Source organism: Heterodontus francisci, chromosome 15 (assembly GCF_036365525.1).
Source record: "Heterodontus francisci isolate sHetFra1 chromosome 15, sHetFra1.hap1, whole genome shotgun sequence".
NCBI classification, from domain to species: Eukaryota; Metazoa; Chordata; class Chondrichthyes; order Heterodontiformes; family Heterodontidae; genus Heterodontus; species Heterodontus francisci.
Window position 1 is genome coordinate 40,064,286 of NC_090385.1, and position 144,179 is coordinate 40,208,464.

The following is a 144,179-nucleotide window of genomic DNA, read 5'->3' on the forward strand; positions in this document are numbered from 1 at the left end:
AATTGAGAGTGTCACTTAAAGTGTGATGGGGAAGTGTGACAAGTAAGGAATGCTTGCTAGATGACCATTTTATTATATTCATCTAGATAGATAGCTTATTAGAATGTAGATTTCCTTTCTTCCCTTTCTAAAAAGAACTACTGCAAAAAGTAAGACCCACAGAGTACAGTGATACAGAGATAATAACAACTGCAGACCAAACCAAACAGAGGAGTGCTGACAAACTCCAAAGTAGGAATAAAACAAAACTCAGAACCAAAGATCACAGTAACAGATGGCACCAGATCAATTACTATCCAAGTTCATCAAGTTGAGAGGAATACAATATCCACAATGAGGTTAGTGTGTCCTCAGAATCACAACCTTCCAACCTGTATAACTTAATATTGCACCAGCCTTTACTAGGAGTGTCTATTCGCACCCCTGTATCAGACAGTGAGTTGGAAACAGGGTGGGACTTATGGCAGGACTTACAGCAAAAAATGTATTTTACAGCAAACAAAGTATATTTACTCAGCAAACGACAAAGCAAACACAATCTATTTACGGAGTCTATTTTATTTATTGTCCACTACCAGCACATAGTGGCAGCGGTGTGTACCATCTACAAGAAACATTGCAGCAACTCATCAAGGATCCTTCAACAGCACCTTCCAAACCTGAGACGTCTACTACGTAGAAGGACAAAGGTAGCAAATGCATGGGCACACCATCACCTGCAAATTCTCCTCAAAGTCACACACCATCCTGACTTGGAAATATATCGCCATTTATTCACTATCACTGGGTCAAAATCCTGGAACTCCCTCGCTAACAGCACTATGGGTGCACCTACACCACATGGCTGCAATGGTTCAAGAAGGTGGCTCACGACCACCTTCTCAAGGGCAATTAGGAATGGGCAATAAATGCTGACCTAGCCAGCGATGCTTCCATCCCAAGAACGGATAAAAAAAAGTCTGCAGCAAACAGAACCCATGACCAAAACTGCAGGAACTTCTCCCCAAAAAAGCACAGTGAGTTCCCAGCAAAATGTAGTGAGCGGAGGACAGTAGCATACAAATTATGTGCTTAAAATCATTCCACCATTATGAAACATGCCAAAGATGCGTAGATTTTTCTGTGTTGTGCTGATACTAAAATATGCTGTGCATCCAGAAACTCTAATAAATAAGCAAATCTGTCTTCCTAAATGAGCACAAACTGTTCCCCGTGCAGATTGTGATGTGTATTTCACAATAACCAGTGCTACATCACTTAAATATTCCTCATAAAATACTAATTATCATTTATTGCAGCAGAACAGTAATATAATCTATAGTATTTTATTGCTCTATCCTATTATGCAAGGAAAACATTAAGATATAATTTGAATCTTTGAGTGAGGAATTCAACATGGCATCTCACTTATTAATCCTGTGGGAACTGAACAAGCAATTTTTCAGGATCGCTGAAAACAATTTATAATTAGAATTTTTCCATTATGAGCAAAGCTATACAATAAATATAGAGATCACCTGTGTGCCTATATGTTAATTTTATTATGCTGCCAATATAACATATTTTATACCATATTCTTCCTCATGGCTGTTGCTTATCATCGTGCAGTCTCCTTCTCCTCGGGGATCCAACCATATGAGCTGTGGCTCTCTCCGTGATCTTATCTTGATAATTCATGAGTAAGTGTTTTTGAAGGCCCAATAGCAATGGAAGGAATCTGAGACCTGGTGATATTCAAGGAAGTCTAGGGCCTGGTGGAGGTCATTAAATATGTCAAGTTCCCTCCACCCGAGCTTCAAATCGATAATTACTTCTACATAATAGATGAAGATCTGAAGAAACAGAACTTATTGAAGAAAAAAGTCAAAAAATAAAAGCAAAATACTGTGGTTGCTGAAATCTGAAATAAAAACAGAAAGTGCTGGAAATGCTCAGCAGGTCAGGCAGCATCTATGGAGAGGGGAACAGAATTAACATTTCAGGTCTGTGACCTTTCATCAGAACTGGCAAAGATTAGAAATGTAATAGGCAAGTGAAAAGGGGGAGGGGGGAAGGAGAACAAAAGGGAAGATTTGTGATAGGGCAGAGGGCAGGAAAGATTAAATGACAAAGATGTCACGGAACAAAGGCAAAGGGAGTGCAAATAGTTGTATTTAAAGACAAAGCATTAGTCCAGAGAGAGTATTAATAGCAGAAGTTCTATAACACACTATCTTGTCAGTCACTAAGTGAAGAATTAGGTATGACATAAACTCTCTATGCCTGTGATCATCATGCCTCTTTGACCTAGTAGATGATGTTGTATTATGCAGTAAAGTTATGAAGATACCTGGTTTGATTGCCTGGCTGAGATGAGTTATCAGATCTTGGCTCATATGTTGTGGGGCTACAGAGGAGAAAATCAGTCAGAGTTCCACCTCCTGATCACTATCCAATGATCCTGTTGCAAAATACACTTGAGTACATTGGATGAGTGCTCAGTTCAGGTGATGCCTTTTATGATAACTCTGCTGACACTCACTGAAAAGGCTCAGACATGGTTACGTAGGCAAATTACAGAATGGATACATTGGAGCAGGTTGATAGGTAAATTGGCCATTATAAATTGCCCCTAGTATAGGTCGGTGGTAGGAGAATATAGGGACAGGTGAGGATGTGGTAGGAATATGGAATTAGTGTAGGATTAGTATAAATAGTATAAATGTTTTGGCTCCAAGATGGCTCCTGGGCTGTAAGCTCCCGAGCTGCTCAACTCTATCCATGGCCATCTGCTCCCATTCTTAGTGTTTTCTCCCCCAATCTACCCTCTTAAACTGTTTAAACTCCCCTGGCTCTTTAATCAGTTCATTTTAGCCCTAACTACAAGCTAACAGCTAGTTTAGGTTACCTGGGCCCACTGCCCTCCCCCAGCCATACCTGCTCTTTGTTTTCTCAATGAAATTGAATGAAATCTGGACGAAACTGCAGTAAGTCCATTGCAGAGAAGAAGGAGCAGCGGGACCCTAGGGAAATAAGTATCACAGAGGGGAAGCCCCGAACCCGCAAATAGCCACGAACGGCTCCTCGGCCACAACTTCAAAGCGCCTGCGGGAGATGGCTCGGAGAGCATCTGCAGCGCACTGTCGGCAATGCTGGTACCGGCGCCCGAGGATGTCGCTCACCTCCCGAAGGACACGGATGAGCTTTCCAGGCGTCGATGGTGGGAACTGAGGAAATGGCTTATTACCTGCATCCCCTTTCCCCCCCTTCCCCTTCCACCACCCCCTTCCCCTTCCCAGCTCCACTCTCTCAGCTCAGCAGCCCCCCCCCACCGCACCCCCCTCCCCCCTCACAACCCCTTCCCAGCCCCTCCTGGCACCATCTTTTCCCTGCGCCCCCTTCCCCTGCACCCCCCCCCCCAACACCTTACAGCCCCCTTCCCTCCACCCCATCCCCCTCGCACCCCCTCCTCCCACCGGCATCCTCCTACACCTGTGTAGGGGCCCTAACAACTCCACTGCCTTGTGGGCATCTCGGGAGAGACCAAGGCTAAGGGAAAATCCGGAGCGGAACCCCGCAGGTAATCATGTGTCACCTTTGGCATGTTTCCGGCAGTTCCTGCAGCCATACCGGTGCCAAACGTTGTGCTCTGCACTCCTTTGGACCCCACCAGAAAGGCTGAGAGGGGGGTTTTGACGCTTGGGCAACTCTCAACCTCCATACATTCGCCCAGGCATGCGCCATGGAGAGGTCACTCCATAGTCGCCTCACAGCGACTGAAACAACACGGAAGGCAGCAGTTACGGGTTATAAGTCCAGCTCAATTGGCGTAGAGATTGGGCGCCACGGGTTGCCTTTGTCGGTGGGAGAGGTCATCGCACCTCACTGGACAGCTACCGCCCGCCTCAAACCGGGCAGCCCCCGGTCAATAAGGTTCTGGCCCGCCACAGTCCACGTGCTTCAATGGGTGCTTGGAGCTCAGGGTCATAGCGCGAAAAGTGGACTGCAACACCGCACCAAACAACATGAAAAAAGGAAAGAAGGTACCAGCCCTTCGCTTTGCAAGCTGGAAAGTCAGAACTATGTGTCCTGGCCTGTCGGAAGACCTTACACAAATCAATGATTCTCGGAAGACCGTCATCATTAACAACAAGCTCAGTAGACTCAATGTAGACATTGCAGCACTTCAGGAGACACGCCTCCCCGCGAGTGGATCTCTAGCAGAACAAGATTACACCTTCTTCTGGCAGGGCAGGGATCCTGAAGAACCAAGACAGCATGGAGTGGGCTTCGCCATCAGAAACTCCTTGCTCAGCATGATAGAGCCTCCCTCAAATGGCTTGGAACGCATACTGTCCATCCGACTGCTCACCACCTCTGGTCCCGTACACCTACTCAGCATCTATGCTCCAACACTCTGCTCCCCACCTGAAGCTAAAGACCAGTTCTACGAGGAAATCCATAATATCATTAGTAGCATCCCCAACACCGAACACCTGTTCCTGCTGGGGGACTTTAATGCCAGGGTTGGGGCCGACCATGACTCATGGCCCTCCTGCCTTGGGCGCTATGGCATTGGAAGGATGAATGAGAATGGGCAGAGACTGCTTGAGTTGTGTACCTATCATAACCTCTGCATCACCAACTCATTCTTTCACACTAAACCCTGTCACCAGGTTTCATGGAGGCACCCAAGATCACGCCATTGGCACCAGCTAGACCTCATCGTCACAAGGCGAGCCTCCTTAAACAGTGTTCAAATCACATGCAGCTTCCACAGCGTGGACTGCGACACCGACCACTCCCTGGTGTGCAGCAAGGTTAGACTCAGACCAAAGAAGTTGCATCATTCCAAGCAGAAGGGCCACCCGTGCATCAACACAAGCAAAATTTCTCATCCACAGCTGTTACAAAGATTTCTAAACTCACTTGTAACAGCCCTTCAAAATATTCCCACAGTGGATGCTGAGACCAAGTGGGCCCACATCAGAGACGCCATCTATGAGTCAGCTTTGAACACCTACAGCAAATGTGCGAAGAGGAATGCAGACTGGTTTCAATCTCATAATGAAGAGCTGGAACCTGTCATAGTCGCTAAGCGCATTGCACTGTTGAACAACAAGAAAGCCCCCAGCGAGTTAACATCCGTAGCACTTATAGCAGCCAGAAGCGCTGCACAAAGAACAGCCAGGCGCTGCGCAAATGACTACTGGCAACACCTATGCAGTCATATTCAGCTGGCCTCAGACAGCGGAAACATCAGAGGAATGTATGATGGCATTAAGAGAGCTTTTGGGCCAACCATCAAGAAGATCGGCCCCCTCAAATCTAAATCAGGGGACATAATCACTGACCAACGCAAGCAAATGGACCGCTGGGTTGAGCACTACCTAGAACTGTACTCCAGGGAGAATGTTATCACTGAGACTGCCCTCAATGCAGCCCAGCCTCTACCAGTCATGGATGAGCTGGACGTACAGCCAACAAAATCGGAACTCAGTGATGCCATTGATACTCTAGCCAGCGGAAAGCCCCTGGGAAGGACAGCAATACCCCTGAAATAATCAAGAGTGCCAAGCCTGCTATACTCTCAGCACTACAGGAACTGCTTTGCCTGTGCTGGGACGAGGGAGCAGTACCTCAGGACATGCGCGATGCCAATATCATCACCCTCTATAAAAACAAAGGTGACCACGGTGACTGCAACAACTACCGTGGAATCTCCCTGCTCAGCATAGTGGGGAAAGTCTTTGCTCGAGTCGCTTTAAACAGGCTCCAAAAGCTGGCCGAGCGTGTCTACCCTGAGGCACAGTGTGGCTTTCGAGCAGAGAGATCGACCATTGACATGCTGTTCTCCCTTCATCAGATACAGGAGAAATGCCACAAACAACAGATGCCCCTCTACGTTGCTTTCATTGATCTCACCAAAGCCTTTGACCTCGTCAACAGACGTGGTCTCTTCAGACTACTAGAAAAGATTGGATGTCCACCAAAGCTACTAAGTATCATCACCTCATTCCATGACAATATGAAAGGCACAATTCAACATAGCGGCACCTCATCAGACCCCTTTCCTATCCTGAGTGGCGTGAAACAGGGCTGTGTTCTCGCACCCACACTTTTTGGGATTTTTTTCTCCCTGCTGCTCTCACATGCGTTCAAGTCCACAGAGGAAGGAATTTTCCTCCACACAAGATCAGGGGGCAGGTTGTTCAACCTTGCCCGTCTAAGAGCGAAGTCCAAAGTACAGAAAGTCCTCATCAGGAAACTCCTCTTTTCTGTCGATGCTGCTTTAACATCTCACACTGAAGAGTGTCTGCAGAGACTCATCGACAGGTTTGCAGCTGCCTGCAACAAATTTGACCTAACCATCAGCCTCAAGAAAACGAACATCATGGGACAGGACGTCAGAAATGCTCCATCCATCAATATTGGCGACCACACTCTGGAGGCGGTTCAAGAGTTCACCTACCTAGGCTCAACTATCACCAGTAACCTGTCCCTAGATGCAGAAATCAACAAGCGCATGGGAAAGGCTTCCACTGCTATGTCCAGACTGGCCAAGAGAGTGTGGGAAAATGGCGCACTGACACGGAACACAAAAGTCCGAGTGTATCAAGCCTGTGTCCTCAGTACCTTGCTCTATGGCAGCGAGGCCTGGACAACGTATGTCAGCCAAGAGCGACGTCTCAATTCATTCCATCTTCGCTGCCTCCGGAGAATACTTGGCATCAGGTGGCAGGACCGTATCTCCAACACAGAAGTCCTCGAGACGGCCAACACCCCCAGCTTATACACACTACTGAGTTAGCGGCGCTTGAGATAGCTTGGCCATGTGAGCCGCATGGAAGATGGCAGGATCCCCAAAGACACATTGTACAGCGAGCTCGCCACGGGTATCAGACCCACCGGCCGTCCATGTCTCCGCTTTAAAGACGTCTGCAAACGCAACATGAAGTCCTGTGACATTGATCACAAGTCGTGGGAGTCAGTTGCCAGCGTTCGCCAGAGCTGGCGGGCAGCCATAAAGGCGAGGCTAAAGTGTGGCGAGTTGGCAGGAAAAAAGACAGAGGCGTAAGGGGAGAGCCAACTGTGTAACAGCCCCGACAAACAAATTTTTATGCAGCACCTGTGGAAGAGCCTGTCACTCTAGAATTGGCCTTTATAGCCACTCCAGGCGCTGCTCCACAAACCACTGACCACCTCCAGGCGCTTACCCATTGTCTCTCGAGATAAGGAGGCCAAAGAAGGAGAAGAGAAGTATAAATGGGTGGTTGATGGTCGGCACAGACTCGGTGGGCCAAAGGGCCTGTTTCAGTGCTGTATCTCTAAATAAAATAAAAATAAATAAATAAATAAACATTAGCCCAGAGAAAGATCAGGGCCTGGTATTTCAATCTGGGATCGGGAACCTGACACCCTGTGCATTTTCGGAACCTAACCTCATGTTGTGTCAGAGTCAGTGGCATTAAGCAATTTTAAAATGTAAAGAGCCTAGTTGGCCTGCGGGCAGGTTTGGTGCCCAATTAGCGGTGCCAGGAGCTGCCTGGAGGTGGGAGATAGAAATGGAGGGCTCTTCAAAAAGGCGATTGGCAGCCATGTTTGCTAAGGAGATGGCACCAGAGGGTTCACAGAGGGCCAGCATTGGCATGAGCATGCATTCATGGGTGGCCCCAAGGTTCTCAGATGCCTCTCTTGAGGTGCTAACTCAGGCAGGTGCTGAGAGGAGACTAATATTGTTCCCGGCATCCAGCAGAAGTAATCTGTCCAGAGACACCAAAAGGACTTGGATGGAAGTGGCGACGGAGGTCATGCGGTAGAGGAGTGACCAGAAGGATGCGTGTGCGGTGTCATAAAAGATTCAATGTCCTGATAAGGTCTGGAAAGGTGAGTGGCAAGCGATACCCAGGTTACAGGTCTCTGTCTCTGTATACACCAGCATGCACATGAGCTGAGCAGACTGAGTGCCCATCGATCTCCATAACATCGTCAGATCAAGTGACCAGTTGCATCACTGAGGAGTCAGCCACCCTCATACACAGGGGGCAATTGAGAAGTGGGCATCATTGACGAGCACAACAGCTCTAGTCAATGTCATGTTATAATAGGAGAGGGAACCAAGGCCAATCATGTATTACCCTCTTGTAATCCTGCAGGAAAAGAAAGCTCACAACAATCGCGAGATGTCACATACGGGTGGTGGTGTGGAGGACCCGCACAATCTGACAGCGATGGAGGAGGCGGCGGTGGAGATTGCGAGCATGCCATCGCATCAGGCCGTGGGCAAATGCAAGATGGGAAGCCATGAACAGCAGGGTCATTTGATTGCCCTATCATCAGGTGAAGGGCATGGAGGCAACTCCTGTCCAATGTGCACTGCGGCTATACAACCGCTGTCATCTATGTGGTTGGTTGTGTCGATGCACCTGCTGAGTAGGCCAAGTTCTCATCACCATCTTCTTGTGTTTCCCAAAGGACCAGTAGCGGAGAGGAAGAAGAATGTCCAAGAACAGTCATCGTTGACCACCTCAGCGGAGAGAGATGTTCCAGAGCCTGTACCAGCATATCATTCCTCCGTACCTTCCATCAGCGCAGACACACTCACCTTGGTTGGGCCTAAATCTAGCTTAGAACATGGAGCACCGGGTGAGCAGCATATCGCAAGTGAACAGGAAGAGGAGAGTGAGGCAGAGTCAGCTGTGGGCAGTCCCTTTCAGAGGACTGACACAGCCATGTTCTACTGGGTGAAAATCCTGGGCCTCGTGTCACAAACAGGGAGATTTTTTTCTGGAACATTAGAGGCAGATGAGTTCCCGATTGTCGTAAATCCCTGAGCCATTGCAGAGCCATGGGCAGACAATGAAGGAGTCCAGACAGTTCATGTACTCTGTTATGACTCAGGGATTTGAATGCATGAGCTCTCCTTTGAGGGAGTGACCAACCTCTTGGAGAATGAGTGGCCTACCACTTGGAGAACCATATGCAGCACCACTCTGAGTGGGTGCAGAAGCGGCATGCTGACATGCACAGGAAGAGTGAGACTCTCTGTAGCAATGACCACAGAGATGCTTGGAGTGGATGCCAGCTGAGTCCCATCTGGTGACCTCATCCAGCCTGCAAAAGCACCATGAAAGGGCTGAGTTAATCAAGAAGGCTGATGTGGGGGCCACTTCTCCGGGGGCAACGGTGCCATCCCTTGCTTCCTAGGCCACTCTGACTGAGGAAACATCCATGCTACAAGGCCCTGTGACAGAGGCTGCCCCTGCAATGATACAGGTGCAACAACCTATGGAGAAGTCCCCATGGGCACCTGCACGATGAGGATGGGAGCCACGGGCATCACAACCAGCTGCAAAGACAAGGGAGAGGCTGCCTCCACCTCATCTTCAGGCACAGGGAGAGCACCCCATAGAAATGAATGTGAACACAAGGCACCACATCATCAGTTGCACTTTTTTGGTCACCTTTAATAATAATAATTGCCTTTGATCTTGAACAGACTTGTATATTCGCCATGCTTGATGTCAAAAGTAAAATGCAGGTTGTGGGAGGAGGGTTGTGGAGTGCTGAGTCTGGTGCGGTTTCTTGGTTTGTAATGTGGGAGAATGTTGGTGCTCAAGACCCCATTCTTGATATTTTTGGGTGGTAATGGGATTCCTGAGATGTGTGTGCTTGCTGGATAATCTCTGTCTCTGATGGAACTTTAGTTACGGAGTCATCCATTATAGGGGCTGAGAGGTGCTCAAGTGAAACATGGATGAATTAGCATCGCCCTTGCAGCCAAGCCACCATGCCCATTGCTGTGAGGCCTAGGACCACCTCGGCGATCTTCCTCCAATACCTGGGCACCGGACTTCTCTGCAGAACCCCCTTCTTCCTTCTCTTCCTCCTCTTTGTCCTCCTCGTCCTCCTCTGAGGAAGAGTGTCGTTCCAGGTTCTCCTCTTCATCCAGCTCCAGTCCTCTTTGCATACCATATTGTGCAGTGCACAGTAAGTGACCACAATATGAGACACCCTGGCTGACTTGTACTGGAGAGCACCACCCAATTGGTCAAGGCAACAGAAGCACATCTTCAAGATGCCAATGGTCTGTTCAATGCAGATTCATGTTAGTAGATGGCTCTGGTTGTAGCACCTCTCTCCATCCATGTCTGTATACCAGACAGGCATCCGGAGCCACCTCTTCAGAGGATAATCCTTATCCTCCAGCAGCCACCCACAGAGTCTGGATGTGGGCCTAAAGAGGTGAGGCACCTGGGACACTCACAGGAATTATGGCAGTCACCCAGGAACCAGGCAAATACTTGCAAGATGCACTTCCTGTGGTTATAGAGCAGCTGAACATTCAATGACTGGTAGTCCTTTCTGTTTAGAAATCTAACTGGCTGGTCTGTTGGTGCCTTGATGGCTACATGGATGCAATCGATGACCCCTGGCCCTGAGGGAATCCATCAATGGTGGCAAAGGCCAATGCCCTCTGTGCCTGCACTGGCCCATCTGTCTCAAAATAGATGGAGACCCCCGCACCCCCCACACCCCCCACCCACCACTCCCCCAACCCCGGCCTCGGGAATAGGGCTTCTGTGACCTGCCTCATGGCGTGATGCCACAGCTGATCCTTGGAATGACCCAGAAGCATAAAAGTTTAGGTTGAAGGTGAGCTTGATGGCTGCAGGTAAGGGACTGCCCTGGGGTCCGTGAGGTCTCAGGCCATTGTGCACCAGAACGCAAATGTCCAAGACCATCTCTCTGGATAGGTGCAGCCTCCAATGTCGCTTACGCTCCATCATTTGCAGGTAGCAGACTTTTGGGTGATACATCTAATGTCTTGGGTAGCACCTTCTTCCCATTGCAGGCCCTTATTGTGCTCCTCCAGCCTTCTCCTTATTAGAAGGATGCATCTGCTGAAGCTCCTCCTCGCTACTTTGTCCAATGTCAGAGTAGCCTGCTCCATAGTCAACTGCCTCAGCTGCTGCTCACTTATTCAGCAGGGCTTCCTCTATGAACCTCTGCTGCCCAAATGATGTCCCTCATGTCCCTCTCAGGAGTCCTACCACTCACTGCACAAAAATGCAAGTCTCTCAGTAGCAGCGATGGAAACTCTATGCCACTGGTTGAGAAGCTGAGCATTATTCTCCGCTTCTTAAGTTTATTAACCAGTATATCCATTAGTCCTCATGGCTCTTTAGTGTGTTCATGACAGCTGCATCCTGATGTGTCCCAGACCCTGCGTTTTCCCCATGCTCCCAGATTGAAAATTCCAAACTGCTCCTCTGAGGGCTGTGAATGAGCTCATCACCGAGCTCAACAACCAGTTAATTAGAGGCATGCAGATTCCTGGCTCCTCCTCTTCCGCCCTCCCTTTGAAAATTGCGCCACGGTCCAAAGGCGGCAGGATCCAGTGCTGGCCTCCAGAATGTGATTTTCAAACTATGCCCACATCTCCTGCCAACCCCAAAGGCATTTGAAAACCCAGCCTCAGGAGAGAAAGAACCAAACGAGGTGAAAATTGGAAAGAAAAATGGCAAGCAGAACCTGTCCACAGTGAAATTAAAATCATGATAACATTTGTCAGTTGCAAATAATAGTCGGCCTGCTTTGTCAAATGCATAATTCTATTTTTTTCTCATACTTTGCTTCAAATTTCATTTACTTGGTTTGTGCTGTGGCAGAGTTCCCCTTAATACTTAAAAATTACATATCCCGCCAACATTGTTAAAGTAATAAACAGACTAATTAGGGAGTGCATTGTTGGCTCTATTTTTGCCTGGACTTATGAGATGACATTGAACATGAGCCCAATTTCACCAGAACAAATAGCACTATACCTACCACCACCACACCGTCCCTACCAACAGCCCCACCCATCCCCCCACCCACCGTCCTAAGGAGGTCAGCACCATTAAAATAAAGAAGTGACCTAGTCAACTAGAAATAGTAATTATATTCTTAACATTGATGAGACAAACAATGCCCTGTATTGCATCATCAGTCATGGAAAGCTTTGGGAGAATGCGTGGTCATTGCTAATTTCACTCCAATGTCACTCAGGCTGACATTAAGGCTCATAAAAGCCGAAAAAAATTGTTGGCAATGGTATTGCACAAGGTAGATTTTTTTTTCAATCCATATTTCTTTCCTCATCTCCTGAGGGGCAGATTCACGTTGGGATATAGTTTCATATGAGCTGGCTTCCATCCAATACACTGCTGAGTTAGCCATTGTGTGCTCAGACAATGAGTGTTGACAAACTATTCTACTAGTACCAGCCACCACTGTCAACCCAAAGCTATCCTCCCTGGCATCCACATGTATATTTTCCAGCAGGAGTAAAGTAAGAATTTGCAATTTTTCCCAGAGGGTGAATTACTTTTTGGAGTGCAGTAACTGTGCAGACAAATGCAGCAGTCAATTAGCACATGGCAAGCTTTCACAAGTAGGAAATGGATGGCCAGATAATTTATTTACGGTAAGACCAGTTGAGAGACGACTGCTCGAACACACTGCTGTCATTCAAATAGTACCATGGGACTTTTTACATCCATCTGAATAGGCAGCCAAGTCTTCAGTTTAAAGTGAAAATAAGACATTAGTTTAATAGCTTCTGTGAAATTTAATGCAGGCCTTCCCAGGTACTGCACCGGAGTGTCAATCTAGATTATATGTTCAGGACTGTTGTGGAACTTAATTACACAAAATTCTGACTCAGAGGCAAGATTGCTATCAACTTGTCCAAACTGAAATTAGGTAGTGATTGGGAATGGGTAATCAAGCTGATTGTTCTATTCCTAGCCCAGGTGCCCTCAGCCCCATTTCAGTGCCCTTACTGCTCTTGCAGCTGAGACAGTTAAGTTGTGCAGACCAGGAATTGAACCAAAGACTTTCTGGGATGTGTAGCTGATGTGTCATTACTTGGGAGTTAGTACAAAGCAGCCTGGAGCCCTTGAAGAAAAAAATTGTCTTAATTTTTTAACAGATCAGCCATCTTGCTCAGCAAGCCAAGGGGGTCTTGGCAGAGAATGGGGGATTCCTGAGCAACCCCTCTCCAATTGAGAGATAGAGATGCAAGTTCTGGGAAATGAGGCAGATAGATACTAGAGTTGTGTCTGAAGTGGTACTTGTTCCTGCCTCATACTATTTAGATGCCCTTCCACTGTGCCTGCATACTCAAGCGCTAGAGAACACACTTCCAGTGTACGCATTGGGATCCGGTCTAAGGAATTTCTGCACAAAGTACACATGAGCTAATGACTGTTACAAATAGGGAGCTTAAAACTTGGGAGCTGAGCTTAATTGCTGCCTTTTTGTACAGGGACTGCCCTAAGCTGCCCTATTCTACTCCTCGCAAAGGATTTCTATTCAAAATTTTAAGCTGACTTTTCTCTCTGTATGCTATGTTTTTTCAATATTTGGTGCTCTTATTTGAGATTTCCAGGACTTGTACTTATTCTTTATGACCTTATCATCAGCCAGTTCATTATACCTGGGTGTATTATTCACTGACGTTCTCATCGAGTGGGATAATTGTATCACCTTCACTAGGAACAAAATAAAACAAGATTCATAGGGCTGGATTTTGTGCTGGAGGCGAGGCTCCCGGCACTGGGCCGGAAGGCAGGGGAAACCTCGCCTCTGCATTTTCTCAGCCCCCTGGAGTGATTGTCCAGTGTTTTTGAGTCAAAGCTTTAGGAGGCGGGATCCCCGTTCGTTTAAAGATGTGGATCCCGCCTTCATGAACTGCCACCAATAAGATGACTGGCACCAAGAGCAGTGGTGATGGCCAGTACTGCAGCGTCTTCGGACCCAGGACCAGCGGTGGAACCCAGGACAAGAGGTAGGTGAGGCAGGGTCCGCGGGGCCAGTTCATAAGACCCCGGTGAGGGGGAATTGGGGGTTCGTGCAATCCAAGGGGTGGGGGAGGTCCCAGGGAGTGAATTGGTTCCCAGTGGGGGCCCTCTGTGAGCCACAAATTGTCCACAGAGGAGGGACCCCTCAAACCCGCAAAGAGGGTGCCTCATTTTACAAGGCATCCTCCCTGTGCGCGGAGGCACCCCCACTGCTGGTAAGATCCCAGTAGTGGCAGGAAGAGGCCTCTAATTGACTGTTAATAGGCCACTTAAGGACCTCAATTGGCCTCTCGGTGGGAAGGCCATCATCAGCCTATCCTGTCCCCGGGAAGATCACTGGGTGATGGGCCCTCCACCCCGCCGACCCCCGCCACCTGTCGTGATACTCCATACCCTGCACCCCCCATCCCCCCGCCTCCGATCCCGCCTCAGCAGGGGGCCTGTAAAATCCAGCCCAAAATGTGATATTTGGTTCCCTCAGGTCACTGCATTTTTTAAATATTTGTTCATGCGATGTGAGTGTTACTGGCAAGATGTTTGTTGACATACTAATTGCCATTGAGAAGGTGGTGGTGAGCCGCCTTGCAGTCTATGTGGTGTAGGTACACCCACAGTGCTGTTAGGGAGGGTGTTCCAGGATGATGACCCAGCAACAGTGAAGGAACAAAAAAATAGTTCCAAGCCAGGATGATGTATGGCTTGGAGGGGAATTTGCAGGTGGTGGTTTTCCCAGGCATCTGCTGCCCTTGCCCTTCTAGGTGTTAGAGGTCGTGGGTTTCAAAGATGATGTCAAAGGAGGTTTGGCGAGTTACAGGAGTAGATGTTACACACTGCTGCCACTGTGTGCCGGTGGAGGGAGTGATGTTTAAGGTGGTGAATGAGGTGCTGGTCAAGCAGGCTGCTTTCTTCTGGACAGGCAACAAATGCCAGCGATGTTCACATCCCATAGAGTCATTATTATGGCACAGAAGGAGGCCATTTTGGCCCATCGAGTCCATGCCAGCTCTCTGCAGAGCCATCCATTCAGTTCCATTCCCCCTCTCTATCCCCATAGCCCTGCAAGTTTATTTCCCTTAATTGCCCATCCAATATCCTTTTGAAATTACTGATCATCTCCACCTCCATCATCCTCATAGACTGCGAGTTCTAGGTCATTACCACACGCTGTGTAAAAAAAGTTCTTCCTCACATCCTCCTTGCATTGCTTGCCCAAAGCCTTAAATCTGTGCCCCCATAGGAACAGCTTATCTTTGTCTACCTTCTCTAAACCGGTCTTGTACACCTCTATCAAATCTCCCCTCAATCTCCTTTGTTCCAAGGAGAACAACACCAGCTTCTCCAACCTAACCTTGTAGTTAAAATTCCTCATCCCTGGAACCATTCTGGTAAATCTCCTCTGCAGCCTCTCAAGGACTCTTACATCCTTCCGAAAGGGTGGGGACCGGAACTGGATGTAATACTCTAGTTGTAGCCTAACCAGAGCTTTATACAGTGTTACAACAGAGGCAGGAGGAGTGCACTGATTTTCTAGCTCCACTTCTCCACGGGTCACAACATATATTAAAATTATTCCCACTTACCGAAACAGTCAATCATAGGCTCTATTTTTATTCCAGAATAAAACACACCAACCAGGTTTCTTTAATAAACAACAAAATTATCAGATAATTATAAAACAAGTCTTAACCAGAAATGAAGTAAAGCATAAACACACAGATTGATATATTGAAGTTCCCTTTTTACCTTAGCCTCTCACACACACACACACACAAACACATACCAGTTAACCGGAAAAATAAAGGGATTTTGTTTTTAGAGCTCTGTTACATACAAAAAACACTTGGCTTGAATACTTACTCATTCTTGAAGAAATAGCAGATGAGATATGATGTGTTGCAAAATTGGCATACAGTCTAGCCTCCGAGTACACATTGATGGGTCACTGGGATGTTTTAGAACAGTTCTTTTCAGGCGGCGTTGAGAATTAATTTAGCAGGCTTTTCTTCAAAGACAGGAGACAAGATGAGTTGACACAGTGGACTTCTAAGGGTCTTTTAGAGAGGTGCTGGAAAGCTGAACTGGGTTGTGGTCTTCTCTCCTTCCTTGGGAACTCTCTCCTTGGAAGTTCTCTTCCTTTTTATACAGTTCAACCCCAACTCAAAACAATTCAAAAGTGAAACTGACAACAGGAGGTCAACCTTTTGACTCCATCATTCTTGACCTGTCCCTTCTTTGTAAACAACTTCTCCAGGTGTCCAAAGTTCTCTGTTGTTTATTGAGCTGGAAGTTAGATGGTTTCCCAGAAAGGCTTGTTGTTGATTCTGGAGGTCAGGTGGTTTCCCGGAAAGGCTTGTTTTCCTCACAAGACCTCTCAGTGACCCTTCTAAAAAACATTTCCAGGGACTGTTTTTCAAAGTCAAGTGGCCTTTACATGATCCCCCTTTGAAAACCCTGAAGTTTAACATTTCTTCAATCTTTCAAAAATGGATACTCAAAAAATACATTTAAAAAACACAGAGGCACTTTCGTAACAACAGGTTCAGCAAAACCTCCCTCATTTTGTTATTAATACCTCTATTGCCCAAGGTCCCATTTGCTTTTCTAATTACTCTCTATATATATGCTGCCACCTTCAAAGATCTATGCACATGCACCCCAGGTCCCTCTGTTCCTGTGCATTCTTTGGAACTGTACCATTAAGTCTAAATTGTCTCTCCCCATCCCTTCTGTCAAAGTGCATTAACTCACACTTCTCAGTATTAAATTCCATCTGCCATTGTCTTCCCATTCTGCTAGCCTATCTATGTCCTGTTGAAATCAATTAGTATCATCCTCACTGTTTGCCGCACCTCCAATTTTGTTATCATTGGCAAATTTTGAACTTCCGTCCAAGTTTGGTATCATTGGCAAATTTTGAACTTTTGCTCTCTATTCCAATATCCAAGCCATTTATATATATCAAAAAAAGCAGTAGTCCTAGCACTGACCCTTGGGGAACACCACTGTCTACCATCCTCCAGTCTGAAAAACAACAATTGACCACAACTCCTTGTTTTCTTTCCTTATGCCAATTTTTATCTAACCTGCCTCCTGCGGGAAACTGATTTCGATTGCAATTTCCAAATGGGTGAGCCACTAATTGGTATGGAGACAGGTTTCCATATGGCAGTGGGTCAGATCAAGTGTGGGACTCATGTAGACTCCCACGGCAGCCATCATTGAGGCTGCTGGTTGTCATGAGACAGATATCTGCCTTCCACAGAACCAGAAGGAAGTGAGATGTCACAGGGGAGCTAAAGGGCTGCACTAGGGTGGGGAAGATCCTCCCTTCATCGATGTCCACCTGGATTTAATGCTGCAGGCCGTGAGGGAGAAGAGGGAGGTCCACTTCCCAGAGGGTGGCAGGAGAAAGCCACCTCATAGTGCAACAGGGGCACCTCTCTATTCGGTGTTATTCCCCTCCATCCCCTCTTACCTCCTGTTCCACCCCAGATGAGCTGTCTCCTTCCAGGGCCTCAATGTCCTCAATCTCCACACCTCTCTGGAGGGTCATGTTATGGAGAGCGCAGCAGACCACCACAATGACAGAGACCTTTACAGAAGGGTATTGGAGGGTGCCACCTGACCAATCTAGGCACTGGAATTGCATCTTCAGAAACCCGATGGCCTACTGAGCAGGTGCCATTGGTCGTATCATCTCTGTGCCTGTATCTGGACTGCTGTAGAGGGGTTGGCAGCCATCTTTTCATGGGATTTCCCTTTTCCTCTTGAATCCGTCCATGCACTTTGGGGGATTGGGTGAAGTACTGAGGCAGCCTGTACTGGCGGAGGATGAAGGAGTCATGGCAGCTGCCAGGAAATTGAGTGCAAATATGTAGGAAGCTCTTGCTGTGGTTGCAGACCAGGTGGATGTTGAGGGAGTAGAAGTCCTTCCTGTTGATGGATCTCACTGACCAGTTGCTGGGTGCCTTGATGGCTACATGGGCGCAAACATTGATGTCCTGCACCTGCGGGCATCCAGCAATGGAGGCTGAACCCAGTGCCATCTGTGACTGCACAGGCCCATCTGTGTCAAAGTGGATGTAATCCCCTGAATTCCTGAATATGGCATCCATGACCTTCCTGATGGCATTATGAGCTGCCAACTGCAAGATGCCAGTGAGGTCCTCAGCTGATCTCTGGAATGGTTGCATAGAGGTTGAGGGCAATGGACACCTTGACGACTGCACATAGGAGACTGCCATGTGAGGCGGTGGCATAGTGGTAGTGTCACTGGCCTAGTAACCAGAGGGTCAGGCTAATACTTTGAGGACATGGGTTTGAATCCCACCACAGCAGATGGTGAAATTTGATTTCAATTAATAAATCTGGAATTAAAAAGCTAGTCTAATGGTGACCATGAAATTGTTGTCAATTGTTGTAAAAAACCATCTGGTTCACTAATGCCCTTTAGGAAAGAAAATCTGCCATCTTTACCCAGTCTAGCCTACATGTGACTCCAGACCTACAGCGATGTGGTTGACTCTTCAATGCCCTCTGAAATGGCCACTCAGTTCAAGGGCAATTAGGGATGGGCAATAAATGCTGGCCTAGCCAGCAATACCTACACCCCATGAATGAGTAACAAAAAACCTGGCAAGCATCATACACCCTATTTTTTGTTTCATCATATTCTCTATCTCTTATGTCATCCAAGGAGTCCTAGCTTTGATTCCCCTACCTTTCACCCTTGTTGGAATGTACCTAGCTTTACCTGAAGCATTTTCTACTTAAAGATCACCCATTGTTTTTCCTGTCAGTCTTTGCTTCTATTTTACCCTGGCTGGATCACCTCTCATCCCATTGAAATTAGCCCTCTTCCAATTTTGAAGATCTACTGCAGATTGGTCCTTTCTCTTCTCCATGACTAATCTAAACGTTATGATACAATGATCACTCTTACCAAATGGTTCCCCCACAGACACTTGGTCCATTTGGCCGACCTCATTCACCAGTAGCAGATCCAGCAATGCCTCCTTACTAGTTGAACTGAGAATATACTGGTCAAGGGAGTTCTCCTGAACACATTTCAGAAATTCCTCCCTCTCCTTACCCTTCACTCTAACATTATCCCAATACTTAAAGTCCCCCAATATCATGACTCGACAGTTCCTGCACATCTCTGTGATTTCCCTGCAGATTTGTTCCTCTCTCTCTCAATATTTGGTGGCCTATAGAATACCCCAGTAATATGATCACACCTTTTTATTTTTCAACTCTAACCAAATGCATTCTGTCTTTGCCCCCTCAACGATCCTCCCTTTCCATCGTTACAATGTTTTCCCTAATCTGTACTGCCACCCCACCTCCCATTTTTCCTTCCCTATCTTTTGTATCCTTGAAAATTAACTGCCTAGTCTTCACTATCTTTAAGCCACATTTCTGTTATTGCTCCTATATCATACTTGGATGTCACTGTTTGTGCTTGTAGCTCACCAATCTTACTGACCACACTTTGTGTGTTTATGTACATGCACTCTAGATCTGTCTTTGTATTTCTCATGGTCCTTCTTAGTCTGCTCTTGTCTAATATAATACTACTTCCTTCTCCAGCACTATCCAACACTCACTTTATGCACCTTATTCCTCTTTTATACTTCTATATGCTGGTGCCTATCCCCGCCAATGTAGTTTAAACCCTCCCCAACCACACTAGTGAACATCCACGTGAGCACACTGATCCCAGTCTTGTTGAGGTGCAACCCGTCCCTTTTGAATAAGTGCTTCCTGCCCCAGAACTGGTCCCAATGCCCCAAGAATCTAAAGCCCTCCCTCCTGCACCATGTCTCAAGCTACACATTCATCTTCCCTAGCTTCCTATTTCTACTCTCGTTAGCACTTGGTACTGGGAGTAATCCAGATTGCTACCTTCAAGGTCCTACTTTTTAATTCCCTCCCTAGCTCCTCTAAATCTGACTGTAGGACCTCAATTCCTGTCCTTGCTATGTCATTGGTACCAATGTGTACCACAACTTCTGGCTCACTCCCTTCCCCCTGCAAAGTAATCTGCACTCGCTCTGTGATGTCCTCTACTCTGCACCAGGATGATGGTTACAGAAATGCCTGTATGTCCCCTAACCATGGAATCTCCTATAACAACTGCATTTCTACTCTTTGCTGTTCCCTCCTGTGTAGTCCCTTGCCCTTTGGTGCAATAGTCTGGACTTTACTCCTCCAAAGTGTTGTCACTCAGGGCAGTCTCCAATGCTGAGTACTTGTTTCAGACTTGGACACACACCCCAAAAACCCCTGCACTTTCTGCCTCTTCCTACCCTTCCAGATGGCCACCCACCTACTAAGTAAACCCTTACCGCCTGTAGGGTGACCAACAACATATGATTGAGGAAACTCTCATCCTCCCTGATGCTCTGTGGTGACTCCAGCTGCCCCTCAAGATCAGAAATCCTTAGCTTGAGCTCAAGCAGCTGGAGCCATTTCCTACACACATGGTCCCCTAAGACACATGAAGTGTCCTGAAATTCTCACATGGTGCAGGAATTGCAAGCAACAGGTCCCAACTGCCCATCCAAGATCTAAAAAAACTTTATTCCCTCTTTTAGAATATACTTAGCACCTCATTTAAACTATTAATTTTAATTAATGCTCTAGACCTGCTCTGTGCTAATACTCATTATTTATTCACTTACTGTATACTTAACCGGCTCATGCTGACGATACTTTTAGTTTTTTTTTACCTTGCCCCTAATGCTCACGTTCACTCCACTCTACTACTCTGCTGAATGAATAAAAAAAGTTGTATGCATATGGAACCACGCATTCTTTGAAAGAAAAATAAAGTTCTTCTTGAAATTAAAATAATACTGTTCTATGAATATGTACGAAACCAGTGTGCCATGTCAAAACAGATTATGAATCCTGTGTTGATTGGTATCTTATCAAAATTTTAATTTCGCTGTAATCTTTATGGTTTGAAATTGGGATAAATGTAAGTTACTGTGAATAGCAGATGGTTATATCCTTAAACGCTGGCTGATGTCATAAAATACTACAACAGAAGAGATGCTTAATAAGCCACATAGGTCTGCGAGTGATATTATAGAGTAGTTTTGGCACTTTTGGTGCCTGAACTGAGCTGGGAGTGTGATAAATCTGTAATTCCCAGAAGCTGTTTCCTCCAAAACATTGCCACTTGGCAAGGCATCATGATCGATCTTCCAGATTGGATTAATTTACTTTCAGAAGCACTCTGCTGAGCAGAATATGTTTGCAGAAGTTGCTGAACAAGTTTGCTGGAGTAACAAAAAATTTATCGTGTTAAGTATTCCTTGGTGTAGTACAGACCAGAAGGACTCCGGCTCAGTTCCTGATTTGCACAGAGTTTATTGATCCCGGTTGAGGCAGCTGCAAGAGACGGGCTATAATTCCACACAGCACCCTTGGGTTATGGAGGAGGAAACACCAATCAGAATGCCTGCTCTTCAATCACTATTCAGTAACTTCTGCTGTTAAGTATGCATCAGCAGGTCATTGGGTAAGCACAAGACTGAGTTTGGCTATGATGCCCTCTATTGATGAATAGCTGCACGCTCTAACAGCCTAGATTCACACCTAAAAAGTGCTGAGGTATCAGAGAACCACAAGTACTCACAGAACTTTACATGAGCTTGCACCTTCATAAATGGACACAACATTTGCGGAAGGGGGCAATGTCAATTTTGTTTAAAAAATCTGATTGTAAGACCCTCACTAAACAGAGACTGAAGGTTAATTTGATCACTACCAAGCATGCTGTATATGGTCATTAATCTATTGCAAGTTCTTCAGCAACCTCACATTGATGCACTGACTGCCCTTTTCATGTTTTCAAGAGCTCAACGTTCCTTCCTAAATTTCAAATTCAAGCTTTTTTTTAACAACATTTTTTAATGCATTTCATTATCCTTGTGAGATGATGAGTGCCGCTTTTCTCGTCGTGATTTGATCCTGTGTGCTTCAACTATCAACTTCAAAATGACATAAAAGTGTGAGTGGCCTGATTTAGCTTAATCAGTGTCACTCTCCTGAAGCCAAGTTTCAAACTTTGGAAGTTGTGTAACAAACCAGCAAATTCAAGGCACTGTTGAAAAAAACCTTGGGGATGAAATTGGGCTCCCTACTCCCCATCTTTTTCAGTGTTAGGAGGCCTTTTGAACTACCAAAATGGTGTCCGCATTGTGTGCGCACACTTGCAACAGGAAGTGTGTCGGCTGCCGTATTTGTAAAAGAATTTGTGGTGCTGCAGCAGCGGGCAAAGAAGGCAGATCATGACGTCAGTCAGCAGTTATTGCTGGTTTGATGCCAGTGCTGCCATTTTATAGCTCCACATTCTGGTCTATGCACAGCTGAGCACACATTCAATGGCATGAAGGACCCCTCACCAGCGCTACCTAAAGAGATCATCAACTACTTACCTGTAAGATGGCTTGTTTCTTCTGGTTATTTCTGTAATTCTACGCTGTTTGGGGGCTTTTCTAGACATGTTAAAAGTTTCAGTAAACTGCAGGGAGAGGTCTGGCTGGTGCTGAAGTACTTTTTTTGATGACTTAAAGGCATGTGCGCTAACCAATTGCTTCCAGACATGGTGGCCTATAAGGACATCCTCTGGGATTGAACATGACTGGGAGAATGAGCAGAGGCCACGCCAGGCAGGACAATCTGCTCGGAGGAGGTGGGGGAGAAGGGCTCTCATCAATGCCCTTCCCATAATGACCAGCATCTTCTCCTCCATGGGGTTTGAAACATGCAGGCATGCCTCTCCTGTTCCATTAATTCCTGCTGCCTTTATTGTGCACCACCTATTTCGACAAGAAAGAGGGAAGTATGGCAGTGAGTATTGTGCAATAGGGATGAGGCTCTCATGGTTGAATAGCTGCTGGTGTATGTAAACTGTGAGATGTGAGTGTGAGGCTTGACACAGTGCCCTGTATGTGAGGGTGAAGTGAAGCATATACATGTTAGGAATGAGTGCTGATTGATAGAGGTTGTTGGTGGGTAAGTGATGGAGGTGTAGTGAATTGATCAGTGGCTGAGATTACTGGTGTGGTTGGTAGGATATGGCATTTGAAGATGCATTGATTGACTTTGATTATTTATGTGAGATCATTAAACATCTGCACTGCAGCCATTTTCTTGCAGCTTTACTCCTGGCATTGACCTCCTGCACTATCTCTTGCTACTGCCTTCTGAGAATGAGTCGGGAGGATTTCAGGCTGCCTGAGAGTTCACAACGCTTTTCTTTCTGTTCACCTATTCAACCAAGTTCTCTAGTGCAGCATGTGATGGTTGCAGCAAGATCTCTAGTGCAGCCTGTCTCCCATAGTCAGCCATTGGTGATTATTGCAAAGCACTATTCCCAAAGATCTCAGTACCTCTAACAGCCACAATGTACCTCTCCTTTAAGAGGTGCAGGCTACCTTTAAGTCGAATTGATCAGGAAGTACACCACCAAATTTTGCATTTCCCTCTACATTGGATAGATTTTTTTTCTGTAAGAAAATTTGGCTTATGCTGGCCTTAGTTTAGGTTTTGAATTCCAGTCTGTAATGGAAGCTGCACATTGTATGAATGGCCAGGGTTGGGTAATGAGGGGAGGGTGGGTAAAGATTTTCATAGGCAGGATCTATATATACAACATTACACTGCAATCCAGGTACGAGATGGCGGACAGGACTAGGCTGATATTTGCAACCAATGAACAGCGTGGGCAGCGCTGGCCGCACACAGAAATCAAGGTAATGCACAGGCAGCAAGAAGATGTTATCCTGCCTGCATTTCAATGAACAGGCATGGGTTAATTGTGCATGGTGATTTCTGTGCCTATTTTGGGGGGTTATCCAGTACCTTTTATCAATCTGCTTGTAAGAATCCTGCTTAGACTGAAAATTGTTTAAGTCACTGATCAGGAGGCACTGCGCATCTGTAACATGACTTAAAAGCTAAAAGGTGCCCCTTAGTGGTGAACGAAGTGCATTACATGGAATTAATGGAAAACGAGACCCAAGCTACAAGTTACAATTTATTTTACTTGTATTTAGTTAAGTTCCTAGTTCACTCAGAAAATCTCTCCTTAATATCTATTAGGTATTACTAATTAAAACTTGGAAGAGCCAATGTCTTCACCCAATTTCTTTACATAAAATAAATTACTTTGATGCACATTGACTGTAACATAGACAAAAGATATCCCAAACAGCAATTACATGAGTGACTATTTTTGGGGGGTGCTGGTTGAGGCAGGAACGTTGGCAAGGACAACTACCTACTCCTCTTCAAAAAGTACTACAGGACCTTTAACATCCACCTAACCCACTGGAACAGGTGGATGGGATCTTAATTTATCATTTGATGTGAAGGATAGCATCTTTGACATTGTTGTACACCCCCCTTACTCATCTGTGTTTCAGACTGAATGAATTACACTGGTGTGGGGATCAAAAGCATTACCTTATGACACAAAGACAGGAGCACTATCTACTGAAATAAGTTGACTACAGAGGGATTAGAACCTGTGGGTTTTGCATCGGATATTCATGAGATGAATTTTGTTCCAATGACGGAGGTTCCAGCGGCGGGCCAGAAGGTAGGGGGAGACCCTGCCTCAGCCCTCCATTGGACCCTCGTTGCAATTCCATGGTGGGCAGCCAATTAACCGTCTGCCATCGAGGACTCTGCCCTTTAAGGGACAAGCTCCCGCCTACAGAGCTGCCGGCCAATCAGAAGGCTGGCAGCTATACAGTACTGGGAACAGTGGCCACTGTCGATACTGCATGAGGCTCTGCAATACCAAGAAATAAAACTGCAGGAGAGCTAAGTGGGGTCAGGATCACCGGGCCCATTTAGGCAGACCCTGGCAATGAGTGAGGGGGCGGGAGTATTTGTGAGTTTGGGGGGGTGGGTCTTCCTGGGAGGGCAGCAATCTGCTGCGGGCGCCCTCGGAGGGCTCTGGATTGCCCCCAAGGGTTCCGATGAAGGGTCACTGACCTGAAACGTTAACTCTGCTTCTCTTTCCACAGATGCTGCCAGACCTGCTGAGTGATTCCAGCATTTCTTGTTTTTATTTCAGATTTCCAGCATCCGCAGTATTTTGCTTTTATTTTATTGTTTAATGCTGATTTGATACCAGCGCTGCCATTTAGGAGCTCCGCACTCCAAACTATGCCCTCTTAACTTTTCACAGCTGAACACACCAACAACGTGAAGGACCCCTCCCACCAATATTGCTTAAAAAGATCATAAGCTACTTACAGGTTAGTTGCTGGTTTATTTCTTCTGGCTGTTGCTGCAATTCTACACATTTTGAGTGCTGTACCACACTTCTTTAAAGTTTCAATAGTCTACAGTCTGGTCATGAGGTACTTTTTGGTGACTTAAACTGTTATGCATAAACCAGTTGCTTCCAGATATGGGTGCCCTAGTAGGGGGTCCTCTTGGCATTGAGCATGACTAGAAGAATGAACAGCGGCCACACAGAGCAGGACAAGCTGCTGGAAGAGTGAGAAGGAGGCTTGTGAGTCTTGCCTTGGAATTCTTGTTTCTGAGCAAGGTGTGTGAACATTTCTAAAAGCAAAATTAGACAGCAAAAAGTCTGTTTCTTGAAATAGTGATCACTTTTTTTCACTTATTCCTATGTCTACTTGATGTGGAGCTTGGTTACTGGAGTCTTCAATGAACTTTTGTTACCCACAAAGCAAACTGGCAAACCCAAGCCATAATCATACCTTTCTCACAGTCCCTCCAATTTTGGCTTTGGTAAAAGGTGACAATGCAAACCCAAAGCTACTTTTCCCTATGAAAATCCAATGTAGGTTTTTAGTGTAAAGTAGAGAAGTATTTGTAAATGTAAAGATATAAGAGAATGGATAAATGGTGGGGGAATGGGACTTTCTTTCAGAGAGCCAGCACATGTGCAATGGGTTGAATTTGCCTCCTTCTGTGATGCAAAAATCTATGATTCTATGATGCAATGTTCATATACTTTGTAAAAGCATAGGCATTCCAGGGGCTGGATTTTCAAAGCCCAATAAATGTGAGTGCTGAGGTGAGCACACTTTGAATATCGTGTTCACGAAGGTCGGCACTGGGATCTGCCGCATCCGAAATGCGACGCCATTTTTAATGGGATGCCGGGAGGGAGGGAATGGGTGGGGCGCTCGCCTCCAATTAATTGCCTGTTGATCTCATTGATGAGCTCATTAACAGGCTTCCAGCAGCAGGTTTTAATTTTTAAAGCCTGGTGTTACAACCAGGTGCGAAGGGGTGGAGGGGTTCCCTCTCAGCCTTTGCCTGGTTTAACTGTAACAGGGTTTAATTTTAGAAACACTGTTTTTAGCTCTCCCTCAGTGAATCCTTGTTCACTGCTGCAATTGTAAGCAAAGAAATCAGACAGGTTTCCTTAGATTTAAACAAGAAAGGTGGAAGTTTATTAATCTTAAACTCTAATCTGGTTAATGACTATGAATATACGACGCGACCACGCTAGCATGCATATGTGATAAACACATATGCAGATAGAGACAGAAAGAGTAGAAAGAATAAAGGGGAAAAGTTTGAGGTAATATCTCTAAGTTATTTACTGTCCTTTGAGTTCAATGTGAAGTCTTTGGTTGTTGGTAAGTCCTGTTGTCTGTTGGGGCCTAGTTCACGCTTCAACTTGTCTCGATGTAGGAGTCTTTTCTCTCTTGAGGTTTACATGTCTTCTGTGGGTCCGGTGGCTTGTGAGAAAGAGACAGCCAGGAGAGAGGCTTCCTTGTTCCAGCTTCATTTGCAAACTGCCCACTCTGTTCCTTTCTGTGTGGCACAATTCAACTCCAGGTTTGCCAGCAGGTCAGTCATGTGACTAACTGACTTAACCCCTCCTGTGTTTGTGGATTGTAACATCTTAGCAGTCCCTGGAATGCGCTTCCTTACATCTTCAATGTCTGGTGATCAAAATACCATTTGGGTTAATTGGATCAGGGAATATTGCTTTGTCTCCACAAGCATCATCTCTTAGTATCTCTTCCAGTAAAAGGTCTGGTGATTGATCTCCTTAACAAGTCATTTCTTCCTCCAGCAACAGTTTAAAATCAATGTTCATATGATGAAATTAATATGCCTCATTCTTGGCAGATGGAGGTCTGCATGGCACTGGAAATGTGCAGGATGCCATGGGGGGGAGCACGACAGGGTGTTCAAGACATGGACACATTGAGGGGCCATGAGGGCTATGGGAAGGGCTGATTAAAAGACTGCAGATGCTCAAAAAAAAGCTCAGCTGCTTCAAATGTGCCAGAGCTTGGCCATTGCTGCAGCTATAAGATGTGCTTTCCTCAGTGTGGAGTGGCAAGAATACAGAAAGGGATGTGAGGCTGCTGGCATTAGTTGGGCAGCTGGAGTTGACAGGGAAGGCCTGGTGAATGCACAAAACCCAGCTGAGGGAGTTCAGATTGGAACTGGCTACTATGACATTAGACAGAGCAGCGAGGATGAGCTGCAACAGATGCAGCCTCCTAGACAGCAGGAGACCAGAGGCGCAGAGCGGGGGAGGGGGGGGCGCTGCAAGGGGAGGAAGACACTATCCAAGACATTGGGTGCACAGCCCAAGAGTCAGCTACCTGCAAAAGACAGGGCGCCAGTTCCGTAGGAGGCTGCGCCTATCCAGGCGGATGGTCTCAGCCCTGTGTGCTCTGATCCACAATGAGCTGAGGCCTCACGGTCCCCATGGCAGTCTGCAGCCATCAAGGTCTCCGTCACCCGAAATTTCTATGCAATTAGGTCGTTCCAGGGATCAGCTACAGACCTAGGTGACATCTCACAGTTGGCAGCTCATCAGGCCATCAGGCAGGTCATGGATGCCATTTTCAGGAGGATGAGGGGACTACATCCACTTTGACACAGATGGGTGTGCGCAGACACAGAGGGACTTGGGTTCAGCCTCCATCACTGGATTCCCCTAGGTGCGGGGCATTATCACTTGTGCCCAAGTGGCCAACAAGGCACCCAGCGACCAGCCAGCGAGATCCATCAACAGAAGGGCTTCCACTCCCTCAATGTCCAACTGGACTGCAACCACAGCAAGAGCTTCCTCCATGTGTGCAGTCGATTTCCTGACAGCTGCCATGACTCCTTTATCCTCTGCCAGTCCAGTCTGCTTTGGTATTTCACTTCACCCCCAAAGTGCATGGACGGATCCAAGAGGACAAAGGAATTCCCTTGAAGAGATGGCTACCAACCCCTCTACAGGAGCCCCAGACAGAAGCACAGAGGTGATACCGCCTGCTCAGCAGGATAACCGTTGAGCAGGACATCAGGTTTCTGAAGATGATCTTCCAGTACTTGGATTGGTCGGGTGGCACCCTCCAATACTCTCCAAAACAAGGCCCTCCTGAGAGATGTGGAGATTGAGGACATTGAAGCCCTGGAAGGAGACAGCTCATCAGGGGAGGAACAGGAGGTAAGAGGAAGAAGAGGGGACAGAGGGGGATAACACTGAACAGAGAGGTGCTCCTGCTGCATGACTGGTAGGAGGACCTCCCTCCTCTCCCTCACGGCCTCCAGCATTAGATCCAGGTGGGCATCGATGAAGCAAGCTTCTTCCCTGCCCCTAGTACCAGGTCTTCAGTTCCCCTGTGACATCTCACTTCCCTCTTGTGCTGTAGAAGGCAGACCTCTCCCTCAGAACTCGCAGCCTCAATGATGACTGCCGTGGAAATCTACATGAGCCTCGCATTTGATCTGATTCACTGCCATTTTCATCAGCCATGACTAAGGAGTAGCCCCGAATAACCAGAAAACTCTTCTGAGACATGTCTCCAAGTTATAAGTGCTGGCTTTAACACATGATGAAAGTACCATGGCGGCTTCCTGGGTATCTGGCATGCATATGCAGCCTCCTACCACACTCACCTTTTGCCTGCTGACCACATAGCTGTCTGGCTTCAGGCTAGATTCCAATAAAAGTTAGAGTGATGAGGCACAGTTAGGCCTTCACGTCCCCAGACTCCTCGGGTGTGCCGCCCACTTCAGGTCTCACATGCTCCATACCACCTCTCCGCCCTTTAAAATGGAGGCCAAAAGTCATTTACAAAACATCCTATCCTGAATGCTATTGTAACTTATCTTCCTTTTCTCATTCTATAGGCAGAAAGAGTTGGCAGCATTGTACACACATTGTTCATACATTCCAACTTCCATAAGCACCATAATAGGTCAAAGGAGCCCTAAAACATTTATTTGTTATTTGAGGAGGAAGCACTGAATGAAATGCAGATCACATGTGAGGAGGAGCAACTAGAGATGGCAGCAAGGCATAGGAAGCAGTTGACTAGTCTTTGAGCCTGAGATGCTCCTTAGTTGAGTACCTTCGAGCATCTGCCTTTAGAAAACAGTTGATGGAAGACCAGAAGGTTCTCTTTTGGGCCCAGAATGTAGGCTTCTGACTCCCGTTTGAGCCTGACAGCAGGGGCCTGATGCCCATAAGGAAAATCTTGCCCAAGGTGTCTTATCAAAGGTTTAATCCTTAACCTGTGCCAGATTACAGGAAGACTAAATTTGTGAAAATGAGAAAGGATTTGGATATGGTTGATTGGGTAATTATATCAGGTAGAAATAACTGCAGTACATGTGAAAATGGAGTGCTTTTAAAGTAATACTTAGGGACAAGGAAGCCACATAGGTCTCTCAGATTAAAAGAAGAGCACATGGTAAAACTAAAACAAAATGGCTTAATGATAATGCTTGAAGCATTTTACTAGATATAAGCAAAACATCTCAAGAGAATAGGGATAGGTATAAGGCTCAGGTAACTATAATAAAATCTGTTTTCAGATTGATGAACAAAAAGCAATGAAAAGTTGATAGCAGGTCCTTTATTAGTCAATAAAAACAGAAAGTGCTGGAAAACAACCCTGAAACATTGGGCTGGAATTTAAAGGCTCTCCGACGCCAGGAACGGTGGTGGGTGGGAGAGATGAAGATCACAATGGATGAGGCCCGCCATCAACCCCGACGCTGGCAGGGCCCGTACCAATCTCGACGGCGACAAGGCCTCATGGCGGCCTCCCCCCCACCGCCCGCCGGTGGGGGGGGGGGAAAAAAGAGGACATAGAAAGCTTATTCTATTCATTTTTAAAAACTTTAAAATCACTGTTCCTTTAAAAACTAAATGCTCATTGAGGGTAAGCCCTTTAAAAATGGCGCCAGTGCCTGTGCATTGGTGCCAGACGCCATAGCTGGGGATGGCTCGCCCACCCTCTCCACAACATTGGGGGGGGGAGCCGCCGCCCCGGCTATGCAAATGAGCTGCCATGTTTGGAATTGCAACGGCTCCGCGATATGCGCCCCGTGCGTGCGGGATGCAAATTTTTCCACCCGCCACCTATTTTGGTGGTGGGCTTTTAAAATGCAGCTCATTAACTCTGTTTCTCTCTCCACAGTTGCTGCCTGACCTGCTAAGTATTTCTAGCACCTTCTGTTTTTTATTTCATATTTCCAGCATCTTCACTATTTTGCTTTTATTTTCTTTATTAAAGTTAGGAGTCAGAGATAAATCAAGGACCACATACAGCCTTTGCAAAGTTGTGCAAGGCAAATTTGGGTGGAGTCCAGGATATAGCCGAGATATTAAATGCTTACTTTGCATCTGTTTCACAACTGAAGATAATGCTGCCTTGCCAATGCTGATTGATAGAGGTGATGGTAAAATTGAACAGACAGAAGCCAACCGTTCTGGCTAGGATTAGGGTTGTTAAGGTGGATTGGGCTGCAAATCCTAATAGTATTCACCCCAGATACTAAAGGAAACAGGAACTGTGTTATGTCAGCTGCTGGCTCACATATTTTATTGCTTGTTGAAGTTTGGGATTATGTCCATGGACTTGAGAGAGGTCCATATCCTGAAAAATGGTACTAAATCTGAATCTGCGATGTGGAGTTTATCTTCCTTGATGAATGAACTAGAATTGGCTAAATAGTTTCCTCCTCTGTATCTATCTTGTGAAAAAGGACCATAAAACCCAAGTGTGGAGAAGGTACATTTACCAATTTAAAGGGCAACAAACTGATTATTTTATTATTGAATCTTCTTGTTTTATTTCATGAAAAAACACAGGCAATTTTGCACCACAGAATATTATGTACAAGTGAGGATATCAAATGGAATTTAGATAAATGCCTTCAAAATGCAGATAAACATTGTGTTTCTCTGTAAATTAATAAAAAGGCACATAGCAATTACAAACTTTGGAATAACTTCTCACATTTAGTTGGACAATTTGAACAATTAATCTATTTTTCTAGTCAAAGAAGCCTAGAAATTATGCTGTGTGCAATATTACTATAAAACACTCATATTCATATGAAATTCTCCTGCTTAATATCCAAGTTTGTTAAAATACTGGCATAATCAAAAGAACAAAATACATTTATATAGCACCTTTCAAATCCTCAGGATGTCCCAAAGTGCTTCACAGAAAATGTAATACTTTTGAAGTTTAGCCACTGTTGTAATGTATGAAATACAATGCAATTTGCTCATAGCAAGGTCCCACAAATAAATTACTTCTTTTAGTGATGTTTCTTCAGGGATAAATATTGGCCAGGAGGCCAGGAAAACTCATCTGCTCTTCTTCACATAATGTCACGGGATCTTTTCCATCAATCTGTGAAGAGCCTTGGTTTAACATCTCAACTTAAAGAGGGCACCACCAACTGTGTCTAGGTATTGTGCTCAAGTCTCTGGAGTGGGGTTTGGTCCACAAACTTCTGACTTTAGAACACATGCCTCTTTCATGGAGCCAAGACGAACATGTTAATTTCATACAAACACGTTAAGCAGTCATTAGCTAATATGGCATTATATAATTTCTAGGCTATACTGAGTAACAAATGCTTGCTCTTCCAAAATGTTAATTAATAAACAGCTTTTCAATTTGAATTTAGTAGACTTGCTCTTCACAAATTACACAACCATTCAACCGTGGTCTGGCTTAATGTACATCTACAAACTCAATACATCCATGTGGACTGTTTTCTAACATTTTAGTCCAAGTAGTATTCCATACATTACTTTCAGCATTTTCCCTTCTGTTAATTAAATATCCATTAGCGTTCATATTTAAACAATTTGACAAATTCTATTCTATACTGTCCGAAATACATTTTTGGATAAGTTGCTATTGGCACAAGAAGGATTTCTTTTTCTAAAAGCAAAATACAGCTTTGTGCTTACAACACATGAAAATATAAAACAACTACATAACACTTTATTTTGCGCTTGAGTAACATTGCCACATTTAAACTTTAGTTAATTTGTGCACGTTTTGTTGGAGTAATTATTCATCTTGCTTTCTCTTGGGTTTTTTAGGATTACGAGACCTGCTTTTTGCTTTGCAAAGAGGGCAGATGGGTGCATTCCGATGGATTTGTTGATGACAAGACAAGCAAGCCTGTGGGCACAAAGACAGAAGAGTTAATGTCTTCACATAGAGCAACAGAGATGTTCATATGAGAGAATCAGTGTCATTACTTAGCTAAACTGTAACTAATATAAAGAAAAAATGCACTCAAACCATATAATGTAATGGATGCAATACTCACCTCAAACTAACCTCTCCATTGCTACCATTTGCCACAGACCTGTAATCACTACTACTTCATTGTCATCAGGTCTAAATACTTTCTCAGACATAACCCAAGTATCAAAAAGAACAAAACCTATAATTGTACAACTGGGTGTTTTTTTCAGTTCAAGTGAGCATACTACAAAATACTGACAATCTTATTCATTCTGTATTCTACATACACTTATGGCAGGAGTCCATCCCTTGTCCTATTGATCCCAGAGAATCACATAGGCAACTGGAAGGCCATAATGTTGAAATTGTCAATATGTGAGGGCTAGCCCTCCTTTCTACAAAGAGGCAATCATTCAGTGTTCCCAATGTCCAGTTCATTTTCTCTAGCACTGGTATTGAGTCACATTACTTGATGTCACCCACTTGCACTCCTCACTCTACTCAACTTAGCTACACATTAAGCATGTATTTTTGTGACAAGTCTGTCAAAACATACCTGCTGTTTTTAGGACATAAGAAAAATTATATTGTGGCTTGATCAATCTCTACAAAAAAAAAGTATCATAAACGTCCTTTCTCGGTGACTGACATCAAGTGCCTGCTTTCAGATCACATTGTTAAGATGCCATCCTGTCTGGCATTTTGAAAACATGAACATATGAAAAAGGATGGGTAAAGGTCAACTGGTCAATCAAGTCTCTTCAGTTCAACATGGTGCAATCTACACACAACCCATCCCTCCGTGACTTTCACATAATCTCCCTAGAGGTGGGTGGGGAACAGGAAAAGAAACAGACCAATTTAGGGGAAAATAAAACAAAAATATGTACCTGTAAAAATACAGCATGAAGGATCTTTGATAGACAATGAAATCAAGGGCACCACAAAAATCATATCACAGAATTGTTACAGTGCAGCAGGAGGCCATTCGGCCCATCATGTCCACTCCAGCTCTCTGAAAGAGCAACTCTCTCAGTTCCATTCCCATGCCTTCTCCCCATAACCCTGTACATACTTCTTTTTCATTTCTTTCTTTTGGGCCTCCTTATCTCGAGAGACAATGGATACGCGCCTGGAGGTGGTCAGTGGTTTGTGAAGCAGCGCCTGGAGTGGCTATAAAGGCCAATTTTGGAGTGACAGGCTCTTCCACAGGTGCTGCAGAGAAATTTGTTTGTTGGGGCTGTTGCACAGTTGGCTCTCCCCTTGCGCCTCTGTCTTTTTTCCTGCCAACTACTAAGTCTCTTCGACTCGCCACAATTTAGCCCTGTCTTTATGGCTGCCCGCCAGCTCTGGCGAATGCTGGCAACTGACTCCCACGACTTGTGATCAATGTCACACGATTTCATGTCGCGTTTGCAGACGTCTTTATAACGGAGACATGGACGGCCGGTGGGTCTGATACCAGTGGCGAGCTCGCTGTACAATGTGTCTTTGGGGATCCTGCCATCTTCCATGCGGCTCACATGGCCAAGCCATCTCAAGCGCCGCTGACTCAGTAGTGTGTATAAGCTGGGGATGTTGGCCGCTTCAAGGACTTCTGTGTTGGAGATATAGTCCTGCCACCTGATGCCAAGTATTCTCCGAAGGCAGCGAAGATGGAATGAATTGAGACGTCGCTCTTGGCTGGCATACGTTGTCCAGGCCTCGCTGCCGTAGAGCAAGGTACTGAGGACACAGGCCTGATACACTCGGACTTTTGTGTTCCGTGTCAGTGCGCCATTTTCCCACACTCTCTTGGCCAGTCTGAACATAGCAGTGGAAGCCTTACCCATGCGCTTGTTGATTTCTGCATCTAGAGACAGGTTACTGGTGATAGTTGAGCCTAGGTAGGTGAACTCTTGAACCACTTCCAGAGCGTGGTCGCCAATATTGATGGATGGAGCATTTCTGACATCCTGCCCCATGATGTTCGTTTTCTTGAGGCTGATGGTTAGGCCAAATTCATTGCAGGCAGACGCAAACCTGTCGATGAGACTCTGCAGGCATTTTTCAGTGTGAGATGTTAAAGAAGAATGCTTTAACATCTCACACTGAAGAATTCTTTTTCATATAACTGTCTAATTCCCTTGTGAATATTTCAACTGAACCTGCCTCCACCATGTTCTCAGGCAGCGCATTCCAGACCTTAACCACTCACTGCGTGAAGAAGTTTTTCCTCATGTCACTTTTGCTTCTCTTACTAAATATTTTAAATCTGTGCCCTCTCGTTCTCAATCCTTTCATGAGTGGGAACAGTTTCTCTCTATCTACTCTGTCCAGACCCCTCATGATTTTGAATACCTCTATCAAATTGGCTGTCAGCCTTCTCTTCTCCAAAGAAAATAATCCGAACTTCTCCAATCTATCTTCATAACTGAAATTCCTCATCCCTGGAACCATTCTCATGAATCTTTTCTGTACTCTCTCCAATACCCTCACGTCTTTCTTCAAGTGCGGCGTCCAGAATTGGACGCAATACTCCAGCTGTGGGCGAACTAGTATCTTGTACAAGTTCAACATAACTTCCTTGCTCTTGTGCTCTATGCCCCTACGAATAAAGACCAGGATACCATACGCTTTATCACCGCTCTCTCAACCTGTGCTGCCACCTTCAATGACTTATGCACATATGCACCCAGGTCCCTGCTCCTGCACCCCCTTTAGAATTGTACCCTTTATTCTATATTGTTACGACCCGGTGAGAAAGGGGTCTAAGGGATCCCTCTCACCCTTCTCCAGGTCTTACCGTAACAGGGTTTAATTTGAAATACACTGTTTTTAGTTCCCCCTTGGTGAATCCTTGTTCACCGCTTTAAAATTATAAGGCAAAGAAACCAGCACAAACAGGCTTTCTTAGGTTTAAAGAAGAAAAGTTTAAATTTATTAAACATAAACTCTAATTCGGTTAATGCCTAATGATACACATGCGCCCCATGCAAGCATGCATATGCGATACACACATGCAAATAGAAACAGAAAAGAGCAAAAGAAAATAAAGTGGAAAGGTTTGAGGCAATATCTGAAGAGTTGTTGTTACGGTTCTTCGAGATCACTGTAGAGTCCTTGATTGTAGGTAGATCTTGCTTTTCGCAGGGGCCCAGTATTCTTCTTAAACCTTGTTTGCTGCAGGAGACTTTTCTCTCTTGAGGTTCATCTTTCTTCAGTGGATTCAGAGGCTTGTGAGAAAGAGGTGGGAGCAGACAAGAGAGAGATCTTCTCAGTCCAGGAGCAAACAGCTTTCTGCCCAAACTGTTTGGACAAATTCAAAAATCTCAGGTTGCCCAGCAGGTTAGTCATGTGACTAGCTGGTTTGACCACGTCAGTTTGTGTATTCGGCCATCTTAACAGTCAACCTGGAATGTGAGCTCCCCCACCTTCAACGTCTGGTGATCAAAAGTCCATTATGGGTCGAATGTCAGGGAATGGCTGCTTTGTCCTTCCAAACACTGTCTGCCAATACGCAAACGTTCCTTCCAGCCACGGCTGATCTGTTTAACAAGTCCTCCCCTCACTCCAGTAACAGTTTAAAATCAATGTTCATGACAAAATTAATGGGCCTCATTCTTGGCAAGTGAGGGCCTACCATGACAATATTGTCTCTCCATGTTCTTCTGACCAAAATTAATCACTTCACATTTCTCTGCATTGAACTTCATCTGCCACCTGTCCGCCCATTCCACCAACTGGTCTATGTCCCTTTAAAGTTCTACACTATCCTCCTCACAATGCTTCCAAGTTTCCTATCATCTGCAAACTTTGTAATTGTGCCCTGTACACCAAGGTCTAGGTCATTAATATATATCAGGAAAAGCAAGAGTCCCAACACCGATCCCTGGGGAACTCCACTACAAACCTTCCTCCAGCCCTATAAACAACCATTAACCACTACTCTTTGTTTCCTGTCACTCACCCAATTTCGTATCCATGTTGCTACTGTCCCTTTTATTCTATGAGTTACAAGTTTGCTCACAAGTCTGTTGTGTGGCACTGTATCAAATGCCTTTTGAAAGTCCATGTACACCACATCAATAGCATTGCCCTCATCAACCCTCTCTGTTACCTCCACAAAAAACACCAGCAAGTTAGTTAAACATGATTTTCCCTTAAGAAATCCATGCTGGCTTTCCTTAATTAACTTGCATTTGTCCATGTGACTATTGATTTTGTCCCAAATTATTTTTTCTAGAAGTTTTCCCACCACCTGACTGACTGGCCTATAGTTACTGGGCTTATCTTTACACCCTTTTTTGAACAAGGAAGTAACGTTTGCAATTCTCCAGTCCTCGGGCACCATCCCCAAGTCTAAGGAAGACTGAAAAATTATGGCCAGTGCCTCTGCGATTTCCACCCTCATTCCCTCTGCATCCTTGGATGCATCTCATCTGACCCTGGTGCTTTATCCACTTTAAGTACAGACAGCCTATCTAATACTTCCTATTTATCGATTTTAAATCCCTCTAGTGCCTGACTTACCACCTCTTTCAAAATTGCCTTGATTGCATCTTCTTCCTTGGTAATGACATAAAATGAAGATCTTCCCTCCACAGCCTCCAACTCCATCCATCCCGCCTCTACCTCCTTCCCAAAATCCACAAACAAGACTGTCCTGGTAGATCCATTGTTTCAGCCTCTTCTGCCCCACTGAACTGATTTCTTCCTATCTTGACTCTATTTATACTCTCTTTGTCCAGTCTCTTCCCACCCACATCCATGACTCTTCCGATGCCCTCAGCCACTTTCAGTTTCCTGGCCCTCACCATCTCCTATTCACCATGGATGTCCAATTCCTCTACACCTCCATCCCCACCAGGATGGTCTAAGGGTTCTCCGCTTCTTCGTAGAACGGAGGCCCAACCAGTCCTCATCCATCACCACCCCCCTCTACCAGGCTGAACTTGTTCTCACATTGAACAACTTCTCCTCTAACTCCACTCACTTCCCCCAAGTAAAAGGTGTTCTATGGGTACCCACATGGGTCCTAGCTATGCCTGCCTTTTTGTGGGATATGTGGAACATTTCTTGTTCTGCAGTCCTACTCAGGCCCCTTCCCTCATCTCCTCTTCTGTTACATTGATGATTGTATCAGTGCCACTTCCTGCTCTCGCCCAGAACTGGGAAATTTCATTGACTTTGTATCCAATTTCCACCCTTCCCCCACCTTCACATGGTTCATCTCTAACTCTTCCCTTCCTGAGCTCTCTGTCTCATTTTCTGGGGATAGGCTTTCAACCAATATTCACAATAAGCCCAAGGACTCCCACAGCTACCTGGACCCCATTTCCTCACACCCAACTTCCTGAAAGGACTCGATTCCATTGTCCAAGTTTCTCTAACTCCATTGCATCTGCTCCTTTTTACTCAACCAAGGATCCCCCTCCCCCGCACCCCCCCCCCCCCCATGGTTGACAGGACTTCAAACTTGTCCGATCTATTTCAAGCACTTCTGCTCTCACCCCTTCCCCTCCCTCCCAGAACCATGATAGAGCTCCCCTTGTCCTCACCTTTCACCCCACCAGCCTCCATATTCAACAGATCATCCTCTGCCATTTCCACCACCTCCAGCGTGATGCCACCACTAAACACATCTTCCCCTCCCTTTTCAGCATTCTGAAGGGACATTTCCCTCCAAGACACCCTGGTCCACTCCTCGATCATGCTCAACACCTCCCCCGTTTCCTCCAGCACTTTTCCATCCAAGCACAGACGATGCAACACCTGCCCTTTTACCTCCTCCCTTCTCACCATCCAGAGCCCCAAACAAACCTTCCAAGTATTACTTGTACCTCTTTCAAATTTAGTGTACTGTATTTGCTGCTCGCAATGTGGTGTCCTCTACATTGGGGAGTCTAATGCACACTGAATGAACACTTTGTGGAACACCTCCATGCAGTCTGCAAGGACAACCCCGAGCTTCCTGTCGCTTGTCATTTTAATTCTCCACCTTGCTCCCACTCTGACCTTTCGGTTCTTGGGCCAGCCACAGTGTTCCAATAAAGCTCATCGCAAGCTCGAGAAACAGCACCTCATCTTTCAACTGGGCCCTTTATGGCATTCCGGACTCATTGAGTTTCATAATTTTAGATTATAACCTCTGCCCCCATTTTGTTTTCTTATTTTTTGCAGGTTTGTTCGCCCACTCCCACCTTGTTTCTTCCTTAATCCCTTTATTTTGTGTTTGGACGGCTGCTACACTGCCATCTACACCTCATCCAGACACATCTTTTGTTTCTTTACTTGGTTTTGTACCATGAAACTTTATGTCATTTAATCTCTCCTGCCCTCTGCCCTATCACAGACCTTCCCTTTTGTTCTTCTTTTCCCCCCTCCCCCCTTTCACTTTCTCAAAACCTATTACATTTCTAATCTTTGCAAGTTCTGATGAAAGGTCATCAGTCTGAAACATTAACAGATGCTGACAGACCTGCTGAGTATTTCCAGCATTTTCTGTTTTTGTTTGTGAAACATAAAATGGTCAATGATCCTAATGTATATAGAGCATTAAATCAGCTTCTAGAAATTCACCTTCAGCAGAGATTGCCTCAAAAATGGTCTTCAATGGCATGAAAAATCAAATTTAAACTTGCAGTGAAGTACATATAATTTTCCTACTGGCACAATAGTGTATGTCAACATTAATCTGGTTTTAGTCATCTTTAAAATCGTACCTTTTCATCAGACATCTATATCCTCTAATGTTCATAAGACCCATCTTCTCATTCATCAGCCCCATCCAACTCAATTCCTGATGGCACAACACGGCTTCTACGCTAGTGGAAAGCTATGTTTGTTCTCATTCTCTCCCTCCTCATGCACTGACCATCTTTTCTTCAAAATTACCAAAATAGTGGATGCATTGGTGGTCATCTTCCAAGATTCTCTAGACTCTGGAACAGTTCCTACAGATTGGAGGGTAGCTAATGTAACCCCACTATTTAAAAAGGGAGCTGGAGAGAAAGCAGGAATTATAAACCAGTCAGCCTGACGTTGGTAGTGGGGGAAATTCCAGAGTCCATTATCAAAGATCTTATAGCAGAGAACTGTGGTAGAATCGGGCAGAGTCAGCATGGATCTACAAAAGGGAAATCATGCTTGACAAATGTACTAGAATTCTTCGAGGATGTAACTAGTAGAGTTGATGAGGGGGAACCAGTGGATGTGGTTTATTTGGACTTTCAGAAGGCTTTCGACAAAGTCCCACATAAGAGATTAGCGTGTAAAATTAAAGCGCGTGGGATTGGGGGTAGTGTATTGCGATGGTAGAAAATTCGTTGGCACATAGGAAACAAAGAGTAGGGATAAATGGGTCTTTTTCCGAATGGCAGGTAGTGACTCGTGGAGTACCACAGGGATTGGTGCTAGGACAGCAGCTATTCACAATATATATTAATGATTTAGATGAGGAAACTAAATGTAATATCTCCAAATTTGCAGATGACGCAAAACTGTGTGGGAGGGTGAGTTGTGAGGAGGATGCAGAGAGGCTTCAGGGTGATTTGGACAAGTTGAGAGAGTGGGCAAATGCATGGCAGATGCAGTATAATGTGGATAAATGTGAGGTTATCCACTCCGGTAGCAAAAACAGGAAGGCAGATTATCTGAACGGTTATAAACAGAGAGGGGAATATGCAGTGAGACCTGGGTGTTCTCGTACACTAGTCGCTGAAGTTAAGCATGCAGGTGCAACAGGCAGTAAAAAAGGCAAATGGCATGTTGGCCTTCATAGCGAGAGGATTCGAGTACAGGAGCAGGGATGTCTTGCTGCAATTATACAGGGCCTTGGTGAGGCCACTCCTGGAATATTGTGTGCAGTTTTGGTCTCCTTATCTGAGGAAGGATGTTCTTGCTATTGAGGGAGTGCAGCGAAGGTTTACCAGACTGATTCCTGGAATGGCAGGATTGACGTATGAGGACAGATCGAGTCGGTTAGGATTATATTCACTGGAGTTCAGAAGAGTGAGCGGGGATCTCATAGAAACCTATAAAATTCTAACAGGGCTTGAGGGGGTAGATGCAGGAAGGATGTTCCCGATGGTGGGGGAGTCCAGAACCAGGGGTCATAGTCTAAGGATACGGGTAAACCTTTCAGGACTGAGATGAGGAGCAATTTCTTCACCCAGAGACTGGTGAGCCTGTGGAATTCGCTACCACAGAAAGCAGTTGGGGCCAAAACATTGTATGTTTTCAAGAAGGAATTAGATATAGCTTTTGGGTCTGAAGGGATCAAAGGGTATGGGGCGAAAGCCAGAACAAGCTACTGAGTTGGATGATCAGCCATGATCATAATGAATGGTGGAGCAGGCTCGAAGGGCCGAATGGCCTACTCCTGCTCCTATTTTCTATGTTTCTATGTTACCATTATCATACCTCCTCCAAAAATCCACCCTTCCATCCTCTCCAACTACTATGCATGTTCAACCTCCCTTTCCTCTCCAAGACACTCGAATGTATCATCAGTTCTTACCTTGGGCTCATTTCTCCCACATCTTCTAACATCAATCCTTCCAGTGAGACTTCTTCCTTTTGCGGTACAGAGATGATCTTAACCAAAGTCATAAACAGCATCCTCTGTGACTGTGATGCCTTTATCCTCCTTATACCTCTCGAGCACTACTTAGCATTCAATACAATTGACTATGCCATTCTCCTCCAATACCTCTCCTTTGCTGCTCAGCTCTTCTGAGACTGCCCTCACATTGTTCCAGTCCTACCAATCCAAGTGCAGCTACAGCATCTCCAAGGCTTCTCTTCACTCGTCCACATCACCAGAGTCCTTGCATTTATCCTCCTTTTTCTCATCTACATGTAGCTCTCAATGCGTGGACAAAGCCCAGTTTCCGCATGCATACTAATGACACACCACTCTACATATGCGCTATCTCTCCAGATTCCTTGATCGCCATTGCTGTCAAAATTGCTCTGCTAACTCCCAAACTTGGATGAGACATAACTTCCCCTGTTCAATGTTGAGAAGACTGAAGCCATCATCTATAGCCCTACCATTTATTCTGCCTCCTGCAAGGCCACATTGCCGCAGGATGAACCACACAGCTCACAACCTGGATGTCCTGTTCGATTATTACTGGAGTTTCAGATCCCAATGCTCTTCATCACAAAGACAATTTATTTCCACCTTTACAACACTGTTGTTGAAATCCTTATCTGTGCCTTCATCACCTTCAGAATCAACAACATCAGCTCGTTGGCCTTCCATCTTCCACAGTCCATGAACTTCAACTTGTCCAAAACTCTTTTGCATTTACCGTGCTCCACACGAAGTCCCCTTCACCCATCATCCCAGTCCTCACTGACCTACATGGGCTCCCTATCCCCCCAGAGATTTAAATTTAAAATCTTCATCCTTGTCTATAAATCCCTTGATTGCCATGCCTTGCCCATTCTATCTCTATAAACTCCCACAGCCCTATCCCTGCAACCCCAAGACAATCTATTCCTCTCTTTCCCCCTTTCACCACAATATCAGTGTACAACTTTAAACCACCTAGATTCTCTCTGTAAATCTTTCTGTTCCCGGTTCCAGGACGGCCGCTTGCCACGGGTAAAATCCCCATGGAGGCGGGCAAAGGCCCTTAAGTGGCCGTTAATTGGAAACTTAAGCCTGGGGCGGGCGGCCCGTTTTTCACCACCACCACCCCCCCCCCCCACCCCCCGCAATCGGCCTACGTAAAGTGGGGTGGAGGTGGGAGCAGGTCGGGAAGGCCTCCTGGAGCCTCCTGCTCTATTTTACGCCATCCCCCCGCCACCATCCAGCTTGCTGGGGTGGCGTGAAATTCCGGCCAATGACTGAGGATCAAGAGTCATCTTGGGGTAGAGATTTCCAAAGATTTACAACCCTCTGAATGAAGACATTTTGCTTTATCTAAATAGCTGACCCCTTATTCCGAGAACGTGTCCTCTAGTTCTGGACACCCTAGCCAGGGTAAACAACCTCCCAGCGTCTACTCTGTCCATCCCCTTAAGAATTTTATATATTTCAATGAGATCACCTCTCATTCTTCTAAAGTCTAGGAAATATAGGAGTAGTCTACTCAATCTCTCCTCAAAAGGCAATCCCCTCATCCCAGGAATCAGTCTAGTGAACCTATGTTGCGGTCCCTGGAAGGCAGGTGTATCCTGAGGCAAGGAGACTAAAACTGTACACAATATTCAGGGTATGTCCTCACCACAGGGCAGTAAGACTTCTTTACTCTTATATCCCATCCCTTTATAATAAAGGCTAACATAGCGTTTGCTTTCCTAATTGTTTGCTGTACCTGCACGCTAACTTTGAAATCTATGTATAAGGACACCCACATCCGTCAGAATACCAACATTTCTGTGTCTCTCACCATTTTGAAAAATATTCTGCTTTTCTATTTTTCCTACCATAAGCAGAGAACTTGACACTTCTCATATTATATTCCATTTGCCACATTGTTGCCCACTCACCTAACCTGTTCATTACTCTTTGCAGCCTCTTTGCAATTCCTCACAGTTCATCTTCCCACCTAACTTTTTGTATTGTTAGCAAACTCAGATACATTACACTCAGACTTGGATATGTTGAACAGTTTTAGTGATGTTGGTTGATGGATAAATATTGGCCAGGACATTGACAGAACTCACTTGGCTCTTGTTTTGAATAGTGCTATTGAGTCTTTTACATCCACCTGAGAGGGTAGACAGGGTTTTGTTTAACATCTCATCTGAAAACTGGCACTTCCAACAGTGTAGTACTGAGGGAGTTCAGCGCAGAAGTGACAGCCTGGATGATATGCTCAAATCTCTGGAGGGGGGCTTGAATCTTTGACATTCTGGCTCTGAGGTGAGAGTTCTACCACTGAACCAAAGCCAAAGCCTAAAAAAAAACTTTGAATATCTAGTTCACTTATTCATCCTGCAGTGACAGCAGAGTGCTTTTAAGTTAACCTCAAAAGCTTGCCTAAGAAACTCTATGGACTGAAACATAGGACATTCCCAAAGACCAAATAATATCACAGTAGATGGGATGGAGTGTATCAGTCCAAGTGTATCAGGCCTGTGTCCTCAGTACCTTGCTCTATGGCAGCAAGGCCTGGTCAACGTATGTCAGCCAAGAGCGACCGTCTCAATTCATTCCATCTTCGCTGCCTCCGGAGAATACTTGGCATCAGGTGGCAGGACCGTATCTCCAACACAGAAGTCCTCGAGGCGGCCAACATCCCCAGCTTATACACACTACTGAGTCAGCGGCGCTTGAGATGGCTTGGCCATGTGAGCCGCATGGAAGATGGCAGGATCCCCAAAGACACATTGTACAGCGAGCTCACCACTGGTATCAGACCCACCGGGCGTCCATGTCTCCGCTTTAAAGACATCTGCAAACGCGGCATGAAATCCTGTGACATTGATCACAAGTCGTGGGAGTCAGTTGCCAGCATTCGCCAGAGTTGGCGTGCAGCCATAAAGATGGGGCTAAAGTGTGGCGAGTCGAAGAGACTTAGTAGTTGGCAGGAAAAAAAGAGAGGCACAAGGGGAAAGCCAACTGTGTAACAGCCCCGACAAACAAATTTCTCTGCAGCACCTGTGGAAGAGCCTGTCACTCTAGAATTGGCCTTTCTAGCCACTCCAGGCGCTGCTTCACAAACCACTGACCACCTCCAGACGCTTATCCATTGTCTCTCGAGATAAGGAGGCCAAAGAAGATGGGAAGGATTTACCAGGGGAATTTAGATCATCATCAACCTGGGGACATGGATTTACACTTTTTTTTGTTTAATTGCAGGACCACTCGAAATTGTTTTTTTTTTGAAGTAGTAAGAGACTTAGGTGAGACTGAGACTCGTCCATCAACAACAATAAATTTCATTTATATAGCACCTTTTAAAGTAAAAAAAATCCAAAAGCTCTTTATAGGCGACTGCACAGAAAATAGATGCTGAGAAAAGGAAAGGTTAGGAGAGGTGATATTAAATCTGGCTTAAGAAATAGGTTTTTGGCGGAAGAAAGAGGAACAGAAAGTTGGCTCTGAAGCAACTGAGCTCATGAAAGGCACTATATAAATGAAAGCTTGTTCTTTCTTTCTTACTCCATATTATTTTGCAGAAGGTGTCTCTTCAGGCAGGTCCTCCCAAACTACTAAAGGTGGATATTCAAAATAGTTACCCTATTTATTGCTTGTTCATCTTCCCTGTGCTGCATCAGAGACATCACTTGATTCCTTCATCAATTTAAGTTTGAAAGTTTTAACAAATAGCCCTCTTCCTTTCTTAACCCAGGCCAGGTCACTGCCACTTCTCAGATATCCCACCCGTACAATTCCTCATGTTCCGGTTCCAACAAATCAAAAAATCTATCCAGATTGCTCTCTTTTGGATGACCAGTCCCTACATACAAAAATTGATGGATTAGGTATGCCATGAATGCTTTCTTTGCAATCAATATATATAGGGTGTGTCTGACCAGCTCGCCACCACCTTCTCAAGGACAGCTAGGGATGGGCAATAATTTCTGACCTTGCCAGTGAAGCCCACATCCCCTGAAAGAATAAAAGAGTGTCTAAGGAAGTGGCCAAATATTTCAATTCAATAGCAATATCCTGTGGCTATATTAATATATTTGTTTGATTGGCGCTCTTTTGGAGTTTAAGAGAAACATACTTAAATCCCATCTGTTCCTTTGTTTTGAACAGCATTTCTCACCCTGCCTTTCTTAAATCGAGTAGTCAGTCAGAAGCCAGAAGGTAAACCAGAGAGTCGGTGGATAGTCAGCAATAAATCCTCAGGTAAAGGTGAATATTCAAAGAATTGTGTCTGGTTCAAGTTACATTACAGTTTGGCACAACAGATTGCACTCTAGTGTACATTTATGATATACCATTAATATTGATCACATTCAGTTAGTGTTTAAATGCCTGTTTGACAGTTTTTAGTCTAAGTCACAATCCAGTGAAGCTTCTATTCCACCACCTTCCAATATCAAAGAAAATTATGAGTGGGCATGTATTCAAGTGAAAAGGATCATCTGTTGAACCCCTCGTGGCACATTCCAGGTAATAGAAAATGACAACATGCTTATGGAAGTGTAAGAGATATTGAACCAGAGAAAAATTATCTAGCCTAAAGACCAAAACTGACCTCAAACCCTCTATCTAAATGCTTCCTTCACAGTTCATTAGTGTCTCCTTTAGAACAATATTCTTTCTGCCTAACACCTAAAGGAAATCCACAAGAAGACTGCAGATACACTTTGCCAGCTCACTGTTTGATCTTATTTCATGATGGTTCAACAAATATTCCAGAACTGGGGGTTCACCAAGATGAACCTTTTCTTGGAAAGCAACCAACTTCCGAGCATTTGCTCCACAACAAAAGAAATTTCAGCATGGAAAGGATGAATTCTTATTGTCATGTTTCTGTATGTCTTCTCTATTTGCTCTAATTCAACGGTTGCTCAAAAAACATTTGCAGACAGGGCAATAGCAGTTCTAATCAGGCTTTATTGGCCAAGAAGCACACTTTTTAGATGTACTATCCCTCACAAAGAAATCCTGCACACAACAGTATCCAACACACAAAATGGATTTCTTTGGAAAACAATGGAAGCAAAACCCTATCAATTAATAAACAGTTGAGTACTGTGATGGGGAAAACTGGGGTCGTTTCTAGACAGATGGATAGGATGTGCTAAATGGCCTTCATCACTCTGATCAGTCATGTGATTGCAAATATTCACGGTCAAATCTGAGTAACCATAAGCCGTTATAACCACAATAAAGTAATTTTTTCATATCTAGATCTTTCAAAATTCAACGTTTTATTTAAGGGCTGACTTGGTGGTGCATAGGTATAGGCATGCATACTGTAGCATGAAGCCACGAGGTCTCAGATTTCATTCCTGGACTGACTGCTGAGCCAGAGGGCTCTTGGAATGTGACAACCAGCCTCAGCACCCCAGAATATAGAGGAGGAATATCACCCAGGATTCCCACCCATGATTAATATCCAATGACTCCTGCGGAACGTGCAAGTGTGTAGAAATTAGGAGAACACAAATTGATCACTGATACACCCCAGGTCCAAGTAAGCCTGCCACTGTCTAGACTCACAGCTGAAGGAAGGTCCTTTGAGCGGGACTCCATGGCTATGGAACAATACTTCCACACAAGTTAGCACTTTCAAGAGAGGGAGAATTGGAAAAAAAATAAATGTTTTAATTTGTCATCATTTGGTGGATTGTTCATAAAGAACCCATTCAGTGGCTTAATGAAGCAGTGCACGCCAAGACGTGGAGTAAGATGCAGTTTCACCACATAATTCACATTCCACATCATAAATGAAGCAAAAATTAGTCTCTCAGAGGAAAAATACATTAAAATGCCTTATTACTACAAGCGATTAATATTTTTACATTCAGAGAGAGCAGGGGACGTGTTTGCCCTAACAAAACATTCAAAGTTTTAAAATTTCCAGGCAATTCAATGTACAGCCTAGGCATTTTTAAAATGTGGCTTTGCACGGGACAAGAGTTTTACTGCAATCAACAGAAGCTCAAAGAGATGCAGGGTGGCCTTCTGGCTGGTGGGGGGTGGAGGGTTGGTGGCGGGGGGGGGGGGGGCAGGGTCCACACATCACTTGCCTTTGATGTGCATGGGTGTCCAGTCCAGGCCTGAAACCAGAGGTATACCCTTGCTTTTCATAATATAAAAAAGGTGACAGAATAGCTGCACTGAGAGACAGAATTTGAACAACAGTTTAGAAAATTATTAAACAAACATTCACTACAAACTTTTATCGGCTTTACCTTCATAGGAGGTGGTTGCTGCCGGAATGTGGCTGTTTGCCGAGCGTCCTGTTTCCTGGCCACCTGGAGTTGCTGGGCAGCAGCAGCGGCTGCTGCAAGTGACTCTGGGATAGGTGGTTCCTGAGGCTCAGTTTGCCATTCTGCTTTTTGCTTCTCAAAGTAACTAAACAGCAAAAACATTGAAATTCTTACCCACTGACACTGTCAATAAACCTCAGGTAACATCTGAGGTTAGTGCAAGATTAAAAAGTTAGCAATCCGTGTAGAAATGCAGCAAGACCTGGACAATATCCAGGCTTGGGCTGTTAAGTGGCAAGTAACATTCGTGCCACACAGGTGCCAGGCAATGACCATCTCCAACAAGAGAGAATCTAACCATCTCCCCTTGACATTCAATGGTATTGCCACCACTGAATCCCCCACTATCAACATCCTAGGGGCTACCATTGACCAGAAACTGAACTGGAGTAGCCATATAAATACTGTGGCTACAAGAGCAGGTCAGAGGCTAGGAATCCTGCAGCGAGTAACTCACCTCCTGACTCCCCGAAGCCTGGCCACCATCTACAAGGCACAAGTCAGGAGTGTGATGGATTACTCTCCACTTGCCTGGATGGGTGCAACTCCAACAACACTCAAGAAGCTCGACACCATCCAGGACAAAGCAGCCTGCTTGATTGGCACCCTATCCACAAACATTCACTCCCTCCACCACCGACGCACAGTGGCAGCAGTGTGTACCATCTACAAGATGTACTGCATCAACGCACCAAGGCTCCTTAGACAGCACCTTCCAAACCCGCGAGCTCTACCAACTAGAAGGACAAGGACAGCAAATGCATGGGAACACCACCACCTGCAAGTTCCCCTCCAAGTCACACACCATCCTGACTTGGAACTATATTGCCGTTGCTTCACTGTCGCTGGGTCAAAATCATGGAACTCCCTTCCTAACAGCACTGTGGGAGTACCTACCCCACATGGACTGCAGCGGTTCAAGAAGACAGCTCACCACCACCTTCTCAAGGGCAATTAGGGATGGATAATAAATGCTGGCCTGGCCAGCGATGCCCATATCCCATGAATGAATAAAAAATAAAATCACCTAAATATTCATTCTAGTGTGGCTATCATGCATTATTTCGAATTTCATCTTTCACAGACTGGAAATCAAAAAGCACTGGCTATATAACTTTCCAAAGCCAAATTCACACACCTTCTTCTAAAGACACCAATTCGTGCTGGGATATGTTTCTATGACTGCTGGCAATCCTCCAGTACTTTACCCACGAGACCATTCAACACCAACAACTCGTGTACGTATGTATATATATTACCCTTTACATAGTAAAAAACATCAGTGAACGTTGAGAACCTATTCAGAAGGCATCAGAGCTGGGCCTGATCCAGTCCTTGACCAAAATCCACACGTGTACTTCCCAGCATGGAAAGCAGTCAGAAGCTGGAACCCTGATTACCCCTTCCCTTATGCCAAGTGCATTGAGGCCAATTATAATGTTCCAACTACTGCCCTGGCTGAGATCAGCTAACACAGCACAGACTTGGAAATGGATCTCAAAGTTTCTTATCTGTATAGTTTAATATCATACTAAACAATGTCTGGGCATACTAAGCTGTTAAGAAGCATTTGAAGGGGATTGTTAGCATAGACTAAATGCTACTACTTTCTGGCACAGTACAGTAAAACTGTAACAAAAACAAGAAATGCTGGATTCACTCAGCAGGTCTGGCAGCATCTGTGGAAAGAGAAGCAGAGTTAACGTTTCGGGTCAGTGACCCTTCTTCGGAACTCAGTAAAACTGTATACTGCAGACTAGTTTTCTAACTTTAGTCTGTCACTGCCAATAGTTAAAAGAACTTGCACATAATGCCCTAAACATAGAAAAATATTCCAAGATGCTTCATAGAGAATGGACACTGAGCCAGATATTAGGGTCAAAGAAGAGGGTTTTAGAGAGAATCTTAAGCTGAGAGGACAAGTGGAGGAATTTCACAAGAGAATTCCAGAGTTTTGCATCTAGATAGTTGAAGACATGGCTACCAATTGTGGGATGAACGGGAGCTATGTTGGGGACATGTGGCTGACATAGGAGGCCAGAGTCGAGAGGATCAGAGAGTTTGAAGGGCGGTTTAGGACTGCAGTAGTTAGAGACATGGGAAGGGGCAAGGCCATGATGAAATTTGAGACACTGGGAGACTAATATCCAACATAGGTTAGTGAACAGAGGAGCGATGAGTGAGCAGGACTTGGTACTGAATAGGATACAGCCAACAGAGTTACAGATGAGCTGAAGTTTATGAAGGGTGGAGGATGGGAGACTGGCCAGGAAAGCATTATACTACTCGAGACATGATGACAAAGGCATGAATGAGGATTGGGGATTTCAGCAGCGATGGGCTGAGGCAGCGGTGTAAGTCATCTTTGTAACTGAGAGCATATAAGGCAGATAGTCATCTTAGATCAAATAGGACATGAAGGTTACAAACAGTCTGTTTCTGATTGAGACTGTGGCTGGGATGGAAGATGGAACAGTGGCAAAAGCATGAAATTTGCGATGAAGGCCAGAGACAATGGGAGGAATCTTATCGACAGTTTTTAAACGAGGGACAGAACCATTTCCAGTCCAATTAAGGATGGCAGGCGGGCTGCATAGCCCGGAGGGCCAATTGGAGCACCTGAGGCTGTGGGCAGCTGGCAGCCCCACTGGAAGAAGGAGGTGCTGCCAATGGAGGTGGGGGACCACGAGCATGTGTTAAGATGGTAGCACCTTCTGAAGACTATAGAATGTTTAAAACTAAAGTGTGGTCACAACTGCCAAGCCATCACCCCTCTCCCCCCACCACAGGATGGCTTATGGCCACAACTGTGGCCCTCTGACAGCTGTGGCTCTGAGGCGGGGGAACTAAAGGAGGCCACACTGGCCTCCCCCGGCCTGCCGCTGGGAGGTCATCTGCCGGGCTTCAGCCTCAGCGGGGGCCTGTCCACTGTCAGGAAGATCCCAGCAGCGTCAATCTTTCCCCAAGTGGCCAACTAATTGGTTCCCCGATGCAGCCGGGCCAGTGTCGATTTCACCTTGCCACTGGAGATTGCTCCAAGGCGGGATCATGTCAGGTAGACTTCCCGATGCATACCTTTCTAAAATTCCACTCATGCCTCCAAAGCCATCTCCCTGCAGCTGGTAAGATTCTGCCCAATGCCTCCGGTCCTCCCGAAGCTTAACCAGAGGAAATTGTGGCTCATCTAAGATTAGTTGTTGGACAAGCAGTCTTACAACACAGAGGCAGCAGAAAGATCCATCTCAACAACAGATCTCTATCCCAACTTCAGAAAAACAGCTCACCCTACTCCAGCAGCATCACATTTTCCCACTTCTCATACCAGCTTTTAGAAAGCTTTAGTTAGTTATGTTATCCCAGCCTCCTTTCACTTAGGTTTGTATTATTATAGCACAATGTGGCTCTATATATGGACAAACAGTTCCGAGATAGCACATATTACAGTAAGAGATAAGATATAGTCTATGCACTTATAAAAACAAAGCTTGGAGTACAGAGGCAAAGGCTGAAAGATATAAGCTGGGTAAACAACTAAAAATGCTAAATGTGCAATCTAAGTATCTAAATTACGTTAGCACAGGTCAAAGTTGCACCATAGTATAAGAACAGGACCAGACCCTCTTTAAAGGCAGAGCATTCTTGAGATCAGGAGCCATGCAGCCACACGGAGGGCCACTTCACGACTTGTGTTGTTCTCTAGGGCCAGAGAACTTTCTCAGAGATAGTCGGAGCCTGGGAACCATATTGTATTATTTGCATGTCGCTTAATATAAAGGAAAGATCAAACCAGTCACTATAATAAAGCTTATTATAAAAAACACTTATGCGTGAATCATAAGTGGAGTTATCGTCAGTAGATTAGCAATTCATTGTTGCAACAGTAATCACTAAGAAATCCACTAACACCAGCCACTCCTGGTCTCTAAAGTGAGGCCACTAGATAAAGAGTCTATTTTTTTGCTGTGGGTCCAGGCCTATTGGATTCAGATCAGACTGCCCAAACTTATTTCACATTGGAATTGTGCTTTTAACATTCAAAATGCCGAAAAATTAAGCACCATCAAATCAAAGACACTTACTCAAGGGAAAGCTTTTCTTCTTCCTCACACAACTCTGGTAACCTTTGCAAACCCAAAGTCATTCTCAAAGCATCCACATGTTCTTTAAGAGGCTTATATTCCTCATGCAGGCGTCTTGTAGATTCAAGCAGTTTATTTAGGTCATTTTCAGATTGTTTTATTGTGTTTTCCATCTACAAAGGGGTAAAAAAAATCTATTAACTGAAGCAAACTAAGTCATCACCTTTCCCTCGACCCCCGTTTTTCTCTTGGAGGCTTCGCCTAGTGGGTATTGGGATATGGTTCTACATGTTTTGGGAGCTGTTCAAAATCTTATCCAGCTGGCTATTCTTCAGGTGTGAAATGTTGCCAGAATATTCATCTGCACAAGATGTCATAGCTGAGCCTGATCCTGCCTACTGCTCCCATCTACACACACATAATACAGCTGGGTTATTAGATAGCCATCAGGAATGGCAATCTGTGCTAATTTGTCCCCCTTTTACTCCAGGGGCTCCAAGGACAAATCTTAACACCCTTACCACAACTTGAGATGGCATGAGCTAATTCAGCACAGGTGAGGATTGAATCTTAAACCTTCATAGCATGGTTCAGCCGCTCACCTCCTCAGCTCGATGAGCCCTAGGGGAGTGATCAAATTGCTCAGTGTCTATTGGTGATTTGGCCTGACTGACCTCCAGGGGAATTGGCCCAAGATGACCTCAGATTTTCCTTCCCTCCATGTAAGAAATGCCTATCAGTGTTAAGTGCTTTCTCATTTGGTATGACCCCTACAGCATCATGCTGTTCCAACAAAGCAGCCAGAAGGTTACCTATCTTTCATAGTCAGGTGCAAGACCTTGTATTGTTGCACTGAGCATTGTGCCCAACATAAATCATATGAACAGCTTACATTTGGTAGTATGAGCATACTGCCCAATAGCTAATTGTACAAACTGGATACTGTGTGTTTTGCACTTTCACTTCAATCTTTCAATGGGTAGATTTAAACACTTAAGTGAGATGAGGCAAATTATTATACATTTCATTTTACAGACAAGCACATTAAAATACAGAGTAACAGTTATAATCAAATCTCACCTTAACTAACTTCAGATCCCTTTTCACAAACAAGAAAAAGTAATAAAAATTGGCACACTATTCACATTAGCGAGCTCATTTAGCTTGTCATCATCAACCTCTGATTCTGGCCAGCACTAGGTATAGGCAGGGCCAGATTCCCCTCATGCGGCTGAGCAAGTTTCCCTAGGCCAGGCTCCATTCCCAGACCTAACTGGCTGACTGCCAACGAGGCTCCTCGCCTTTTCTCTACCTGCATTCACAGGAAGTGGAAGATCAATGCCACGATTCCTTCCCCATTCATGAATATGCCAGCAAAGATTCTTCCCTCTGTACAAGGGTTGCCTACCACTTCTCAGCACCTGTTCATATGGCATGACACTTGTGCAGAACAATACTGTTCCAAAACAGCAGCCAGAGGGTACCTATTGTTGACAGTCCTGTACAAAACTTTGCATTGATGCACTGAATGAACAATGTGCCCACCACAAATTATGTAATAATCTGGTCACTGCAACATTATTATGTCATACAGTGACTTTCATATCCTAAACCTGTCTTCTTATTCTGCCACCTGAGATATCTGAAAATATTATTCCAGATCTACATCATCTGTGGGCGGCATAGTGGCGCAGTGGTTAGCACCGCAGCCTCACAGCTCCAGGGACCCAGGTTCGATTCTGGGTACTGCCTGTGTGGAGTTTGCAAGTTCTCCCTGTGTCTGCGTGGGTTTTCGCCGGGTGCTCCGGTTTCCTCCCACATCCAAAAGACTTACAGGTGATAGGTAAATTGGCTGTTGTAAATTGCCCCTAGTGTAGGGAGGAGATAGGGAATATGGGATTACTGTAGGGTTAGTATAAATGGGTGGTTGTTGTTCGGCACAGACTCGGTGGGCCGAAGGGCCTGTTTCAGTGCTGTATCTCTAAATAAATCTAGCCCAGGGGTCTGCAATCTGCAGCTCCGCAGCCATATGCAGCTCTTTAACATCTCATCTGTGGCTCCCAGCCTCTTTTAGTTGGATCACATTAACATGAAAAAAGCCTAAAAATAATTAAATCAAGAAAACTAAGAGCTGTGTTTTTATTGTGGCAATAAAAGGCTAATCATTATGCCACACTCTATGATTTCAAATGATTATTTTTTAATGAAAATCATTGTTCTCCAAATAAATAGGGCAGCACAGTGGCGCAGTGGTTAGCACCGCAGCCTCACAGCTCTAGCGACCCGGGTTCAATTCTGGGTACTGCTTGTGTGGAGTTTGCAAGTTCTCCCTGTGTCTGCGTGGGTTTCCTCCGGGTGCTCCGGTTTACTCCCACATGCCAAAGACTTGCTGGTTGATAGGTTAATTGGCCATTATAAATTGCCCCTAGTATAGGTAGGTGGTAGGGAAATATAGGGGCAGGTGGGGATGTGGTAGGAATATGGAATTAGTGTAGGATTAGTATAAAATGGGTGGTTGATGGTCAGCACAGACTCGGTGGGCTGAAGGGCCTGTTTCAGTGCTGTATCTCTAAACTAAAACATAAACCTGTTCGAGTGGTATAGCTACACCATGGTTATAGGTAACACCTTTGGTTCCAGGAACAGGTTTTATGGTTGCGACCATCATTGTTTCTAATAGAAATGAGATGATAAATTATTCTGAATGAGAATCAATAGCTGAAAATATTGTCTTAATTCCATACATTTTAAGTTAAAATTTGTTGCAAAAGATGACTTTACTGACAAAATTATAGCTTAAAAAAAATCCAAAAAACACAATAATTCAGAGTTAGGTCCATTTTAATTTCATTTTTTTTCTATTGATACATAAATTCAACACAGGTATTTTATTATATATGCAAATTATACATTTTACCAAAGACACTTGGCAATTTGACAAGTATGTGGTATAGAAACACCGAAATTTCATCTTGCAGCTCCGAATAGTTTTCATTTTAGGCAATTTTTTTTTTCTAAAAAAGGCTCTTCAGGTAAAAAAAAAAGTTGCAGACTGCTGATCTAACCTATTAAGTATATCCCTTTCTCAAGAGTATCATTCTCAGCAGACATCTCATGCTGGGATCACATGAATAGAATCATCTCAGTATAAAAGATATGGATGTGTGGTCGGACATCTGAGATAAGATTGAAAATTGCTTATAATTTCAGTCGCTGTGGAAATCTGTTCAATGCTTGGCTCATTAACACTTCAAAAGCCCCTCTGTCTCAGTGGATGCAACCTGTTGCTATTTAAACCTGTGCGAATTCACTTTGCTTCACAATACAACACTTAAAGCTAACAAATAGCTAAATCCTTTCCGTGGGAAAAGAAATCAAAAATCCTGAAAAGCAATAGTCCCAGTTACAATTTGCGTTTTTGTTTTAAATTTTCTTTTCCTCTAATTTTTTTTGGTTTCAGTATCAGCCACTCCCACAGGATGAGACATCACTTATGTCCAGAGATCATTTTTGGTTGCCTCAATAACAAGGTTAGCTTGTAGTTTGCTGCGGGATCAACGGAGAAGCCTCTTCACTTTGTTTTGAATTACTGGTTCTATCATCTGTTCTCAATTAATCTTCTGAGATTTAGGTAGGCAGCAGAATAACACTACGCTAGACTGTAAGTGCTAAACAAAATTAAATAGGAATGGAATAATTGAACAGTAGCAATAATACAACATAGATTTTACAGTACTTACTAGATTTAAATATCTCCTGTAAAAACTAGAAAATTAAGTCGCAATTGTTACGCTGAACTTTGTATTCTTAAACAGAAGTTGTTTTCCTTTTCTCATTGACTAGGAAGCAATTTGGTCAGATTTTTACTCTCTGAAAGCTTTAGATAGACTTAATGTTCTGAACCAATTAGGCAGAGAACGTCACCAGAACAAAACAAATCAATTATCCATTAAGTTCAAATATAGGTTGGCAAACACAAATATAAACAAATACCACAAGATGCATAAACTGAAATAAAAACAGAAAATACTGGAAATACTCAGCATGTCAGGCAGCATCTGTGGCGAGAGCAAAAAAGTTAATATTTCAGGTCAATGACTTTTCATCAGGAGAGAGGAAAAGTTACTGACTTGAAATGTTAACTCTGTGTCTGTCTCCACAAATGCTGCCTGACCTGCTGAGTATTTCCAGCATCTTTGATTTTTATTTCAGATTGCCAGCATCTGTAGTATTTTGTTTTATCATTAGATGTTTAAACTGAATGACTTGACCACTCTCTTGGACACCTTCCTAAGAAAAAAAGACCCACTGTTGCAATTATATCCAAAATAAACCAGGACATGTTCAGTTGGTTTTAACTCCATATGCACCAGAATTAAAGAAATCAATAGCATGCCAATTCATAATGCCCATTTTGTCACAGTTCCCTTTTGAGGCTGAAGAGTTCCAACTAAAATTAAGTTTCTGCATATTTCCGCAAATAAAAACCAATGATATGCAATATGCTTTCAACATACCACATTGATATCAGCATGGATCAGTCGCAGTTCTTCTACATGCGCCATCTTCTCTTGGAGCAAAAGATCCATTTCGTGCTTATAATCTTTCAGATGCCTTTCTTCCGACTCCAGTGCATCAAATTCTGCCTTCAAGCGAGTTTTAATTTTTTCCATTTGCACTGTCTTAGCTCTGCAATGTTATATAAAAGGTTTAAAGCAACATGGTGCTGAATTCTAAAGACTTGCTTTCAGACAGCCACTCCATAATTTTGTTTCACAGGGTACATTCACAGGATATATTGAAGCGATTTGATTTTATTAATAAATCAGTCTTTACCAACTGAGGTAAAAAAAAAAGTATTTGAAGAACTCTTGAACCCAGGAGAAATCTGTTTTATTGAAGTTGGTAAGTTCATGGTCCTCCAATGGCCCAATATCCAATAGCATCACCCAGTGTGCTACTAGGCCTAGACTAGATGGTCCCTTTCCTGGTCTGCATTTAGTTAGCTGATCTCAGCAGGGGTAGCAGTTTGGATGCTACAATTTGCCTCAACAACCCTGAGCTGAGGGTGGCAGGGCACAGGAGGAGCAGCCAACTTCATAGTTCTGAATGCTATGCTCTGCAGCAGTTCCTGCTAGAGAGTGCCTGTGTACTGATATTAGTTAAGGGATTGGGGTTAACTGTGGTGCCTCAACACATGATTGTGTTAAATGATTGTGGCTGTCTGCACCCGCAGAATCATAACAGGTCAAACGTTAAAACATACAGGAGAGAAAAAAGTTCCAACTTTACAACAAAGAAATCCAATGAATCTTTAAAATCCACTTGCACTACTTTACTTATTTATTTAGAGATACAGCACTGAAACAGGCTCTTCGGCCCACCGAGTCTGTGCCCACCAACAACCACCCATTTATACTAATCCTACATTAATTCCATATTCCCTACCACTTCCCCACAATTCTCCTACCACCTACCTACACTAGGGGCAATTTACAATGGCCAATTTACCTATCAACCAGCAAGTCTTTGGCTGAGGGAGGAAACCGGAGCACCCGGTGGAAACCCACACAGTTACAGGGAGAACTTGCAAACTCCACACAGGCAGTACCCAGAGCTGAACCCGGGTTGCTGGAGCTGTGAGGCTGCGGTGCTAACCACTGTGCCGCCCAAGAGGATAATGGGGCCCCAGTTTCATGTCTTATCTGAAGAACAGCACTTCCAGCACTGCAGTATTGGTCCATCCGCCTAGATTATATGCTGAAGTCCTGAAGGGGAGTTTGAACCCACAACCTTCTAATTCAGAAGTAACGTGCTACCAACTAAGCCAAGCTGGCACTCCGACAATGTTTTCCAACATATTTTAGCTCTATCAATAAAATGCAAGCTGATTTGTAACAAATATATATTCACATTTTGAAAACAGCAATTAAGCAGTACATTGCAAAATTAGCAGAGGGTGGTTGGGTGCATTGTGAAGAATTTTCTCCTATCATCTCCAGAATCTGGATTTGAGTCTAAGCCATGCAGGTGTAAGGAAAGTATTCCCTGGGGTATCCAAACTGCAGTTTGCTGAGCATGTGCAGTCTGGAAATAATGGCCATCAATCCCAAGAAGCCTCGATAACAGCTCCTTTCTGCATTATTACTTCTTCCATTCAATTTCAATCCAGGTACTGGTGGGTGTGGATCCACAGCAAAAACTGCCAACAGTTCGCTGCAAATTGGCAAAACTGTGGCTGCTATCTACAGCGTGCACTACAGGTACTGGACAACCTTACTTCAACTGCACCTATTTCCCAGAAACATGCATCCTCCCTTGGGCTCTGGTACTTATTAGAATCAGAACAGGCCATTACGCCAAACAAGCCCATCACTTTTTATAGTGCAATTTATTTAACTTGTTCACCTCCTCACTATATCCTTCAACCCGTTCTCTCTCCAAAAATACATTCGATTGTCTCTTAAGATCAATTACTCTCTTTGATTCAATGGCTTTCAATAGTAACTTAGTTCACAATGCTATGCTCTTTGAGTGAAAGAATTCCACATGACTTCTATTCTTTTTAACTTCCTAAACACTTTCCCAGTTACGCCATTCTATGACTGGGGATGACTGCTCATTAGTGAAGGTAGATTAATATCAGCGAATCACTCTTCTGGTCAATGCTACAGGTGCTGATGTAAATTTGGAAGAAAAAGGATGTTGTTTACTAAATATCTTTATTTGGTCGGCCAAGTTCTTTGTGTCACTTAGACCTGCTCATAGCCACCTCTGGTCCTGGTGCTAAAAAAAAAGTCTCCCTCAGTGACACAAAAAACAGTCAAACAATACAGTTAACTTGCAAGTTTTCAATTAATACCTTAAAGTATAGGAAAAGAATTGGAAAAATATTAAGTCTTTATCATTGATTTTTTTCCTGCTACCAATGCCTCAGTTATTTGTAAATGTTCTGCCTTGCTGTCCTGATACTGTAATTCCTTTGGTGTGGTGAAAATATATTTGGCCATGATGCATCTCTCGCACACAGATTGGATTTATCAATAGTAGCTGAAGCTTCCCAACATCGAAGGTTCAAATGAAATTTCTAACACGTCCAGGACCCCAGAGAGAAAAGTGGGCCTATGTTGCAAAAAGTTTCGCAGACAGTTCAAATATTAAATAACCAATTTTAGAGGTATGAATTATTTCTTATAATATACCTCTTACCTAATAAATTTAATTTCTGGCTATATAAACAGATAAATCCAATAAGGAATTCCACAGAAACCTCTTTACCCAGAGAGCAATTAGAAAAAGGAACACACTACCAAAGAGAGTGTTTGAGACAAATAGCATAGATGCATTTAAGGGGAGTCTAGATCATTATTTGAGAGAGAAAGGAAGAGAAGGATATGTCAATGGCATTAGATGCAAAAGGGTGGGAGGAGACTGATGTGAAGCATTAACACCAGCATAGACCAAAGGGCCAAATGGCCTGTTTCTGTGCTGTACATTCCATGTAATTCTATGTGAACTGACTTGAGTGAAATGAGAAAATGGTGGCTGAACAAAAGAATTGTTTGAAGGATACAGTTAATTGATTTTGTAAAATTTTCTAGAAATTATGGCGATTAAAAAAAAGAAAAAATGCACATAGCACATCTTTTAGTACATTCCTAAGCACTGTGTGGTCAATAAAGTACTTTGGAAGTGTAGGCCAGAATTTAACGCTGGCAGGAGGCCCCAGACACCAGCCGAAAAGTCGGGGACGAGCATTGTGCATTGGGGGTGGTTGGGACTTCGGGGCCAGCCGTCCATGGGGCACAGAGTACCCGATCAGGAGGGCCCCCCCCAGACTGCAAGAAGGTCACCAGGTTTTACCTGGCGGTATTGCCGCCCACCCGCTGCAGGTAAAATAACTGCATAGGTGGGAGGAGGACCTTAAGTGGCAGTTAACTGGCCACTTAAGGGCCTTGATTGTCCTCTGGCAGGTGGGCCATTTCTCGCTGCTGCCGCCCCACATAAAATTGTAGTGGAGGCGGGAAGGCATCGGGAACGGCATCCCCTGCCTCCCACTCGATATTTTGGCCCCCCCCACACCCCCAGCTCGTTGGGGGGCCATAAAATTCCAGCCATTGTCACTGTTGTAATGTAGGGAAAGGTGGCGGCCATTGCTACAAACAGCAATGAAATAAACAACTAGATAATCTATTTGAATGATATCAGTTCAGGAATAAATACTGAGCAAGACACTGGGAGAATTCCCCTCCTCTGCTTCAAATAATGCTATTAGATTTTAACATCCACCTGAGGGGCAGACAGAGACTCTATTTAACATCTGAAGGAGTGCAGACCTGCACCAAAGGGCAAGGGACTGCTCAGAAGGGAACAGCAAAGAGTAGAAATGAATTTGTTATAGGAGATTTTATATTAGGGAGATGGACAGGCATTTCTGTAACTGTCATCGTGAGCTCCACATCGTGTGTTGCCTCCCTGGTGCCAGGGTAAAGGAGATCACAGAGCAGGTGCAGAATATTCTGAAGGGGAAAGAGAGTGAGCCAGAACTTGTGGTACACGTTGGTACCAATGACATAGACAGAGAGAGAGTATTGATTTTCAGGAGCTAGGGAGGAAATTAAAATATATGCTTAGAGGCACAGGGCAAGGCTAGAATAATTAAGTACTTTGTATTGGTGTTTACTAAGGAAGAGGATGCTGACAAAATATCAGTAGAAGCGGAGATGGTAGACATAATGGATGGGGTGAAAACTGATAGGAAGGATGCACTGGAAAGGCTGGCGACGCTTAAGAGTGGATGTATCGCCTGGTCTAGATGGCTTCAATCCCAGGTTGCTAAAAGAAGTGGTAGTGGCAATAGCGGAAGAGCTTGTCATAATCATCCCTAGACACGGGGGAGGTGGCAGAGGATTGGAGAATGGCAAATGTGACACCCATATTCAAGAAAGGTTGTAAGGACATTCCTAATAACTGCAGGCCAGTCAGTTTAACATCAATTATGGGTAAGGTCTTAGGAACAATAATCAGGGGAAATAAAATCAACAGGCATTTGGAGAGGTTTGTGTTAATTAAGGAGACCCAGCACAGATTGTAAATGGCAGATTGTGCTTAACTAATCTAATCTAATTTTTTTGATGAAGTGACAGAGACAGTTGATGAAGGGAAAGCAAGGGATGTTGTCGATATGGATTTTAAGAAAGCATTTGACAAAGGATCACATAAAAGGCTGGTTAACAAAATTGAGGCTCATGGAATAGGAGAGTCAGTGTCAGCTTCGATAAAATTAGCTTAAGGACAAAAAAAAAGCGAGTCGTGTTAAATGGTTGTTTTTCAGACCGGAGGATGGTAGACAGTGGTGTTCCCCAAGGTTCAGTGCTAAGACCACTGCTTTTTTGATTTATAAAAATGATTTGAATTTTGGAATACAGAGTAAAATTTCAAAATTTGCCAATGATACCAAACTTTGACAGTAAGGATGATACCAATCGACTGCAACAGGACATAGGGCAGACAAGAGGCAAATGGAATTGAATACAGAGAAATGCAAGGTGATGAATTTTGCCAGAAGGTACAGGGAGAGGCAATATGGGCTAAATGACACAGTTCTAAAGAGTGTACAGGGACAGAGGGACCTGGGGGTTCATATGCATAGATCTTTGAAGGCGACAGGACATATTGAGAGAGTAGTTAGCAAAGCATAGGCAATCTTGGACTTCATAAATAGAGACATTGAGTACAAAAGCAGGGATGTTATGCAGAACCTTTATAAAGCTCTGGTTAGGCCACAACCTATTGCATCCAGTTCTGGTCACCACACTTTTAAGGGTCCTTGATAGGGTGCAAAGGAGATTTATCAGAATAGTTCCAGAGATGAGGAATTTTAGCTACAAGGTTATGATGGAGAAGCTGGGGTTGTTCTCCTTGGAACAAAGGGGATTAAGAAGAGATTTGATAAAGGTGTACAAAATTATGACAGGTTTAGCTAAGGTAATTAATTAGGTGAGCAGGTAGGTGATTGGTTGATGAGTGTTAAGGTTTTTTTCTAATTTCTAAACTGGGGCAGTAGTTTAAACTGGTACAGGACAGATACAAGTATTAACTTGCATCTTAACTGATTAAACTACTTAATATAACTACAAATTATCGGTGATATTTCCAAGTTTAAAATGTAATTAATTAAATAAAACACAATAAAGATGGCAGGGCAGGTGATGTGTTACAGCTGTGGCATGTGAGAACTCGTGGGCACCAGTGTGATCTACAACAATCACAAGTGTCTGCAGCTCGAGGAACTTTGGCTCGGAGATGATGAGTCTCGGAGTCCGAGGTTCAGACATTGCAATGCATCTGGGAGGGGAAAGTTACCTGGACACTTTGTTCCGGGAGGCAGTCACACCCCTTAGGCTAGGTATTTCAGATTTGGTCCATTCTCAGGGACAGGAGCGTGTGACTATGAGTGAGGCAGGTATGGGAATCCAGAAGGTAGAACTGGAGGAGCCTCAGCCTTTGCACTTGTCCAACAGGTTCGAGATTCTTGCAACTTGTGTAGATAAGAGGACTACAGGGTGGATGAGCAAACTGACCACAGCACCATGGCGCAAGTGGCCATTCATCTGTGGGAGGTAAAAGGGAATCTAGTAGAGGATAATATAGTTAGGGGAATAGACAATGTTCCCTGCAGCCAAGAGCATGAGTCCCGAAGGCTGTGTTGCCTGCCCCATGCCAGCGTTAAGGACATCTCCTCAGGGCTGGAGAGGAACCTGGAGTGGGAGGGGAAGGATCCAGTTGTCGTGGTCTAGGTGGGTACCAATGACATAAGTAGGACTAAGAAAGAGATTCTGCTGAAGGTGTATCAGCAGCTAGAGGCTAAATTTAAAAGCAGAACCACAAAGTTCTGGATTACAACCTGAGGCATGAGCAAATTGGCATAGGGTAAATGACATCAGAGAGTTGAATGTGTGGCTCAAAGATTGGTGTGGGAGAAATAGGTTTCCATGCTGGTACCAGTGTCCTGGCGAGTCATATAATTAGGGCTATAGAGAGAGCTTTAAACTAAGTATTGGGAGGGAGGGTTCAGGTGAGGGGAAATTTAGAAAGTTAATGAGTAAGGACAAGGCAATACTGCAGGGTAGCAATACAGGTAATGATAACCAGGAGTGTGACAGGAAGGGACAGAGTGTACAAACAAAAGAGTGCACCTGCAAATAAGGTTAGAGTAGGGAAAAATGGTAAAAGGACAGAATTAAGGCTTTTTGTCTGAATGCATTCAGCATTCATAACAAAATGAATGAATTGATGGCACAAATAGAAATAAGTGTGTATGATATGATAGCCATTACAGAGATATGGTTGCAAGGTGACCAAGGCTAGAAACTAAACATTCAAGGATACTTGACATTTTGGAAGGAAAGGAAGGAAAAAAAGGTGGAGTACCTCTGTTAATAAAGGATGAGATCAGTACTGTAGTGAGAAATGATCTTGAATTGGAAGATCAAGATATAGAATCAGTTTGGGTGAAGATAACAAGTACCAAAGGAAATAATTCACTGATGGGAGCAGTTTATAAGCCCTCTAACAGTAGCTACTCTGTAGGACAGAGTATAAATCAAGAAATAATGGGGGCTTGTAGGAAAGATACTGCAATAATTGTGGGTGATTTTAATCTTCATATAGATTGGACTAATTAAATTGACAAAGGTAGCCTTGAGGATGAATTCATAGTGTATTAGGGACAGTTTCTTAGAATAATATGTTCTGGAACCAACTCAGGAGTAGGCCATTTTACACCTGGTAATGTGTAATGAGACAGGATTAATAAATGACCTCATAGTAAAGGATCCTCTAGGCAAGAGTGATCATAACATCATAAAGTGAATATGATATTCCAAGGGCAAAAAGTTTGGATCTGAAACTATTGTCTTAAACTTAAATAAAGGCAATTACAAGAACATGAAAACAGAGTTGTCTAAATTGGACTGGGAAAATAGATGAAAAGGTAAGATTGTAGAGATGCTGTGGCAGATATTTAAGGAGATATTTCACAACACTCAACAAAGATATAATCCATTGAGAAAGACTTTATGAGAAGGATACACCATCCATGGCTAACTAACAAATTTAAGGATGGCATAAAATTGAAAGAAAAGGCATACAATGCTGCAAAGATTAGTGGTGGGTCAGAAGATTGGGAAATTTTTAGAAACCTGTAGAGGATGACTAAAAAAAGAGGGGAAAATTAGAGTATAAGAGTAAACTAGCTGGTATTGCGAACATAAAATGGCGAATCCATTCTCCTAACCCTCCAGAGCTTTTCTTCAGAGGATAAAAAAGGATTACAGATCCACTGAAGAAAAGCTCTGGAGGGTTAGGAGGTTGGATTCGCTGTTTTATGTTCGCAGTGCCAGATTTCTCTTGTTATACACAGTCAAGGTTCAATGGCGAAGTCCTGGTACGGTGGAGAGATCAGGGCCAACTCGAGATCTGCCCACATGTGGCTTAAAGCTGGTGGTTGTAGGCAGGGTCTTTTCTCTTTGTAGGCATAGATGTTTTTTCTGTCTGCCTTATATCTTATTAAAACCCTTTATCAGAAACCTAGTTTCTGTCATGTGACCAGAGCATCACCCCGGGGAAAAAACTCTTGAACTCTTGAGAACTCTTGAAATCATAAGACCTAAACGCATGCTACTTTTATAATCACAATCTTTTCTTGAGTGTGTGTGTATCTGTATGAGTGAGAGATGGGTGTAGTTGTGTGTATTCGGGTATTGAACAAATTAACATTTATCTTTCTTTTAAAACTTACGAGAGAACCCGTCATTTGTCTGTTCCTGACAACTAAAGCACTCAGGATTTAAAACACTTCAAAAAAAAACACTGTCTTCGGTCAGTTGAGAGGTAAAAAAGGGGAAGCCTTCTCTATCATCTCTCTCATGTGCTTAATAACAGTTTCAAAATAAGGGGTCTCTCTTTAAGATAGAGATGAGGAGTAATTTCTTTCAGAGGGTTGTTAATCTTTGGAATTCTCTTCGCCAGAGAGCAGTGGAGGCTGAGTCAGACAGATGTTTGATCTACAAGGGAGTCAAGAGTCATGGGGGGGCAGGCAGAAAGTGCGGTTAAGGCCAGTATCAGATCAGCCATGATCTTACTGAATGGTGGCACAGGTGAATGGTAGAGTAGGCAAATGGCCGAGGAGGAGGAGGACCTAATTCTTATGTTCTTAGACAAGGAAAAGCTGTTCCCATTAGCTGATGATACAAGGTCTAGGGGACATAGATTTAAGATTTTTGGCAAGTGATGCAGTTGGGATGTGAGGAAGATCTTTTACACACAGCGAGTGGTAGTGAGCTGGAATCCGCTGCTTTTGAGGGTGGTGGAAGCAGAAACTATGAAAGATTTTAGAAGGAAATTGGACAGGCTCTTGAGGGAAATAAACTTGCAGGGCTACGGGGATAGAGCAGGTTGAATTGCTGATTGAACTGATTGAATTGCTCTACAGTGAACTAGCATGGACTCGATGGGCCAAATGACCTCCTTCAGTGCCTTAAATGACTATAACTCTAGCTCATCTGAAAGGCTGCACCTCCAACAAGGTAGCCCCGCAGTACTGCCCTGAAGTGTCAGCCTAGAATTATGTGCTTGAGCCACTAGAGTGGGGTTTGGACAGAGAGGAGAAAGTGCTTCCATGGTGCCAAAGCTGACACCTAGATTTGGTTGCTTAGTTCTCTGTAGGTTACTTGTTCCTCTCAGTACTTTCTAATACTCTCACATTTAGCTGTTTGGTAACCAACATAAGAAGTAGTTATTTGAGCAAATCATACTTTTTTCATGTGAACTTTAGGAGGTCCAACCCTTTTGAGGCTACTCTTACAGCTGTATTGCCTTTGAAAAGTGAGCTATTATGAACGTACTGGATGCACGAATTTTCATTATATAGATCGTTGTAACTCTCCTCATAATATTGGAAAGTCCACAAAATATTTGGAAAGGAGCTATCTTAAGAAACAGCTTTGCCCACTGAATAGCACAAAACCATTCAGACCAGAAGGCCCAAGTCTTAACCTGCTAGTATTTACTGTCTAGGCTCACAGCCATTGGTTCAGGAACTGAAAGGATTGTCCATCAGCATCAGAAGAGGATGGGAGAAAAGTGGAACAAAAGAAAACTTAAGAAATAACTTTGAGGCTTGTCTTATATCACATTTGTTTTTCAATGTAAAAAACTGAATGAGGCTCTTGAGGGCAACAAGCATCTGTAGAACCTTGACTTTTTTTTTATTCATTCATGGGATGTGGGCATCTCTGGCTAGGCCAGCATTTATTGCCCATCCCTAATTGCCCTTGAGAAGGTGGTGGTGAGCTGTCTTCTTGAACCTCTGCAGTCCATGTGGGATAGATACACCCACAGTGCTGTTCAGAAGGGAATTCTAGTATTTTGACCCAATGACAGTGAAGGAACGTCAATATAGTTCCAAGTCAGGATGTGTGGCTTGGAAGGGAACTTGCAGGTGATGGTGTTCCCATGCATCTGCTGCCCTTGTCCTTCCAGGTGGTAGAGATAACGGGTTTGTAAGGTGCTGTCGAAGGAGCCTTGGTGCATTGCTGCAGTGTATTTTGTAGATAGTACACACTGCTGCCACTGTGCATTGGTTGTGGAGGGAGTGAATGTGTGTGGATAGGGTGCCAATCAAGTGGGCTGCTTTGTCCTGGATGATGTCAAGCTTCTTGAGTGTCGTTGGACCTGCACCCATCCAGACAAGTGGAGTATTCCATCACAGTCCTGACTTGTGCCTTGTAGATGGTAGCTAGGCTTTGGGGAGTCAGGAGGTAAGTTATTCGCTGCAGGGTTCCTAGCCTCTGACCTGCTCTTGTAGCCATGGTATTTATACGGCAACTCCAGTTCAGTTTCTGGTCAATGGTAACTTCCAGGATGTTGATAGCGTGGGATTCAGGGATGCTAATGCCACTGAATGTCAATGGAAGATGGTTAGATGCTCTTTTGTTTGAGATCATCATTGCCTGGCACTTGTGTGGTGTGAATGTTACTTGACACTTATCAGCCCAAGCCTAGATATTGTCTAGGTCTTGCTGCATTTCTACACTGACTACTTCAGTATCTGAGGAGTCGCAAACAGTGCTGGACATCATGCAATCATCAGCGAACATCCGCACTTCTGACCTTAAGGGAAGTCACTCTCACCTCACCTTCCACAGCATCAAGTTCAGCTGCAACACCTTTTCCCCCATCCCCAGGATGAATAGCAAGCCTGAGATGCCATGTGAAACATGGCACTTGACACAGATACGAGGGCTTCCAGTACTTTGGAACTAAACCCTGAGGAGAGGCAAGAAAAAGGCATATAATTTCACTATTAGGACATGATAGGGATTAATGGGAGAGTGGGTGGGGGGAGTGGTAGGGGTTGTGAGGAAAAAAATAAAGACTGAGCATTCACAGAACAATGAATGCAAATTGTGTACAATGCCTGGACTCTGAACAAAACAAACCCAAATGTTTTCTCTTTCCTTGCAGATTTGTTATCTCATTTTCCAGGGATTTATTTTAAGAGTGATGCTGGCAATGCACCAGAGCAGATGCAAATAATTTACATCATTCTTCATTATATTTTTATTGCAACTAGTCCATGTTCAATCTGGCACTCACTCAGTCTCCTGACATACTTATTTTCTTTTTGATGTGTCTAATGATCTGTAGAGTACTTTCTGTTTTCAATTTACCTCAACTGTAATAGGTGTTATGGAGAACAGTCCCACAATGACCTAGTGGGTAAAGAATTCTGCTCCCATGGATCTACGTCGACCAAAATTCAGAACCTTCATTAGGGGAATGGAGAAAACTGTATTGGAATGAGTATGCAAAAAGCACCAAGAGTCGGTGAGTAGAATTATTATGGCCTATTAAAGGAGGGGGCAGCTGTAAAGGAGGAAGTAGTTGATAGGGAAAATTAAGCAAAAATGTATCCAACTATAGAAGTAGAACAAAAGGAACTTACCCAATAAGTGGAATCAATTAAAAATAATACTCTCTCATCTATTATTCTGCTTACTGTTCTGATTTCCCCATTGCTCTTTCAGTGGGGGTGGAGTGGTGCTCTTATTCCGTATAGTTCCATTGTGGGGTGGGGGTGTGGCTATTGGGCATCTGTCAGTACATTAAGAAAGCAGAGATTCTTCACGAGTGAATCCTTATACTGAATGCTGGCAGGCTGATCAACTGTGGAGGACACACAGTGGAAGCTGAGCATCATACAATCTACATGTACTTTCCAGCTTAGATCAATAGATAGCGATCACAAGTGGCATTTTTCAGGCTGATTTTCTTTTCCTCTGTAGCCCAAGGGTACTGTGATACTATTGGGCTATCACAGCCAATAGTGGTGCCATAATCACTACCCCAACCCAGATTAGCTACTGTAGCACAGATTAGGAAGTTAACCAGAGACCTTCTGGTCCAGGGGCCATAGTACTTGTATCAGCTGTGGCTCAACTAGTGGTATTTGTGCTTCTGAGCCAGAAGGTTTTGGGCTCAAGTCCACTCCAGGACTTAAGCATAAAGATCAAGGCTGACACTCCAGTGCAGTACTAAAGGAGTGCTGCAGTGTCAGAGATACCATCTCTCAGATGAGAGGTTAAACCAAGGCCCCAACTGCCCTGTCAGATGGATGTAAAAGATCCCATGCCAATATTTTGACGAGCAGCACAGTTACCCCTGGTGTCCTGGCTAATATTTATCCTTCAATCAGGATAACAAAAAAATCTGATCACATTGCTGTTTGTGGGAGTTTACTGCGCACAAGCTGGCTGCTGTGTTTCCTACATTACAACAGTCATTACACTTCAAAAGTATTTCAATGGCTACAAAGTACTTCGGGACATTCTGTGGTTTTTAAAGCACTATACAAATGCAAGTCTTTTTTCTCTTAATGTGGCGACTAGTGGCTTTAACCTTTTGCCATTGGGGCGCCTACTCAATTTTATTTTTATAATCTCAAGAATTTGGCACCTTCTTTTTCAACAGATCAGATTTTGATAGGTAGAGATAACTTGGTAAAAAATTAATAATTTGGCAACCTGCACGTCTGTAGTATCACATCTTTCAAAGGTGCAGCACCTGAAAGTATGACCTCAGAGGTATCATTGCTCAGGCATCACATATCCGTGGGACAGAAAGTCATTGTTCTCATTCACCATTTCCTTTCACCACTTAAGCTTGATTTATATACCTAAAAATCATTTTTATAATATGAAAACAGTAAAAAAAAAGTTACAAAATTCTGGAAACAAGTTATTTTGTCAATTAATGTTAGAAATGCCTGAAACAAGTTTCCTCCCATAAAGCTACCCTTCAGTCTGGGGAGTTGTACTTTTCATCCAGCTCCTATGAAACTACAAGGGGTACTGTGACCTGGCAAAATAACTTACAAATACCAACCATGAAGCACACATGGCAATAGAAAAAAATTCATTTCTTTCAATGTTTTAAGTTTAAGCCATTAAATAGAAATTCTAAGTTAACAGTATTGTTTGGTTCAAGGATTCTTTTATATTGCTGAGAGGGAACCTTTTGCACCAAGGGTTCGTTTACAAGATGCTTTGATGCCACCCTTGGGCATCGCTGGGGAGGTTAGTCAGCTTGACCTAGACCATAACACATGATCACCTAGTTAAGCACTGGTCATTAAAGACTCGACAGAGGGAAACATTTCCTTGGTTATTTCTACACCTGTGACAGCTTCAGAATTGTAAACCCACAGTGGAAGAAAAGGTCTTACTTCACACTCATGCAGAGTGAGGAAGGTTTTGGGAGGAAAGAAGTAAATAAAACCCTTGCTTCCTAAGCAAATTCTGCAAGTCTACCAAGAAGGTTAAAGAATGAATATTTTTATAATGTAAATAACAGGGAATGAGTGACTGGTGGGGGAGTGGGTGGGGGTGCTGGGGGAGACAACAAAGCTACTTGCATCTTAGGCATGTTCTGTGAAGAGCAGGCACACAGTTTTACAAATATATCTCTGAAACCTGTATCTCAGTATCAGCAAGGTATTTTATTCGTTCATGGGATGTGGGCATCGTTGGCTAGGCCTGCAGTTATTGCCCATCCCTAATTGCCCTTGAGAAGGTAGTGGTGTACTGCTTTCTTGAACCTCTGCAGTCCATCTGGGGTAAGTACATCCACAGTGTTGTTAGGATGGGAATGCCAGGATTTTGACCCAGCTGCAATGAAGGAATGGCGATATAGTTCCAAGTCAGGATGGTGTGTAGCTTGGAGGGGAACTTGCAGGTGGTGGTGTTCCCATACATCTGCTGCCTTTGTCTTTCTAGGTGGCAGAGGTCATGGGTTTGGAAGGTGTTGTCAAAGGAGTCTTGGTGCATTGCTGCAGTGCATCTTATAGATGGTACACACTGCTGCCACTGTGTGTCGAAGGTGGAGGGAGTCAATGTTTGTGGATGGGGTGACAATCAAGTGGGCTGCTTTGTCCTGGATGGTGTCGAGCTTTTTGAGTGTTGTTGGAGCTGTCCCCATCCAGGCAAGTGGAGAGTATTCCATCACACTCCTGACTTGTGTCTTGTAGATGGTGGACAGACTTCAGGGAGTCAGGAGGCGAGTTACTCGCTGCAAGATTCCTAGCCTCTGACCTGCTCTTGTAGCCATGCTATTTATATGGCTACTCCAGTTCAGTTTCTGGAGTAGTAAGGTGTGTGACAGCAAAGAATATGATATTTTCACCTCATCTCTATCATGTAAAGTTGCTATACCATGACAGCTGCATCACTGTCATATTCAGACTGCAACAGGACTGCACGCCAGTCCCAAACTCAGCCTGAATAGTTCTATCTACTAAAACTTCACCAAAATACCAATCACTGTTCAATCAGATAATTTCTATGTTAGTACATAAAATCACTATTCATTTTGGTTTAACAAAAACTGGTCTGACACATTTTGCCTGCCAGTTTATAAGTGGCGAGCCTTCTGTGTTCCTAAAGATATCTGTTGCATGTATATAGCACCAGATCAATCTGTATTTAATAATTTTGAAAACTCAATATCTCTTGTTTTAAGTTAGCACCCCAATAACATTAATGTAGTATAAAACTACTCAACAGCTTCGTATGGGCATGGCAGATAACTTCGTAAAATCTATTTTTCCTCTTGAAAGCCACTCAGAACGCAGTGTTAAAAGTTCAATGATTTCCACACATCTTCCAGGTGACTCAGAACATACCACTTGCATTAGGATTTCCCCCTATGTAATGGTAAACGCACCTCATTAAGGAGAACCTTTTAAAAATATTTCAGTCGCATATTTTGTTTCTGCTCACTCTAAAGCTGTAATGTCTAACGGAATCAGTATGCGTGGCAGAATACATAGACTAGCGCCGACAGGTTCCAGGCGAAAACACGACAATTCACTGGCTGTTGCTCCTGCGGTCAAACAGTAAACTGATTACACCCGATTGCAATTTGGTTGAAGATAACACTATGTGAGACATAAGGTCTACACGCAGAACTGTCAACAACGGGGAACTGTTTAGAGAGCAAAACAAATCAGAGACTGACTGGAAACAAATTGAGTTCTGTTTAAGAGTAACATATATCAAAATATGCTAAATATTTATTCAGAGTGAAATTTGACAGATCTGAAAATTCACTCTACTCACTTTGAAGGTGTATATACCGAAGAATGTGCACAGGAAAATCTAGACTGGATACCACCATTGCAAATGGGTATAAAGCATCAGCCCCACATATTGTTTGGACCACACTCCCGATGCTAAAGAAACGCATTAACAGTACATTTAAGTATTTTAACCTCACCTTATTTCCTTAATGCTTTCTAATTTGCACATGATCTCCTGCTCGTCGGTCATATTGCTTCCTGTGGATGTGCAGTAAGAATCTGAAAAATGTTAACAAAAGAACTCTCCCTCTGACTGCTTCACACATCAAACAGCGAGCATGCATACAGGGCAGGAAGCCGGGAGTTGCAGTCTTTTCCAATGAAAACAGAAAGAAAATTCCCGAGTATAAACTACCACTCCCAGCAGGCTTAATATAATCCCCTCACTTCCTGTCCTTCAAGACTCCACAGGGAGAGTAAGGAAGCTCTCTTTAAGTGATTTTGTGACATTTCATTTTTTTTAAGCCCTTATTTATACGACATGTCCATGAAGTGGCAACGATTTGAAGTGAGGATTCTTATTTTGGTTTAAAAATAACTTATTTAATGGAGTTTCTCATTCTTGAAAAGCCACACATGTTGAAAATAAGATAAAAAGAAACTGCAAATCTTAAATAAAAACGGAAAATACTTTCAATACAAAGCTGGATTTTAAGCATCCGGAAAAAATATAGATTAACGTTTTGAGTGTAGCTTTTTCATCTGAAAGTCTGAAACGCCTACCTCCAAAATCTTAACTTACATGCTTTTCAGATGATGATGGACCTACTGTGTACGTCCAGTTCTTTTTTTCTCTATTCGAATGGATTTGTGGCCTATCTCACTCCGTTTAGTCGTAAATCTTTCCCGTAGCAGTTCTCTTAAATTAAAAGGGAGGAGAGCTGCTAACACTGTGGAGAGTTAGATATAATTTTAAAAGAGCCACACACTGCAACCCCATAGAACAAGATGTGACTAGGACAAATCCTGGGTCTAAGATTTTTCCAGTCATAAGTCAGCTGCATACGGATTAGGGGCAGGAGTAGGCCCCTCGAGCCGGCTATGCCATTCAATAAGTTCATGACTGAACTGATCACTCCACATTCCCACCTACCCCTGATAACCTTTCACCCCCTTGCTTATCAAGAATCTATCCACCTCTGCCTTAATTATATTCAAAGACTCTGCTTCCACCGCCTTTTGAGGAAGAGAATACCAAAGACTCACAACCTTCAGAGGAAAAAACGTCTCCTCATCTCTGTCTTAAATGGACAACTCCTTAAAATAGTGACCCCTAGTTCTAGATTCTCCCACATGAGGAAATATCCTTTCCACATCCACCCTATCAAGACCCCCTCAGGATCTAATATGTTTCAATCAAGTTGCCTCTTACTCTTCGAAACTCCAGTGGATACAAGCCGAGCCTGTCCAAACTTTCCTCTTAAGACAACTGCCCATTCTAGGTTAATAAAAGCAAAATACTGCGGATGCTGGAAATCTTAAATACAAACAAGAAATGCTGGAACCACTCAGCAGGTCTGGCAGCATCTGTGGAAAGAGAAGCAGAGTTAACGTTTCGGGTCAGTGACCCTTCACCGGAACTGACAAATATTAAAAATGTCACAGGTTATAAGCAAGTGAGGTGGGGGTGGGGCAAGAGATAACAAAGGAGAAGGTGTACATTGGACAAGGCCACATAGCTGACCAAAAGGTCATGGAGCAAAGGCAAACAATATGTTAATGGTGTGTTGAAAGACAAAGCATTAGTACAGAAAAGGTGCCCATTCTAGGTATTAGTCTAGTAAACCTTCTCTGAACTGCTTCCAACACATTTACATCTTTCCTTAAATAAAGAGACCAATACTGTACACAGTACTCCAGATGTGGTCTCGCCAATGCCCTGTATAATTAAAGCATAACCTCCTGACTTTTGTATTCAAAGGATATAGTTTCAACTTGCATCGGGACATTGATCTGGCATTGCAGAACAGCGACCCATTATAGAAACTACCTGGTTTTCATTTGCATTGAAATCAAGTTGAAAATTTACCCCAGTGAATCACCTTATGCCAAAAAGCATAAAAGGGATTGGAAGTGGTGAGCTACAACTATCACACAGGTCATAAGTATTAGTTTGTTTATACATTATTGTGAATTTCCTGTCCTCCTACTGTTGATGTGGCTAGTGTAAGTCCAGCAATTCCAGTTACTGCTCAATTTTACTGACTATGGATCTGAAATTCCAATCTGCATGCGATATAGCAAGCTAAAGAACAATCTTCAGGGTGAATGAGATCAGCAAAATTCTCAATAGTTTTGGTGATCACTAGGGTCCATCTCCTTGTGGATAGAAACCAGAATCGTGCTCTGCAACACTGAGGGTATGTGTGCCTCAATCCTCATAAGAGCAACTGCAAGGTAGGTCAGTGGTTCTTGGCACTATTCTCTAATATTTTGTCTTTGCTTCCACCCCACTTTGCCTAAAGCAGCTTTTAGGAATTCATACCAGCGACCCAACCTTTAGCTAAATAATGCGGTATAGACTCCACTTCCTCCCATCAAACTGGTTCATTAAGCCTTCAGTCTGTCCGTCACATTCCATGGGCTGTTCACATTCCATACAGAATGGTCCTTACTATGCACAGTTTGGTTAAACACCAAATCAATATAATGTTCTCTCTAGACCTCAAGATTGCCTTGCTCACAACTGACCAGCAAACTCTTGACTATAACTGATGACAGACTTTAGCCAATGAAAGAATAATTTAGGATTATTTTATATAATTGTGCTGACTTGTGGTTGAACATAGGAATGTAGAAACAGGAGGAGGCCATTCAGCCCATGAGCCTGTTCCACCATTCCATTAGATCATGGCTGATCTGTAACTCAATTCCATTTATCCACCTTTGTTCCATACCCCTTGATGACCCTACCTAATTTCAATTGACCAGGCATCCGCAGCTTTTGGGAGAGCAGGTTCTAGACTTCCACTACCCATGTGAGAAAAGATGCTTCCTGATTTCAGTCTGAAATGGCCCAGCTCTGATTTTGAGATTGTGCTGTTCTGTGGGTTCCCCAACCAAAGGAAAGAATTTCTATGTACCTAGTGTATCAAATTCTTTAATCATTTTAAATACTTAGATTCGGTCACCTCTCAACCTTCTAAGCTCAAGGGAATGCAAGACAAGTGCATGCATCCTGGCCTCATAATTTAACCTTTTAAGCCATGGATTCATTCTGGTGAATCTGCACTCTGTCCCTTCCAAAGTGAAAATATCTCTCCTGAGGTTTGAGAGCCCAAACTGAACACAGCATTCCACATGAGATCTGACCAAGGTTTAGTCCAACTGAAGCATCACTTCCTCATTCTGAATTTCAATCTCTTGAGATGAAGGCCAATATTCCATTAGCTTTTTGATTATTTCTTCCTGTGCACATGCTTTTCGTGTTTTATGAACATAAACACCTAAATCCCCTTTGTTGATCCACAGCTCGAAATCTCTTACCATTAAGAACATATTCCAATTAGTTTTTTTCTCAGATCCAAGTAGATGACCTCACATTTCTCCACATTGAACTCCATCTGCCGTAGCTTTTCCCATTTAGCTGATCTGTCTAAGTCCCTTAAATACACCTTAGCCATGTCAGCTGTGGCATAGATGGCAGCACTCTTGCCACGGAAGGTTCTGGATTCAAGTTCCACTTCACGACTTGAGCACAAAAAGGCTGACGGTCCAGTGCAAAACTGAGGAAATGCTGCACTTCTGGAGGTGTGTCTTTCGGATGAAATGTTAAACCAAGGCCCTGGCTACCCTCTCAGGTGGATGTAAAAGATCCTGTGTATGGCACTATTTCAAAGAAGAGTAGGGGAGATATCCCTCATATCCTGGCCAAAGTTTATCCTTCAATCAACATCACAAATATAGATTGGTCATTATCACATTGCTGTTTGTGGGATCTTGCTGTGGGCAAGTTGGCTGCTGCAATTCCTACATAACAACAGTGAGGCAACGTCAAAAGTACTTCATTGGCTGTAAAGCGCTTTGAGATATCTGGTGGTCATGAAAGGTGCTATATAAATGCAAGTCTTTTTTCTTTGTATCTTCCTCCACCCATCCATGCAATTTGCCGCGCTTCATAACCTAGTGTTATTTGCAAACTTTGATAACAAACACTCTATTTCTTCATCTAAGCAGCTACCTGGAAATGTCAGAGAATCAGTGCCAGAGGAGACTGCGCCTTTCTTGGCAGATGGTATTTAGATTTGTGCCCTCGTTGAGGAAGACCTCAGATCTTACAGTAGTGGTTGCCATGCCCTGCCAATAGCCGTTAAAGTCACTGTGGCCTTGAACTTCACCTCTGGCTTGTTCCAAGGATCAGCAGCAGACCTTGGTGGTGTCTTTCAAGTGGCAGCACACTACTGCATTTTGCAAATCACTGAATCATAGAAAGTTTAAGGCACAGAAAGAGGCCACTTGGCCCATCGTGTCTATGCCGGCCAATAAACGATCCACCCATTCTAATTCCACCTTCCAACATTTGGTCTGCAGCCTTGCAGATTATGACACTTGAGGTGCACATCCAGACTCCTTTTGAATGAGTTGAGGGTTTCAGCCTCAACTACCCTTTCAGGCACTGAGTTCCAAACCCCCACCACTCTCTGGGTGAAAAAAAGTTTCCTCAACTCCCCTCTAACTTTTCTACTAATCACTTTACATCTATGCCCCCTAGTCACTGACCTCTCTGCTAAGGTAAACAGGCCCTTCACCTCCACTCTATCCAGGCCCCTCGAAAATTTGTACATTTCAATCAGATCTTCCCTCAGCCTTCTCTGTTCCAAGGAGAACAACCACAGCCTATCCAATCTTTCCTCACAGCTGCATTCTTCTAGTCCTGGCAACATCCTTATAAATCTCCTCTGTACCCTCTCTAATGCCATTACATCCTTTCTGTAATGAGGTGACCAGAACTGTGCACAGTACTCAAGTTGTGGCCTAACCAATGAGTTATACAGTTCCAGCATAACCTCCCCGCTCTTATATTCTATACCTTGGCTAATAAAGGAAAGGATACCATATACCTTCTTAACCATCTTATCTGTCCTGCTACCTTCAGGGATCTGTGGACATTCACTCCAAGACTCCTCACTTCCTCTACACTTCTCAGTATTTTCCCATTAATCGTATATTCCTTTGCTTTGTTTGACCTCCCCAAATGCATCACATCACACTTCTCCGGGTTGAATTCCATTTGTCACTTTTCTGCCCACATGACCAGACCTCTGTTCACATTGCCATTTGCTGTGTGCAAATTGTCTGCCACATTTCCTACATTACAACAATGACTACACTTCAAAAGTACCTCATTGGCTGTAAAGCGCTTTGAGACGTCTGGTGGTCGTGAAAGACGCTATATAAATGCAAGTCTTTCTTTAATCAGCATGACGGGCTTCCACTCCCTAAATGTTCAGCTGATATGTGACCACAATTGCATATGCATCTGTGCATTTGCTATCCTGGCAGCTGCCACGACGCCTTCGTCCTCCAGCAGTTGAGGGTGCTGCTGTTTTTCATGTCACCACCGAGACTCCATGGATGGCTTCTAGAGACAATGGATATCCCTTGAAGAATGGCTACTCACACATTTACCTGACCCCAAGACGAAGGTACAGAGACACTACAAACAAAGTCATCTACTCGCAAGGACCACCATCGAGCAGGCCACTGGGCTTCTGAAGATGCAGTTCCACTGCCCTGACCGGTTGGGTGGCACCCTGCAGTACACTTCTGCAAGGGTCTTGTGCATTGTGGTGGTTTGCTGTGCTCTCCATAACATGGTTCACCAGAAAGGTGTGGACCTTGAAGAGGATGAAGCACTGGTTTGGAGGAGGAGGAAGATGAAGAGGAGAATGGTGCCCATGCTGTGCGGGGAGGTGGCTGGGGCTGTCTCAGGAGTCAAAGCATTCATCAGGATGGCTTGAATGCATAGTACACATCTCCCCAGTGGTTTCAGTATCCCCATTCAAAGATCATTCCTTAACCTTCAACACTTCATCCCTCCTTTGCACTTTTGCCATCAAAGATTGGAGGCTCACACATCTGGGATCATGGCACAACATCTCCAATGTAATTAAAAATTAACAAATCACTCATGTTACAATCCCATTATGGACCATTAACTTTTAAAAAGAGAAAGTTGATTTCCCAGTTATCACTGAAAGAATTATGCCACAAAGTTTCACATTTTAAACAAAGAACCTAGGCCCAACCATCTTCAGCTGCTTCATCACTGACCTGCCTTCAATCATAAGGTCAGCAGCGGGGATGTTCGCTGATGATTGCACAATGTTCAGCAACATTCACGACTCCTCAGATACTGAAGCAGTCTGTGTAGAAATGCAGCAAGACCTGGACAATATCCAGGCTTGGGCTGATAAGTGGCAAGTAACATTTGTGCCACACAAGTGCCAGGCAATGACCATCTCCAACAAAAGAGAATCTAACCATATCCCCCATATTCAAGAATCCCCATATTCAAGAAGACATTTATATTTTTAAAACATCTTGACAGAATATGATGTCATATGCTTTAAATCTAAGGGCTGGATTTTGTGGAGGAGGTGGGGCTCCTGGCACCAGGGTGCAAAGGCTGGGGTCACCCGCACGGAGTGATCCTTCAGTGTTTTGAAGCCTATGTGTCCCATGCCAGGATCCCCGTACCTTTAAAGATGGGGAACCCGCCTCCAACAGCTGCCAGCAAATCACAGGACTGGCGGCTCAGCAGTATTGGTAGCGCCACCGAGTACTGCAGAGTCTTTGGACTCAGGCCCAGCGCTGGAACCCCAGTTCCTACTGACTTTATTTTAACCACCTTGAGAGGCATCTGTTGTGTCAATTTTACTATCCCCTTCTCTGTAATCATGTTCATCATTTGGCCGATCTCTCCAACTGCTGTGTGGATTTGCAAATGAAGATCTACTACCCCCATCTGCTTATGGGAAAAATTATAACCATCAGCTAAAAAGCAGCTTCTCTTATATTATAAACTTTACGGTCTTCTAGGTGTGTCCTAATACTAGCTGGAACACTATTTTTAAATTCCTCCATTAACAACACCTCTCTCACATTTTCAAAATTCTGTTCAAGTTTCATTGAATGATACCAATGTTCAAAAATCATTTATATTTCTCTAGAAAATTCTACAAAAGTTTGATTCTTTCTCCTCCTCAAATTTAAAAATTTTAATTGCTGAGTTTCTGGAACCAACTCATACGCGTTAAGTATTGCATTTTTAACTATCTCATAATCTACAGATATTTCCTCTGAAAGACTTGAATAAACATCCAATGCTTTTCCTGTTAAAACACTTGACAAAAGAATGGTTCATGTTTCTTGTGGCCATGTTAACCTTGTAACATTTTTCTTAAATGAGACAAAATACCTTTCAACCCCTTCCTCAGTGAATTTAGGCACTAGGCAAATATTCCTTCTTTGCACCATCAACACCACTAACCGGTCAATGCTACAGAATGTAGCATGCATTCTGTGCATGTCATTGTGCTGTTCCTGCATCCACTCTGAGTGCTGCTGCATATGGCTCTCCATGAGATTGGTCACTCTCTCAATGGAGGAGCTCGTGCATTCAAAACACTGAGCCATGATGATTTCCATGAACTGAATGGACTCCTCCATTCTCAGCCCATGACCCTGTACTGCCTCAGGGAACTCCGACATATGGGCACACATGTCACACTGCTGGTTAAAGTAGAGCTGCCTTGCTTGTGACTCCCAAGGCTGTGCATCTGCATCCAGCTGAGCATAGCTGGGTCTGTCCTCCAACCTCCAAGGGAGATTGCCCACAGCTGCCCCTGCCTCTCTCACCCTCTCCTGCTCACTCGTGATGTGCTCTTTACCCAATGCCATCCTTTCTACGTGCTCGAGAATCCACAGATGTGAGTGTATCTGTGCTGGTGAAGGATGTGCTTGAATGATGTCATGGTGTTTGCTCTGTGGCTTCCATCTCCTTTGAGGCCATGGTATGATGCTGAGGCACTGGTATGCTCCCCCTCCACAACTGTCCCTGTGGGAGACATATGAAAGAGATCTGAGAATTCACCTCTGATAGCAGAAGACTCTGCAGAGCTGAGACTTCCCAATGCAGCTGAAGTTTTGACATGCTGTCGGACAGGGAGGAGTGCACTCCATCCCCTTCATCTACAGAATTCAATATCTTCTCACCCTCTATTACAGGTATTCTCATTTCTCCGTCGCCCACTTCCTCCTGCGAGGCCACCCTCACGATGTCAAGGACTGTCTCTTCCATTTGAGTTTGGATGGTGAGCTGGTGCACTCCTCCGTCTTTGAAAGCCCTCTCCCTGGCATTGTGTGCCCTCTTCTCCTGCAAGGACAAAAGAGAGAGAGATAAGGCAATGCTGACATTTTTCACCAATTCCAGCCGCTCGATTAAATGAGATTCTGCATTTATCAGTGCTGCCAACTCTTCAGTAGCTCTAGGGATATGAGCTTTGCTCATGGGTCAGTAATTATCCTGGGCACACATTTCTCACAATGCTCCCTGAGGCTGCTCAGCTGCTGTGCCTACTGGTAAGCGCAGAGCTGGAAGCTGGTCATCTGGGTGTTGCATTGCATTCACCTTGCCAATTGAAGAAGGTAATTGAATTTTCTATGGCACTGCACCCAGCTCACAATGCTGTGGCTGCTCACTTGCTCTGCAACCTGCAGCCAGGCCTGCTTGGTCTGGCTGGGTGACCCCCTCCTGCCACTCTCTGGGAACAGATACCTTGATTATCTCTCAACCCCTCTAGCATCACCTCAAGGACAGCATCACTAAACCTTGGGGCTGCCTTGCCAAGGTGTCCTGGCCTCTGCCTTTCCTGCTCCTCACTGCCATAGCATTTCAATACGGCAGCCACAATAATGACTGCCATCATCCCTTTAAATCGGACCCACACTTTCAGCCTCCCGCCTCTTTCCTGTGCCCACCACCCCTAATTGGTCCCCAAATCTGGCCCCCAGCCAATTAACAGTGATATTCGCCAAAATCACTTTCCATGTCTCTTTCCAACTCGGCACAAGGTCAAAACCCAGGAATGATCCCCAGGTTAGGGTCCCGACCCCAAACAGAAAATCTAGCTCTTGGTTTCTCTCTCATTCCCATCTTAAATAATGGAGTGTCATTTGCAATTTTACAACCCAAAGGCACAATTTCTGAATCTAGAGAGCTTTGGAAAATTATGACTAATGCAACTATAATTTACTCACCTATTTATTTTAATACCTTGAAGTGGAAACCGTCAGGTCCTGGAGGTTTATCTGTCTTAAGTCCTATTATTTTTTTCCATTGCCATTTTTTGTATTTATATTAAATCAATCAATTTCTTCCCCTTGACTTATTTTCAGGTTCCCTTGTACCACTGTCATTTTGTCCTCTAGCTCCACTCTGAAAATGGATATGAAGTATTCATTTAACAAGTCTGCTATTTTCTCATTATCCATTATAGTCTCACCTACAGCCGTCTTTGATGGGCTTACATTCTGCTTTACCAATTTATTTCTCTTAAGATATTTATAAAACCTCTGCTGTCACCTCTAAAATCCCTTGCAGTTTTTTTTTATATATTCCCTTTTTGCACCTCATTATTTTATTTGTATTCTTTTGTTGATTTATATAACTCTCCCAGTCTGCTGAATTTCCATGGTTCTTTGCGTTTGTGTACCGTCTGGTGTTGCTTCTAATGATCTTCTTAGCCTCACAATGCATTATAATCTTCATTTGTAACAGCTTTTGCTTTCTTTGAAGAACTTCAAGTACCACTTTAAGGGCCCTCTGCTTTCACCTCACAGCTATTTTTCCCTTTCAGTTACCTTAACAGGACCCTGATTAGTGGATAAATGCTTAGCTTCAGTTTGTTTATGATTTCAGCTGGTGAGACAAGGAAACAATTGGCCACATCATCTCCCATCAAGTTTGCTCTGCCAGCAATCACATATCCCAGCTTTTGTGTCCCTAATATCCTACATGTGGCTGAGCACCTTAGCTTGATTGTTCATATCAGTCTGACTTGGCAGTCACCTTTTTCTCAAGACCAGCCGGTGCTCTGAGATTTCCCAATATGTTTAAACAATGCAATTGAAAAGCAAAGTACATGCCAAGATATGCACAACTACATGATTAATTGCTGTGTCAATTTGGATCCCATACTGATGCAATATAATTGGTCAATCCCATAAAGGAAGCCGAGACAATGATTATTGTAGGGATTGCACCATCTTTGAAACTTCAGGTATGAAATATTTCAGTCATCCTTGAGAAGCAATTAACAATCAGTAAACTAATTTTCTAGATCATCAGATATGTACCTACAGTCTTAAGGTTCCTTCAGGACTGAGCATTATACAGTTTCTGAGAACTGCCTAGATCTCTTAAGGAATATTTTTATTCAGACAAATGTCAAAAAAATTTGCTATGCCAAAGGAGGATTTTTTCAATTCATCAATTGGAAACCTACATTAAACTTTTAATGAAACTGAAAGTACTGGAATTCTGCAGTTAACTTTTTTTTTAAAAAGCTGGCAGCCAAAATGGCCATTGCAATTTGCATTTGAACACCTTACACATTCCAAAGACCTCAAAGAGGAGACACATGTCTGATTAGCCTGTTCCCAAACAAGGGCTTGCTCTATTGAGTGAAATACAGGAGACTGCATTCATTAGCAGGACATTCAAAACTATCGTGGCACATTAGTCTTGAAAGGGCCAACCCTTCCAGGTGTAACATCCTGAGTCCTAAGGGACGGAAATTCCTAAACTTGAATCTCATTAGAAGGTTCCAGACAATACACTGAGGCAGTCTGTCCATCTCTATGAAAGCTGGGAGATTTCTCTTGGACAAAGCAGACAAGCCAATGCCTGATTCTGGGTAGAAACCAGAAGATCTCTTTCTTTCTCTCTCTAGAGGATCTGGTGGGTGTGTGTGAAGCCTAGCTGCTGGTTGCTGGATCCAAGACAAAGACACCAGGGGAAGAAAACCACCTACAATTCTGCCTACAAGAAAACTCTGAACCAGGTGGGCCTGCCACAAACTGCACATTTACCAGCGAAAAACTTCAAGAACTCAAATTCAGCCAGAAGACAACAGAATCATTAAACCCCACAGACTGTGTTTTAATTTATTTGTTCTGGATTCTAATCCAACCACAAATTTACCCCTCATAACCCTATAATCGATTTGTGTGTGTGTGAGAGTGCATGCACGAATGTGTCTTTTTTTAGATTGTGTTTAGATTGTTAAGTATAATCAACTCACCTCTTTCTTGTTTAAACTCAAGAAAACCTATCCGATTGGTTCTTTTATGATCAGAACAAAGGTAAAAGGTAAAACACTTACTGAAGTGGTAAGCACATCCACTGTTTTTTTTAAAAAAGGAATAAACCCTATTGTGGTCAAATAAGAGGAGGGACAAGAAGGCCCTTCCTCATCTGATCATAACAGATATTTGGGGGCTTGTCCATGATCATAACCTAATGACAAATGAGATATTAGAAGTGGGAAATCAGATTGATTCTGAGCAAAAAATGTTAAGATTTTAATACCAATTTTCTTTTGATTTTCACTGCTAGTGTACTAACATATCCACACTCTAAGCCAGAGTAAAGTAACTTGGGACAGGTTAAATGTCCTATCTATTGAAGAGTTGAGGAAAGTAGTTAGGCAGTTAGGAATTACGATCCAGCCAAAGGGTAGGAATCCCAAAATCCATTTTATCCTAAAGTGGCCAACCATTTTACACTTGAAACTGAAGAACAGGAGATAGGTTTAGAGTCAGAAACAGACAGGGTAATGTTAGCTAAGATACAACTAGAACAGAGGAGGCTGGAATTAGAATCCCAAGGAAAAGAGAGGCCTTTCCAGAGAGAGAAAGAGCAGAGAGAGTGTCAAGAGAGGGAAAAAGAAAGGGAGGAAATAGAAAAAGAGTTTTCCAGAAGGAGAAGGAAGTAAGGGAGTTACAGCGCCTCAAACTAACTAGAGGGAGACCCAATACACCCAGTGAAGGCACAGCTAGTGAGGGAGCTTCCCCTAGTACAGGGCCGAGTGCTGAGCTCTTAAAGTTCCCCCAGTTGATTCCAAAGTTCTATGAGGGGGATGTGGAAGCCCATACCTTTATATTGGGTGCACCTGGAGTGCAACCTTGTTTCAGGACTGGTAACCATGGGGATTGTCTCTAATCTACCAGTGGATGGGGTCGACTTGCTCCTGGGTAATGATCCGGCGGGTGAAAAGGTGGTAGCTTCCCCAGTGATTTTAGAAAGACCAAAAGAGGTCAGAGACACAGAGCAGTTGCAGGACAAGGTCCCCAGCATTTTATCTGACTGTGTGGTGACTCGGTCCATGGCCAAACAATCTCCATCAGAGGAGGCTGAACTGGCACTGCAGATAGATGACCCTACTGTCTGGTTATTTGAAACCTTTTTTGGGAAGTTAGAGGACCCAAAGGATGGGTTAAACAGAACTTCCTTGGTTGATGTTCAGCAATCGGAGCTAGTATTAAACAAGTTAACACTGACTGCCCAAACTGAAGCTGAAGCAGAGGGTTTCCCAGAGCGCTACCGTTTAAAGAATGAGGTGCTGATGAGGAAGCGGAGACCTCCTCACAGACCTGTGGATGAAGAGTGGACAGTAATTCATTAGATGGTGGTGCCCCCGAGGTACCGTAAGGAAATACTATGAATAGCCCACAAACTTCCAATGGCTGGTCATGCTGGTATACGAAAAACCCAAACCCGCATAAGGCAGCATTTGGACTGGCCAAAACTCCACAAAGATGTGGTGGAGTTCTGTAAAACCTACCACACGTACCAGGTTGTGGGAAAGCCCCAACCTGCAATAAAGCCTGCACCCCTAATTCTAACACCAGCTTTTGGGGAACCCTTCAGCAGAGTGCTGGTGGATTCTGTAGGACCCCTGCTGAAAGCAAAAGAGAGCTACCAGTATCATCTCACTATTATGGATGTAGCTACCCAATTCTGGAGGCCATTCCTCTAAGAACTATCTCTGCCAAGGCAGTGGTGGAGGGGATAACCCAATTCTTCTCCCGATATGGGCTGCCTGCTGAGATCCAGTCGGATCAGGGCATGGATTTCATGTCTGGATCTTTCAAAAAGTCATGGGTAATCTGGGCATAACCCAGCTAAAGTCCTCAGCCTACCACCCACAGTCACAAGGGGCTTTGGAGCAGTACCACCAGACCCTAAAGACAATGATCAGGGCATACTGCTACGCATTCCCCCATGACTGTGACAAAGGGCAGGGATTTCTCTTGCTTGCCACTAGGGGCTCACCCAATGAGTCCACCGGCTTTAGTCCCTTTGAATTAGTTTATGAACACAAGGTGAGAGGTCCACTTAAGCTAATCAAGGGGAAGATTTGGAGACCCAGTGATGAACCTTCCAAGTTAAATTACATCTCCATGTTCTGAGAGCAGCTCACGAAAGCCTGTGCAGTGGCTCAGGAACACTTAAAAACCTCCCAGACAGCTATGAAAAGGCAAGCAGTCAAACAAGCCAAGGTCAGAACATTTCGGCCCCAAGACCGTGCATTGGTACTACTGCCAATTCAGGGTGAATCCCTGAAAGCCTGATTCAGTGACCCATACCGAGTGGCAAAAAAGATTAGCCAGGTAAATTATTTAGTTGACACCCCAGATTGAGGGAAAAAACAAAGGCTGTACCACATTAACATGTTGAAACAGTATCACAGCTGGGAATGGGTCAAACTAGCACAGGTCTGTCAGACAGTCAGGAAAGAAGGGGACAAAAAGGACAGTGAGGACCTGTTAGAGGAGGGCCAGGAGGATTCCCAAATTGAACCCCCTACTGTCCAGGTAGTCAACATTGAAATGTTAGGAAAATTCAATCCCAGACTCCCGTATTTAAAGACAGGGCAAAGAGAAGCCCTAGCAAGGCTGCCAACAACCTTTACAGAAATCTGCAGGGACAAGGGAAGTTCCCAAAAAGGCAAACCAACAGTGAGGGAGATGTCTCACCTAGTTGAAGTGCCACAGGGAAAGCTGGACAGCCAACTGCAAGCATAGGATCATAGGAAATAGGAGCAGGAATAGGCCATTCAGCCCCTCAAGCCTGCCCTGCCATTCAATAAGATCATGACTGATCTGCCCCACTCCAGGAATTCATCCTCCACAGTATTAGTGCTAATTAGATTCGTCCAATCTATATGTAAATTAAAGTCGCCCATTATTACTGTATTGCCCATGCTACATGCAGCTCTAATTTCCTGATTTATACCATGCCCAACATTACCACTACAGTTTGGTGGCCTATAAACAACTCCCACCAATGTTTGCTGCCCCTTGCTGTTCCTTAGCTCCATCCAAACTGATTCTATATCTTGCTCTTTTGATCTACGATCCACTCTCACTAATGTACTAATCTCATCCCTTATTAACAGCGCTACCCAACCTCCTTTTCCCCACTGCCTATTCCTCCTAAATGACGAATATCCCTAAATATTCAGTTCCCAGTCCTGGTCACCCTGTAACCACGTTTCCATAATGGCAATTAAATCATACCCATTTACCTCTATTTGTACCTTCAAATCATCTACCTTGTTGCAAATGCTGCGTACATTCAGATAGAGTGCCCTTATCTTTGCCTTAACATTATTCCTCATTCCGATCCTATTTGACATTTGCCTTTGTCTCGTCTGCCTTCCAATTTCACTTTCTACTTCTCTATTTCCTGTTACCAATAATGTCCAAGAGGACGTAGGGCAGATTGGAAAAAAGACCCTCCCCACAGTAAAGGGAAAAGGGAAGGGAGAATGCCCTAAAGTAGGCAGCACTTGTCTAACTCACTAGAAAACTAAAAATGAGGTCAGTGAGGAGCTACCCACAAAAGAACCCAATGATCAGGTCCCAAATCCAAAGCTAATCAAACCCAACAATTTCAATTCAGAACTCAGCAAGAACAAGGGCCCATAGGAAATCTCAGACACCTCATAGGGGCTAAAAAAAACAATTTATTACCCACTCTCCCTATAAAGAGGAAAATTATCAAGGTGCTGGAACCTGAATGATTAAAGCCACATGTTGCAGAAACAGCAGTTTAAGGGTTAAAACTTGTACTTACAGGAGGACTCACCACAAACAGTAATGGAAATCTGCATACCCCAATCTTCATCAACAACTATATGTTTATTGAGATGCACATTCCCAGGATATCACAAATTGAGGCTAGAGAAACTTTAGTCCCATTTGACAACACAAAACCCAACATAGAACCATCCCAGACAGAAATTAAACCAGAGTAGCTGTTGCAGACCATGCCAACTGCAGAAATTCTAAGATTAATGCGTGAACTTGAGAAGTGAATGTTTGAGAATGAATGTGTGTGGTTTTTTTCCTGCAACCTTGTAATGAAATGTTCCCATGGTCACATTTCATTCTGCGTGGTACGGTGGTGTCAAAAAAACTTGCTATGACAAAGGGGAATTTTTAATTCATCAATTGGAAACCTACATTAAACTTTTAATGAAACAGAAAAATTTCACTTTTTAAAAAAAGGCTGGCAGCCAAGATGGCCACTGCAATTTGCATTTGAACACCTTACACATTCCAAGGTCTCAAAGAGGAGACACATGTCTGATGAGCCTGTGTCTCATGGCTTTCTCTATTGAGTGAAACGCAGGATATAGCGTTCATTAGCAGGACATTCAAAATCATCGTGGCACATTAACCTTGAAAGTGCCAACCCTTCCAGGTGTAAACATTAACATCCTGAGGCCTAAGGGACAGAAATTCCTAAACTTGATCCTCATTAGAAGGTTCCAGACAATACACTGAGGCAGTCATGTGACTCTCTGTCCATCTCTGTGAAAGCTCGGAGTTTTCCCTTGGACAAAGCAGACAAGCCAGTGACTGATTCTGGACAGAAGTCAGAAGATCTCTCCTGCTCCAGAAGGCCTGGTGGGGCATGCTGGTTGCTGGATCCAAGACAAAGACACCAGGGGAAGAAAGCCACCTACAATTCTGCCTACAAGGAAAGCCTGAACCAGGTGGGTCAGCCACAAAATGCACATTGACCAACCAAAGACTACAGGAACACAACTTCAGCCAGAAGACAATGGAATCATCCAACCCCACACACTGTGTCTTAATTTTTATTTTGTTCTGGACTCTAATCCAACCACTGATCTACCCCTCATCGCTCTGTAATCTATTAGTATGTATGTGTGATTATTGTGTGAGTGCGTGCGTGAATGTGGTGCGTAATTTTATTTTCTTTCAGATCGGGTTTAGATTGTTAAGTATAATAAACTCACCTCTTTCTTGTTTGAACTCAAGAAAACTTGTTCGTTTGGTTCTTTTATGATCACAGCAAAGTTAAAAGGTAAAACACTTACTGAAATGGTAAGCGCATCCACTGTTTTTTTAAAAAAAGGAATAAACCCTGTTAGAGTCAAATAAGAGAAAGGACAAGAGGGGAGCCTTGTGGCCCCTCCTCACCTGATAATAACACATATTTCACCGAAAACACCTCAACTTCCACTGCAAGTGGGTCTTAGTCAATGATCAGGGCCATATTATGAACATTATTTGTATCTCGGCATATAGGCAGAGAAACTATTTGACAGTGATAGAATTTTGGTGACAATCATTAACCACTGCAAGTATTTACTGTCAGGCAAGAGGACACATCTATTCCTGGGAAAGGCAAGACTAATTTTAAAATTCTTACCACCTACAGAATTGGCCATCTAGGAGAATTTTTATGCTTTTATTTTGGAGTGATCATTAAGGCAGATCAATGATATTGCCTGATATGGCACCCAGATTAATGCGCGGACCACCCTTTTCATGGGAAACAACATTAAGCGCCCTGAGCAGACAAATTTTCACCCCCATTCTGATCCAGATTTCAAATTCTGAACATTTCTAGATCCTGCTGCTGTAATTTCAAATCCCACATAATTTCCAACAAAACCTCTGCAACCCTGCAATATTGCCAGCCTCTTCCCCTCCTGGTGCAGCCAGCTTTCACGCAGGTCAGCAAAGTCGCCAGGGGAATCACTGTGGTTAAAGTGATGGTGGCTCGATCTGAAGACAACTGCTGCACTCAAAGGTTCTATCTCAGTTCATTGTGGGCTGTGATTTTGTGATAATTGTTGGGTTTGGATTGTGGTTTTTATATACTCTGTTTAAGAAGGAGAATATGATTTTAGGTGCTGCTCTAGCTGTACTCTATTTGAATGAAGAAGAGGAGGAGGAACAGCAGCATCAGCAACAAGGGTGCGAGGAGGAAGGAGTTGCAGGTAAGCAGCAGAGAAGGCAGTAACAGAGTGGGCATGGACATCGGGTGAAAATAGCATCAGACTTGGAGTGATTCAAGCCTTCTGACTTTGTGTAGCCTAGTGGTACGTATTCATCCAGATTTACGCATGAAGAATGACTAGTTGGATGAGTAGAGAAGGTTGCCAGCACCTATGGAATTTGGAATAGTCCCTTAGCTCAAGTTAGGTCCTTCAGCAGAGGAGGAGAGCATGACTATGTCTCATTGACTGAGGACTAAATATTTAGTGATCTCATTAAAAAAAGGTGAGTGCGCCCAAAGGAAGTAGCATACAGGTGAATAAAATGTGGATTTTTCTCTCAACTTATGTGCTAACATAATCTAAATTTGGCAGGTAGGAAAATTGATGCGTGGGTTGCTGCTGCGTGGGCTTGTCTAGATTGTTTACAACTCCTTTGTGGATACATTGCACAGCAGACTGATTTGTTTAGTTATGCACATGCAGTGAAATTTATGTGCATTGATTATATTTAGAGAAGATAAAAGCTAGTAAGTTGAGAATGACAAGCAATTGAATATGGAATGTATACTGTTTGAAAAGTCAGTTTGCAACCAAGCCATACAGATGAGGAAAGTTCCAGATTTGATCCCAGGTCTGTACTAATTTAACCAATTTCAGCTCAGGCAGCAGTAGGCAAGCTAAAATTAGTTTCATTATTCCTGGACTAGAAGGTGGCAATTAGCCAAGGTTCCCACTCTGATTGCTATTCAGCAACTCCTGTCAGAAAGAATGTGTGAACATTCAGAAAGAGTATGAATGGAGTCAGTCATAATGCTTCCATGATCAATTTCACTGGTTGATGGGGCCTGTAATTCCAACTTCACCCTTTCCTAATGCCACCACTGCATTGTGAGCTCCAAAGAATTACTTAAAATAAACTGACAACACGTTACTCGGCGAAGTTAACCCATGTTTTTACAAGCACGTTCAATACCTAAGGAGCAGTGTACAGGATCGCATTATTTCTGGTTTAGCCTTTCATTCCTATATGCCATTGAAAAGGATGTAACTCGGAAGCGGCACACGCGATTAAGAAAATGAGTGTGTAGCAATTACTGCTACCTGTACACCATGGTTATGTCAAAACTTACCCACAAACTTCCAGACCATCATGAAAACTAAGTTGTACAGATCCTACAAATGAGAGCAATAAACTCCAAATACAATGATTTTCTACCACAAGTATTCTTATGGTATAACATATAAAGCAAAAATATATATATTTTGGACTCAGTTAGACTCTTGTTATTTCAATTAAGCAGGTTGAGCAAAGAGCGACTGAGAACACATAAGAAGTTCTCAGCACTTAAAGAGCTCATTGAAATTACTGTTGGGATATAACTGGATGAACATATAACATATATGACATTCTCCTGTCCATATTTTAGCAGGGTCATTACCCATTTTGAATGAAGGACAGTGGAATGTTGTGTGAATGCATTAAGTGTTTATCTGTTAATGCTACTTCTTGGAAATAATGACATTCTGAACCCAGCCCTGATTACACAAATAGTATTGCCTCCTCAGTTCCCACCACAATCATGCTAATGTATTAGTGTAATTATAGAGGAAACTTCAACACATCTGTGACTTTCCAAAAAAATGTGTCTGCCATCTTGAAAATTCTACCAGTAGAGAATGAAAATAGACACGATGGGCAGATGTACTGTCAACAGCATTATATTTCTGTAACCTGTCATGAAACAGATTTAAATTTGTGGATTCATTGGCATTCTAAATTTTACAAGAATATAAATAAATGATGTTAGTGCTGGCATTGAGCCTTACCAATAAACACTGATAACAAGTATAAGCACACAATTTCACTTCCTGCCCTAATCTACTGAATTTAAATATATATTCTTGTAACATTTATAAATGAATGAGTCACAGAACATGAGATTTAAAGCTTTGGGAGACTGAGTTGTACAGTTAATTAGTACATTGGCATTTTATTTCAAGGACCTGGGTTTGAATCAAGCTCAAAATGAAGAGAGATAATCTCTCTCAACACAGGGAGCGATTTGATTCACAAGAGAAAAATAACTTGGGTAGTCTTCACCCTAAACAAAACTGTCTATCATATGGCATCAATTGGTATTAAATTGGTAGTCTTGCCAACCAAGGTTATAAAGAAGGCTAGAGTGGAACATGGAAGTGTCACATTGATACTGTGGGATATGTTCTTGTGAGATTGGAGTTAAAGATAAGCAACAGATTTAAAATTGCACATATACCTTCCAAACATTAGCTTCTTTCAAATGAACATTGCTGGATATATTCCTGGGGTGGTAAAGAAGTATGAACATATATGAAAATTGGAATGCCATACTAAAAATGGTGCATGCTAATTTTTGTTTAAAAATTACTTCACAATTCATTAATTATTAATTTTAAAAAATTGGAGTCAATTTGAGTTAATTTAGGAGCTGGAGTTTACAGCCCCCCTGATGTCAGGGGTCGTGGCGGGAGGGGCGCTGGAAAATACCTCCAGGAGAGGCCCGCCACGCTCCCCAATGCCGGGAAGGCCTGGCCACATATTGCCGGCGGCGGCGAGGCCTCGTAACAGCCTACCGCCACCACCGCCCCCCCCGCCCAACCACCACTCGGCGATGGGAGCCAGATTTATATATTTTAAAAATTGCAAATGAGGGAATTAATGACTTACCCATTCCCATGGTCCGTTCCACTCCAATATTGTTGCCAGTGACCGGCACCCCCGCGCCATTGGATCTCCGTCTGGAGATCTGAGGCGTAACACTGGGGGGGGGGTGGGGAGCAGGTACGTATTTCAGTGCGGGAGCGGGGGTGCGGGGTCAAACTCTTCTGATTGGTGTAGCAGATGGTGGAAAGGGGCAAAGTGCATAGTGTATGAACTTATGAACTTTGGGGGGGGGGAGTTCAGGTGCACAAGGTAAGCATTTCGAGGAGGAGAGGGCAAGGAATAAATTATATGGTTATTAGGGGGATGGGAGAGGGGCTGGAAACATTTATTTGATTTTGTTAAATCTATTTTAACTTACTATCCCTTTGAAGATTTAAATGGCACTGTGGGGCTCGAAGCTCTTTAAAAATGACGTCGGCACCTGCGCAGTGGTGCCTGATGCCATTGCTGGGGACAGACCACCCATCCGCTCCATGTTATCGAGGTGGGGGAGCGGTCTGCCCTGGCCATTTAAATGAGCTGCTGCGCTGAATATCGCGGCGGCTCCACAACGAGAGGTCCATGTGGATGGACCACCATTCTTGATGCTCGCCGCCAAGATCAGCAGCGAGCTCATAAATTCCAGCCCTAAGGGTTATGTCAGTATATTACCTTGAATTAGACCAATTTTGCTAATTGGTTGAAAATGGGTTGATAAATAACACACTATAGGCTCAACTAATATTGAAATCAAATGAAATGATTTCAACCCTACCTTCCCTTCCTGGTGGAAACTAGGCAAGTAGCAAATTAAAATTGCACAAGTTACTTAATGGCCCTGGAGACAGCACGAGCTGACCATTTCTAATTTTAACCTGCTTTTCTGTCACACTGAAACTGTGCTCTGCTGAGAAGGTGGCAAAGACATTCCATCAAAACTAGCAGTGTCAGTTTTTACATCTGCGTGTTGCTTCCCAATGATGCTATTGAAACCGACTGCAAATTTAATTGGATAACCTGAGTGGGACGTTGCAGCGGAGAAGGAAGTTAGATGCTCAAGCAAATCAGTTTCTTTATTTCCTTATGGAGCATGAAGAAACAGTGGTACTCCTCTGGGCCCCGGAAGAAGAGTTTAGGCCTCACCTGCCACATGCTTGGCCCCTCTTCCCAATCACAATATTCCTTTAAGACAGTTGGCAGCTGATCTTGTCACTTATATAATAAAAACAGAAAGTGCTGGAAATACTTAGCAATTCTGGCAGCATCTGTGGAGAGAGAAACAAAGTTAACATTTCAGGTCGATAACTTTTCATCAGATCTTGTCACTTACCTGGTAGTGGAGGAAAGGTTCCAGGTTGCATAATTTCCCACCAAATTATTGCCCAGAACAAGCTCCTTACTTGCTCTGAAGCCACCAGGAGCTAACAGGTTCCAATTTTCACCTGCTCTCCTGAGAAGCTGGCATGGACACCCTCAAAAAATGGACAGGGTTCTTTTTGACCCATGTGTTCCAGGTCCTGATAAATTCATTGGGGTCCCACTGCCATTATAACTAGGCGGTCTGAGTGGGGAAGCCAGAGACTAACACAACTGTGAAGAGGATTAGGGCCAGAAGAGATTCCCAAAGGTAAGTTTTTACCTGCTTTTCTTGGTTCCGCAACATTACTGCAGGCTCTTGCTGGCCTGGGTTCACCCGCTTCCAGCACCTACCCACTCATCGGTTCAATCTACAAGCTAGTTGTAATTAAAGTTGATAAGTCACCAGGACCAGATGAGATGCATCGGAGCATTCTAAGGGAAGTAATGGTGGAAATTGCAGAGGAACTGTCCATAATCTTCCAATCCTCCTTAGATATAGGGGTGGTGCCAGAGGACAGGAAAATTGCAAATGTTAGACCCTTGTTCAAAATGGGTTTAAGGAAAAACCCAGCAACTACAGGCCAGTCAGTTTAAATTAAGTGGTAGGAAAGCTTTTGCAAACAATAAACTGGCAAAAAAATTAACAGTTCCTTGGACAAATGGGGATTAATTAAGGAAAGCCATCACAGATTTGTTAAAGGCAAATTGTGTTTAACTAACTCGATTGAGCTTTTTGATGAGGTAACAAAAAGGACTGATGAGGGTAATACGGTTGATGTGATCTATATAGACTTCCCGAAGGCTTTTGACAAACTGCTGCATAATAGGCTTGCCAGCAAAGTTGAAACCCATGGAATAAAAGGGACCGTGACATTATGGATACAAAGTTGACTGAGTGACATGAGACAGAGAGTAGTGGTCAATGGTTGTTTCTTGAACTGGAAGAAGATATACAGTGGGGTTACCCAGGGGTCGCTACTAGGACCACTGAGTTTCTTGATATATATTAATGGCTTAGACTTGGGTGTACAGGGCACAATTTCAAAATTTGCAAATGGCACAAAACTTGGAAGTATTGTGAACTGTGAAGATAGTGATGGATTTCAAGAGGACATGGCTCGTGGAATGGACAGATACATAGCAGATAAAATTTAATGCAGAGAAGTGTGAAGTGATACATTTTGGTAGGAAGAATGAGGAGAGTCAATATAAACTAAACAGTACAATTCTAAAGAGGGTATAGGAGCAGAGAGACCTGGGGATATAGGTGCACATATCGTTGAAGGTGGCAAGGCAGGCTAAAAAGGCATACGGGATCCTGAGCTTTATAAATAGAGGCATAGAAGGAAGCAAGGAAGTTACAATGAACCTTTATAAAACACTGGTTTGTCCTCAACTGGAGTATTGTGTACAGTTCTGGGCACCACACTTTAGGAAGGATGTGAAGGGTTTAGAGAGGGTACAGAAAAGATTTACGAGACTGATTCCTGGTATTAGGGCCTTCAGTTACATAATAGATTGGAGAAGCTGGGGTTGTTCTGCTCAGAGAAGAGTTGGCTGAGAGGAGATTTGATAGAGGTATTCAAAATCATGTGGCGTCTACACAGAGTAGATAGAGAGAAATTGTTCCCACTCATGGGAGGGTTGTGAACCTGTGGACACCAATTAAGGTGATTGGCAAAAAAGCCAAAAACGACATGAGCAAAAGTTTTTTTTACACAGTGAGTGGTTAGGATCTGAAATGCACTGCCTGAGATGGTGGAGGAAGCAGATTCAATTATGGCTTTCAAAAAGGAATTAGATTAACACTCAAAGAGAAAAAGTGTGCAGGACTACAGGGAAAGGGTGGGGGAATGGGGCTAGCTAAATTGCTTTTGCAGAGAGCTGGCACGGAAATGAAGGGCCGAATGGTCTCCTCCTGTGCTGAAACCATTCTATGATTCAATGATTTTGTGAAGTTGCATTGGGATGCCCAATTGACCAGTTTTTTGGCCCAGGGCCAAATTTGGAGTGAGCCCTGGGCCACATTTTCAGGCTCGCTTTGTAGACTCGACACCCACTTTGCGTGGTTCCTGACGTGAAACCAATTTCTGGGCCTGAACCCCCGATTTAACATTCAGACAAATTTTTTTTTTATTAACTTATGAAATTGTATAATGAAAAACAGCAATTTTATTGTTTGCTATAGAGCAGCAGTAAATAGCGTTAACATATATGGTTCTAATACCAATTTACTTCTTTTAGTTTTAAAGGTTTTAAAGATTTTTCTCAGCAGTTGCTGAACATAAAATAAAGTTTCCTTATGTGAAAATTTCTACCTACGTTTGTTGTGTTGTGGGATTTCTGTTTTTTTTTTCATGGAATGGATTTTGGAATGGGGTTATGTTTAAGTATTGTATTTTAATAAAAAATGAATTTTTTTACAGGTTTTCTAAGAAAAGATATGTAATAAAGCCAGGCAGACTATTTTGTGGAGTGCCACGGTTCACACCTACTACAGACAGATACAATGAAAGTCAATTGTCTGACCCAAGGCCCATAAGTCCAGATGGCTCCTATTCATTTTGAGAAAAACAGACTATATCTTCATTACACTTGCTGCCCTTGATCAGAGAAGAGATAGCTGTTGTACTTGTGAATCACTGACCAGGGAGAAGCCCAGCATTGCAGCTCACACCCTCCCTCCCCTTGGCTGGAACAGAAGGGTCGGGATTTTATGCTGGAGACAGGGTCTTGACGTCTGTAAAAAGCGACGCCGAGAGCCCTGCGTCGCCTCTGCTGCAGAAGGACTGTTGAATCTAGTGCCAGTTAGGCACTTAAGTGGACAGCGGAAGGACTTTCATGGGATCAAGGATCCTGGCGATGGAAGCCCCGCCCTCCACCGCAGAGACGGAGGCTGCTGCCGGTGAAGCACCTACCCAAGACCTAGGAGTGGCACTGGACCCAGGCCACAGTAGGTCAGTGCAGGAGGGGTCTCGCGGGGTGGGGGTTGCGGGGGAGTGGGGTGTAGAGGCATTGGTAGCAAGAGCAGGGGGTTGGCTCTCAGCGGGCCCCCGCTTCCAGATGCTGGATCCCTCGTTCAGGCATTGTGCCTTTTAACCTTTCAAGGAGGGACATTCCTGCCCCCTGCCTGCCACCTCCCCCCAACCCCTACCCCGGGAGCATGAAAGCAGCCCACACGGTTTTTCATGCTATGCTTCCGAAGCAGCAACAGGGCTGCCCACCACTGGCCAATTATGGCGGCGGTGGGATGAAGCCCTTAATTGGTCATTAATTGGCCACGAGAGCCTCAATTGGCGATGGGGCAGGAAGGCCGGTTATGGGCCTTCCCACCCTAGACTTAATTTTGGCAGAGACAGGAGCAGGTCAGAGGCTAGGAACCCTGCGGCGAGTAACTCACCTCCTGACTCCCCGAAGCCTGTCCACCATCTACAAGGCACAAGTCAGGAGTGTGATGGAATACTCTCCACTTGCCTGGATGGGTGCAGCTCCAACAACACTCAAGAAGCTCAGCACCATCCAGGAAAAAGCAGCCCGCTTGATTGGCACCCCATCCACAAACATTCATTCCCTCCACCACCAACGCACAGTGGCAGCAGTGTGTACCATCTGCAAGATACATTGCAGCAACGCACCAAGGCTCCTTAAACAGCACCTTCCAAACCTGCGACCTCCTCCACCTAGAAGGACAAGAGCAGCAAATGCATGGGAACACCACAACCTGCAAGTTCCCCTCCAAGCCACACACCCTCCTGACTTGGAACTATATTGCCGTTCCTTCACTGTTGCTGGGTCAAAATCCTGGAATTCCCTTCCTAACAGCACTGTAGGTGTCCGTACCTCACATGGACTGCAACGGTTCAAGAAGGCAGCTTACCACCACCTTCTCTAGAGTAATAAATGCTGGCCCAGCCAGTGACACCCACATCCCATGAATGAATAAAATAAAAAATGTTACTTTTCTACCAAAATAATGCATCAAAAATAAATGCAATACAGAGGAAAAGTGGGTATTAATCATTTAGTTTTGGTTTTAGAGATACAGCACTGAAACAGGCCCTTCGGCCCACCGAGTCTGTGCCGACCATCAACCACCCATTTATACTAATCCTACACTAATTCCATATTCCTACCACATCCCCACCTGTCCCTATATTTCCCTACCACCTACCTATACTAGGGGCAATTTATAATGGCCAATTTACCTATCAACCTGCAAGTCTTTGGCATGTGGGAGGAAACCGGAGCACCCGGAGAAAACCCACGCAGACACAGGGAGAACTTGCAAACTCCACACAGGCAGTACCCAGAATTGAACCCGGGTCACTGGAGCTGTGAGGCTGCGGTGCTAACCACTGCGCCGCCACTTTTTGTGTATGATTAGTCTGGCCCCCGACTTCCTTTTTGGGCTTTTCTGATGTCGACACCTGAGTGCACGAGAAAGGGAGCAGCAATGTAAGTTACATGAATTTTTTTTATTATTCGTTCAAGGGCTGTGTGTGTCGCTGGCTAGGTCAACATTTATTGCGCATCCCTAATTGCCCTTGAGAAGGTAGTGGTGAGCTGCGTTCTTGAACTGCTGCAGTCCTTGGGGTATAGGTATACCCATAGTGCTGTTAAGAAGGGAGTTCCAGGATCTTGACCCAGTGACAGGGAAGGAACGGCGATATACTTTTAAGTCAGGATGTGTGTGGGTTGGAGGGGAACTTGCAGGTGGTGGTGTTGCCATGCATCTGCTGCCCTTGTCCTTCTAGGTGGTAGAGGTCACAGGTTTGGAATATTGAAGTCCAATGGCTCTGAATACAGATTTCCTGTCATAACACTGGGTGCAGATCATGGTAGACAGTCCCCATTAAAAGTGGTACTGCTGCTTCATAAGCTTCTGTTTCGGAACTTTTGGGTTTAAAGAAGGAGCTTCATTTTTGGCTTTTTGAATAAAAAATGATTTTGATATTTCAAAAGTTGTTGCTGAATGCTGACCAACACTTACACTTTGTACTGTATAACCTCTTCTATTTTCCCGATTTGGCTTTTTTGAATGCAGATGAGGGGAAACAACCATGCCCTCTTGACAGCTGCTGAAGAAATTAGCATGGGACTCTCTTGGCTACTAATGACTGTTTTCCCATCACAGCCATAAATCTCCCCTCTCTTGGTCATACAACTGCTTCTAGCCACCTTGAATAATAAAAAAAAAACTCACAGCCAAACCAGAACCGTTCTCCTATTGCTACTTTTGTTTGCCACACCCACATTTGTTTTCTTTGTTTCTCCACCTACTGCTTGGCACAAATGGTCTTACCCTTTTACCAAGTTTCTCCCAAACAGACTACAGGGGCAGCCCAGGCTCCTGTTTGGGTTGCTGCTGCCATCCTAGGCATAGCAGAGCAACACAATCACATTAATGAGGTATGGTACATTTAAACATATGCAAAGGTCACATATTGTAAATTATAGCTTCTGGTTGGCATAAATGGATTTAAGTACTTACCACAATTCATCAGAAGTTGACAAAATAAAAATTGTCCTTCCATAAACATTGACACTCAAAGTCTTTCTGGTTCTTTCACAGGTTTTTATTGTAACCACCCTTTTAAGGCTGCAGCTTAGATTAGGATGAATCCAGAATTCCTCTTCCCATCTGGCCTGTGTAAGGCTAATTTAAATTAAGCTTGGCAGGAAGTTCAGACCTTGAGGTGTGATCCCAATAAACAGCACTTCTGGTGTGCTATGCCCAAACTTTGCCTGGACAGTCCTTGCAGAAGCAAATTGCAACCGAGTCCTCACCCACAGATCTTCCACATGTATATGGATCCTGGGACTACTTTTTATAAGATGTCTATTTTAACAACAATTTATTTTGGGACCAAAGCCTATAAGTTATATTGTTGGTGACAGTAGTAGAAAAGAGGACTGGAATACAAATGGATGGAAATTATGTTACAGCTGTATAGAGCTTTGATTCATGCCCTTGCTCCTCCATAGCTCTGTAACCTCCACCGACCCTACAACCTTCCGGGATATTTGCACTCCCCCAACTCTGGCCTCTTGCACATCCCAATTTTAATCACTCCATCAACGGTCATACTTAGAGGTCCCTAGACATAAGCTGTGGTTTCACTTCCCAAACCTCTTCGCCTGTCGATCTCTCCTCCTCTAAGACACTCCTTGAAAACTACCTTTTTGACCAAGCTTTTGGTCCCCAGTCCTAATATCTCCTAATGTGGCTTGTTGGCAATTTTCTTTGATAACTCCCCTGTGAGGCCCTTTGGGATGCTGTTTTTTATATTCATTCATAGGATGTGGGCATCTCTGGCAAGGTTAGCATTTATTATCCATCCCTAATTGCCCTTGAGCGAGCTGCCTTCCTGAACTGCTGTAGTCCATGTGCTGTTTGGGAGGGAGTTCCAGGATTTTGACCCAGCGACAATAAAGGAACTCGATATACTTCCAAATCAGGATGCTTTGTGACTTGGAGGGGAACTTTCAGGTGCTGGTGGTGTTCCCATGTGTCTTCTGCACATGCTCTTCCAGGTGATAGAGGTTGCGGGTTTGGAAGCTGCTGCCAAAAGAGCTTTGGTAGGTTGCTGCGGTGCATCTTCTGGATGGTACCCATTGTTGTCACTGTGTGCCAGTGGTGGAGGGAGTCAATGTTTAAGATGGTGGATGGGGTGCCAATCAAGCAGTCTGCTTTTCCTGGATAGTGTCAGGCTACTTGAGTGTTATTGAAGCTGCACTCATCCAGGCAAGTGAAGAGTATTCCATCACACTCCTGACTCGTACCTTGTAAATGGTGGGCAGGCTTTGGACACTCTGGAGGTGAGTTATTCACTGCTGAATTCCCAGTCTCTGACCTGTTTTATTAGCCATAGTATATATGGCTGGTCCAGTTAAGTTTCTGATCAGAGGTAACCCCCAGGATGTTGATGGTGGGGGATACAGCAATAGTATTGCTGTTGAACCACAAGGGAGATGGTTAGATTATCTCCTTGGAGATGGTCATTTCCTGACATTTGTCTGTCGTGAATATTACTTGCCACTTACCAGCCCAATCCTGAATGTTGTCCAGGTCTTGCTGTAAGCTGACACGGATTGCCTCATTATCTGAGGAGTTGCAAATGGTACTGCACACCATGTGATCAGCAGTGAACATCCCCACTTCTGACTTTATGGTGGAGAGAAGGTCATTGATAAATCAGCTGATGATAGTTGGCACTATGACATTACCCTGCGGCCTTCCTGCAGCGATGTCCTGAGGCTGAGATGTTTTGGCCTCCAACAACCACAACCATCTTCCTTTGTGCTAGGTATAACTCCAACCAGTAAAGAGGTTTCCCCTTGATTCCCATTGACTTCAAATTTGCTAGGGCACCTTGATGCCATACTCGGTCAAATACTGCCTTGATGTCAATGACAGTCACTCTCACCTCGCTTTACGATGTTAAAGATGCTATACAAATGCAAGTTGTTGTTGTTATTGGTTAGATCTCATCTGGAATACTGCATTTAATTTTGAGTACCACACCTCAGGAAGGATATATTTGTCTTGGAATGGTTGCAGTGCGGATTCACCAGAATGATCCCAGGGCTTTAAGGTTAAACTATGAGGAAAGGTTTTTTTTATTCATTCATTATGGGATGTGGGCATCACTGGCAATGCCAGCATTTATTGCCCATCCCTAATTGCCCTTGAGAAGGTGGTGGTGAGCTGCCTTCTTGAACCGCTGCAGTCCATGTGAGGTAGGTACACCCACAGTGCTGTTAGGAAGGGAGTTCCAGGATTTTGACCCAACGACAGTGAAGGAACGGCGATATAGTTCCAAGTCAGGATGGTGTGTGACTTGGAGGGGAACTTGTAGGTGGTGATGTTCCCATGCATCTGCTGCTCTTGTCCTTCTAGTTGGTAGAGGTCGCGGATTTAGAAGGTGCTGTCGAAGGAGCCTTGGTGCGTTGCTGAAGTGTATCTTGTAGATGGTACACACTGCTGCCACTGTGCGTCGGTGGTGGAGGGAGTGAATGTTTGTGGATGGTGTACCAATCAAGCGGGTTGCTTTGTTCTGGATGGTCTCGAGCTTCTTGAGTGTTGTTGGAGCTGCACCCATCCAGGCAAGTGGACAGTATTCCATCACACTCCTGACTTGTGCCTTGTAGATGGTGGCCAGGCTTTTGGGAGTTAGGAGGTGAGTTACTCGCCGCAGGATTCCTAGCCTCTGACCTGCTCTTGTAGCCACGGTATTTATATGACTACTCCAGTTCAGTTTCTGGTCAATGGTAGCCCCTCGGATGTTGATAGTGGGGGATTCAGCGATGGTAATGCCATTGAATGTCAAGGGGAGATGGTTAGATTCTCTCTTGTTGGAGATGGTCATTGTCTGGCACTTGTGTGGCGCGAATGTTACTTGCCACTTATCAGCCCAAGCCTGGATATTGTCCAGGTCTTGCTACATTTCTACACGGGCTGCTTCATTATTTGAGGAGTTGCGAATGATGCTGAACATTGTGCAATCATCAACGAACTTCCCCACTTCTGACCTTATGATTGAAGGAAGGTCATTGATGAAGCAGCTGAAGATGGTTGGGCCTAGGACACTACCCTGAGGAACTCCTGCAGTGATGTCCTGGAGCTCAGATTATTGACCTCCAACAACCACAGCCATCTTCCTTTGCACTAGGTATGACTCCAACCAGCAGAGAGTTTTCCCCCGATTCCCATTGACTCCAGTTTTGCTAGGGCTCCTTGATGTCATACTCGGTCAAATGCTGCCTTGATGTCAAGGGCAGTCACTCTCACCTCACCTCTTGAGTTCAGCTCTTTTGTCCCTGTTTGAGCCAAGGCTGTAATGAGGTCAGGAGCTGAGTGGCCCTGGCAGAACCCAAACTGAGCGTCACTGAGCAGGTTATTGCTAAGCAAGTGCTGCTTGATGGCACTGTTGATGACACCTTCCATCACTTTACTGATGATTGAGAGTAGACTGATGGGGCGGTAATTGGCCGGGTTGGACTTGTCCTGCTTTTTGTGTACAGGACATACCTGGGCAATTTTTCACATTGCAGGGTAGATGCCAGTGTTGTAGCTGTACTGGAACAGCTTGGCTAGGGGTGCGGCAAGTTCTGGAGCACAGGTCTTCAGTACTGTTGCCGGAATATTGTCAGGGCCCATAGCCTTTGCAGTATCCATCGCCTTCAATTGTTTCTTGATATCATGCGGAGAGAATCAAATTGGCTGAAGTCTGGCATCTGTGATGCTGGGGACTTCAGGAGGGGGCCGAGATGGATCATCAACTCAACACTTCTGGCTGAAGATTTTTGCAAATGCTTCAGCCTTATCTTTTGCACTGATGTGCTGGGCTGCCCCTGTCATTGAGGATGGGATATTTGTGGAGCCACCTCCTCCAGTTAGTTGTTTAATTCTCCACCACCAATCACGACTGGTTGTGGCAGGACTGCAGAGCTCAGATCTGATCCATTGGTTATGGGATTGCTTAGCTCTGTCTATTGCATGCTGCTTATGCAGTTTGGCATGCAAGTAGTCCTGGGTTGTAGTTTCACCAGGTTGACACCTCATTTTGAGGTATGCCTGGTGCTGCTCCTGCCATGCTCTCCTGCACTCTTCATTGAACCAGGGTTGGTCTCCTGGCTTAATGGTAATGGTAGAGTGGGGAATATGCCGGGCCATGAGGTTACAGATTGTGGTTGAGTACAATTCTGCTGCTGCTGATGGCCCACAGCGCCTCATGGATGCCCAGTTTTGCATTGCTAGATCTGTTCAAAATCTATCCCATTTAGCACGGTGATAGTGCCATACAACACGATGGAGGGTATCCTCAATGTGAAGGCGGGACATCGTCTCCACAAGGACTGTGCAGAGGTCACTCCTACCAATACAGTCATGGACAGAAGCATCTGTGGCAGGCTGATTGGTGAGGACAAGGTCAAGTAGACTCATCTTGTATCCCCTTGAATTTGAAAGATGAATGGGTGATCTAATTGAGGTGTTTAAGATCATCATGGGGGTTGATAATGTTGGTAGAGAGAAAGTGGAAGTCCTGGACAAGCAGGCATAAACTTAAAATTAGAGTTAGGCCATTCTGGGGTGATGTTAGAAAGCACTTCTTCACACAAATAGTAGTGGAAATCTGGAACTCTCTCCACACAAAAAAGCTATTGAGACTAGGTTAATTGAAAATGTCAAAACTGAGATTGGTAGTTTGTTGTTAGGCAAGAATATTGAGGGCTACATATCCAAGGCAGGTAGATAGAGTTAAGATACAGACCTAATTGAATGGTGGAACAGATTTGAGGGGCTGAATGTCCTACTCCTGTTCCTATATTCCTAAACATTTAACGCATTCACAATGACTTTCCTTTGTCTGCTATTTCAACAAAGGTATTAGTCTTTTTTAAATAAATTCCTCCATGCTATTTGAAAATAGTGGACGGAGGAAAAGCATGCTAATACCATCAGCAGGATTTCTGGGCTCAAAATATTAGGTGGCATAATGGGGAAAGGGGTCTATTTTAACTACCCAGTGGAAACTAGGTGGGTGGGCAGTTAAAATCGGCTAGGTCACTTATCTGCGCTGGAGCCATCGGGAGCTGACCCACTCTGCTGCCCATTTTAATCTACTCCACTGAGTGGCAGCAAGGACATTCAACTGAAACTGTTCTTTTAAAGATATGCATTTCAGGTCCCAATGATGTCATCAGGACACGACTGAAATTTTTACTCAGATGCTTGAGCAGGAAGCCACACTGAGTTTAACATGCAGCTATGAGGAAAGATTGGATAGGCTGGGATTGTTCTCCTTGAAACAGAGAAGGCTGAGGGGAGATCTGATTGAAATGTTTAAAATTTTGAGGGGCCTGGATAGAGTGGAAGTGAAGGGTCTGTTCACCTTAGCAGAGAGGTCAGTGACAAGAGAACATAGATTTAAAGTGATTGGTAGAAAAATTGGAGGGGAGATGAGGAAAAACTTTTTCACCCAGAGCGGTGGGGGTCTGGAACTCAGTGCCTGAAAGGGTAGTTGAGGCAGAAACTGTCCACTGATTCAAAAGGAGTCTGGATATGCACCTCAAGTGCCGTAATCTGCAGGGCTACGGACCAAATGCTGGAATTTGGGATTAGAATAGGTGGATCATTTTTCGGCCAACACAGACACAATGGGCCAAGTGGCCTCTTTCTGTGCCTTAAACTTTCTATGATTCTATGAAAGAGGATCAGGGCTAAGAAGAGGCCAAAAAAGGATAAATAAATATTGATCAGAGGAATGGTCAAACGTTTTGAAAAAGCTTTTGCAGTTGAGAAGGCAGATAGCAGCAGCTTGATTAAAAAGATGGGTTTAAAGGAGGGTCCAAAAGAAGGACAGGTAGAAGGGTTTAGGGAGAAAATTCCAGAGCATAGAGCCAGGGCAGCTGAAGACATGGTCTGCAGTGGTGGGGGTGAAAGGATCAGTATAATTTGTCTTCATGTAATAGTACAAAACAGTGAATAAGCTGCCTTTCTCCACACTATTGGATCATCTTACTTGGCCTAAATAAAATAGTTCCTAATGATCCATTGAAAGCTACATTTCTAAGCCTGGCGAAAGTTGCTCTTGCAGCTTTCTGTTTAAAATCCTAACTGACTTCCTGTGCCTCTGGCTCTTTTCCCCATTGTGTTCACAAACTAAGTGAAGAGCCTATACCTGCTAATCCCTACTGAGCACCTGGAACCAGGGACCGTTCATAACAATAGGTATGAGATATTTAATGATTGCCGAGACAAGCTAATTAACCACTTATTTGGAAAAACAATGAGATAATGGCCATATAATCTGTTTTAGCAACATTGGTTGAGGGATAAATATTGGTGGGGACACCAGGAGACTTGAAATTTTTCAAATATTACTATAGGATCATTTACAGCCAGCTGAGAGGGCAAATGAGGCCTTGATTTAACACTTCATCCAAAAGACAGTAGCTCCAACAATGCTATGTTCCCACAGTACCGCACTGAAGTATCCGCCAAAATTATGGGCTGGATTTTACCTGCCCCTCGATGCCGCAGATCGCGGCACAGGGGCTGGTAAAATGCTACGGGGAGAGGCCCGCCTCAACCCACAACATTGAGAAGGGCCCGCCGCATATTACCGATGGCGGCAGGACCTCGGTACGGGCTCCCCGCTGCATGGCGGCGGTACCACAATTAGTATATGGTAAGGAGTACTTACCTATGCTGATTATGCAGCCTGCTGCCTCTGCACTGACACTTCCAGATTTTTCGCTGAATGGGCGGCCGTCACGTGCCATCCCGTACACGATCTGAAAAGCTGGCGGGTCTTCAGAGGCAGAAGTTGTCTCCAGCGAAGGTAAGTTGTGTTATTCAGGGGTCTCACTCTGCATTCTGGAAGGGAGGACGGGGGGGATATGCAGGGGTCTAACTCTGCATTCTCAAAGGGAGGGGTCTGGGATTACTGGAGGGAAAGCTCTGCTAACATGAAAGACGGTACTCCCTCCCTTAACAGTGTACGCTCTGTGTTTGTGAGGGGGCAATGGCACGCTACGCACCCTGTGTGTGGGGAGGGTGCCAGAAAGGGCAGGAGCATTAAGGTTTTATGGATGGTGGGGGCAATCGATTCAGCTGGTAGGATCTTGATGTGGTCATGCTGTGCCACTTTAAGTGTTGGCCAAGATGGACAATGCCATGGCGTGCCACATAGTTGATCCAGGAAAGTAGCTGACGTACCGTTAACACCAACCCATGCCCTGTTAGGAACCTTCGAATACATGCAGGGTTCAACTTTATTTATCACATGGAAATAGGTACAGCTCATCCTACATTGTGTGATCCTCTGCACGTGAGGATGCATATGCATCAGAGGCAATACCAACAGGCAGGTGTGATCCACGTAGAGGTCCCTGGTGGTGAGCAGCAGCCCCCATGGGAAGCCCGCCATTACGTTTACCGTGCATTTACAGGCCCCACATGACATGCCACCGGATGTCAGAGCACCAGTGTCAGAGGAGATTGCGTATATAGAGAGGGTGGTGACACGTCTCTGTGCCCTGCTCAAGGATGACCTGCAACCCATGGGCTCCAGTGGACATCCCATGCCTTTGTTCCTCATAATGGCAGCGGTTCTCAAGCCAGACGCATCTGAAGCCTTTTAAGGGCCCACCAGAGACCTTTGTGGGGTCACACAGTCAGCAGTGCATCGCTACATCAGGGAGGTCACCAATGCCCTGCACCGGAGGGCCAGCGAGTATGTCCGCTTCAGGACGAACTCTCACAGCCAGCCCCAAAGGGCCATTGGTTCTGGCACCATTGCCGGAGAACCATAGTTTGTAATGTTCATAGACTGCACTCATGTGGCCATCAGGCCTACTGCCAGGCTACCACCTGCAGATGTCACCATTAAAGGAGCCCTCTTAATCTAGGTGAAGCTGGTATCTGATCACAGCAGATGCTTGCAGCGAATGTGTGACTGCTTCTCAGGCAGTTGCCATGACACCTGGGTCTTGCGCCAGTCCCGGCTGCTACTGTTGCTCACTGAACTGGCTCAGATGGAGGGGTGGCTTCTTGGAGATAAGGGCTATCCTTTGCAGACATGGATCCTGCCACCAGTGAAAGACTCCACCACTGCTGCAGAGGATAGATACAATGCCAGCCACTGAGCTACACGAGCCAACATTGAGCAGGAGATCGACATGCTGAAAGAGCGCATCCAATGCCTGTATGGATAGGGTGATGCCCTGTACTTCGGGCTGAATATGCCATCTCCTTTCTTTGCCGCTCTGCACAACTACGCACCTAATAGGGGCCAGGCCTGACATGAGGAGGAGAGACGTCAACAGGATTCCTCCTCGGACTATGAGGACACTGAGGACCTACAACATGAAAGACGCATGGGAGGGCAGATGGCACCCAGGCTCTGCATGCAGGGCTAACAGTGAGGTAGGGATGTACGGAAGTGGCTTATCAGACAAAGGCTCTCTGCATCATAGGAACCGACATAAGCTCTGCAAGCCACACATCACCCTCGCTCACCTGCTGTGCACCAGTCCACATCTGCAGCATCCCTGTGTAAACCATTAGAGGCAGCAGCTGACTGAGCCAATGTCCATGTCATTGAGTCCATGGAGAAGCTCATGGATAATTGTGGCATGGCAATGATGGTATTGCATACGTTGGCTCTCCTGAAGGGCCAACGGTGCAAAGGGATGTGACATTGGCGCTACAGGCTGGCACACATCATTCACACAGAGAAAAGGACACACATGTTGGTGAGGAACATTTAGTGAAAGACGTATTTATATTGCTGTGACACCCATGCATTCCCATTTGTGTCAGTGTGTTCTCTGTAATACCTTTTATAGTCTATTTAAGTCCCACGTCCTGGAATGTGCAAAATAAAGATTATTCACCCGTGTGTGGCACGTCTACAAGAAGGAATGTTACACTTGAGTAGGAGAAGAGGAAGATCGCAACTTCACAGGACACTGGGACACAGCAGCGTAAGTATATGGCAGCAAAGTGGAAAGTGCTGGGGTAACTCAGCAGGTCAGGCAGCATTTGTGGAGAGAGAAGCAGAGTTAACTTTCAGGTCTGTGAACTTGGACAAGTTAACTCTGCTTCTCTCTCCACAGATGCTGCCTGACCTGCTGGATTTCTGCAGGACTCTCTGCTTTGCTGCCAGATTGACAGCAGCCACTCTCTTCAGCAGTCAGGTAAATATTCTTTGACAGCTGTCAGGAAGCAGATGCTATGGTGCTTAATATAGGGCCTCAACACCTGCTGCACAACTGTCAAAAACTCTCTCACTGCGCTGAATGTCCCGCCTCTCCCCACATAATATGGGGAGGGCGGCTCGGCGCCATGATTCCAATAAGCCCCTGCGATTAATATCGCTGTGGCTCGGTGGCGGCTGGTGAATGCGGGCGTGCCGCCGAGTTCAACGGGCACCATGGTGGATGGCGGTGCCCCAATAAAATTCAGTCCTAGGTGTTGAAGTCATTGGAATGGGACTTGAATCCATAACCTTCTAATTTATAGGTAAGAGTGCTACTGTGATGAAACATAGGTATAATAGACTTAATTAGGTAGAATTCAGATATAATTAATACATTATACCTTTTAGAATTAAAGATTGTATAAATTGTCAGTTTTCAAGACTCACTATAATTCCCTTTTAAGGGCAGAGTTAAAAATCCATGAACATCCCTGTTACAATAGAAGGTAAACCAGAAACACTTTTTAAGTTTAAAAAAATCCATTCCAAGGTCTTCCAAGGTCTCTGCTGCAATGGAATTAGATGAAACACACTGAGACATCCTATATGAGGTCAGTACTGATAACAATAAACTTAATTAGTTGATAGTGTTAGTGATTTAGACAGACTGACTCAAGAGGATGGTACAAGGTACCATAAAAAGACAATTACAGTTGATAAATTACAAAATGGAATGGTACTTACAAAAACAGATGCCAAGTAAACCCAATTACAAACATTTTGACCAGATAAAAGCACACAACTTCAAGAGAAGGGAATTTCCAGCAAATAAACTAAGTGGTAATGGTGGCTAATGATATTACCAAATATGGATATCAAAAGCTGGAAAAAAACACACACAAAGGTAACACCTACATTCTAAAAGATGAGATGATGATTAGAAACAGTTGAAAAATGAGAGTTTTGAATCAAAAAACAGAAATATTGAATTCCTCATTAACGCTTCTCAATTTATGGTTGACTGCAAGATGAGAATTTTGCTCTTCACTGAGAATGTTTTGTTAAGCAGGAAGGCCTACTTGTGGAATTTAAGGTAAAAGTTTACTTAAAATTTTGATGGATATTCTAAAATATTTACCCGTAACTTTGTCAGAGTTGAATTTTTGGATTCTATTTTAGAAATAAGATTATGTTTTACATCTCTTAATAATTTTTGATATTGTAGTATACGTAGCCACATAAAGTGTATTGCATGTTCAATTCTTTAATCGATAAATCTCTCGTCTCTCACTCTCTTCGGCCTCCTTGTCTCAAGAGACAATGGGTAAGCGCCTAGAGGTGGTCAGTGGTTTGTGAAGCAGCGCCTGGAGTAGCTATAAAGGCCAATTCTAGAGTGACAGACTCTTCCACAGCTGCTGCAGATAAAATTGGTCGTCGGGGCTGTTACACAGTTGGCTCTCTCCTTGCGCTTCTGTCTTTTTTCCTGCCAACAGCTAAGTCTCATCGACTCGCCACTCTTTAGCCCCGCCTTTATGGCTGTCCGCCAGCTCTGGCTATCACTGGCAACTGACTCCCATGACTTGTGGTCAATGTCACAGGATTTCATGTCGCGTTTGCAGACGTCTTTAAAGTGGAGACATGGGCGGCCGGTAGGTCTGATACCGGTGACGAGCTCGCTGTACAATGTGCCTTGGGGATTCTGCCATCTACCATGTGGCTCACATGGCCAAGCCATCTCAAGCTCAGTAGGGTGTATATGCTGGGGATGTTGGCTGCCTTGAGGACTTCTGCGTTGGAGATATGGTCCTGCCACCTGATGCCAAGGAGGCAGCGAAGATGGAATGAACTGAGGTGTTGCTCTTGGCTGACATACGTTGTCCAGGCCTCACTGCCGTAGAGCAAGGTACTGAGGACACAGGCTTGATACACTCGGACTTTCGTGTTCCGTGTCAGTGCACCATTTTCCCACACTCTCTTGGCCAGTCTGGACATTGCAGTGGAAGCCTTTCCCATGTGCTTGTTGATTTCTGCATCAAGAGACAGGTTACTGGTGATAGTTGAGCCTAGGTAGGTGAACTCTTGAACCACTTCCAGAGCGTAATCGCCAATATTGGTGGATGGAGCATTTCTGACGTCCTGTCCCATGATGTTCTTTTTCTTGAAACTGATGGTTAGGCCAAATTCATTGCAGGCAGCCGCAAGCCTGTTGATGAGTCTTTGCAGACACTCTTCTGTGTGGGATGTTAATGCAGCAACGTCAGCAAAAAGGAGTTTCCTGATCAGGACCTTCTGTACTTTGGTCTTCACTCTACGATGGGCAAGGTTGAACAACCTGCCATCTGATCTTGTGTGGAGGAAAATTCCTTCTTCTGAACACTTGAACGCATGTGAGAGCAGCAGGGTGAAGAAGATCCCAAACAGTGTAGGTGCGAGAACATAGCCCTGTTTCATGCCACTCAGGATAGGAAAGGGGTCTGATGAGGCACCGCTATACTGAATTGTGCCTTTCATATTGTCATGGAATGAGGTAATGATACTTAGTAGCTTTGCTGGACATCCAATCTTTGTTAGTAGTCTGAAGAGACCATGTCTGCTGACGAGGTTAAAGGCTTTGGTGAGATCTATGAAAGCAATGTAGAGGGGCATCTGTTGTTCGCGGCATTTCTCCTGTAGCTGGCGAAGGGAGAACAGCATGTCAATGGTGGATCTCTCTGCTCGAAAGCCACACTGTGCCTCAGGGCAGACATGCTCAGCCAGCTTCTGGAATCTGTTTAAAATGACTCGAGTGAAGACCTTCCCCACTATGCTGAGCAGGGAGGTTCCACAGTTGTTGATGCAGTCACCGCGATCACCCTTGCTCTTATAGAGGGTGATGATATTGGCATCGTGCATGTCCTGTGGTACTGCTCCCTCATCCCAGCACAGGCAAAGCAGTTCATGGCGTGCTGAGAGTATAGCAGGCTTGACACTCTTGATTATTTCAGGGGTAATGCCGTCCTTCCCAGGGGCTTTTCCACTGGCTAGAGAATCAATGGCATCACTGAGTTCCAGTTTTGTTGGCTGTTCGTCCAGCTCATCCATGACTGGCAGAGACTGGGCTGCATTGAGGGCTGCCTCAGTGGCAACATTTTCACTGGAGTACAGTTCTAGGTAGTGCTCCACCCAGCGGTCCATTTGCTTGCATTTGTCAGTGATCGTGTCCCCTGATTTAGACTTGAAGGGGGCGATCGACTTGATCGTTGGCCCAAAAGCTCTCTTAATGCCATCATACATTCCTCTGATGTTTCCGGTGTAGGAGGCCAGCTGAATAAGACTGCATAGGTGTTGCCAGTCGTCATTTGCACAGCACCTGGCTGTTCTTTGTGCAGCGCTTCTGGCTACTTTAAGTGCTACGGAAGTTAACTCACTGAGGGCTTTCTTGTAGTTCAACAGTGCAATGCGCTTAGTGGCTGTGACAGGTTCCAGCTGTTCAAAATGAGATTGAAACCAGTCTGCATTCTGCTTCACACGTTTGCCATAGGTGATCATTTCTGAGTCATAAATGGCATCTCTGATGTGGGCCCACTTGGTCTCTGCATCCCCTGTAGGAGTGTTTTGAAGGGCTTTTTCAAGTGAATTTAGAAACTTATGTAACAGCTGTGGATAAGAAATTCTGTTAGTGTTGATGCACGGGCGGCCCTTCTGCTTGGAGTGATGTCGCTTCTTTGGTTTGAGTCTAACTTTGCTGCACACCAGAGAGTGGTCAGTGTCGCAGTCCGCACTGTGGAAGCTGTGTGTGATTTGGACACTGTTTATAGAGGCTCGCCTTGTGACGATGAGATCCAGCTGGTGTCAACGACGTGATCTTGGGTGCCTCCATGAAACCTGGTGACAGGATTTAGTATGAAAGAACGAGTTGGTGATGCAGAGGTTGTGATAGGTACACAACTCCAGCAGTCTCTGTCCATTCTCATTCATCCTTCCAATGCCATAGCGCCCAAGGCAGGAGGGCCATGAGTTACGGTCGGCCCCAACCCTGGCATTAAAGTCCCCGAGCAGAAACAAATGTTCGGTATTGGGAATGCTACTAATGATATTATGGAGTCCCTCATAGAACTGGTCTCTAACTTCAGGTGGGGAGCAGAGTGTTGGAGCATAGATGCTCAATAGGTGTACTGGACCAGAGGCGGTGAGCAGTCGGATGGACAGTATGCGTTTCAAGCCATTTGAAGGTGGCTCTAACATGCTGAGCAAAGAGTTTCTGATGGCAAAGCCCACTCCATGCTGTCTTAGTTCTTCAGGATCCCTACCCTGCCAGAAGAAGGTGTAGTCTTGCTCTCTTAGAGATCCGCTCGCAGGGAGGCGTGTCTCCTGAAGTGCTGCAATGTCCACATTGAGTCTACTGAGCTCGTTGTTAATGATGGCGGTCTTCCGAGAATCGTTGATTTGTGTAAGGTCTTCCAACAGGCCAGGACACATAGCTCTGACGTTCCAGCTTGCAAAACGAAGGGCTGGTACCTTCTTTCCCTTTTTTGTCGTGTTGTTTGGTGCAGTGTTACAGTCCACTTGTCGGGCAATGACCCTGAGCTCCAAGCACCCATTGAAGCAGGTGGACTGTGGCGGGACAGAACCTTACTGACCTGGGGCTGCCCGGTTTGAGGCGGGCGGTAGCTGTCCAGTGAGATGCAATGACCTCTCCCACCGATAAAGGCAACCTGTGGCGCCCAATCTCTACGCCAATTGAGCTGGACTTATAACCCATAACTGCTGCCTTCCGTGTTGTTTTGATCACTGTGAGGCGACTATGGAGTGACTTCTCCATGGCGCATGCCTGGGCAGATTTATGGAGGTTGTGAGTTGCCCAAGCGTCAAAAGCCCCCTCTCAGCCTTCCTAGTGGGGTCCAAAGGAGTGCAGAGCATGATGTTTGGCACTGGTATGGCTGCAGGAACTGCCGGAAACATGCCAAAGGTGACACATGACCGCCTTTGGGGTTCCACTCCGGATTTTCTGTTAGGATTTACTCCTTTAGCCTTGGTTTCTCCCGAGATGCCCACAAGGCAGTGGGGTTGTTAGCTCCTATCCCTGAGCCTATCCCTACTCGTCCTGGTGCACCCACTGTGTGAGCTAGGCGCTCACCTGGAAGGTGCTGGCCAGGGATGTGAAAGGTGGCCCGAGTGCCCATGAGGCGATCGTCGAGGCTCAGGGCCTCAATCCGGCCTCAGTCGCCCTTCCGCCGTCACAGCTGGGAGCCGGGAAAGAAGTTCCACCGTGAGCTGGATGGCGACCACGAGCGCAGCGTCAGCGTGGAGGACGCTGACATCGAGGAGGCCGTGCAGGCTGTGGGCTGGCCCGCTCGCCAGGGTCGCAACCCTCGCAGGACGCCTCCCCCCTTCCCCCTCTGCACCACCTTCCCCCCTTGCACCCCCTTCCCCCACCAGCTCCTCCCTTGCACCCACTGCACTCCCTCCCCCTGCACCCCCTCCCCCTCCCCCTTGCACCCCTTTCCCCCCACTCCCTCCCTCGCAACCCCTTCCTAGCTCACCCCCTGTACCTGCCTACCCCACCCCCCCTTGCACCCTCTTCGCAGCTCCCCCTCGCACCTTCTCCCCCCTCGCACCCCCTTCCCCCCCACCCCCTCCCCTCCCCTCACACCCCCACATGGAAACATAACTATTTCTTTCCAATTAAAAAATGTACAAACGTCTTTATAAATCCAGCGTATTCCTCCTACTAATTCAAATCCTGCTCTTTTCAACATTTCAAGGTTGACATCTATGTACCCTGGTTATTATTTTGATTATTAAGATATGAAACTGATTAGGGTATTCTAATATATTGGTTATATGGAGATGGTGATTATTTATAAAATAATTACTGAGTAATGCAATTTTGAGGTTTAACATAAGATGCATAAATACACACACATTTTGTTTTGTTAATCATATAATTTACAATTCACCATGAATTTCATCACGAAACTAAGTATTTTTTTGGTTTGATTGAGATTTAAATAAAATCTACGTATAACAGCTGGCCAATGGCCAAGCAAAAATGGGCAAGTCAATACATTGGGTTGTAAACAAATAGGCAGATGAAGCTCATTTTGAGCCTGTAGAGGGAAGTATCGAGTATTGAAGAAAATAGAAAAAAGACAGAGAGAAAGAGACGCAGGATCATGAACGAGCGAGGTAGCAGCGAGGGGAAGGGGAGGAGGAGGCAGAAGATCAGCCGTTTCCTGCTGTAGTTATAACAGAACAGAGAGAGAAAGAGAGGGGGGTTGAATCCGGACCTGGCTTTTGAGCTGTCATCTTTTGAATAAAAAGGCCCAGTTTGCGGGATCGGGGTAAGAGGAAGATAATGCTGGATTTCGTGATCCCGCTGAGTTCTAGCGCTAGGCTGGAGAACCTCATCCCTCACATCGAGAGGCTGTTTAGGGTGAGAATCAGCGCTGGGCCTGCGGCAGAGAGCAGCAGATGGGTCCACATAGACCAGGCAGCAGAGGCACAGGAGGGGCTCAGGAAAGCAAAGGTGAGTGACTTTACCAGAAAAATACATTGAAGCTGACGTATTTCTAAAGTTATCATTTACTTATTCATTTTTACTCTTGCAGTATATATTTTTTGAAATTGTGTGCCAAGGTTTGAGGGTGAGATATGAAACGGCACTTGTTGCTATGAGACGCACAAATAAAACCACCAGGGCCTTTTGTGCTGCATAAATCATCCCGGCCTTTGCTGTTGATTATAGCAGGATTTTGGGTTTTGTACTTGAGCAGGAGGAATAGGCAATAAATTTAGTGAAAGAAAAACATTTTTATTCGGGTGAAGGTAAATATTTACTAGTTTTATATAACAGTGCTAAATTTGCATCCCTCAGATTTTGTTTGAAGTTATTCAAAATATATGCTTCAGAGAAATATTTGTTTTTCTATTTAGTTACCTTTTATGTATCATAACGGCTACAATCAATCATAGTGTTTTAGCTAGCAAATAGTTTGAATGTATCATTGCAAAAGCTGGTTAGCCTGTCTCATAATTAACATTGTTTTTAAAAGAGATTTTGAAAATAACATGATAAAGGTTGACTATCTGATTTTTGAATTCATAAGATTTTGAAAATACAAATCAAATTGAGAATGTTGCAAAAAGTGGAAGTAGATTATGACTTTTTAAACTTCTTATTTATCAAGAGATAAAGGGAGAGAGATGTTCAGGGGAGGAATGCAATTACACTATTGCTAAGAACCAAGAAATGGAGTCTTCCCCTCTAAAAGATTTATTTTAAGGCCTGAGGATGTGGTGGTTTACAGGCTGAAGTGTTCACTATTGTTGCTGTATTTTAGTTGTAAAACAAATCAAAGTTAGCTAGACTTCATGTTATTTAATCATTAGTATTTTACATTATTAAGTAGCATAAATTAAAAGGTTGAAGTATTTTGATCCAAAACTATACATTTTAGCTTCCATTGTTACCCTGAACATATTTTACTGTTTCAGTTGATTGAGGCTTTGTTCTTGGTATCATTGATGGTAGGACTTCAAAGGTTTACCATTACAGATAAAAAAGCAACAAATCAGTATTTTTAACAATAGTGATGAGCTCATCAGGCCTGTGGTCAGATTATGTGGTATATGGGTATTCAGTCCCTGTGATCTGATAATTCCTGGAGAGATCGAGGAGCTTATTTAAAATTCAAATGGATGATTCTGTGTATTGGAACTGATCTACAGTACATACCAAAACTTCATTTTTGTAATCGAAGTTTATCATTTTGGAGTGCTTTTTTTTTTCTAAATTCCACTTTTTGTTTCAAGCGACTAGAACTAGACCTTCCCGAATACAAACTGTAACTGCCTTATTAACATTTTGTTTTATTGAGAAATAAAGGTGAAGGTCTATAGTGCAGGACACCACTGAGGTTTAAAAAGTTGGAGAAAATTCAGCAAACCAGGAATTAAACAAGTGGTGCTAAGCTTGTGTTTAAACACTTGAAGATTGTAGAAGCAAGGAAAGAGGTGAGGAGTTCTGCAGTTTTGAGGTCCTATGTAAGAATGAGTTATAGACTGCACGATAAGTTATGACCAATTTACCTTCCAAAATCAGGAGAGCAGGGCTGACCAAGCAGCAGTCAATTCCCCCAGATGGTAAAGAACATGATTTTTTGGCAGATCTTGTAAAAATGAATCAAAGTAGTGTTATTTTTTGTGGTGCAATGGTTAGTATGCTTCAGATTCTTGGCAGAGCCAGCCACTGGGAAGACAAGTTTCATTTTTAGTGAAGTTCGTTCTAAAACACCACATTCTGTTTAAAGCAGATAAGCACTGAATTAAATATTGGCAGGATTTGTATTAATTATTTGATCTTATCTTAATCTTGTAAAGTGTTCAAGTCTTGGAGGGAGTTGGGCTTTGCTGAGTGGTGAATTGTTGAAACAAAGAGAAATGTTTGGCACAAAATGTATTACATTTCATTCAGAAGGGTGTAAATGGTGGAATGTTTTAACTGCCTTCTCAGGTTTTTGTTCAGAAATATTTTGTGAATCTTGTAAAATGTACATACTTTATTATCATAACTATTAACTGTTAAGAACAACAATATCGGGACTGCTCTGAGAAGTATCATTTAACAGAAACAACACATTTTGGATATGGGGAAAAAAAGTGCAAAATCTTCCAGATCAAACAGGTTTGCTGTGGGATTTCACATTGAAACTATAAGTAAAATTTGCAGATTTTCAAGAATTCCTAACAACAAAAATGATCTTAAAGACTATGTGAAGCCTGAGTAACTTCCCATCTTGTCTGCACCACTGTCCACTCTAAGGGTTAACACCTATATGTTTATGTCCTGCAGTCATCTCTGAATTTAGTAGAACAGTGGGTTTAGTAAGTTCTTTCCTCACTGTTCCTCCATCATTGGATAAATTCTACATTTTTTTGTATCAACTTTTCAGTCTTGCCTTATTTAAAAAAGGTAATTTTTCATCATGCATATGCACATCATTTGGAGACTGTTTCACCAACTATTTTTGTTTGTACTCACTTGTGAGCATGTATGTGCACTGCAATCTTAATTATATTTTCTTTTGTCGAGTCTTGTGCCCACCAAGATGTACTGTGTTATTGCTGGAAAATGGTACATCCTCTATTTCAGCCTTCCAATGTCAACAACATGCATTTCCTAGATCAGTAAAATCCCTGTACTCTTCCGCAACAATGTAGCTCAGTTTCATTCTTGGAAGATCACCTGCTACTGCATCAATGTGATATTTCTTTTCCATTTACTATAATAGATTCTGGATAAAATTACCATTTTAGTGTCAGTTAAAGGCAGTTTGGCACTTAAGACCGATGCCACTGGAAACTGGACCAGCAGACAGAGCAGACTTCTATACCATCAGTATGGGATGATTTGAAACCAAGCAACAGAGTTAAAAGACAATGTCCAATTTGCTACATTTCCCAGTTTCTCTAGATACTTCATTCATTGTGGGAGAGCTGTCCCCGAAGTGGCCAATATTATTAGAGGTTGACAGATATACTTCAAAGTCTGCTAAAAGCAAGTGATTGGACTTTTACACCTAAATGTTCACTATTGAAGCCATAAGCCAGAGCTTCCACCACAATGGTTGTACTTGCTCTTTTTGTCACATAATTTCATTGAAGTGAAGAATGTGAATGTTACAACAATAAACCATCCCACTGCTCGGGATCTTAAACTCTTGTCTGTAATATGAATCTCGGAGAGCTCATCAGGTTCAGTGTTGGACTTCAGGCAGAGGGTCCTGTTTGAAAGCACTGAATATAGAGCTTGCCACACTGTCACAGATAATGTTTTTGGGTTCTTAGGGCTGTTGGTGGTATTTGTGCTGTCTGATGTTACCAGGTAATGGTAATGAGATATTTTTGTTTCCTTTGCTTTTCTAATGTAATGTGCAGAACCGCAGTTGGTGGGCAGCAAATCAGTTGTTTTAACAGAGACCCTTGGCTTCCAATAACTGCTATGTGATCCCATCAGCTGCATCCCTCTGTTGGATTACATAGAATAATGAGCACCTTACACTTATCTATAGGTGAGGTAGAGATACAGTCAAAATATCAAGTCTTTTTTTTCTTCTTGGAATGAGCGTCACTGGCATTTATTATCCATCACGAATTGCCCTTGAAAAGGTGGTGGTGAGCTGTCTTCCTGAACCATTGCAGTGCTTGGGGCGTAGGTACACCCACAGTGCTGTTAGGAAGGGAGTTTCAGGATTTTGTCCCAGCGACAGTGAAGGACCGAAGATATAGTTGCAGGTCAGGATGGTGTGTGACTTGAAGTGGAACTATTAGGTGGTGGTGTTCCCTTGCGTCTGCTGCCCTTGTCCTTCTAGGTGGTAGAGGTCGTGGGTTTGGAAGTTGCTGTCGAAGGAGCCTTGGCGAGTTCAAATAATTTGTAACTTCTACCTATGCCTCATGGTTAGATTACAGTCCTATTGCTCATTCTCGAGTATCTGTTCATTTTTGGAATCTGTATGATTGAACTAATTCAAATCATTGAGCTGGATTTTGTAAAGTTTGCATTTTTTTTTTATAACTTATTTCTTCGAATCATTTCTCCTGAGCATGCAGACTCATGCTAGGGTACAGTTTCACAGGTGCCAGCTGTAGAATTATACTTGTTACAGCACAGAATTGCTCCTGTGCTGGTGCCAGTTCTTCAGCTGAAAGTAGCTACTGTAATCCCATTTCCCTGCCCTTTTTCTGTATTCTCTTTTTTTTAAAATATTTATTCTATTCCGTTTTAAATGGTATTGTATCTCTCCCTCTATATCCACTTGTCGTAAAGCAGTCTAATCTTTGGTGGAAAAAAATTGCACTATTTTCCCCATTGTTCTTCCAGTGGTAATCTTCAATCAGTGTCCTTTGTTGCCAATTCACCAAACGGTGGGAACAGTCCTTCAATATAACTTTGGAAGCCTCTATTTGAGCCCCTTCAGCAATCACTATTCCAGTTAAAATGCCATAACTATAACCACTTATTTCTGTAGTGAAAGTGATTTTTTACTTTATCTTTTCCATGGCTTTAATATTTTCCCTATAAGGGGTACCCTAAACTCTATGCAATACACCAGCTGTAGCCAAAGCCTTGTACAAATTTAACAATATTTCCTTACTTTTATATTTATTACCCCATATATGGAACCCAGTATTCCTTTTCTCTTTTATATCTGTATTATAGCCTTTGACAATTCATGTATCTGTGCCCTACATTTCTCTGTTCTTCCACACTGTTAAGAATTTTGCGTTTGGAAATACATTTTCCCAAATTGAACTACTACAAGTTTCTCTGCATTAAACTATCTGCCACCTTCTTCTCTGCTAACCTGTCTGTTTTTCTGCAATTTCCCACATTCGTCCTCACACTTGGTCATGCCACTTAATTTGATGTGGTCCACATTCTTTGGCTATAGGTGCAAGAGGAGTGATGTCAGTTGAGAGGTCTCAGGACAGATGCCTGGGGCATACCATTACTATCCTCCCATTTGGAAAAACTAACCTGTGCCTTTTTTGTTTTTCGCCTCAACTTTATCTCATTCCACATGACTGCAATCTTTTTTTAGTATCATGTGTCTACATTTTAACACCTTCTCAACGAACTTCTGAACATCCCATCATATTCCATTATTCATACACTCTGATTTTCTAAGAAAATAAATCATTCAAAAATTCATGACCTGTCCTTTAAAAATCCTTGTTAACTATCCCTGATTACCTCATGCCTAACTAATTTCATTCCTGATTTCATAGATTGCAGAAGTTTATCTACAACTGAGTCACGACTAATTGGCCTGTAATTTCCTGGCATATCTCTTTCCTGAACTAATTGTAATATTTGCCACTCTCCCTTCTTAGATTAGATTAGATTAGAGATACAGCACTGAAACAGGCCCTTCGGCCCACCGAGTCTGTGCCGAACATCAACCACCCATTTATACTAATCCTACACTAATCCCATATTCCTACCAAACATCCCCACCTGTCCCTATATTTCCCTACCACCTACCTATACTAGTGACAATTTATAATGGCCAATTTACCTATCAACCTGCAAGTCTTTTGGCTTGTGGGAGGAAACCGGAGCACCCGGAGAAAACCCACGCAGACACAGCCATTCCCTTAGGGATTCTTTTAGTATTCTGGAATGCAAACTATCTTGGCTTGGTGACTCTACTGCTGTTAGCTCTTTGGGTATTCCTACAGTATAATTTTCACCTTTCCTGTAAAACCTGAGACAAAGTACTTAAGGCAACTCTGCTTTAACCTCCCCTGAAGTACAAGATGGCCACCTTCATTTCTGATTGGTAACATGCTTTTTTGAATTTTTATTTTACAATCTCAAAATGCTTTCCTATTTCCCTTTTTGTTTGCCAATCTTTTTTATACTTTACAATTTTCTCATGTATTCACCCTCAGTATTTTTCATATGTCTCATTTTAAACCTCATTTTTGCTTTAGCCTCTATTTATCTATTGAAGCCAGGCTTTTGATGCATTTCTATTATTGTGGTTGACATGTAATTACCCTGTACCTCATCCATATTTCCCACTTGTGTGGGCAGGAGGCTCATTCCAAAAATCACGCCAAACCATTGCACAAGCAGTCGCAAATCGTCGGGTTGGTATAATGAGTAAGATCGGTCAGGGAGAGAGACTAGAGATTGAGAGAAACAACCCTTTTTTATTTGCTGTTCAACGCACCATTCTTTCCAACTAATTAATCTGGGTTCAGTCTTCATTCATCCCTCTGAAATTAGATTTTTTGCAATCCTACATCTTTACCTTGGCTCCTCTTTTTTTAAAATTTTCAAAGTGAGGATTACATCAGGAAAAAAAGAAGGAGGCTTATGGCAGATTCAGAGTGCTGAAAACAGTGGAGGCCCTAGAGGAGTATAGAAAGTGTAGGGGGGGTTTACTTAAAAAAAAAAGTAATTAGGAGAGCGAAGAAGGGACATGAAAAAAACACTGGCGGGCAAGATAAAGAAAAATCCTAAGGCATTTTATAAGTATATTGAGGGCAAGAGGATAAGCAGGGAAAGAGTAGGGCCTATTGGGGACCAAAGTGACCATCAGTGCATGGAGCCGGAGGATATAGGTGAGGTTTTAAATGATTACTTTTTATCTGTGTTCACTATGGAGAAGGACGCTGTAGGTGTAGAGATCAGGGAGGGGGATTGTGATATACTTGCACATATTAGTATTGAAAGGGAGGAAGTATTAGCTGTTTTAGCGGGCTTAAAAGTGGGTAAATCCCTAGGTCCAGATGAGATGTATCCTAGGCTGTTGTGAGGCAAGGAAGGAGATAGCAGGGACTCTGGCACAAATTTTCAAATCCACTCTGACCACAGGAGAGGTTCTGGAGGACAGCGAATGTGGTACCATTATTCAAGAAGGGTAGCAAGGATAAACCAGGTAATTACAGGCTGGTAAGTCTAACATCAGTGGTTGGGAAACTACTGGAAAAAATTCTGAGGGACAGGATTAATCTCCACTTGGAGAGGCAGGGATTAATCAGGGATAGTCAGCATGGCTTTGTCAAGGGGAGATCGTGTCTAACTAACTTGATTGAATTTTTCGAGGCGGTGAGTAGATGAGGGTAAAGCAGTTGATATAGTCTCCATGGACTTCAGTAAAGCTTTTGATAAGGTCCCGTATGGGAGATTGGTTAAGAAGGTAAGAGCCCATGGATCCAGGGCAGTTTGGCAAATTGGATCCAAAATTGACTTAGTGGCAGGAAATAGAGCGTAATGGTTGAGGGTTGTTTTTGCGAGTGAAAGCCTGTGAGCGTGGTGTACCACAGGGATCGGTGCTGGGACTCTTGCTGTTTGTAGTGTACATTAATGATTTAGACGTGAATATAGGAGGTATGATCAGTAAGTTCGCGGGTGACACAAAAATTGGTGGTGTCGTAAATAGTGAGGAGGAAACCCTTAGATTACAGGACGATATAGATGGGCAGAGCAGTGGCAAATGGAATTTAATCCTGAGAAGTGTGAGGTGATGCATTTTGGGCGGACTAACAAGTCAAGGGAATATACAATAGATGGTAGGATCCTAGGAAGTACAGAAGGTCAGAGGGACCTTGGTGTACTTATCCATAGATCACCTGAAGGCAGCAGCACACGTAGATAAGGTGGTTAGGAAGACATATGGGATACTTGCCTTTATTAGCCGAGGCATAGAATATACGAGCAGGGAGGTTATGATGGAGCTATATAAAAGGCTGGTTAGGCCACAGCTGGAGTACTGTGTATAGTTCTGGGCACCACACTATAGGAAGGATGTGATTGCCCTGGAGAGGGTGCAGAGGAGATTCACCAGGATGTTGTCTGAGCTGGAGCATTTCAGCTATGCAGAGAGACTGAAAAGGCTAGGGTTGTTTTCCTTGGAGCAGAGAAGGCTGTGGGGAGACATGATTGAGGTATACAAAATTATGAGGGACATTGATAGATTAGATAGGAAGAAACTTTTTCCTTAGCGGAGGGGTCAATAACCAGGGCACATTGATTTAAGGTAAGGGGCAGGAAGTTTAGAGGGGATTTGAGGAAAGTTTTTTTCACCCAGAGGGTGGTTGGAATCTGGAATGCACTGCCTGAAGAGGTGGTTGAGGCAGGAACCATCACAACATTTAAGAAGTATTTAGATGAGCACTTGAAATGCCATAGCAAACAAGACTACAGGCCGAGTGCAGGAAAATGGGATTAGAATAGGTAGGTGCTTGATGGCCGGCACAGACACGATGGGCCAAGGGCCTGCTTCTGTGCTGTATGACTCTATGACTCTATGAACCGAATTGAGTTATGACTGCTATTTCCCAATGTTCTCAAAACTTCAGGCCAATTACTTCCCCTGCTTCATTGCCAAGTACCACATCAAGCACTGTGTTCTTCCTTGTTGGACATGCATCATACTGGTTAAGAAAACAGTCTACATGTATCTTAAGAATCTATCTTCATTTCGACCACAAACATTTTCAGCTTGACTCAATGGTGTCATTCTTCTCTCTTAGTCAGAAAGTTGTGGGTTCAAGCTTAAGGCTTGAAGCCATGAGCACATAATCAATTGGGTGGAGTAATTGAGTGTTCAGGACAAAATGCAGTGGTTCAGTCGATATGTTTGTTGAATATAATGTAGAGGCCCAAACCCAACCTTTGACTATCAACCCATCTATTTTGCCTTTCTGAAGTTCTTGAACTTGTTATCTCGCTGCTCATTGCCCATCTGTTCCAAAACTTAATGTTGAAAACCCTCCAGCCCAGCAACTCTTCACTTATAGCATCGAAACTACTCTGGCTGAAGTCAAGAATGACATCCTCTATCAGTGCAACTAGGTATGTTATCTCTCTTCATTCTCCTCGTTTCCTCCAGTGTTTGACACAGTCCTTTATTGTCCAGTTTTTGGGGGATTGCCCTTGCATGGTTCCACTCTGACATGTCTGAATGCAGCTAGTGCATCAGTAGCAAAAAATTCTCTCTTAACCCAGCTTTACAGAAAAGTCTGGAAATTGCCACTCTTGGAGGCCCTTCTTTCTGATCTATGTGCTGCACCTTGGTGGCATTATCTGCAGGCAGTGGATCAGCTTCCATGTGTCTGCTGTTGACACTCAGCTCTATCTTTCCACAATTTATCTTGACCCTACAGTATCCTCCATGCTGTTAAGCTTCATGTCTAACACCCAATTACACATGCTCAACAAGACCACAAGTATAGTTTTTGGCTCCTTGCTCAAATTCTGCTCTGTGGTGAGAAGCAGATAGACAAGAATAGGAGCGTGGTAGTACTGAGCGATTCTACAGTCAATGTGATAAGCAGCCTTTTTGTAGTTGCTACCAGGAGTTCCAGATGGTATGTTACCTCCCTGGTTCCCGGGTGAAATACATCACTGGGTGGAAAAGCATTGGAAAGTGAGGGAGAGCAGTCAAAAGTTGGACCACGTTAAAACTAATGACATAGTCATAAATGTATTTGAGGTTTTGCAGTGCAAACTTAAAGAGCTGAACATCAGATGGAAAAACAAGACTTCAAGAATGTTAATCTCCAGATTGTTTTCTATGTCTTGTTCTGGACAAGGTAAGGAGGTGTAGATTAGGAAGGTCAACACACAGCTCCAGGATTGGTGCAGGATAATCTTGGGACGTTTTAGTGATTTCTGGAACAAGGGATTGCCTTCACTTGACTCAAAATAGCACCATTATTCTTGCAGAGAGATAGATGGAACAGCAGTACAGGATTTAACTGAATATGATGGGGCTGGGGAATATATAGGATTGAGACCAGAGAGGAAGAGCAAAATCAACAATGTTAAGATTGGGAGCAGAAGGTGTAGCTGAAATATAATAGTGATAAGCTATTATTTTTCTAATATCTCTCTGAACTGTCTGCTGATCTTGACATCTGTCTGTCCAATATCTCCTTATGTGGCTCAGTATCAAATTTTGTTTGATAATTCTCTATTTTCTTCTTTCATGGGATGTGGGCATCGCTGGCTAGGCCAGCATTTATTGCCCATCCTTAATTGCCCATGAGAAGGTAATGGTGAGCTGCCTTCTTGAACTGCTGCAGTCCATGTGGGCAGGCACACCCTCAGTGCTTTTAGGGAGAGAGTTCAAGGATTTCGACCCAGCGACAATGATGGAATGGTGATTATAGCTGCAAGTCAGGATGGTGTGTGGCTTGGAGGGCAACTTGCAGGTGCTGGTATTCCCATGCATCTGCTGCCCTTGTCCTTTTTAGATGGTAGAGGTCACGGCTTTGGAAGGTGCTGTTGAAGGAGCCTTGGTCAGTTGTTGCAGTGCCTTTTGTAGATGGTACTCACTGCTGCCACTGTATGTAAGTGTGGAAGGAGTGAATGTTGAAGGTGGTGGATGGGGTGCCAATCAAGTGGGCTGCTTTTTCCTGGATGGTGTTGAGCTTCTTGAGTGTTGTTGGAGCTGCACCCATCCAGGCAAGTGGAGAGTATTCCATCACACTCCTTACTTGTGCCTTGTAGATGGTGGACAGGCTTTGGGGAGTTGGGAGGTGAGCTACTTGCCGCAGAATTCCCAGCCTCTGACCTGCTCTTGGAGCCGCAGTATTTGTATGGCTGGTCCAATTCAATTTCTGATGAATGGTATCACTGAGGATGTTCCTGTGTAACGCCTTGGAATATTTTACTAAATTAAAGGTTCTATATAAAGGCAAGTTGTTGTTATTAGATGGGAAAGGTAAAGGGATAGACAATGAGCTAGTGAAAGATAAAAACACTTACAGAAAGGGCAGGGGATATAAAAACGTAAATGAGAAAACCAGAATATCAGAGCCAGGATTAAGTGCTCTCTACGTGAATATACAAGGCATTCAAGGTAAAATTGGAGATTTTAGAAGCATTAGTAACCAAGGAGGGTTACGATTTAATAGTTGTGACAAAAATGTAGCTGCAGTTTGGACAGGATAGAAACTTAATGTTCTTGCTTGTAACATTTTCAGTAGAGATAGGAAGAGCAAAAAAGGGGGCGTGGGGTGGCAGTATGAATGAAGGATTTCATATGCTACAACAGAATGCATATGAATAAAGTTAAGAAATGGAAGGCAAATGATAGAATTTTCAGAGTGCGTTGCAGGACACCCAGCACTAGAGATGAGATAGATGTGACGATCTGCAGACAGTTTAGAAAGATATGCAAGAACAATAGGGCAATATTAAGTAATTTTAACTAACCCAAGGTAGACGGGAATCTAGATGATGCATCTGGCCAAAGTGACAAATGCTTTTTGGAATGTATCCAGGACTGTTTTCTAGGTCAGCATATTACCAATTGAATGAAGAAAGTAGCATTGCTTAAGTTAGTTCTGGGAAATGAAGTTGACCAAATAGCTGACGTAAGAGTGGAACAGTTGGGAAATAGCTAGTTAGGATCAATGTAAGAATAGTAAACAGTAACGAAGAGTTGAGGGTCAGTGTGCTGGATGGGTAAAGGCAAAACTCAGAGGGGATAAAAAAGGATACAGCCCAAATTAACTGTGCAGAAAAATTAGCAAACAGGTTGATTGATCAGCAGTGGGAATTTTCCAAATATGAGGGGTGGAATTTTATGCTTCCCCCCCATGGTAGGTTTGGAGGCGGGAAGAGCACAAAATCAGGTGGGATGATGGCAGGGATGAGGAGGGTGGGCTGTGTGTTCCCAACTCCGCCGAAATTTAGTCTGGGCCAGGAAGGCCTGTGAGCGGCCTTCCTGCCTGCCACCAATTGAGGCCCTCAACTGGGCAATTAACCCCCAATTAAGGGTCTCTTCTCGCCGCAGCCGAAATTACCTGTGTGGTGGCAGCCTTGTCGCTGCACAGGAAGCACGGCAGAAAAAAACATGCAGGCTGCTTCCTGGTTCTGTAGGTGGGGGATTCTCGTTTCCTCGTTTGAAAAGCATTTAGTGCTTGAACGAGGCACCCAACATCAGGAGGGGGGGGCCGTTAAGGGCCGCCCCCTGCCCTTGCTGCCAACCCCCCCTCGTCCCCTTCCTCGCGAGACCCCTCCTGTCCTGACCTACCTGAGGCCTGGCTCCAGTGGCAGTCCTCGGTTTCCAGGTTGGCCATCTCCAGCAGCAGCCACTGCCTCCGAGGTGGCGCTGCAGCTGCCAGCTTCTGATTAGCTGGCAGCTCTCCAAGGATGTAACTTCAGTCAACAGGGTCCTAAATCCTATGGAAGGCCTGACACTGTCCACTTAAGTGCCTGATTGGCACTGAATTCAGCAGGCCTTCCAGAAGAGAGATGATGCAGGGATTTCGGCGTTGATTTCTCCCGATGTCGAGACCTCCACTGCCAGGATAAAATTTCCCTCGAGATGCATAATGTACAAAATAAATATATTCTTGCAAAGCAGAAATAGGTGGCATCCAAGTATGAAGTTCTTTGGATAAAGAGATTAAAACTAAAATGAAACTTAAAAAGGAGACATTTGATAAAGTTAGGGCTACAATACTAGAGAGGGTGATGAGGAATGTAGAAAGTGTGGTAAGGATAGTAGAAGGGCTTAAAAGGAATATAAAAGGGACCAGGATGTAATAAAAGAAAAAGCAATAATGGCTTTTAAAAGCATATAAAAATGAGAGTAAAATGGATATGACCACTTGGATGAAGAGTAGTATGTGCTTCTAGAGGATAAAGTGAAGAGGAGATATTAAATACATACTTTGCACTGGTTTTTACAAATGATGTTGGAAGTGAGAATATATCAATAGCAACATCTTGTGTTTATACACCTTTAACACAATAAAATGTCCTAAGGTGCTTCAGAGAAATGTTATAAAGCCACATAGGGAAATGTCAGGTCATTTGACCAAAATCTTGGTCAAAGAGGTAGGTTTTAAGCAGTGCCTTGAAGGAGGAAAGGGAGAGGCAGATGGTGGAATGATTAGAATCGGGGATATTGGAGGCTAGAATTAGATGAGCGGCAATATATTAGAAGGTTGTGTGGCTGGAGGAGATTACAGATATAGGGAGGGGAGAGGCCATGGAGGGATTTGAGAACAAGAATGAGAATTTTAAAATTGAGGCATTGTTTAACGAGTGTAGGTAATCGAGCACATGGGCGATGGATGAATGGGATTTGGTGTGAGTGAGGACACAAGCAGCAGAGTTTTAGATGATCTCAAGTTTACAGAAGGTAGAATGAGAGAGGCTGGTCAGAGGTGCATTAGGATAGTCAAGTCTAGAAGTAACAAAGGCATTGATGAGGGTTTGAGCATCAGATGAGCTGAGGCAGGAGCAGAGTCAAGTGACGTTATAGAGGTGGAAATAGGTGGTCTTAGTGATGGCACCGATATGCGGCTGGCAGATCATCCCAATGTCAAATTTCACACCAAGATTGCAAACAGTCTGGTACAGCCTCAGACATTTGCCAGGGAGAGGGATAGAGGTGGTGCCTAGAGAATGGCGTTTGTGGTTTGGACAGAAGGCAATGACTTTGGTCATCCCCAGTATTTAGTTGGAGAAAATTTCTGCTCATCCAGTACTGAATATCAGACAAGCAATCTGATAATTTAGAGCTAGTGGAGGGGCTGATAGGGGTGGTGGTGCGATAGAGCTTAGTATCAAGAGGCCGTATGTAAATGAGAAATAGGAGGGGGCCAAGGATGGATCCTTGGGGGACAGCAGAGGTAATGGTGTGAGAGCGGAAAGAGAAGCCATTTTATATAGGTGATTCTCTGGCTACGATTGGATAAGAATGGAACCAGGTGAGAGTAGCCCCACCCAGTAACAGTGGAGAGACATTGGAGAAAGATGGTGTGGTCAACTGTGTCAAAGGCTGCAAACAGATCGAGGGAAGAACAAGGAGGGATCATTTACTTTTGTCACAGTCACATAGGATGTCATTTTGTTACTTTGATAAGAACTGGTTTATTACATGACCGGGCTGGAGACCTGATAGGCATAGGCGCACTAGAGGAGGATATGGAACATTTGATAGAGCTAACTGTAGAAAAGTAATTGAGTCTGAGAAAATCAATAGAACAGAATGTAGATAACTAATTGTTTGATGGTATAGAACTTGAGTATTGCTGAAAAGAGACATTTTGTTGAAGCTTTTTGTCTTGCACTCATCAGGACAATCCGCAAGCATACCAATGTAAGGGAAAGCAATGAATTTATACTGTATGAGGAGAGGGCTAATTGGTTGACAAGTGGACTCTAGTAGAGGCGTTGCCATGGAGAATGCACCAGTTTATCATGACTGACAGTTAACTGCCAAGCTTTGTTTGAAATTTAAACCAGGCAGCTTGACTCTGGTCAAGCATTTGCCCTGAGGAATGAACCAGTGAATGGCTGTCACTCATTTTGTTTAGCTGAAACAAGCGCAATGTGTGTATGTGTTCTTTCTGCAAAGAACAGGGCCCTGTGTATTAATAAATGTAGCTTCTAGTACGCGCAAATGCGCCACATTGCGAGCCCGACTGACAATCTTAAATTGCGTTGGATGTGATTCTGCAATTGAACAACATTTGCTAAATAATCCTCCGTGTGCTAAGAACTACGCTGACAACTAATTTAAGATTGCCAGTCCGGCTTTTTCTTTTTTGACATTTTTCCAATTTTCTCCTCTCCCTTTCTGAAAGCATTGATTTTTTTTGAAGGCTGCTGGAAGTTTTACTCTACCTAGCCAAGTTCCTTGGATGATGGGTGTCCTCCAGTACCATACCAAGTGGCAATTATTCACATGCTATGCCAATCTTTGAAACTTTGGTACGAGTAAGTAAGAAAGCTTCAAATTAAACATGAGTTCTGTTTTATTTTTCTTTCCTCTTCTGGCTAAGCTACTAACAATGTTACCTACTTAACTAATATCCATTCTAGACAGAATCATCTGTTTTTCTAGATGATGTCAACACAGTGGACTAGTATAGGACTTCAGGCAACTTATCTGAGGCACTTTGTTAACTTTTATGACCATTTGCCTGTGGTGCAACAAGCTCCCAAGTAGATCTTGGCATCTCCCCAACCTATAGTACTGTTACAAGAGGTGTGTTTGTGTGTGCGTGTGCGTGTGCGTAAAATAAGGGGCTTTAACAGTTCAATCTATATGTGTATGTTTACTTCATTTTTGGTTAAGACTTGTTTTATAATAAACTGATTTTATTTAGTAAAGAAACCTGATTGGTGTGTTTTATTCTGGCGAAAATACAGTACACGATTGACTGTATCGCTAAGTGGGAAAATTTAAATATATGTTGTGACCTACGGAGAAGTGGGACTGGAATAAACAGTGCACTCCTCCCGCCTCGGTCGTAACAGTACTTTGTGTACCATTGCTTCTTCCAAATGGTGTTCAGTATAAACTACTGATTCGTGAGTTGCTGCAAGAACAGTAGGTGGTAATACTCTGGAGGTTTCTTTTGAACTTGTTTGATCTAAAGCCATGAGACTTTATGGGGCTAGGAGCCAATGTTGAGATCTTCAAGAGCCAAACCCAAGTCACTGTGCTCTCATCTCTAGTGGATCTATCCTGTCAATGGGAGAGGACATGGGAGGTGATGTAGGAGTTCGTTATGTTGGCTGATAACTGCACGAAAGCCCTGCTCAGGTCGGAAAAAAAGAACCCGACCGATCCACAGCGGCCCCGAGCCTGACCTGACCCAAGCCCGACTCCACTTGGCCCAACCCGAGCCCGATCCGATCATCCCTTTATTTACCTTCCGACTGGAAAGCTCCACAAAGCTGCAGTGCGTACGTGATGACATTATAGTGACGTCACTTGCTCACTGCGCAGACTCAGCCTTGTCCTGGACTCCCAGCTCAGGTAAGTTTTTTTTTTTTTTTTGTTGTTATTTTTAATACTTACCAGCAAAGCACTTGCCGTGTGTGTCCGGCCCGACCCAACGCATGTCGTCGGGTTCGGGTTGGGTAGCAGACCTTTAAACTGCACTCACAAAATTATATCTGTCAACCTCGTTCTCCCAAATTGAGCACCATTCCACAGACGTTAGTGACTTTGCAGGGCTGGTATTGTAGGGAATCTTGTCGTGGCTGATATGAAATTAATATCAGAAATCTATCCTGTTTTGTAGCAGTTGTTTTACTATTGAGTGGCTTGCTAACTCACTTCAAATGCATTAAGAATCCTTCATGTAATATGGTTCTTGCTTTCTATCCAAATTATAAATGCCTTGTAAAAGCAAGTTAAAATTTTGAATTGTAAAATAACGTGCTAGTGTCAGTGATGTGTGTGATTCAACCAGTGTTTTTAAAATCTTCCTTGAGTTTAATTATGATCCATTAATCAGATTTAGATTGAAGCAAATATTCCTTTGTTTAATAGGGATTTGGATTTAGGCCTTTTAATGTAGGTGGCAAAAGCCTATCAATTTTAAGCCAAATGTTTGAGACAACCGCACACTGGTTTAATTTGTAACCCACATGGGACGTATAAACTAACTTGACAGCTGCCTAAATATAATGATCTATAACATGGCGAGTGTCGGGGGGGGGGGGAAAGGGGGGGCAGACTTTTATGCTCTTCACCGCGGTGGGTTTGTAGGCGGGGAGAGCACAAGATCAGGTGGGATGCTGGCGAAGGTTGTTAACACTACCATCCAGTCTCTGCCGTAATTTAGTCTGGGGCGGGAAGGCCTAAGAACAGCCTTCCCGCTCCGCCACCAATTAACTGAAGCTCCACCCACTTTAACACCCATCCCATTTATCTGCTGTCATTTCTGGTAGTTGGGGAAAGCACGTGCCGTTGTTTGAACAAACATGTAAAAATGACATACTGCTGTTACATTTTCTGTCATCTGCACCATATTAGTGCCAGTAAAAAAGAGACATCCAGGATTACTGGCACTAGAGAAAAGGAAAAAGACAATTTAACGAGGCCAACAGCTCGATTTGTAGAAACTTTGGCCAGAATTTTACATCCCACCCCCCCTCCCCGTTGCAGGAGCAGGCTGGTGACGGGGTCATAAGATTGAGTGGAAGGCCAGGGAGTGGGGGCCATTGCCAATGTTTTCCCATCCCCACTGCAATTTTATGAGGGGCAGCAACAGTGCGAAATAGCCTGCCTGCCCCAGGCAAATCAAGGCCCTTAAAGTGGCCAATTAACTGCCAGTTAAGGGCCTCCTCCCACCACTGGTATTTTACCACCGGCGGGCAGGTGGCTCAGGAACTCCAGGAGGCTGCCAAGTAAAACCTGGTGGCCTCCTTGAGGGTTTCGGGGGGGCCTCCTGTTCGGGCACCCTGTCCCCTACGGAATGCCCCCACAATGGCCCAACTGTCCCCACTATACAGCACATCCCCACCCCCAAACGGACCCCACTTGCCTCGCCGGGGCCCGGCCGATTGTCCTCGGTAAGGCACCAGGCACTTACCTTGTTTCTGGGGCCGACGTTCCTCTTGCTGCTGAAGCTGGCTGCAATCCCAGCAGTGGCCCTCACTCCCTGTAGCGCTACTGGGACTGAAGAACTGCCGGCCCGCTGATTGGCCAACAGCTCTTGGAGGCAGGATCTCCTGTTTCAGAGGGGCGGAAATTCCACCCAAGGCCAGTTAAGGGCTTGGGGAGTGTAAAATCCTGGCATGGCTCCCCAGGCCCGGCAGAGGTTCGGTGACCCCTGACGTTTTGGCCGGTGGGCGGGACCTCCTGCCCGGCATAAAATTCTGGCCTTTATTTATGACTTCATTTTTTGAGTTTTTAAAAAAATTTGCTGCTGCCAAGTAGTGTCATGTCTGCCTTTTGTACTATTTACTGTGGGCTGCTGTTTTTCGTTCCGTCCTTCATTTCAGAAAGGGCACAATGGATTTCCCTTTGATATTTCCATGTACCTTTTCTTTTTGAAACAGGAGGGGCAATGGAGGGATGCCTGGGTGTATGGCCAGTATACCACCTACCTACTAGTATCTCGCATCAGAATATATAGGTGGAGATGCTTCTCCCTCCAGTTGTCTCATGAGCAGTGCATGCAGAGGCTTTTATGGCAGTTGTTGCATCCGAAGCTACAGCTCATCTGCTCCACAAGCATTGCGTTGCTAATGGGAGTAAAGGGCACAACCAGTCTGAAATGCAATGGTATGGGCTCATTCCAAGCTGCCACTGGAAACCTCCTCAGCATTTAACAGCCAATGAAGTGTTTCTGAAGTATAGTCACTGTTGGACTGTAGGGAAGCACAGTGGCCAAGTTGAGGAAAACCATGTCCCACAAACAGCAATAGGATAAATAATCAGATCATATGTTTTGGTGCTGTTAACTGGGATGTAATTTTGGCCAGTGCACTGGGAGCACTTCCTCCTCTTCTTCAAATAGTGCTGTGGAATGAGTCTTTTGCATCCACCTGAAAGGACAGACAGTGTTTTGGTTTAAGATCTCATCTGCTTACTAGTCACTCAAGGAAATTGAATTCTCAATATACAGAACAGAGAAATTGTAATTTTTTGGGGGGAAAGGACAATCTCACCACTTCAAGAAAAGTCCAAGACTAGACCTTGCAATCTCAATGATCAACTACAAGATAACAGGTCAGGTTGGGGTCAAGTCAAAATCCTGGAGGCTCATTAACAAATGCAGATATTTTAGCCATCAACTGCACACCAAATTGGAAATTTGTTACATATACACAAATATATATATGGAAAGCCTTAACCATGTTAATTTTATGCATGTCTGTTTGAACAACTACAGCACCTTTGTATTTATATGACATTTTAATGTATAAAGCATCCCAAGGCACTTCACATAAGGAGATATTTGGGCAGATGACCAAAATCTTTGTCAAAGAGGTAAGTTTTAAAGAGTGTCTTAAAGGAGGAAAGTGAGGTAGAGAGTCAGAGAGGTTTAGGGAGGGAATTCCAGAGTTTAAGGCGTAGGCTGCCACTGGTGGAGTGACTTAAAATCAGGATGCTGAAGAGGCTAGATTCTGAGGAGCGCAGATATCTTGCAGGGCTGGAGGAGATTACAGAGATCGGGAGGGGCCAATCCATGGAGGGATTTGAAAACCGGGATGAGAATTTAAAAATCAAGGCATTGCTTAACTGGGAGCTAGTTGGTCAGCGAGCACAAGTTTGATGAGTGAACAGGACTTGGTGTGAGCGAAGACATGGGCAACAGAGTTTTGGATGGCCTCAAGATTATGGTGGGTATAACTTGCAAGGCCGGCCAGGAGTGCATTACAATTGCCAAGTCTGGAGATAGCAAAGGCATGAATGAGTGTTTCAGCAGCAGGTGAGCTGAGAAAGGGGTGGCGTTGGATGATGTTGGGGAGGTGGAAGTAGGCAGTCTTCGTGATGGCATTGATATGTGGTTGAAAGCTCATCACAGAGACAAATATGACACTGAAGTTGCCAACAGTCTGGTTCAGCCTCAGATAGTTGCTAGGGAGAGGAATGGAATCGATGGTGAGGGAATTGAGTTGGTGGCGGGGACTGAAGACAATGGCTTCAGTCTTTCCAATATTTAATTGGAGAAAATTTCTGCTTATTCGGTACTGGATATTGGACAAGCAGTCTGACAATTTAGAGATAGTGGAGAGGCCGAGAGGTGTTGGTGAGGTAAAGCTGGGTGTTGTCAGCGTATATGTGGAAACTGATGTCATTCGTCATTGTGCTTTCGGATGATATCATCAAGGTGCAGCATGCAGATGAGAAATGTGAGGAGGCCAAGCATTGATGCTTGGGGGATAGCAGAGGTAACTGTATGGGAGTGGGAAGAGAAGCCATTGATGCTGATTCTCTGGTTACGATTAGATAGATAAGAATGGAACCAGGCAGGTGCATTCCCACCAAGCTGGATGATGGTGGAGATGCATTGGAGGAGGATGGTCTGATGAACTGTGTCAAAGGCTGTAAGCAAGTTGAAAAGTAGGAGGAGATATAGTATGCCTTTGTCACAGTCACGCAGGATGCCATTTGTAATTTTGATAAGTCATTTTGGTATTGTGGCAGGGCGGAAACCTGATTGGAAGGGTCCAAAGATTGAGTTCCAGGAAAGGAGGAAAGGGAGGTTGGAGATGGGGCAGAGGGGTCAAGGGTTGGTTGTTTGAGGAGAGGAGTGATGATAGCAGATTTACAGTAGAGGAAGACAGAACCTGTTAACATTGGAGCTAGGAAGGGAAGTTAGGTGGTCAGTAGTTTAGTGGGAAAAGGGTGGAGAGAGCAGGAGGTGGGTCTCATGGACAAAATGAGCTAGGAGAGGGCATGAGGGGTGATGGGAGAGAAATTAGAGAAAGATGAGAATTCAGTGCGAGGGTGGTGGGGAACATTAGAGAAAGTTTGGACTAGGGGAAGGGAGGGAAGTGGCTGAGGCAGATGATCGGATGGTCTTAATCTTGGTGACAAAGAAATGCATGAGCTCCTTGCACTTTTAATTGGAGGTGAGGGGAGAGGGGCTTAAGAAGACAGCTTGCAGTAGGGAAAAAAAGCCAGGGGTTAGCTTTGCATTTTAGGACGATCCTCGAATAGTATTCAGTTTCACAGAGGAGAGCAACACCCAATATTGCTTTATATGGTCCAGCCAGATCTGGCAGTGAATGGCTAAACCAGTTGTCCACTTTATCTGCTCAAATTTGCTTCCCTTGGTCTTAAGGGAATGGAAATGAGGGCCATACCGGGGGAATGGCCAGGGTGGGAGAGAGTAATGGTTTTAATAAGGACGAGGACATAAAAGCTGGAGGTGAGGATTCAGTTGAACAGATCGGTATGTGATAAATGGAGGGCTAAAGGCTAGCCAGTTGGGATTTTGAGAGTGCAGCTCTAAGTGAATTGGACTGATTGGTGGTGGCAAGAAATGCACGAAGATCACATATATTGATACTGATCAGAAACCATATCCTTATCTTGGATTATTTTGTATAATTTATTTAAAAATTTCTGTAATTTTATACCACAGTTTTCTTAAACTATGGAGCTAAAATTTGTGCAAGTCATTTCACAATTATAGAACACAAGTCAGCCACGGTGATGCCATCCTTCAAGTCAATGAAGCTAGGCACAGATGTGCCGAATGGCTTCCTCTGTGCCCTAAGTTTCTATGATTTCATGTATTAAGTGAGTCACTGGTGCATTGTTAGCTAAGGCAAGCAATTTCTTCCTTTCTCCAAGGATAGCTGCCAGCAGTCTGACAATACTGCAACTTTCCAGAGTATGCCATCATAGATTACACCATCACCTTGTGGGCTTCACTGCTCAACAGGACTGGTTTTACTTTCTCAATGTGCAGCTTGTTGCAACCAGCAGCATCACATCATGCAAGTGAAAGCTCAGGGCAATGAACAATGTCATAGCATACCACCACTCTTCTATCCTGAAAGGAACATCTTGGGGCCACTGAAACCAATCGATACCAGCATATGCCCGACCTGGGAGGCATGAGGTGAGACCGAAATTGGACCTCAGGCCTCATTTTAATAATTGGTCCTGTTGCACCACTAAAGGCAGCTGGCCCCTGTGGTGTGCTTATGGCACTGGCAGTGACCATCAGGAGTGCTATAGAGCTGGACAGGTAAATAAACAAAATTTAATTTTTTTAGTGGCTGCCATTTGTCAGGCCACCAACACCCGAGCAGAGCAGCGCTGATTATTTTTCTGAGGGGTCTTAGACTCCTTATTAGCATGTATTAGGGGTCTAATGTCTGTTTAAGTTTGTGCCTGAAAATCATCTTTGGGCATAGGCCTACAAAATTGGTCACCGTTGCTGTGCTTCCCACTGAGAAAACAAGCATGACAAAGGACTATTTCTCCCCTACCATATTAATCTAAATTTTAATTTCGTAAAATGCTCCCCAGATTATAGTTCATGCAAAGTAGAAGGTTAGCCTTGATTTATTTGGGAAGGCTTTTGGAGATCATATGAAGAACTCTGATGCTGAGAAAGGTATGATGGGTCATAAGGAAAGGTCACAGACCTGAAACGTTAACTGTTTTTCTCTCCACAGATGCTGCCAAGCCTGCTGAGTATTTCTAACATTTTCTGTTTTTGTTATGATGGGTCACACCTTGGCCATTAACTGATCCCACTATGGAGCTACCTTTTTCATTTTTCTCTGGTTAATTATCTGGTAATGCAACTCTTTTTATGAACAACATTTGTCAAAGATACCGCTAAGTTGGTCAACCCACTTCCCCCAATTACGTTGGATATTCATGTGGCAATATGTACTGTATTCACATTGATCTTGTGCTTTGACTGAAGAGGATAAAATGGAATTGCAACTGCTGAATGGAACAATTGATGATGGTTATTGGAGCTGCAGAACCATCCTCTTGCAGGCTGGCAAGCATCAGTTGACAAAAATGACATATCATCATTGGAAATATGTTCATTGTGTAGTTGACTTGATTGTTATCATCCACTCATTCTTGTAAATCCATTTACTCATCTTGTCCAGGACACAGTTTCGTTATTCAGTTATTATGATGGTGGGTAGGTCATATTTTGTTTAAGTTTTAGGCTGTTCCTCCACATTGTCTATCTCCTGCTTTTCTCTTTCCCATGAGGATGCCTGACTTAGGAAAGAACCCAAATGATGGATTACAAAGGAATTTATTTGTTGCTCCCAGTAAAACATTATCGTTTAATTCCATTCATAATTTATTTTTCTATTTTATTTTGCCTCTGCAAATTGATTGATTGTTTCTTTGCTCAGTCATCTTTCCACTGATCTTAACACTTTCAACTTGCTGTACGTCTCATTGTTACTTAGCTGTGGGCTATCTTTTTTTTGTACCCAAATCTCACCTGTGAAAGAAGGGAATATATTTTGTGTAAAGGGACTCCTTTAAAAAGTCAAATCATCATCATTGTTGCTACACTGCATATTTGAGGGCTGCCCAATTTGTATTTAATTAGCAGTATAGAATCATTTTTGGTACTTCAAATATTGCTTTTTTTCAATCCTGGCAAACTCTCAACATATTTCAGTTGGGTGATACTGTTTTAACTTTTTTGTTTTGGTTTTGGGAATTTTGTGCTTATCAAATTGAGGGATGTTAATCAGTGCTGGAGATTTTCCATTTAGTGCACCCAGTATTTGCATTCAGCATTTCCATGCCAGTTATTCCAAAGCTAGATGCGGAATAAGTCTCCTGCTGCTAGCAGTGCCTTTCCTCATAAACCTCAGAAGTTGGGCAATTATTTCTAACCTTACACTTTTATTGCTGAATCTTGTATTTTTTTTTTGTCTTTTTCTTTCCTGGCGGGTTCCTTTTTGAAGGTCCATACTGGGTTTTGTTTCTGGTTCTCTCTGCATCTCTTTTCTCACTTTACTAATTTTCTAATGGTGTTCATTATCATTATTCATCACCTCTTTTCAGTATTGGTTTCCTTTGTTTTATACATACAGACCTGACTGGTAATGAAAACGTGCGACTGAGACAATAATTAGCTAGTAATTAAAGTAAAATGATTAATGAAAGAGTCCTTGGATAGTTACAGAAAATACCGAAGTGATGAAGCAGAATGTAATCAAAGATATGACCGAATGTAGACACATTAAGGAACCATGATGTAAGTTATTGAGGTAGCTGCTGCTGGAAAGTTAATGGTGTAGGTTCAATGCACATGCAAAGAAGAACTTGGCTAGATGATAGAATGGAATGGGCGGGTGTAAGATCAGACCACCTGTGCAGAGGTCTGTTGGCATCTGAAAAGTGTTGGAGGAAATTCTGCAATTAGTGGTAGAGCTTTCTTATTATTTAAAATTTCTGTCTTCCTTATGTTGTCACCCGGATGTGAACTGCAAAGTGATTTTTGTTTTCAAGTATGAAACCTAGGCAATTGTTGGTTTTTATTTTCTGTTTGCAAGCTAGAATTGCATAATATTTATTTTAGGATTTCAATACAGTACGCAGCTAATTGAAAAGAATGGAGAACTGTGTTGAGTTCGCTGATTTCAGCCAGGGAGGTGATAGAGATACTACAATTGGTGTGAGCACCCTTGAGCTAAGGAGAGGAAAACATTGAGTCAGGCTTCTTGTTCCTGATCAGTATCTAGTGACCCCTGCGCGAGGGTAATGATCATGTAAATATCTCAGCCCCAGGACGTCACTGCAGGAGTTCGTCAGGGTAGAGTCCCAGACCCAAACATCTTCAGCTGCTTCATCAATGATCTTCCCTTCATCATAAGGTCAGAACTGGGGATATTCGCTGATCGTATGATGTTCCGTACCATTCGCAACTCCTCAAATACTAAAACAGTCCATGTCCATATGCAGCAAGACCTGGTCAACGTTCAGGCTTGGGTGGATAAATGGCAAGTAACGTCCTCGCCAACACAAGTTCCAGACAATGATGGTCTCCAACGAGAGAGAATCTAACCATCTCCTCTTGACATTCAATGGCATTACCTTCACTGAAACCCCATTATCAATATCTTCAGGGTTACCATTGACCAGAAACTGAACTGGACCAGCCACATAAGTACTGTGGCTACAAGAGCAGGTCAGAGGCTGGGAATTCTGCAGTGTGTAACCCACCCCCTGACTCCCCAAAGCCTGCCTACCACCTACAAGGCACAAATCAGGAGTGTGATGGAACACTATGCACTTGCCTGAATGAGTGCGGCTCCAACAACATTCAGGAAACTCAACACCATCCAGCACAAAGCAGCTTGCTTGATCAGGACCCCATCCACCACCTTAAACATTCACTTGCTCCACCACTGACGCACAGTGGCAGCAGTGTGGACCATATACAAGATGCCACTTTTGACAGCAGAATCATTACAGTGCAGAAGGAGGCCATTTGGCCCATCGTGTCTGCACTGGCTCTGTGAAAGAGCAATTCCCTCAGTTCCATTCCCTGGCCTTCTCCCCATAACCCTGCACATACTTCCTTTTCATATAACTGTCTCATTCTCTTTTGAATGCTTCAATTGAACCTGCCTCCACCGCGTTTTCAGGCAGACATTCCAGATCTTAACCATTCGCTGTGTGAAAAAGTTTTTCCTCGTCACTTTTGCTTCTCTTACCAAATACTTTAAATCTGTGCCCTCTCGTTCTCGATCCTTTCACAAGTGGGAACAGTTTCACTCTATCTGCTCTGTCTAGACCACTCATGATTTTGAATACCTTTTATCAAATTACCTCTCGGCCTTCTCTTCTCCAAAGAAAACAGTCCTAACTTCTCCAATCTATCTTCATAACTGAAATTCCTCATCCTTGGGAGCATTCTCGTTAATCTTTTTTGTACTCTATCCAATGCCCTCACATCTTTCCTAAAGTGCAGTGCCCAAAACTGGACACAATACTCCAGCTGAAGTCAAAGTAGTGCCTTATACAAGTTCAACAAAACTTACTCGCTCTTGTGCTCTATGCCCCTATTGATAAAGCATACAGTATCCTGGGCTTTATTAACTGCTCTCAACCTGTCCTGCCACCTTCAATGACTTATGCATATATACACCTAACTCCCTCTGCTCCTGCACCCCTTTTAGAATTACACACTTTATTTTATATTATCGCTCCATGTTTTTCCTACCAAAATGAATCACTTCACATTTCTCTGCATTGAACTTCATCTGCCACCTGTCTGCCCATTCCACCAACTTGCCTCTGTCCTTTTAAAGTTCTACACTACCCTCCTCACAGTTCACAATGCTTCCAAGTTTTATATCATCTGCAAACTTTGAAATTGTGCCCTGTACACCAAGGTCTAGGTCATTAATATATATCAGAAAAAGCAAGGGTCCCAACACTGATCCACTACAAACCTTCCTCCAGCCCGAAAAACAACCATTAACCACTACTCTTTTGTTTCCTGTCACTCACCCAATTTCGTATCCATGTTGCTACTGTCCCTCTTATTCCATGAGGTACAAGTTTGCTCACAAGTCTGTTGTGTGGCACTGTATCAAATGCCTTTTGAAAGTCCATGTACACCACATCAACAGCATTGCCCTCATCAACCCTCTGTTACCTCCTCAAAAAATCTCCAGCAAGTTAGTTAAACATGATTCTCCTTTAAGAAATCCATGCTGGCTTTCCTTAATTAACTCACATTTGTCTATGTGACTATTGATTTTGACCCGAATTATATTTCTAGAACTTTTCCCTCCACCGAAGTTAAATTGACTGGCCTGTAGTTGCTGGGCTTATCTTTACACTCTCTTTTAAACTAGGATGTAACGTTTGCAATTCTCCAGTCCTCTGGCACCATCCCCGAGTCTAAGGAAGACTGAAAAATTGTGGCCAGTGCCTTTGCGACTTTCACCCTCACGTCCCTCAGTATTCTTGGATGCATCTCATCTGGTGCTTTATCCACTTTAAGTTCAGACAGCCTATCTAATAGTCATAGAGTCGTACAGCATAGAAACAGGCCCTTTGGCCCACCGCATCCATGCCAACCATAATGCCGATCTATACTAATCCCACCTGCCTGCATTAATTCCATATCCCTTTATGCCTTGCTCATTCAAATACCTGTCCAGATGCCTCTTAAATGTTGCTACTGTTCCTGCCTCCACCACCTCCTCAGGCAGCTCATTCCAGATACCCACTATTCTTTGTGTGAAAAATCTACCCCTTTGATCCCCTTCCCCCTACCATGGGAAACCGACTCTGGCTATCTACCCTATCTATGCCTCTCACAATTTTATATACCTCTATCATGTCCACTCTCAGCCTCCATCGCTCCAGGGAAAACAGACCCAGCCTATCCAATCTCTTTATAACTCAAGCCCTCCAAACCAGGCAACATCCCTGTGAATCTTTTCTGCGCCCCCTCTAGCTTAATCACATCTTTCCTGTAGTGCGGCGACCAGAATTGCACACAGTACTCCAAATGCGGCCTAATCAACATCATGTACAACTGTAACATGACGTCCCAATTCTTGTACTCAGTGCCTCGGCCGATGAAGGCAAGCATGCCATATGCCGCCTTCAGTGCCCTGTCTACCTGTGTTGCCACTTTCAGGGAACTATGTACTTGCACCACAAGGTCTCTCTGCTCAAGAACACTCCCCAGCGCCCTGCCATTCACTGTATATGTCCTGCCCTGGTTTAACTTCCCAAAATGCATCACTTCGCACTTGTCTGCATTAAATTCCATTTGCCAATCCCTTGCCCACTTTCCCAGTTGATCTATATCCTGTTGTAACCTTCGACAACCTTCATTGTCCACTGTACCACCAATTTTGGTGTCATCTGCAACTTAGTAATCATGCCCCCTACATTCACATCCAAGTCATTAATATATATGACAAACAACAGAGGGCCCAGCACTGATCCCTGCGGCACACCATTGGTCACCAGCCTCCAGTCTGAAAAACAACCCTCCACTACCACCCTCTGCCTCCTATCACCGAGCCAATTTTGTATCCGATTTGCTAGCTTACCCTGGATCCCATGTGTTCGAACCTTCTGGACCAGCCTACTATGCGGGACCTTGTCAAAGGCCTTGCTAAAGTCCATGTAGACAATATCCATCACCCTGCCCTCGTCAGTCCTCTTGGTCACCACCTCGAAAAACTCAATCAAATTCTTGAGACATGATTTCCCACGCACAAAGCCATGCTGACTATCCCTAATCAGACCATGCCTTTCCAAATGCATATAAATCCTGTCTCTCAGAATCCCTTCCAATAACTTTCCCACCACTGATGTAAGGCTCACCGGCCTGTAGTTCCCTGGCTTATCCCTGCTGTCCTCCTTAAATAAAGGCACAACATTAGCTATCCTCCAGTCTTCCGGTACCTCACCTGTGGCTAACGATGATACAAAAAGCTCTGCCAGGGCCCCAGCAATCTCCTCCTTTGCTTCCCATAGCATCCTACGATACACCTGGTCAGGTCCTGGGGATTTATCCACCTTAATTCTCTTCAAAACCTCCGACACCTCCTCCTTTTGTAATGTTGATATGCTCCAGGATATCGCTGTTCCCTCCCTTGAACTCACTAGCTTCCATGACCTTCTCCACGGTAAATACAGATGAGAAGTATTCATTTAAGACCTCACCCATTACCCATGGCTGCACACATAGATTACCACACTGATCCTTAAGGGGACCTACTGTCTCTCCCTAGCTACCCTTTTACTCTTAATATACTTGTAGAATCTTTCAGGATTCTCCTTTATCTTATCTGCCAGGGAAATCTCATGGCCCCTTTTCTCCCTCCTAATTTCCTTCTTAATTGATCAATTGATCCCAGCTGCCTATACCTGACATATGCCTCCTTCTTTGTCCTGACCAGACCCTCAATATCCCTCGTCAACCAAGATTCCCTAAACTTGCCAGCCTTGCCCTTCCATCTAACAGGAACATGCTGGCCCTGAACTCTTCCTATCTCACTTTTAAAAGCCTCCCACTTGTCAGACGTCCCTTTACCTGTAAACAGCCTCTCCCATTCAACTTTTGAGAGTTCCTGTCTGATGCCATCGAAATTAGCCTTCCCCCAATTTAGAACTTCAACCTGAGGACCAGTCCTATCCTTTTCCATAACTATCTTGAAGCTAATAGAGTTATGGTCACTGGTCCCAAAATGCTCCCCCACTGACACATCAACCACCTGCCCATCCTCATTTCCTAAGAGGAGGTCGAGTGTAGCCCTTCTCTAGTAGGGCCATCCACATACTGCTTCAGAAAACTATCCTGGATACACTTAACAAATTCTTCCCCATCTGATCCCTTCGCACTAAGGCAGTCCCAGTCAATATTAGGGAAGTTAAAATCACTTACTATTACAACCCTATAATTCCTACACCTATCTGTGATTTCCCTACATATATGCTCCTCCACTTCCCTCTGACTATTAGGGGGCCTATAGTATAATCCCATCAAAGTGATCACCCCTTTACTTCCTCTTTATCAATTTTAAACCCCTCTAGTATCTGACTTGCCTCCTATTTCAACATTGCCTGGGTTGCATCTTCTTCCTTGATAAAGACAAATGCAAAGTATTCATTTAATACTTCAGCTATACCCTCTGCCTCCATGTGTAAATCCCCTTTCTGATGCCGAATCGGCAGCACTACTCCTTTTACTATTTATATGCCTATAGAAAACCTTGGTATTTCCTTTTAATGCTAGCTGCCAATCTCTTTTCATTCTCTCTCTTTGCTTCTCATATTTGCTTTTTCACTGGCTCTCTGGACCTTCTATATTCAGCCTGGTTCTTAATAGTATTTTCTACCTGGTATCTGTCATGAGTACACCTTTTCTTTTCTTATCTTTACCTCTTTTGTCATCCAGGGAGCTCTGAATTTGTTTGCCCTACTTTTCCCCTTTTGAGGGAACATACCTTCACTGTGCCTGAACTATCTCTTCTTTGAAGGTACCCCATTGTTCATCTACCAGTTTTCCTGCTAGCTTTTGACTCCAATTTATTCGTCCCAACTCCATTCTTCCCCCATTGAAGTTGGCCTTCCCCCAGTTAATTATTCTTGGCTGCATTTGCTGACGCAGGACTTGCACATGCGCAAATCAAGGCTCTTCATCTGGAACGTCAGTGGCTGCGACATTCAGGCAGCTGCCAGGATTAAAGATGGCGTTGCTCAATTTATCACAGGACATACTCATGGCTAGATCATTCCAGCAAACTGACCTTACAGTAAGTTGGATGGAAGCCCAGTAATATGCTATGTAGTTATAGGATACTATAAATAATCCTCAGATCCATTTAATATTCCAGTAATCCTATTAAATACAAAAGGAATTTTCTGATTGAATTTCCACTGGAAGATAGTGAATTGGCACCCTGATCGCTGGAAACGAAGGTCGGGTACAGTATAAAATGTGCTGCCAATTCGTTATTGTGATTGGGTGAAATCAGCCCTGGTCAGTCATATAAACCAAACGCAGGTACTAGCCACCACCCCATTGGCTGCTCTCCTCCCTCGGCAACTCACTTTCTGCCCCTCAGCCTCTCGCTCCAGAACTTGCTGTTCCTCTTTCTCTTTTTTCCCCGCCCCACTTCCCTGGCCGATTGTTCCCCGCTCGCGCTACCCCGATCTCCAGTTGCTCGCTCCCTGCTTACCCCACCCCCTGCCCCTAGCTGTAGGCCGAGCCATTTCCCTCCACGAGGCCACTCGCTCCCACGTTTGATCAGTCTCCCCGCGCCGCTGAAGAAGCAAGGTGGGCCGCAAGGGGTGACGGGGCGACATAGGAGTGAGCTGCCGAGGGGAGGGAAGCGACGTGGCTGATAGCTAGCAGCTGGAGGAGGGACGGCGGGGGGGGGGAAGAGAGCGGCCGGAGAGCGGGGTGGCGTGAAACGAGGAGCGGAGAACAATCGGTCAGGGGAGTGGGGGGGGGGGAGCAGCGAGGTCTGAAGCGAGTGGGGGGCTGGATACCCGATGACACTTTACTGCGCATGCGCGAGGATGGACCAAATGTGGATACACTATGATGTTGCTGCTGCACAAATGACGTAATCCCATGCATGCACCATTTCGTACTGGCGAGATGTAGCTGCGCATGTGCGCAGCGTGGCACACTCTGATGACGTCAGCAGGCCGCTGCGTTGTCAGGAGTCACTTTGATTATTCTTACCCTGGATTGCTCTTTTGTCCTTTACCGCAGTCAGCCTAAAGCTTATGATACAATGATCACTATCCCTTTAATGCTCTCCTACTAATACTTGATCCACTTGGCCCACCTCATTCCCAAGAACCAGG

General features: G+C 44.1%; 2 protein-coding genes across 4 annotated transcripts in view; one reads left to right on the forward strand and one right to left on the reverse strand.

The window, feature by feature from the left end:
* Positions 1-30,542: 30,542 nt before the first annotated feature.
* Positions 30,543-92,240, reverse strand: zc4h2 (zinc finger, C4H2 domain containing). 2 transcript variants are annotated; one of them, XM_068047941.1, is made up of 5 exons: positions 92,183-92,240; positions 55,848-56,019; positions 51,331-51,503; positions 47,174-47,336; positions 30,543-32,287 (listed from the first exon to the last, which is right to left on the reverse strand). In XM_068047941.1, the coding sequence occupies exons 2-5, from the start codon at positions 56,001-56,003 to the stop codon at positions 32,174-32,176; spliced, it is 606 nt and encodes a 201-aa protein (XP_067904042.1). In that variant the 5' UTR covers positions 56,004-56,019; positions 92,183-92,240; the 3' UTR covers positions 30,543-32,173. The 2 variants fall into 2 exon arrangements, with proteins under 2 accessions (XP_067904042.1, XP_067904041.1); XM_068047940.1 differs by lacking the exon at positions 92,183-92,240 and adding an exon at positions 71,167-71,301 and having other exon boundaries at positions 30,545-32,287.
* A 21,006-nt stretch (positions 92,241-113,246) lies between these two features.
* zc3h12b (zinc finger CCCH-type containing 12B) overlaps positions 113,247-144,179 on the forward strand; it is a 100,960-nt gene continuing 70,027 nt past the window's right edge. The window contains exon 1 of one of the 2 annotated variants that reach the window (XM_068047400.1): positions 113,247-113,614. In XM_068047400.1, the coding sequence (XP_067903501.1) occupies positions 113,444-113,614 (171 nt within the window). In that variant the 5' untranslated portion in view covers positions 113,247-113,443. The remainder of the gene's footprint in view (positions 113,615-144,179) is intronic. The other variant, XM_068047402.1, reaches the window with a different exon arrangement.

What these genes read in the sequence shown, in the direction of transcription:
- zc4h2 (XM_068047940.1), bottom strand. Translation starts at nt 71,219, where the DNA reads ATGACCGACGAGCAGGAGATCATGTGCAAATTAGAAAGCATTAAGGAA. An exon ending in GAAAGCATTAAGGAAATAAG is followed by an intron (nt 56,020 to 71,166) that starts GTGAGGTTAAAA and finishes ATAACATTGCAG; the next exon opens with AGCTAAGACAGTGCAAATGG. An exon ending in GAAGAAAAGCTTTCCCTTGA is followed by an intron (nt 47,337 to 51,330) that starts GTAAGTGTCTTT and finishes TTTGCTGTTTAG; the next exon opens with TTACTTTGAGAAGCAAAAAG.